The 106,214-nt window shown below is 40.3% G+C and overlaps 8 protein-coding genes and 1 long non-coding RNA gene across 11 annotated transcripts; 4 read left to right on the top strand and 5 right to left on the bottom strand.

Annotated features, from left to right (window-relative positions):
• Positions 1-1,210: 1,210 nt before the first annotated feature.
• On the bottom strand, positions 1,211-4,508 carry krt94 (keratin 94). Its single transcript, XM_067583909.1, has 8 exons — positions 3,984-4,508; positions 3,507-3,589; positions 3,252-3,408; positions 2,950-3,111; positions 2,663-2,788; positions 1,739-1,959; positions 1,607-1,620; positions 1,211-1,491 (listed from the first exon to the last, which is right to left on the bottom strand). Exons 1-8 carry the CDS (start codon positions 4,416-4,418, stop codon positions 1,442-1,444), a joined length of 1,248 nt encoding a protein of 415 aa, XP_067440010.1. The 5' UTR covers positions 4,419-4,508; the 3' UTR covers positions 1,211-1,441.
• Positions 4,509-16,229: 11,721 nt separating this feature from the next.
• On the top strand, positions 16,230-20,212 carry krt98 (keratin 98). The gene is made up of 8 exons (XM_067583910.1): positions 16,230-16,664; positions 17,314-17,396; positions 17,564-17,720; positions 18,355-18,516; positions 19,346-19,471; positions 19,602-19,822; positions 19,948-19,958; positions 20,064-20,212. The coding sequence occupies exons 1-8, from the start codon at positions 16,326-16,328 to the stop codon at positions 20,159-20,161; spliced, it is 1,197 nt and encodes a 398-aa protein (XP_067440011.1). The 5' UTR covers positions 16,230-16,325; the 3' UTR covers positions 20,162-20,212.
• A 1,594-nt stretch (positions 20,213-21,806) lies between these two features.
• Positions 21,807-24,343, bottom strand: LOC137178046 (keratin, type I cytoskeletal 13-like). The gene is made up of 7 exons (XM_067583908.1): positions 23,820-24,343; positions 23,470-23,552; positions 23,186-23,342; positions 22,888-23,049; positions 22,613-22,738; positions 22,231-22,448; positions 21,807-22,039 (listed from the first exon to the last, which is right to left on the bottom strand). The coding sequence occupies exons 1-7, from the start codon at positions 24,261-24,263 to the stop codon at positions 21,931-21,933; spliced, it is 1,299 nt and encodes a 432-aa protein (XP_067440009.1). The 5' UTR covers positions 24,264-24,343; the 3' UTR covers positions 21,807-21,930.
• A 5,850-nt stretch (positions 24,344-30,193) lies between these two features.
• Positions 30,194-34,497, bottom strand: LOC137178030 (keratin, type I cytoskeletal 19-like). The gene is made up of 9 exons (XM_067583907.1): positions 34,073-34,497; positions 32,941-33,066; positions 32,711-32,793; positions 32,250-32,406; positions 31,906-32,067; positions 31,664-31,789; positions 31,274-31,497; positions 31,145-31,182; positions 30,194-31,038 (listed from the first exon to the last, which is right to left on the bottom strand). Exons 1-9 carry the CDS (start codon positions 34,379-34,381, stop codon positions 30,932-30,934), a joined length of 1,332 nt encoding a protein of 443 aa, XP_067440008.1. The 5' UTR covers positions 34,382-34,497; the 3' UTR covers positions 30,194-30,931.
• Positions 34,498-34,753: 256 nt separating this feature from the next.
• LOC137178201 (gastrin/cholecystokinin-like peptide) lies at positions 34,754-38,976 on the top strand. The gene is made up of 3 exons (XM_067583919.1): positions 34,754-38,243; positions 38,324-38,563; positions 38,723-38,976. Exons 1-3 carry the CDS (start codon positions 38,183-38,185, stop codon positions 38,797-38,799), a joined length of 378 nt encoding a protein of 125 aa, XP_067440020.1. The 5' UTR covers positions 34,754-38,182; the 3' UTR covers positions 38,800-38,976.
• Positions 38,971-56,561, bottom strand: hap1 (huntingtin associated protein 1). Of its 2 annotated transcripts, XM_067583895.1 has the most exons (15): positions 56,151-56,561; positions 51,618-51,694; positions 51,249-51,365; positions 51,026-51,120; positions 50,798-50,906; positions 50,422-50,500; positions 50,195-50,325; positions 49,943-50,017; positions 49,351-49,562; positions 45,481-45,699; positions 42,255-42,592; positions 41,958-42,146; positions 41,665-41,767; positions 41,283-41,338; positions 40,569-40,709 (listed from the first exon to the last, which is right to left on the bottom strand). In XM_067583895.1, the coding sequence occupies exons 1-14, from the start codon at positions 56,347-56,349 to the stop codon at positions 41,299-41,301; spliced, it is 1,983 nt and encodes a 660-aa protein (XP_067439996.1). In that variant the 5' UTR covers positions 56,350-56,561; the 3' UTR covers positions 40,569-40,709; positions 41,283-41,298. The 2 variants fall into 2 exon arrangements, with proteins under 2 accessions (XP_067439995.1, XP_067439996.1); XM_067583894.1 differs by lacking the exon at positions 41,283-41,338 and having other exon boundaries at positions 38,971-40,709; positions 56,151-56,560.
• LOC137178137 (golgin subfamily A member 6-like protein 26) lies at positions 46,665-48,555 on the top strand. Its single transcript, XM_067583914.1, has 3 exons — positions 46,665-46,803; positions 47,411-48,184; positions 48,307-48,555. Exons 1-3 carry the CDS (start codon positions 46,774-46,776, stop codon positions 48,427-48,429), a joined length of 927 nt encoding a protein of 308 aa, XP_067440015.1. The 5' UTR covers positions 46,665-46,773; the 3' UTR covers positions 48,430-48,555.
• A 6,411-nt stretch (positions 56,562-62,972) lies between the features above and the next one.
• LOC137178233 (uncharacterized) lies at positions 62,973-73,660 on the bottom strand. Of its 2 annotated transcripts, none has more exons than XR_010926832.1 (3): positions 73,503-73,660; positions 70,305-70,501; positions 62,973-63,181 (listed from the first exon to the last, which is right to left on the bottom strand). It is a non-coding gene; the product is annotated as an uncharacterized lncRNA (long non-coding RNA). The 2 variants fall into 2 exon arrangements; XR_010926826.1 differs by having other exon boundaries at positions 70,305-70,454; positions 73,503-73,644.
• Positions 73,661-78,200: 4,540 nt separating this feature from the next.
• On the top strand, positions 78,201-100,002 carry jupa (junction plakoglobin a). Its single transcript, XM_067583889.1, has 16 exons — positions 78,201-78,365; positions 90,580-90,629; positions 91,130-91,297; positions 91,394-91,647; positions 92,586-92,824; positions 93,151-93,352; positions 93,731-93,875; positions 94,069-94,172; positions 94,293-94,631; positions 95,112-95,264; positions 95,407-95,526; positions 95,626-95,776; positions 96,326-96,447; positions 96,738-96,777; positions 98,166-98,298; positions 98,933-100,002. Exons 2-15 carry the CDS (start codon positions 90,617-90,619, stop codon positions 98,294-98,296), a joined length of 2,181 nt encoding a protein of 726 aa, XP_067439990.1. The 5' UTR covers positions 78,201-78,365; positions 90,580-90,616; the 3' UTR covers positions 98,297-98,298; positions 98,933-100,002.
• The last annotated feature ends 6,212 nt before the right edge of the window (positions 100,003-106,214 follow it).

Below are 106,214 nucleotides of genomic sequence, written 5' to 3'. Positions count from 1 at the left end.
ATGTTTTGGATTTTCCTATCAAATAACAGGCATAGTTGGAAGGGCTTTGTCATAAACTATCATTATAACAGTGCAGAGGAGACGCTGGTGCGCAACCAAATGGGTCCTAATATGGGTGAGTCAAGCTTCTCACAGGGGGTTGGATTTTGCAATTTGATCCTCTCCATAATCTCTGTCTTGTCTAAAACCAGCATTACACCATCATTTGAGAATTATGACCTTTTCACAGGATTTCACCGTAATTTCAACTGCTGTTACTGCTGAACTGTGTGCAAAGGTTCAAACGCTGCTCTCTCTCTCTCTCTCTCTCTCTCTCTCTCTCTCTCTCTCTCTCTCTCTGCTTCTATCTCTCTTCCAGTTCAGTTTCACAAGCTTTATTGGCCTGACATTTCAGATGTGTTGCCAGAGCACAATTACGATCATGAAAGGACAATGATAAGGAATGAAATTAACAAAAAATAATGTGAATAACAATATTATTCTTCCACACACAAACACATTCTGCATGAACATACTAATTTCCCTCCTCTCTTTCACACAAAACACACATTAAATCATCAGCCAGCAGCCACAGAGCCCCACCCTTCACAATACTTTATCATGACAACACATTTATCATTTGCTCTGAATCAGTCCTCATAAAAGGGGCCAAAGTGCAACACTGATAACACCTGTTTCCACAATGGCTCTTTTAGTTCAGTTAGTCCGTGTTTGTGTTCACATTCAGTGTTTCCGTACCAAACCATGTGTTCTTGTTACTAGGTGACAGGAGGGAGACAGAATACACGTAACACTGTGTTGAAAGCCTCCGGGGCAAAGATTAGTCAACCATTTGGGTGTGTCTTGTTTAAAAAAACTCTCTGGGCAAACCTCAGGGTCATTCATTTTTATTTGATCACATAACTTGCACTTTTCTTCAAGGTTTTCCTGTTCTGTTTGAGTTTTGAGAGCATCAAGAGTAAAAGAACTTTCTGAGTGGTCTTTTCCCCCTAAAACTCCCAATGCTTTCCACACTGGTGCTGTTAACCATTGTTCACCCTTTCCTGACAACACTGTTACATAACATGGATTTCCACAAGCCCATTCCCCACCTCCCAGAATGTAACTCAGTTGCCATGACAACTGTATAAACAGAGAAATGTCATGGAAAAAAAAAGAAGCAGGCTCTAATCATTTCTGAAAGTCCAGTAAAGTCACAAAACAACGTAGCTCGTATTCACCAGCAGATTTTATTTTTCAGACGGGACACACAAACACACACTCACAGAGAGTCAAGCATTTCTTCTGAGTTGTTTCATAAACTTTAACTCGGACTTCATTATCAGCATAGCTCAGGTATTTTCAGTACAGTTTCACTTTTCTCATGTAACAGCTTTTCTTAGTCAGAGTGTGTGTGTGTGTGTGTGAGTCTGAGAACAGCTTGTCCTGCCAGTTAGACCTTCTAGCTGGAAGTTTTCACAGTGGTGGTTGTGACTGTGGTCTTAGAGCCCCCTGTTGAAAAAAAAAAAAAAGAGAGAGAAAAAAATATCATGGCAGTGCTTCAAGCTTTCATTACACTAACTTCTCTGTGGTTATGTAATGTCTCATTAAAACAGACGTCACTTACCTGAGCTGATGGGCCTAAAAGAGAGACAGAGGGAAGAAAAAAAGTAGAGATAACAGTGAGTGCATTGTTGTTTAAGTAAATGTGTGAATTTTGGTCTAAATTGTTTCATGAGTCCTGCACAACTAGGTCTACCTGGACTCCTCTGTTTCCAGCAGGCTCCTGTAGGTGGCGATCTCCTGCTCCAGTCTGGTCTTGATGTCCAGCAGCATCCTGTATTCATGGCCCTGCTGCTCAATGCTGCCGCGCACGTTCGCTAGATCTGCTTCAAGCATGTTGATCGTGTTCTGGAAACCGCCGAGCATGGCGCTGTAACGAGCATCTGTCTCTGCCAACGTGTTCTCCAGAGCGCCTTTCTGTTAGAGATAAAAGCAGAAAAGAAGCTGAATTCATGCAGGTGAATCGCAAACACAAAAAACACCTGCAAACCTATTAATTGTGGTAGTGTGAGTTGTGACAGTTCTGACAGTTCTTTATCCACCAGCCACACCCTGGATTGTATATGTCAGACATGTACTATATGTCAGACACAAAAGCATGCATGTGTTTGCATGGTATTCTCTATTCCTTTACAAAGGGATAATTTGCACAGAGACCTATGTATGGTGTTTTTCATTCTTTCCTTTATGCATTTTAGCTGCGCCCCGAGTGTTACACAGAAGCAGTGGGCTGTTCTTTCACAGAGTGTTGAAAGATTAACTCCAGCTGGGCACAGATAACCCACCGGAGTACAAAGTTTGGGCCATCCAGTCCAGCATTCCTTCAGCTTTCTTCAAGCTCTTTTATGTCTCCCAGAATTTGTGCAGATGTCTGTGAAATGTTTTCCTCCTCCTCGCTCCTCCACAGCACCCATCTCTCCTATCTTTCTCTCCCTCCCTTCATTCTTTCAACAAAGCCTCCTTCTCTGACCGCTCCCCCTCTGCCCTTAACCCTCTACCCTCTTTTTCTTCATGTCCCCTGACAAGACAGGGATCTGAGAATTTTGTTCATATAAGGCAAGATCAGTGGGACGTGAACAGATGGTCTGTGTTCAGGGTTTTTTTTTTTTTCTTTTCTCACCATGCTGAGCTGAGACTGCAGCTCAATCTCCAGGCCCTGCAGTGTGCGCCGGAGGTCACTCATCTCTGTCTTGGATGTCTGGATTGACTCTGTGCTGATAGCCACTTCCTTGGACAAGGTTGCCGACTAGAGCAAGAAATACAGACACAGTTAGAAGTCGTAGTGATTACCTGTCTGAGTTTCACTGAGATTATGTTTAATTACAGGTTCGACTCCTGAAGGAGTAAAACCCAGTGATTTGCAACGTGTGTGTTATGGCAGTTTTGTTTATCCGAGAATTTTCTCACCTTCTCATTAAACCAAGACTCCTGGTCGCGACGATGTTTGTCATTGATGGCTTCGTACTGGGCGCGGATCTCCTCCAGGACTTTGTTGAGGTCCTGCTGGGGTGCAGCATCAACCTCCACGTTGACTGTGCCAGTGAGCTGAGAACGCAGTGCTGCCAGCTCCTGAACAACCATGGTTGGGGGGGGGGGGGGGGGGGGCATTAATACCCTTTTTCATACAGTTCTATAGGTGTGATTGAGCAAGGTACTGTTGTCATAGCAAGCACAGTAATGAGTACAACTAGAGGATGTGCATCAGGTACCTCTGCATGGTTCTTCTTGAGGTAGGCCAGCTCATCCTGCAGGCTTTCGATCTGCATCTCCAGGTCAGCCTTGGTCAGAGTGGTCTGATCCAGCAGGCGACGCAGGTTGGCGATGTCAGCCTCGACTGACTGGCGCATCATCAGCTCATGTTCGAATCTAATTTGTTTGGAGAGTAGAGAACATGTCAGACAACCCTAATCCCTAAATTATTGGTGTAGACAAGATGAATAGTTCTAGTCTGGAGAGATACTCACTTGGTTTTGAAGTCATCAGCAGCCAGTTTGGAGTTGTCAATCTGGAGGAGGATGTTGGCATTGCCGATGGTGGCGGCGGCGATCTTAAGTGAGGAACAACATTGGGAGTTGGTCAAAAGACAAAGGTCTCACTTCAGTGGTTAACTTTGCAGTTACATGCAGTAGCATCAACTAACTTAAAACTTATCAGTTAACTTCTCAGCTGTATCAGAAGCATCACCCTTTTAAGTCCCACAGCTACATCTGATTTGGCAACATGGGGTCATACTCCTATGCAGAGTATAACCTTCTCTTGTTTATTTTGTGGTTTTACACGTTATACATCATTATTTATAGTCAAGGCTTCAGAAGCTCAATAGATCATGCAGACTCTAGTTATGCCTGTAATGTGTCTAACCTTTTCCAACCCTCCCTTGATAATCATTAACAGTACGGTAAACATTTAACTAGTCTGGTTGAGGCTGGCAACCACTATACCTTGTCCTTAAGGTCGTTGATAATGGCCCAGTAGTTGCTGTAGTCCCTCTCTGCTGCAGGGCCCTTCTGCTCGTAGTACTCTCTGATCTGCTTCTCCAGCTTGGTATTGGCAGCCTCCAGAGAGCGAACCTTCTCCAGGTAGGAGGCCAGACGGTCGTTCAGGTTCTGCATGGTGGCCTTCTCGTTCAGGTGCACGTTGGACTGGTCCAGGGCGTTGGACAGGTCGAATCCACCAGACCCATAGCCTCCACCAGACCCATAGCCACCACCATACCCAGAGGAGACGGTGCGCATGGTGGTAGAGGAGATGCGAGGGCCTCCCCTGAGGCTGTATCCTGACACGCTGTGAGCCTTGGGGGCAGAGCTTGATGTGTAGCTGCGGCTCTGTCTGGTGATCATGGCAGGGCCAGTGTGCACGCTGTAGCTGTACGACATGATGGCTGACTGTCTGCTGGTCAAGAGAGGAGACGAGGAGAAAGGACCGTTATACAGCTGTAGACTGTAGCAGGACTCTAGAGTTTGATAGAGGGAGGCAGCCTCCTGATATAGTGCTGGACCTGGGGCGGGCCTGGCTGGGAGGAGGGAGGTTGGGAGGGAAAGAGGGAGTTTTCCTTTACAGTTCAGCTTGGCAGAACCACCGTTTGTTTTCCTTTGAGGACCAGGGTCCGGTTTCTTTCCTCTCCTGTGAGGACACTGTTATGGAATGTGTGTGTGTGTGTGTTTCTGCTTCTGTTTGTGTGTGAGGGAAAGGGGGCTGTGTTGGTCTGTCAGGATCTCATTGAGTGTGAGTGTATCATTTTTGCATGCTTTTATAAATACCTGTTAGTCTAGTCTTGACCACAGCAGTCATTTTATATCCTCATGCAAATAGGCATGGTTATTGTTTTAGTGTCCCACCATAAGTCAACATTCACATTACACACTTTGTAAATAATATCTTTCATCAGTGTTCTTTTGTCAGAAATTACCCATGACGATAAGATCAAGTTACAGTTGAAGTAATCCAAATGAAACATTTAATTGTACAGCCATTATAGTATTTTATCCAGTAGATGTGTCCAAACTGGTCTGATGAATCCTTGTTTGCAATGTTAGCATCATTAATTTATAGCAACATACTGTTACTGTGTGTGTTCTGGGCAGTAAATCTTTCAGAGGCAAAAGAGAATAGGAAGAAATAGCAGACAAGTTCAGTTATAGCCTTTGGCATTTAATTACATGTAGATTTTATCTGAGTGGCATTGCAGTCACACGAATCAAATTAGAAGGTAATTGATAAAGTTGTTACCGATTGACAGTTGCATGAAGTCTTTGTAGCCTTGAAACACAAACCGACCTTGTTTTCTATATTTTCAGTCAAACCCATTTGAAGGAATTCGTCAGCACCCCATTGTTCACCGTATCACACACAACATCCCCCCTCAGCACTGTATCCTGTGTGTGTGTGTATGTGTGTGTATGTGTGTGTGTGTGTGTGTGTGTGTGTGTGTGTGTGTGCGTGTCTGTGTGTGTGTATGTGTGTGTGTGTGTGTGTGTGCGTGTGCTGTTCATTTTGTTGGTTTTGGCTGGTGTCGCAGGCTGTGTGAGGGTTGAGGCAGAGTGCCTCAAGGGATTGTGTGTAGTTTTAAATTTCGTGTATGTGTACTAATGTGTGTCTAGTTGGATGTGCACGTATATGTGTGTCCAAGTTTTCTGTGTTTGTGTGTCTTCCTTATCTCAGCGACTGGACTCTGGCCAATGTCTGTGATCTCATACCGTAACATCTGGTGTCAGCTGGGTTGGGAGGTGGGGGAGGCACATGGGGGTCACCTCTCAGTCAGAGGGAGAAGTGAATCATACTTATTATGTACTGTGTGTGAACAGGGCTTGGTCACTCTATACTTCACTGCATTAAGCTACATAATCTACCTAAACATTTGTGAATATTAATTACAGATTCTTGTGAGCAAATCAAAGGATTATAACCCCTTTAAATCTTAACTTGTTTGTACGCAAACCAGAAACGCATTTTTACAGCCTTCATTTTAGCTTTACTGTACCTTTAATTATGGCATAATAATCAAATAACTTCCAGAATACATGTCAGAATTCAGTGAATCACTCAGATGACCATACTGCAGTTTTTTAGGCAGCAAGTATCTTTAAACTGAGACTATGTAACTTTTGCCGAAAGGCAGCCACAGTAGCCACAAGTGGCAATTACGGGGTAATGACGCACCAAATCTCCCTTCATTTTCCAAGAGTCTCTTGAGTCAGTTGCTTGTTGTATTTTTATGATAAAACCATTGAAATGTGTATCTGTAACATGTTAAAACATAGTGTAACGGTAGCACCAGGAGACAAGAGTTATGAAGTCAACAAACTGATTTAGTGACGTTAACATTAACCATCATAAGGCCACTGGTCATGCCATATAAGGCTGTAGCAGCAAATCTCTGAGTGTACTGAATTGAGTAAAAGTGTGTTTTATTGCTTATAGGAGGAGGATTGTGTTATTTCTTCTTTCAAAAGTTACATAGTCCCGCATTTGCATTTTTAAAATGACTCACCCGCAAAAAAGTATGAGTGCACTGCAGCAGATATTGCCAGACTCAATCTTTTTGTATTCTTGTAGATTCTTTTAGGTTTCTCAAGATAGTTTGCCCAAAGATGCCCAAGATAGTTTAACCAAATGTTATCTTTAAAGGAAAATAATGTTACAATTATATACGCTTTTTTTGTTTGTTTGGGGAGTTGAAACAGTCTAAAAATGTCCAAATGTTCAATATGTGAGTCCCAAGTTGCTTTTGCCTTGATAGGAGTTCAAAACAAGTCACGACAAGTTTATTTGTGTGACCCCTAATCACCATTGTAGTCTCAGAAGGCCTGTCAGCACCCACATTATGAAAACAGTGGATAACAAACTCCTCCAGACTAAGACCTTCAGTGAAACTAGAAAAAAAAACTCCCTACTAAGAGCTCAGAGGGGAAAAATACACAAAACCCAGGGAGGTGCTGCTAGGTATCCTGTGGGTGCAGAGAACGACTTCCAGATAAGGTGACAGTTTGTGGTCCACAACAAAAGATGCTCCCTGATCCTGCATCTACTGCCTACAATATAAATGGATTCAGCACAGTGACAAAAAAAAAACTTTTTCTGAGACTACCTGCATTGGCACAGGTGCTGTGACACAGACAGGGATGTGCCGGTTAGGTTAGGACTGCTTCACATTAGCAAAGTGTGTCAGGCAAAGTGGATGAGACCATAGATGGGTGTTTCCACTAAAACATGACTCATGTCTCTATGGTTGACTGAAAAACTCAAAAACCTCATGTCCAATGTTACAGGGAAATACATTTTTGTATTTTCATCCCTTTCATTTCTCGTGTCGATCCACAATTCTTTAATGATATTGTAATCACTGTGGTGAATGGGTGAGACATAAAGGGTGCAGTGAAGTTATAATGCATGTTTACAGTTTCTCATTTACAGAGCTTCAGACCCAGATTAAACTACTTTTTGGCAACTATCTAAATATGTATGAGAACAGAGTCTATATGATACTGAGCATTCACTCAGAACAAACATCAGGGCTTGCAAAACTTCAAACCTTTATCTAAACAGGCATTACCTAATAGCTAAGGCTAAATCACTAAATCTCCTATAAATCCCATAAATCTTTAAAGGCTTTTCTCTTAACTTTATCTAAATCTTAACCTGTTGTCACTTGTCCTTTTTGGGAGTTTTTTCATGCATTATGAGTAATAAACTGTGGTACTTAGGAGAAATACTACTCCACCCACTCCCCTCTTCAAATCCCACTGCTTGGAGAAAGAGGTGAAGATAAGATCGATAAACAGACTTCAAACTTTGGCAAAGGAGGGGTGTTTTTCTCTTCAGGAGAGTGAGCAGTCTGTGCCGATTACACAGGAAGTGCTCAACACCTTTTTGCATTGATTTTTTTTCTTTTGTAGTGCAGCTTATGAAATGTGCATTGCTTCTCCATACTGTTATTTACAGTTAAATTAAAGCTCCACAAGTAATTTTGAGAAACTCTGATTAAATATTGTTCAGGTCCTGAAACTGTTTCAAACCTCCAATGATTAATGGTCAGTGACTCTTGGTAGTAGGGGTCTCACAATGAAATGTAATGGCAATAACAGTTTAATATTTCATCCATAATGTTCTGTTATGAGTCTCCTTTCAGCTGTAAATAATAGAAGGACGGTTTCTATTCAATGCCAAACAAAGAAAGTCAAGACTAACGGAAGAGAGGGAATCGGACGAGACGTGAAGGGAAGTCCACTGTTCTGTTTTTTCACTTCAGCATGTCACCTTGAAGCCACAATACACTCAAAACAGTATCACAATCATCCACTATTTGGTTTGTTTGTAGCATAGCAACCACACGGAGAGTGTGTGTCACTGTGTACTCATGCTTGAATATTGTCTATTGTCATGTGTTCTGGATGGTCTGGATTCCTGCACCTGAGCGTAACTTGCCATTGGTTTCGTAGCACAGTGGGAATAACAGCTGGCTGATGTTCTCATGTCTTTCACAAACTGATCACTTCCTGCGTAATAAGTTGGCACATACATATATCCTGTCTTGTCATGTCAAGGTGGCACATCAGTAAATCTTTGTTCATTGTTCTAACACTTCAAGGTTTGTCACTGCAGCTGTAGTAGATGTAGAGTCACCTATCAATAATACACAGCAATCAGTTCAACAGGTCACCTGAAGGTAACAGGTTAGTCTTCAGCTTTATTAGCAACTTGTTTTTCTTGAAGATACGGAAATATGATATGAGATATTCCTGCACAGCACAGCAATGTTCGTAAGAGCTTCTTCTGCACTGAATTTCAGTTTGTTGCTCTGCCTCAAGAAAAAGAACTTCAGTAGTTCAGTGGCAATACAAAAAGTGATTGAAACAATTGCACCTGTAAAACTCCATGAAGATCCATTAGAAAAAAAATTCAATGAAAAAAAATAATTAAATAAATAAATTAAAATATATAAAAATACAAAACAATGAAATGAAATAAAAACAATTAAATTACAAGTAAGACGAGGATGATTTAATAATACATAAAAATTAATGAAATAGAATAAAAGTAAATGAATAAATATAAAGATTATTTTTTATTATTGCTACTGGAGTATCTTTCTTTTTTCTTGCATCTGTTTTGGGGAAACAAATGATACACAGCACTGAATTTGAGCAGCAATTACTGTGCAGCCCAAGGCACCACATTCTGGAAATATTTATACAGCAGTTAAATCAGAACCAGGACGGATTTCTGCAGCTCTCTCATGTTGTTTGACAACAGCAAGGTTTGACTCTACATGTGTGTGCTGAGAGGAACAAAACTTAGATAGTGGTCTGTGAATTAGTTGCAAAGTTATATGACTTATAGTGAAAATCCATGTCTACAAAGCCTTAAAAGTTAATTAGTTACTTCTAGCATAAAGGCAGCCATTCAATAAAGTCTTCTCTGATAGTCTTCAGAGAGCAGCTCTGTGCAGTTACAGTAACTATGAATCACAGCTGCAGGCCTGTATGAAGCAACACGGTCCTTGGAGCCTCCCCCCGATGTACCACACCCCTCCACAGCAGGCATTATCACACTCTGCTTAACTATTCAGCCTGAACTGTGCAATAACATCCCAGCATGCAACACTTTCGACAAAGTTCCTGGACTGAATCATTGAGTGAACATCCACAATAAAATGCTGAGAGCTGGGATTGCACCTGTGTTTGTAGGCTATGTGGGGCCAGTTTCTAGAGACAAAGAAAACATTCACCAGCACCTTGACTTATCAGCTAGACTTGCTTATAGTCATTCATCCACTATATCTCAAGTAAACCAAAGAGTTGTTGTGTCAAGATAGACCTTGGCTCATTCCTTTACTACCATTAATAATGATAAATTAGCAGAAGGCTTGGTCTGTCTAAAAGTGAAAACACCTTTAGGCAACTACTTAATACACAACCAAACACAAATTGCTGCTTTAGCCAGAAATTGAAAAGATAAATCAAAGGCCGATGTGGACTGATAAAGGGTGTGTGCGCTAAAGAATGGTGATATAGAATGATGTCATTAATGGGGTTTCACATAACATGAATTAATACCACATTTAAAAATCCCTGAAGTAAACACTTTAAGTATAAATTGAAATGAAGTTGTTTTATTTAATTTGACTGTTAAACTTCCTATGAATCAGCTACAGGATTACATTCACTTAAGAATACTTACTTTCCTCTTTTGTAACTGAATTATTATACCTGATGTTGTTCATAAAGAAACCTCTCATGTCATGTCATGGCACAGACAAGGAGAGAAAACTGGCATTATTTAATCTTTAAGACTCATCAGCAAACCTTCTCATTTTAAATCGACTCAGGCTTCAGTGAAATGTTTAAAGGAACTCCCAGAGTTCTTACTGTAAGTGATACTTGCGAAATAGATAATGGGTTAAGGTCTTCTGGGGCTGACACATCTGGCACTTGACAAATGCAACAGATCATCACACAGCCACACCCTTCCTGTGAAAAAGATTTCTGAGCTGTGGAGGTGAGATTCACAGCTGAAGAGCACCCTCTAGCGATAATTACTGCAAAAACTGCTGACCGTGGAAATCAAGTATGCAGCATTTTTGTGCAGTGAGTCACAGGTGAATCACCATGCCACACCTGAAGGAATTGTGAAAGTTAAAAAATTTCCTTCTCCTGAAGGTGAATCTGATGTCGATCTCCCCATGTATTTTATCAGTCTGTCAGTGTATTTTCGTACATGTAAGGAGGTCAGAGGTAATGAAATGTATGATATTTAAACTATGCCGATATCTGTCTAATGAATACTTAAAAAATGAGTGCAATGTAGTACAAGTATGTGGTTATACAATACACACAACTGCACATGTATGCGCACTGTAGCCTCCATCTAATGACAGCAAGCAGCTGCAGAGAATGTGTCTGTGAATAAGTGAAGGGATCTGGACTTAATGGAGTGAGCAGGGAAGAAGGAGACACAATGCAACTCTTGTACTTGTACTTGATCTTGTACTGGTACTTGTTATTGTTCTCTTTCTTGAGAACAATAATTTGGTGTCCACTTTGAGCTCTCTGCTTCTTGTTCAGTTTTGAGCTGTGAAATAAAGTGGGCGTCGACAGCTGTTGGGAGGTGTTGAGTTTGTGCTCAGTATTTGTAATTAATGTGGCACCAGCACACTTATGACAACTCAATGACAACATATCCTGCACTGTTTTATTTCATAATATAATATACAGTACTGTGCAAAAGTTCAGGCACTTAAGATGTTTAGATTCATATACATCATTCAACACCATCAGGGATCTGTCTGATCAGTCCCAAACTTAGTCTGCAGCATGACAACGACCCCAAACATACAGCCAGAGTCTAAAGAACTATCTTCAGTGACCAGAAGAACAAGGAGTCCTGCAACAGATAGTATGCCCCCCCTCAGAACCCTGATCTAACATCATGGAGTCACTCTGGGGTTACATGGTTTTGCAGGTATCTGGTCATATACGAAAGTAAAAATTAAATTTTACCTGATGATGTTGCTAAAAGAAAAGTCAGGAGATCAAAGTTATTACAATTCATCTTCTGGGGACCATAAATGTGTTTACCCACTTTCACATCAACCCGTCCAACAGTAATCGAGAAAGATCTAAAAAGTCAACCTCATGGTGACGCTACAGTAAAAGTCAGAGAATCTCTAAAGTTGTTAGAATGCATCGTCTGGAGACAACGAATGTCTGTATCAAATTTTGTCGACATTGCGCCATATTACAGCATAAATGAGAACTGTGGGACCATCAATGTCATCAGAATGTATCCTCTGTCTTGTACATTTCACAGCAATCCATTTCATAGTTGTTTTAGATATTTCACTCTCAACCACAAATGTCGACCTCATAGGAAAAGGGGAAGTCATGAGTTCATCAAAGTCAGTAGGATTCATCCTCTGGGGACCTTGGATGTCCATAAAATAATTGATATCAATTCATCTACGACCAAAGTGGTGCACTGATACGGCTAGCATAGCTAAAAACAGTGTCAGTATCAGGGTTGTTAAAGGATAGCTTCACATGTGTACATTGAAATAATGTTTGCTTGCTGTAATCATCTTTTCCTGTTTCCTGTTCCCTCTTTAACATACTTCTACTGGAAGAGATGAGGGACAAAATCCACAGTCCTAAGCTTATCTGAAGCTAATATGAGGCTCCAGCAGCACACGAAAATTTTTAAGGGTGTCCTTTTTCCTTGGACTGCTTTTATAGTGATCTGCTGGAATCTCCATTCCCATTATGTGTTTATTTTAAATCAGAACTGATCACATTATAAATAAGACTGACATTCAGTATTCATTTTATGTAGTCAGTTTTTTTCAGTATATTAAAAAGTAATTCTGCACTGGCTCAATGTAGTGGACACTTGTTTAACCACCTTGTACAGCTGCAATCATACAGCAAATGCTTTTCAAATTCACTATGTACTCAATATACTACACAAGGTCAGTGCAGTTGTGTGTGTAATACAATGCACCAAACAGCTACTGTTATGAACAATCAGATAAAAATGTTGGCTCATAAAAACTTTCACTGTCCAAGCATGTGCACATAAAGGTGTGTTACTACACCTGCAATCTCTCCTGCCACATGCAAACATACCATCAACCTGGCTTATCAGAAAGAAAGAATTTGTAACCAAAGGGTGTCGGTGTAACATAAAGAAGGCAGGCAGAGCAACATTTTTGTCTTAAGTGTTTGACCAAACAAAAGATCTATTCTTCAATGACCTGAGGAAAATGTTTAGAGGGTTCAAGTAAAACTGAGAAAGTTGTTTTACAAGCCGGTCATGCCTACCAGGTTTTTAAATTACTGCAGGGCTATTAGGCCTGCAAATGTTTGGAGGAAAGAAGGTTTAGATTTTCAAATGTATTCATTAGCCAAAAATATACCAAAATAGCTGATTTTGCTCCTATAAACAACAATGATATTAATTGATTTGTCTTTGCTACCTGAATTACCTTTTTTGTTTTGCTAGACAAGCACGACAGCTGGACTCCTGGGCGGGCTATGCCATTTAGATGAAACTGCTTAGCCAGTGGAGCCAGCCAATGCAGTTTAGCCTGAGCAGATACAATTTAGATATAAGATTGGGTCAAGACACAGAGTATCTGCTCTTTGCCTGGGTGAGAGTAGGAATTCAAAGGCAGTTTAAACGTGTGTGAGGTCCGGATGAGAGAACGGCGTCACCTGTCAAAGAGATCAGTAGATTTATGATCCCCCCGATACCCACTGCAGGAGCCAATTATAGAAAAACATAATTTAATATGAATACTGGGCTTCCACCCAACATTTGGCACATATACTGATAACTGACAAACTGTCATCACAGCCCCACAACAAGTTTTTTTTATCCTTAATTTGAAGGCAAGGCAAGTTTATTTGTGTAACACATTTCAACAACAAGGCAATTCAAAGTGCTTTACATAGAGCATAAAAAGCATCAAGACAGAATATAAAAGCAACACAAGGCAATATAAAAAAAAGCTACAACACAGTCTACAATTTGAGAAATCCAAGATAAAACACTGGTTTCTATGTTCTTTTGGACTTTAAACAGGCATCAGCCCTCAAATCATTTCACTGAACGATATCTGTCACTGGAGTAGAATGTGGGTCCTGTACCTCTAATATTATTTTGCACATTGTACTATAAAAAAAATAAGTGAAGCATTCTTCAGTTGTAATCAAACCATCAGTCATCTCTGTCTCAAGCCTCACCCTGCTTATCAGATTGAGTGTTGACTGAAGAAGTTGTGAAATGATGACAGAAGAAGGTGGGGGAGACATAACTGTGAACGAAAACATTTAGGTGATCAGGTTCTACTAACATGCGGATGTGCATGTGTGGAGGAGACAGAAGTGATTATCATAAACCAATAAAACCAACTGCTTTATGTTTAGTGAGTTAACGCCAGACTTTTAGAAGTTGGTAGTGAGTATCATAGACTGTTTCACATTTCCAAATGTTACAACTGATTTAATTTAATCCTGTTACAACAGTGATGTCGTTTTAGGAGTGGATTTTTTAGTAATGTATCATGGTTGTTTTTAGAGGGAATCCTACGTGGTTCAGAAGGGAAATCAGGGTTAGGGTTAAGGTCAGGTGGAGGAGAGACTAAGGGTGAATTATTCTGCATGAGGCTTTGTTGCACAGGCTCAGGAGGCTGATAGGATCCCGATGGCTACTCCACTTTGAAATTAAGATGATGCAAAATCATGATCCTTTTCTCCCACTGAGATTAACATGTCACTGTCACACACCATATACATCTGAAGGCATCTGTACTCTGCTTGTTTTGGGATATGTATATATATATATATATATATATATATATATATATATATATATACAGACACACAGTAAAGCTGTAATCACATATGTACACATTGGTAACATCATCACATACAAAGTTGCAGAAGAAGAACCACTCAGATCCACGCATGTGCTATACAGAGAATATGTAAAAAATCATCAGTCACAGGTACAGAACACATTGGTTTGTATTGTTTTATTGTTTTATTTATTAGCATTGGTAGTGACAACAATGATATCTGACATTCTCCTGATTTTTCTATTTATTTAAGTTTCTGAGAGGAAATTTGCCCCATTGAATACTACCTGCTGAAGGCAAGCTGACCATATATTTACTTTTAGTTTAAAAAGATATTAATAAACAATTCAGGTGGAATTTAAATTGAAGTCACAGGTGAGTACAAGTGGGAGGGGTTATTCACTCATTTTTTCACTCATGCACATGATGACATGATGCCTGGATACTCCTACGATGTACAAATTTTTAGCAATTATGACATGTTCAGACATTAAAGACATATGGTTAGGTGTACAGTGGATCATTATAGTTCATTTAGACCTGTGGAGGCAAATGTACCTAATTTTGTCATCCACAGTTTTTCCAAACTTTTCTGCTGCACAACGGTCCAGTTAGCATTCGGGTTAAGGTTAAGGTTAGGGTTAGGGGAGTGGGAGCAATATGAAGTCAGGCAACAGGGGGACATGTTGTGACTGTGAACAGGTTAATTAACTCATAGAGTTCTTTTCACTGTTTGGTTTACACTACATAATTAGATTTAAGTTCCTTTGTAGCGTTAGTTATTTAAGACTCATAAAGAAAAAAATGATCCAAAGAAATATTAAGGAAACCTAAAGTGAGAGCATATTTTTGCATAGCACATTTCCCATCCAGAGCAATATGTGACCCCTAACCTGCAGAGCACACAGGTCTGTTTGAGCGCAGTAAAGAGTCCCAGAGGAGGACAGAAAGTGTCACCTGTGTGATTTGGATGAAATATTTGACAGTCAATTGTATCATGATGTTTGAATTAAGCTTTTCCAGAAAATGTCTGCCAGACTGTTTGACACAATGGATGAATGTACATGTTTACATACCAGGCATTTGACAAAGCTCAGTTTTTGTCAAAGGCTTATCATCACAGTATGAAAGGATGGTATGTTTAACTTAAGGTTATACCTGTTATGTTGTGACACATACAGCGTTATGAGTTTTACTTGTTCCTTCTTGTTTTCTATTACCTCTGTATTGTATGTGATGTAAGCAGAGTCTTGTAGGCCTCTGTGGGCTGGTCACCTTTGGGTTTGTGATGCTTAAATAAAAGTATTTATTCGTTCATTAGAGTATATTGTATAAGATTAATACACACAATAATGAACACCTAGGCTCCAAGCCTTTGTGACAAAAATTTCCTCAGCTATCTCAGAAATGCCTTGCCCTCTACCTTTGGCCCCAAGTTTCACTGAGGTGAAATTGTCGCTTGTACGTGCCATTTCTGTCACTGCTGTGAGCAATCATGCTGAGTGAATATTATATAGCTTACATAGCTTTTTCTTCTATACTATAGGTGCTCAAATTGTTGTTTTTGTGCCTCTAAACCTGCTCTCAAGCAACCAAACAAGCAAGGCTGTGATTACTGCTACAGGTTGAGGATAACAGAAAAATGTGTTCAAGGAATGCTCTGTCATTAAGAAGCGTTAAAATGTGGAATCACGAGTTTGTCCTGTAAAGAAGGCAGATGAACCCCGACCCACCAGCTACCACACCCATGTTGATGGAGAGATTGTATAGAGGAGTAGGGGGGTAGCCTGTCAGCTGCATTCTTCACTTTCAACCCCCTCCCAGCCCTTCCCACTTTGCCGCTGCTATATAACCAAGGAGACCAAAGTGATGCTTACAACTGCAGATCAACTCCAGTATTCCTACCTGGTCCAGATCCAGACCCTTCAACATGTCGTTCAGCACTAGATCCTATGGCCAGAAGACCATGAGTGTCTACGGTGGAGCAGGTGGTCGTGGGACCCGCATCTCCTCTTCCCAGATGAGCTATGCACCACAATCCGGAGGCTTCAACCTTTCTGACGGCCTGGACCTCCATGTCGGGGCCAACGAGAAGGCCACCATGCAGAACCTGAACGACCGTCTGGCCTCCTACCTGGAGAAGGTCCGCACCCTGGAGAAGGAGAACGACCGCCTGGATAAGCAGATCAGAGATTGGTACCAGAGCAAAACTGTCATCTGCCACGACTACACCAGCTACTTCGCCATCATCGATGACCTGAAGGACAAGGTAAGAGGAAGCAGGGAGATATGGGTGTGTTTCAGTATTTTCTGTTATCTTCCTCTTCTCATCTTCCTGTTTTTATCATACCTTGTGTTTGTGTAGGAGGGAGGGGGTGGGGCAGGTGTTTGTTGGTATGTATGGCATGTGGCTGACAGTGTGATTTGGGGGTTAGGGTATGACAGCTGATATTTGATTTAGACAGCCAGTAAATCCATCATTGCCATAGTTTGGAGGTATGCCATCTCATCAAGAAGCACATGACACAAATGGAAAGCAATAAGGTAGCAATATTTGTTACTGTCATTCCTACTGTGCATCACATCTTGCCGACAGCGTTCAATGTCACAGTGATAATTACAGAAGCCACAGTCTGACCGATATATCAGCAAGTTGATGTTAAGTATCATTGGTATCAGTGTATCTCTTTATAAGTTAATAACCACTTTAATAACCACATTTTAAGGAACCCTTTCTGGAAAAGTGTAAAAAGTATCAAATGGTATATCAGTGTATTAGAGACTTTTTAAACCCCAAATACCAATATTGGCCTCAAACATCCCATACTGGTAGTGCTGTTGTGTCTGGTAAACTGTCTGAAACATGAGATCCACTGTCTCTTTTTTGACTTGTTTCCCTGTGTTTTTTTCCTTCTCAGATTCGTATTGCCTCTAGACTCAATGCCAAGACAGTCCTGGACATCGACAATGCAAAACTGGCTGCCGATGACTTCAAAATGAAGTGAGTGTGCCCTCTCCACCCTGCCACATAAGTGAAACCTAATATATGCGATATATATGTGAACTCATGTCTAACTGACATTAGTTAGTTGACATGACTTCTAATCTTAACGATCCACTTAAACCTGTCTGACCTGTCTGGCCGGCCTCCTGTGTCCCCCCTCTCAGGTATGAGAACGAGCTGGCCATGAGGATGGCTGTGGAGGCAGACATTGCAGGACTGAAGAGGGTGCTGGATGAGATGAATCTGGCCAGGATGGATCTGGAGAGTCAGTATGAGAACCTGAAGGACGAGCTCATCGTGCTCAAGAGGAACCACGAAGAGGTGAGGGTGTAGAGAGTGGTGGAGCACAAAATTTAACCAGTTCAAGGCTGGTTGACAGCAAAAACTGAGCTTGCATCTGTCAACATGCAATACATTTCTACACACAGGCCAACACCCACACTGTGTATTCACAGTGTCTGAAAGTAAATGTTACTACACCAGTGATTAATGAAACACTGTTCAACATCATCCATCTTTTCACCAGCAGGGAGCTTAACACAGCAGCTATTCACTGCATGAAAAAGTTGTCACCATTTGTCATGGTCTATTGTGGTGGTCTAAGCCCTTCGATATGTGCACACATGACCTCTGCCTCACCTCTGATAGCACTGAGGAAATGGCATGTTAGGTTAATGTTTTTATAAACAGCTCTGTCGCCTTTTCCTATTTCCCAACGCTGCCCCCTTCTCCTCAGCACACTTCCTTGTATTATTCTCTGCCTCCATTAGCTCATTGTCACTGTTTATCTTAGATGTACTGCATGCACACACACAGTTCATAGCACAGATCAAACAACCAAAAGCATGCATGCATACAATATAGCAAGATAATCTTGTTATAATTAACAAAAAATAAGAGATTACTTAGAGTAATTGCACTGGCTGATTGAGATGTTTCCCTTTGACCCCCACAGGAGATGGCTCTGCTGAGGAGTCAGATGGGCGGCCAGGTCAACGTGGCTGTGGACGCTTCTCCCTCTATGGATCTGAACAAGACTATGACAGACATCAGGGAACACTACGAGGGTGCCATCGCCAAGAACCGCAAAGATCTCGAGTTGTGGTACCAGAACAAGGTGAGAAAGTACCGGTGGTAGCAAGTAACTAAGTACATTTATTCAAGTACTGTACTTAGGTACAATTTTGAGGTACTTGTACTTTACTTGAGTATTTCTATTTTATGCTACTTCATATTACACTCCTCTACATTTCAAAGGGAAATATTGTAATTTCTACTCCACTACATTTATTTGACAGCTTTAGTTACTTTTCAGATGAAGATTTAACATGTCAGATGTCTATGAGTTGTTAACAGCTCCACCAAATAATGATTTTTCCCTCTAAACTTCTTACTAATTTCAATAAATGTTCAAATGATCCAATATTTCACCAAAAATCAAAGATTGATAAAAAGTCCAAAAACTGAAAACAGATTTGTGTAACAGAACTTTTCTCGTTTTATTCTTTTCTCTCCCATTACTCATCTCATGAACCCTCAGATTTATCTGGTGACCCTTTGGGGCCTGACCCCTAGCTTGGGCACCACTGGACTAAACTAGCTAACTGTATATAAAATAGTTGAAACTAGCTCCACCTCCAGCAGCTACAACAGTAACATGCTGCTCTAACATTCATGCTTCTTTATTAATAATCTAATGATGTCATATGTAATAATGCTGGACTTTTACTTTAATAACCTGTAATGTACTTGTAATTTTACTTGTTTTGACATTGCTGTATTGGTAAAGTAATGGATCTGAGTACTTTTTCCACCACTGGAAAATATAACTGTTGAACTGATGAATTTTAAAGAGCTAAGTGGAGCTTTCTTATCTGGAGAGTATGTCAGTCATCTGCTGTAATTCTTGAGTAAAACATGTGACATTGTGTCTCTGATTTGTCTAGATCGCAGCGGTGGAGCAGGACGTGATCACAAACACAGAGACTCTGGTGACAACCCGCACAGAGATTAAAGACCTGAAGAGCACCCTCCAGAGGCTTGAGATTGAACTGCAGTCCCATCTGAGCATGGTATGTCAACATATATTGACACATAATGCCAGTTACACACTCAGACCAACAGGCCTTGCAGTCAATGCATAAAGAATCTTAATCACTGAATGCCCACTCACATGATAACTTCACCCTCTGACACCACCAGAAAGCATCTCTGGAGGGCACCCTGGCAGAGACTCAGGCCCGCTACGCTGCACAGCTGGCAAGCCTTCAAAACATGGTCACAAGCCTGGAGGCCCAGCTGTCCCAGCTCCACGCCAACATCGCCAGCAACAAGCAAGAGTACGACATGCTGCTGGACCTCAAGACCCGCCTGGAGCTGGAGATCGCAGAGTACAGACGGTTGTTGGATGGGGAGGATGACAGGTGAGAGAGATGAGGGAGGGATCAGATGTTATAGAAAAGAAATACCCACTCAAGTTTAAAACATTTAATCACAATGTGGATATATTCTAATGTTTTCTTCTTCTTCTTCTCTTCTCCATCACCAGTTCAAAACAAGGTAAGCATTCTTTAATTTTTTTTGAAGTGCTGCTGAAGTTTTAACAAGGTTTAAGAAATGTGATGAGATTTGCTCCTGATTGTTGTTTCTTTTCTTTTTCTTCAGTGGTCACCAAGGTCATCACAGTGGTGGAGACAGTTGTGGATGGAAGGGTGGTCGAAAGTAGCAAGACTGTTGATGTGGATGTGGATCAGGTTGAGTGATGCGTTGGAAGCATTATCAAAAATCAATAAAGATCATGCAGTTGAATCAGAGTTTTATGTGTGAGAACTTCATTGCTTTCCCTACATTTTCATCATTGTTTTCCCTCACTGATGAATAATGAATCTTTTTGTATAGAACAAATATCAGAGCAGATATGGCTGCTGATGGCTTGAACGTAACCACCCAATCATTTTATGTGCCCATGTATTCTTAAAAGTTGCATTGATCAGTGTTTTTATACCAATAATGGATCGAGTACTGTACATATAATGAAAAAGGGGTCAATTGTTGTGACAAACTCACAGAGAATTATCTCCAAACTCTGCACTTCTTTTTTTTTTTTTTTTTTTTTTAGCTTTTTAGTCTTTTTTAACTCATTGTTTTGGTTTTATGACAAATTTATTATACAGTTGAGTCTCACTGCTCTCAACAATGTTGTTTCCAGCATCAGCAGGCAGCTGTTTTTATCAAACAACCTCTGATAAACGGACTGTAAGCCTAGCACAGTTCTTAGAGACCAAACCTCAGCTAAAGCCAATGAATATTAAAATATATGAAACTAACATTCATCAAGTGGCTGGAAATATGACTCCAATGGGATATGTTGCTTTGTTTGTGTCTATGATGCTGCAACAACAACAACAAAAATCCCTATAGACCATCATTTTTAAAAAGAAAAACCTTTGACAGGATACCTCAAATTGCAAACAAGGTCCATTATTACTTTTTGCAATATAAATTTTAAACCATGAAGTTTAATATTGTAAATCTTTGTCAAAGCTTGGAAAAGTTATATAAAGACTATGGGACGGACAGGTGGGCTCATGGAAGAATAAAATGAATGCACATGTGTAGTGGGCTGTGCATGATGCAAGCAAATCAGGAAGTATGCTCTGGGTAGCCAGCTGTCACTCACTGGAATGAATGGGTGCCATCTGGTATCACTTTCTTATAATATATCTATGCTTTGCCCCCTAGTATCCAAACATCATTTAATGCTGCTTTACTCAGTGTAAAGAGAGACTGGGACCTATCTCAGCATGCATTAGGTGAAAGTAAAGCAAACTCCCTTGATAAGTTGCCCATCAAATAGTCAAATTCATAAGCACATTGTTGTCTAAATAAGAATTAAATTTGAAACAGAAAATCTTAATTCATTTGGGGACAAAGGTCCTGGTGATCATCCGTGCTGTTTTTAACACACACTCAGCTTCAGTCTTATAGTTCAGACCTGGGAGCTGTACAACTGTAGTGTTGTATTACTGAACACTGGGTCGTCTCTGGGGTTTAAGTTCTGATCTCACTGGTATCTCAGAGAAATTGCTGAGGAGAGGGGAGAGCATTTTAACTCTTTTCCTAGAACTTCCAACTAGCCTCAGGATGCATTACTTTCTCTGTCCTTCATTTATCAGGACATAATGTGGCTAACGCTGCTGAAGTACTGCAGCCTCAAGCTATTATGATTTGATTGTGTGCAGGTTTTATACACATATGTTTCAAAATAATGAATTTCAGAACTACCAAACACCTAAATTGACTCTCATCAGGAGGATGAAATGTTCAATTTCAGACATTGCAACTGTAATTATCATGACATTATTTGGAATGATGCAGACACAAATAAGTCAAACATATAGCACAAAATAGTAGTCAGCAAACAGAGAGCCTTTTATTGCATTCACATGTGTGATGGAAGTACTGGATTCAAATGTTGTGCTTTGGCCATCAGGTGTTGCTCCCTTGTGTTGTGTTTGCTGTGTGAGACAGATTATGAGGTTGTGGTGGTGGAGGACACCACCTTGCCGTCCTTCAGTTCCTCTGTGACCACTATCACCTTGGTGCTGGACTTTCCGCCGATGGTCATTGAGCTGGCAATGCTGTTGAGAGTAAGAGAATCATTGTTATAATGTTTCAATTTACAGAATAGTTATTAGTTTATGATGAAGGGATACAAATGTTCTATTACTTGCACACATACAGTATAGTTTTATTTTTAAAGACCATACATTCACATGCGATCACATCATGCATTTCTCTTCCAAAGCGCTATCCTTCTCTCTTCTCTTACCTGCCCTCTCCGTCCAGCAGCCTCCTGTATTCTGCAATTTCCATCTCCAGACGAGCTTTGATGTCGAGCAGCATTCTGTACTCTTGGCTCTGGTTTTCCATGTCAGCACGCAACTGCATCAATTGTTCTTCCATGCTCGTCACCTGCATCTGGAGGCTTTGGAGCTGCATGGAGTATCGTGCCTCTGTGTCAGCCAAAGTGCCTTCCAGGGCTGCTTTCTGCAGGAGGGAGGAAAAGCAAAGAGGGATGGTGAGGAGAGAAACAATGAATACACTGAAAAATACTGTAGGTGTATCAAACTTTGTATGTAATTTTGCAGAGGGAGGAATAAGTAAAGAGTGTACAGAATGCAAAAGTGATGAATAAGAACATAAGGGTTTACCATGCTAAGCTGGGACTGTAGCTCGATCTCCAGACCCTGCAGTGTGCGACGGATCTCTGAGATCTGGGATTTGGAGGTCTGCAGAGTTTCTGTGCTCACAGCCACCTCCTTGTTCAGCGCCTCTGTCTGCAGTAGACATAGGAGAATGTCAGTTTCATGTTTAACCACACGCCTTTGAACAAGAGTCTAAGCAGACAATGAAAATTACAAGTGAAAGAAATATACAGTGTTGGCTGTGTCACTAAATAAATACTAGGGTAAGGGTTGAATCTTACCTTTGTCTGGAACCAGCTTTCCAGCTCTTTCTGGTTCTTGGCAGCCACATTCTCATACTGCTCACGGATCTCAGCCATGATGACGCTCAGGTCTGCCTGTGGTTTTGCATCCACCTCCACGTTAATCTGTCCGGTCATCTGTGACCTCATGGCTGCAATTTCCTGTTGAATAAACAGGTTGGTAAGAGGTTTGGTCAGTTTGAGTGACAAGTTAAAGAAAATATCAACTCCTGACAGATTTTACTTTACAGTAGCAAATTAATCACAATGCAAATGTTCAGAGTTTTGCTTTACCCACCTCCTCATGGTTCTTTCTGAGGAAGATCAGCTCCTCCCTGAGGCCTTCTATCTGCATCTCCAGGTCTGATCTGGACAGTGTCAGCTCATCCAACAGTTTCTTTAGACCAGCGATATCTGCCTCAACTGACTGACGCATAGCTAGCTCATTCTCAAACCTGTCACACAGCAAGAGATCAAACATCAATGTTTGCATCTTCAAAATATGCATCTCTTGTTGCTTTAGAGTCAATTCTCAATTTTTTTACATTTCACCAAGACACTTTCAGTCATCATGATTCTTACTTGGTTCTGAAGTCGTCTGCTGCCAGTTTTGCATTGTCAATTGCCAGATAGATTCCTCCATTGACACGGGTGGCATCCTGGATCTGGGTGATGAAGAAATGTTTCATGTTACATAATGAATTGAATTCTTTCATAAAACTGTCTCCAACTGCAAATAGACTCTGTAGACATTAACTATGCTGTCAGCAACACTTCATAAAGCATTACATGTAACACAAAGACAGTAAAGCCCACGATCACTATCAACAAAATTTTGCATTGCCACTTGGATTAACTGTAAATTTCCAGAGGATCACTTTGCATTGCATGATAAACTACAGTGTGAAATGCCTCAGCTTCTCATGACATACCTTTCCCTGCAGGTCAGCAATGGTGGCCTCAAAAGCTGAGTAGTCACGGGCACTGGGGGAGGTCTTACTCTCCAAGAACTGGCGGATCTTGAGTTCCAGCTCGGCATTGGCCTTCTCAAGGTTGCGCACCTTATCCAGGTAGGTGGCCAGACGGTCGTTCAGGTTCTGCATGGTGGCCTTCTCGTTGGCCCCCACATGGATGTCAACGCCATCACCTACCCCATAGCCTGAGCTCCCTCCCCCTCCCATGCCAAAACCATAACCACCTGCACCACCTCCTGAGCTGAAAAGGCTGGAGGAGGAGATTCTTGCTCCAGAGCCCCCTGCACCACCATACACACTTGAAGCATATCCCCTACGCACTGAACCGCCTCCACCCAATCCTCCACTTGCATAGGAGCGCCCAGAAAAAGAGCTTTTTATGTTGCTGCTTCTCATCGACATGGTTGCTGTTGTGATGGTTGCTCAGGGAGTCTGCCTGTCTCGGAGAGGAGATGATGGACTGAGATGTACAGCGTTGCCTCCCTCACCCTTTATATCCTGCACAGGGCTGCTGCCTCTGCTGTGAGTGGAGACGTGCAGAACGGAAGGGAGGAGCATGTCCTAAAATGGGTGCTCTGCCCCACCCATCACACACTGCCCTTCAGGTTCATTTTGTGCAATGATTACAGGGAGAAAGTGAAGTTACGCTTAATCCTACTTTGTGAGGAAATTTAATGACATCATTCAAACGTTAAAACTAGCTTCAAACTTCATTTGCTTATGCATATACATATATATATATACACATATGCTTCATTATTCATTATTCATATCCATGCTCTATATTGATGTGCATCAAAGCAGGGCATCCATCCGAACTTTTATCTTTTATTTCTACAGTAACTATGAATATGAATAGTAAAACAGCCACACCTGTCACTGTTAGCCTTAGGTTAGTTATTCAGGTAAATCCTTCAGGTTTAAGTCTTTGTCAGTGTTCTGACAGGTAATCTGTCTTTATTGAATTTGTGCCATAACAAACCTGTTATGTAACCAAGGAAACGAGTACTGTAAACACAGTAAAATGGATGATGAGTCTTTCAATTGACTCTCAGCCAGCGCACTTCTTCCCACACACCTCTCTGCCTTATTTTTTTTTTTGCCGTTGATGTTATCTTGCAGTAAAATCAACTTCCAAGTGCTGGTTCTTTTGTGTTTCAAAGTTTCGTTTTATTTTTAACATCTTAAACTTTGCTAAATGAGTTCTGATACTTTGTCTTCTGTTTTTTGCTCAACAATAGCCCGCAGGGTTGCCAGTTCAAATCCATTTTTTTATAGACTTTTATGACATTAGCTGAGAACTGGCTTTTTCAAGACTGGGCACAGCACTGCTGGAAATCTCCCCATGATGAGTCTGCTTGTTCTTTATTTTTCTTGGCATTGTGCATTGGCATGTGTATCATGCCCAAACAAGAACAAGCGCCTGCTTGTTTGCTTCTTTCCATTTCACCACAGTATTTCTTTTTAGTCTTATACAAAGCCCCAGAGGATTTTGAACAACAAGTCTCACATCAAGTATGTGGAAAGGTTGATTTAATTTAAAAACGTAGGCATTTAAACTTTTCTTTGCAGTTCTGGATTCATGGATGCAACAATAATGCATTTATATTTTGGGGCATTTAGCTTGGGGTTAAAGCTAACAAAGAGTTTTATCTCTAACTACCAGATGACTGTTGCAAACTGTCCACACACACAGCTTGGGGTAATACAAGCCAGATGTTTCTTTTTTTCAATCCCGTTTTTCATTTTGAGGTTACAACTCATCCCATGCGCGTGCTAAAAGCCTATAAATTATGTCAGACATTTTTGTCCCTCTGGAGACAGCATTTTCACACCAACACACCAAACTCTAGTGTGCACATACTGTAATGTGTAGCTCCGTACAGCTGAGTTGCACTTCATCAAGAGTATTACTGCTCCATTTAGAGATGCCCACACTCTTTCTTTTTAGATTGGTTCACAAGTGTTGCCTGACTGGAAAAGTATCTTTTGTACAATTTCAAACATTTAGCTTGCAGTTTCACTTCATTTCTAAATATGTATTGTATGCTTTGCACTACCAAGTGTTGCTGTATACAGAATGTGTGTGCATATAATACAGTGCAACACAACAGTCTGTGCACATTGTTATCTGGTGGGTGTGGCACTGGTGAAAAGGTTTAAATAGAGCATATTATTACGGTACATTCTGGTTTAGTTAGTTTATATAAAGTTTACAGGATGTTGGTGTTGTTGTGAAACTTTCTTACATTTCATTTAAATGAAATACTAAACATATTGACACATTGCACAACTGGCAAATTACCACTTCACTTTGTTAATAAAAATAAAATAGACACTATGAAAATATAAAGAATATTTATCACATCCATAAAGAGAAGACATTTTAATAGTAATTGGTGGTAATCAAAGATTATGTAAAGCATGACTGAGACATTTGTCCTCAGGCACTAGGCAACGATTGCATCTGCCCAAATACAGTAGCACACAGCAACAGAGTGGCAGAGTTCTCACTGTGCTCTGCAAGTCAAACAGGATTAAAGTTGGAGAATGTGACGTAGATAAAGTTACGTTTTTTTACAGTAAAACATTTGCTTACTTGACTTCCTTTTCTGAAATTAAATTCATACAGTTTAAAATTCCCTTTCACCAGGTTGAGCATGAGGGCTCATTTTTGACTTTGGAAACAGTTTGACATGGTTAGAGTTAGATTATCAGGATAGATAATAGGATCAACATTATTATGATAGGGTTAATTTATTCTTTCTAAGAAAGTTCATTAACTAAACCTGGTTTATATTTTATTTTTACAGGTCCAGTAATCACATCAAAACTGTGTATCACAGTAAAACTACATAAAAATCGTTATAGGCTATGTAATCGTTTAGTGGGTAACATTTAGCATGGTAGCTTGTTGGCATTCTAACACGCTAACATTGGTATGATAACATGCTAGGTTCAGCATGTGACATTTATAATGTTAGCATGTGCACTAATGTCGACACATAAGCATAGCATTGCAGCTTTAACTGAATTGTTACAGAAATGAGTTGTTGGCAGGCCAGATTCTGTAGTAGTGTGCTGTGTACTGTAGTACTCAATCAGCAGAATCTTAACTTCATGCTTTACTGAGTTTACATGTCTCTAGCTTTTTACTTTATATTTTTTTACAATTGCTAACACACATTTCTGCAGAAAATGAAACTAAAGTATTACCAGTAATGCAGTTTTCACCCATGCATATTCACTATATACTACTATACATACATGTATAGGAGAGCTACAGATATAGAAGGACAACAGTGCTGGTCAACCCTGTCTTGGGTTGAGGTCCTCAGTGTTGTATGACCCAATTAGGAGTTTAGTGTATTTTTATTTTTCTCTTTTTAGATGTAGCGGAATGTATCAAATTGCAGCCCATTTACAGTAATTTTGCATTATGTTAGGTCTTTGAATGCAAATTGAACAGTTTTGACAATAGTATGTAAATATGTGCAAAATGGAAATAAACAGAGTTTTTTTGGTGGTTGAGTTTGAATGAGAGAGTCGTTTGTGATTTTGAAAGGTGTGGTCACTGTAGCATTTTGTGTCAAGGCAAAAATGAAAAATGATCCACAGTTTAGTCCACACTGACTTCTGTGGTGCTGACTGTGAAGAGTTTGGAAAAAGTGAACTCAGTATTGAGTAATACAGGTTAGCAGTTGTAAAAAAATGTAAATTTCACTTTTGTGAATTTTAAGAGGGTTTGTACTTTACCTAATTAATTAATTATTGTTGCATCACTTTGGAAGAAAATACAGGCACTTTATCTCCTTCTGCAATTAAACGACAGTTAATTCTTTTGAAAAAACTCACAAGCCACAAAACCCACAAAAATCACATAAAAGTCCTTTTGAGGCAGCAGTAGTCGGGAGCTGCAGAAGAATGCTTGTGACTGGAAGGCTACATACTGAGCAGGGCACTTAAATCCCTGCTGCTCTAAGGAGCTGCAGAAGCCAACAGATGAGACTGGCTGCCTCACTGTGAAGCAAGTACAGCGTTGTTGCTGAAAAAGAGCATTTTCACACCTGCAGATAGATAAAAAATAATCATATAGCAAATAGTTTCATTCACTGGCTCTGCATTCATATTCAGATGTTCTTGTTTTAGGATTTTTTGATTTAAAACACAGAAGTGTTAAGAGACTTTATACGTTTCTTCCCAGGTTGTATCTCTTTATCAATACATACACTTTATATGTACGTTTAATTCATTTGAATTTAAATTTAGTTAAAGAGTAAAACAACATTTTGCAATCAACAGACACTGTGTGCACTCTTCTGCTTTGGCAAACAGAGGACAGAGTTGGATTTTATGTGAATGATTAATGGTGATGGTATGTCTGGCGGTAGGGCAAGGTGTGACTGTGGTTTCTGTGTGTGAAGTAAGAATGAATGAGGTATGTAAAGTTTTAATTGAGACACTCCTGCAAACTAGATGCTCCATTCACTAAGAAAGTTTTTTTTTTTAAAGCTTTTCAGAGAATTTACATTGAAACTTCACTGCAGACTTTAATAGATGTATGTGCTTTATGTGTAGCGGATGATTATCTGCTAGAAACTCATCTAGACATGAGTTGTACTCGCAATTCAACTTGCAGGTCTTTTGTCAAGAACCATATCAATAACTCTTTATGACACTTTTACTGTGTCATAGATGCCATCCACTTTTCATCTGAATGGGAATGAGTTCTCAGAATGCAAAAAGCCCATTGAAGTCTGGGTACGAAGTTCCTTGTATAACCGCGGCTGGTGGTGAAAACAGGATCAGTATGTTCAAAATGCGGTTACTGTTGTTACATGAGAAATAGCCCGGAGTGCTTTTACCTGGGTGTGTTCGTCTCATAAAGGAGAGAAGACCAACGTTAAACAATATCTCACTTTTTATCTCTTGTAGGAGAATGAATGAGGGCTGCAGTGACTCACTGAAGGTTGTTTTTATTTTTTTTTTTTAACAATGCTCCTCTGCCTTTGTGATACTTAGAGACTAATTTCAGGCCAAGACAGATTTCTGTTGTATCTTGCTCACAGCCTGCAGATACTGACAACACCCTTTACTACCAGGGATGATTCATGCAACACTCCGATGCTCAGATGCACTGGGAGGTCTGGCAATTTACAACAGAGAATGAAATAAAACCAAGGAGAGCTAGATTCACTTTTTGTCCTTAATAATATATAAAAGTAACTTATATATTCATGTGAGAGCTTCACTGTCTCTTCAGTCCATTTGGAAATCATTACAGTGCTTAACTGGATTGAATGAAGAGCCCGCATTCACACAATGAATGGCCTTAATTGTGTGTGTTTTGTTGATAACAGAGATTAAATGCAGCCAGCTGAAAGAAAACTTAGATTTTCTTATGTGATACACACAAGCATGAAGGAACATGACCGTGTGTGACCACTTTTTACTTTGCAAGGCATTAAGTTGAATTTGATGTTAGGAATTCATTTTAAAACAGGACTTTACTGTGTGTGATCAGGTGAGAACATGAACAGTGAAGGGGGGAAAGTGTGCATGTGCAAATCAACAGATTTATTTTCTCTGTTTTAATCATGAAAGTGACAAACACTCTTTTGAGTCTGCCTGTAAAGTGAGTTAGGTGTGAGTTTTGCAGGTCCACCAATGATGGTGGTTTTTGTCTTGTCTAGTCATGCAGAACGGTTCAAATTGCAATGGTTAGACAGTGAAGCAAATGAATATGGTCCTCTTTGCCTAAACTTGATAGTTCTATGCTGCTCAAAGCTGCTGAAACAGCATGAATCACATCTCAGGATCATTAATTTAGTTTAATAACCCTGCAACGACGTGCTAACAGAGGGGAGCAGAAAAGCAGTGAAAGGAACAAAGGTATTACATGTTGAGTCATTTTGACCAACAGGGTAATTCATCAGGAAGGTGAGTCATTGATGTTTTGATGTTTGGAAATCTCAAGTCTCCACTTGATTCAACTCCACCCAAATGAAGACTGAAGCATAACCTGTAAATCTCACTGGACCAATTCTTCACCTTGGAAATATTTAGAGAGCTACTGTGTAACATTCAGGACATGTATCCTCTCTGGAGAAGCTATTGTGCTATTTCTAGAACATTGTTTATTGTTCTGCAAGTAAGTTCAGTTAATCATGTCTTAAAATATCTTTTGTGCAGCAACAATTTGTTTCTACTTTGGTAAAAAATAAGGTCATGAGATCCACCATAGTTATGTCAAGACTGCACCTCTGGATGGAAAGACAAAGGTGACACCTAGTGGTCTTGAGTAGAATTGCATTCTAAATACTACATGGTGCTTAAGAGTTAACATTTAATTAGGTTTTATTGTATATTGTTGTGATTGTCACCAGAGTATCCACACAGGAAAAATACAGAAGACACCCAACCTTAAGCTCTTGCAGCAAAATATTATTGAACTTCTATCATTTTCTTTCCGAGACCTAAAACTGGCTTGATACTGTAGCAGGGAGCCAATCTAAAAGATTGAGAAGTTGCATTGTTCATGTAGGTTTCTCTACATAGCAATGTGTTTTTTTTAACAGTATCTGATATTGGTGTATGAACAAGTGTCTCAACACTTTTACGATTGTTATTTGTGTGTCCAAAACATGTTTTTGTTTTAAACAGTAAGTTATACCATCTGTGGTTAAATTATGCTATTTGAAAAGCACAAAACCCTTTTTGATTTGTGATTAAACACACATTTTCATCTTTATTTCCTGGATTTTGATCATAATTTGACCCCATATTGAGCATTCACCACAAAAATCTCATTACTTACTCCCACCTCGCTATAAAAATGCAATAAAAAAGGAGAGAGAGAATATGCAAAGGCAACCTCCCCTCCCCCTTAATAAGCAAATGTGCTTTTTTAATATAGTTTGGATTTTGGATATTATAATATAACCTGTAGACAGAAAAGCTGAACATAACAGATGACTGTAGTAAATAATTCATTAAGCAGGTATTAAGGGAATCAATTATTAACTAATTAGTGGCCAAATCATCATAAAAGCGTAGCATCAGCAGAGTTGTTACTGAAGGTCCTCCACTTGAGTGTCAACAACGGAAGACACCACCTTTCCATCAATGATTTCCTCCACGATGGTCTTCACTCGCCTCTCGACGTGGGGTTTACGCTCTGCAGTGGTAGAGAAGAAACATAATGCATCAGCGACGGTTGCTGCAGCCTAATGACAGCAAACGTTTACAGGAAAGTAAAGTCAGTTCAGTGGACAGTTTCTTACCTTCCACTCGTTCCACCACCTTGCTGATGACCACCGCCCTGTGGAGAGAGTGGACACGTTTTAAAACATAATGTTCTGCTTAAGCTGTTGGCCGACAAATAAAAAATTAAAGAATGCTTAATCTCTCACTTTTGTTCAGAATGTCCATCCAGCAGTCTCCTGTACTCAGCGATCTCCATTTCCAGGCGCATCTTGATGTCCAGCAGCATGTTGTATTCGCTTCTCTGATGCTCGAGGGAGTCTCTCATCTGCTGCAGCTCCACCTCCAGCGTGTTGATGGTCTGCTGCAGCTGGCTGAGCTGAACACTGTATCGACTATTTGTGTCTGCTAGATTCTGTTGCAGGCACTGAATCTGCAGGACAAACGGGAATGATGTAAGAGAAGCTGCAAGAGAGGAAAAACTGCCCTGTCTGCCTGACGAGAAATCATAAAGTTACAGCTTCATCATGCACAAAACAAATATGATCCCTACACAGACAAAGTGTAAAATGTACTCTGTCTTTTTGTCTTTTACCTACCTGTGAGTGGGAGCTTTGGCAATTAATCTCCAAACCCTGGTAGGTTCTCTTCAGCTCTGAGAGCTGCGAAGAAAATGTCTTCACCTCTGTTGTGCAAGTGACGATTTGTGTCTGGAGAGCGTCCATCTTCACACACACACACATAAATATATACATTAAATATCATGAATTTTCCATCTATGAATCTTCTTATCCTAATTTTTGTTCTTTGTCATTTTGTGCATGTTGCTCTCCCATCTCACCTTATTTTGAAACCATTTCTCAGCGTCCTGCTTGTTCTTGATCACCAGCTCTTCATACTGTTTCCTCATTTCCTCCAGGACTGTCAGTAGCTCCACAGAGTCTGCACTGTCCACCTTGACCTCCACAGCGCCACTCTGCTGGACCCTTAGGTGCTTCATCTCCTGCAACATGAAAAGGAGAAAACTTTTATCTCTTCTACAGGTGTGAGCGTCGTGGCTGCCACAACCAACAGATGGTGCCATTGTACTAGAAACAGACCAAAGCAATGGACCGCCCTGCTTTCAAATCTTTCTGTTTCAAACAGGACAGAGGAGACATTTCACCGGAGCTGAATGGTTCTGACCTCCTCATGGCTATTCTTGATATACGCCAGCTCCCCTTTCAGACTTTCAATCTGCATCTCCAGGTCACTGATTGAAAGAGTCAGGGCGTCCCGGACCCCTCGGAGACGAGTCACATCAGCCTCCACTGACATACGCAGGTTTAACTCCACCTCATACCTACAGAAGGAGGTCAGGGGGAGTTACAGAAGCTGTTTGAAGATGTATTTGTTTTCTACTGTACATCATCATTATAGACTGTTAAAGTTTCAATAAAATCACATTATATTTAACAATGAATGCAAAAATCTGTCTTTTTGTACCCTTTCCATTAATTTAAATCTTATTCAAAACATAAACAATTAACCATTATTTTACAGCAATTACAAAAGTTTCTTTTCCTCTTCTTTCTTTATACTTTAATGAGATTATTGGAGAGTATATCTGGATTTTACCATGAAGTGACAGAAAAATGTAAACCTACTTCATTTTAAAGTCTTCCATTGCCAGTCGAGCATTGTCAATCTGCAGGATGACACTTTGATTCTCTGAATATCTCCTTGCAATCTAAATGGGGGGGGGGGGGGGGGGGGGGGGGAATGAAAAATTGAACACTATATTCTTTCTCTATTTCTAGTTAATTGTACTGTAAAATAGTTTTCTTAGTTTTCTCATCATTCTAATGTGTCGTGATGTGTTAAATATGAGCAGTACCTGAGCTCGGAGATCACTGATGGTGGCAAAAAAGCCTTTGAAGTCATGGGTAATAACACATTTCTTCTCATAGAACTGTCTGATCTGCAGCTCCAGGTTCTTGTTGGCACTTTCCAGGGAACGCACCTGCATACACAAGTAGAGGGTCACATTACGCAACAACAGATATAAAGCACTTAAGTTCCTCCTCCTGGGTGATTGTTTACTCGGTTAAAGGAATTTTTCTAATCCAAAAAAGGATATTTTAACAATCCTAAAAAATCCTGATGCATTTAAAGTATCAAAAGTTACATACTTGAAGTCTCCCTGTCATTGGTGTTTTTATATATATAATATAAGGAATATTGCATTAATATCACTGATGCATTAATATATTAGTATCTTAATGTTGCAATTGGTCATGGTGGAGCTCTGTTTTAGTACAGGTATGTTATACATTGTTAGGTAATGCATGAATAAAATGACGTAAATGTGAAACACTCAAACACCTCAGTACTGTAATTAAGCAGTCAGTACTTTATATGCATTAAGGTATTTTCCACCACTGTTCTCCATCCAGCTTCATATAGATATAATGTATCTTCCAACCCAAATTTCCAGAGGCCTGTAATCTTTATTATCATTTTTCATAAGATCAAAAAATAAGCTGTCAAAACAAAAACATCAGGGACTGGTTCGGCAGTAATAAGAGACAATGCTGCTGCTTCTATCACATGGTACTGTTGACAGCCAAGTCTTATCTCCAGCATGTATTGCATCCTCTGATCATTTTTTCATGCGGGTACAGAATTCAAGTTGACAATTTGTGGGTGAGTGTGCGTCCTACATGCATATAAGGTGTGATTATGTGTATGTGTTAGAACAGATGCATTGTGCATGCAAGGAGATGGGGAACTTCCCTTGGGAAAAAAAAAAGAATATATCCCATGAATATATCTGTGCACTTCACTGATTCTGATGCAGTTCTGGATGTAGATTAAAACATTTTTTTAAATTATTATTATTATTATTGTACTATGTGCTTTCTTAGTGCTTTCTAGGCTTCAAAGAAAGTACATGAAAGTGGGATTGCTGCAGCACAGTGTGTATCATCATCATCATCATCATCATCATCATCATCATCATGGCTTACCTTCTCCAGGTAGGAGGCCAGGCGGTCGTTGAGGTTCTGCATGGTCACCTTCTCGTTGGTGACCACTGCAAAGTCGGAGCCGTACCCGGACCCGGACCCGGAGGAGAAGACTGAGGTGGACTGGGAGATGCGGGTCCCGTAACCTCCCGCGCCCCCGTACACGCTGGGCGCGCGCCCCTTGTAAACCGCGGTGGACATGCGGCTCTGTCCGCCTCCGACGAGCTGCATCCTTCCGCTCTGGCTGACGCTGCTGGAGCTGGAGATGCTGCGGTTGCTGTAGCTGGTTTGCCGTTCCACAGAGACAGACATGGCGACAGGTGGAGGTGGAGGTTGACCTGGAGGTGATGCGCAGAGCTGGAGAGTCTGAGACAGAGTCTGTACGAGGAGTGCCTCTGCCTGAGACAACTGGCATTTTATAGGAGTCTGAGGGAAGGAGACAGCGCCAGGTCGGATACCACAACAGCGTGTGGTATGCGGATAATGGTTTTTTTAAAAACCTTATAGGTGTGTACACTAACATTTGCGGTGGAAGACAAGCTGAATATCTTGTTGGGCTGCTTGATGGCTGCTGTGATAACCTGGCATCCAGCCAAGTGTTTTGTTTTGTTTTTTTCTTCAGTGTCAGTTCTACTTAGACTGTACAAGGTTTCAATGAATAAACGTACTTGGCTAGTGAAGATGATTCTGATCTTCCTCGTACACAAGTTGGATTCATAAATAAATAAAACAAACCTTACTCAATTCAATACACATGTATTTTGCTGCTGTCTGGTATTAGCAGCGGTTTATATGGTGGCTAATGTTAGCAGGACGTTTATGTGTAACTGACTTTACTATGAGTTTGACTTTACCACTCTTCTTTTCTTGTACTGTACTGTTACTCTAAGTTTTGTTATTATGTAACTTGTGGATGTTGTTAGTTACCCTACATAGACCAGCTTTAAAGTAATTTAGCAATATTTTGACAAATTGCATATTGTGGAAACTTATTGTAACTTTTTTGGAGCTCTTAAATGGAAGTCAACAGGTGCATCACAGCATCCTGTCTTTGTGTTAATCTACCATGTACCTTAAAGTCCGCCTCCACTCAAAAATGTGTTTTTCTTCTTGTTGCTACAGTTGGATGTTCGAGCTTCACATTGTAGAATGATGTTTGTGCAGAGTTTGACGCTAGAAGCTGTTTTCACATTCATCTGCTGAATGAGGAAAGTTTCTCTGTGCTCACTGAAAATCTGAGTTTATAAGGCCTACAAACAGGAAATAGTTCGGAGCCAATCCTGATCCGATATTCAACTTACACATGTGTGATGTAGAAACTTGAAGCCTCCAGTGCACAAACACTGAGAATGAACTTTATAGTGAAGGAGGAGACATCTTGTGTCCAGCTGTTAAACAATGAACAATATTTGCACATTTATAGATTCTGGATTTTTTTAATGATGGAGACGGAGGAGGTGTAATTTTAAGGATTTTAAAGTGGTAATTATACTTTTTTAAGCAGAGTATTTTTGAATGTCTTAATACATGTGTGAAGGGGATCTTTAAGTAAGCAAGTCTAACAGCAGTTATACCGGCATTAATGTATGTTTTTCTCCCATTTGCATACTGGTTTTCAACTATACTAAAGGCTTTTCTGTCCTCAGGTACGAATGAGATTCATCCAGAGCACAGCAGAGCTCAATTATCTGGTGGTTTCCTACTGTAATGTCAATGCACTGTTGCGTAACAGCTAGGCAAGCATTTTATAAACACTTTTTCAAAGCTCTGCACCGGCCCACACTCTCTCTGCAGCCAGCACCTGTCCCATCATCATCTTCATCATCATATCTTCTCTGTTACTATAAGTTCTTAACTCTCTCTGCAGCTCAAACTGCAACAAATCTGCCTCACACATCTACTCAGGGATAAAATAGTGTGTCTGCTAGAAAGTGTGCAATGCAAACTTTAACTTGCATGACACATAAATGACAAATGACATCTGAAGGGAATGTCAACAAAGCAACAAAGATGTTATTTGAAGTATTGCAAACTGGTTCCTCTAATCGCCTTCTGTGTTTTTTTTAACGACTAAAGGGAGCACACAAAAGCCTTAATCATATTTTCATAATAGATCATTTAAGAAGTATGTCTAGTTAAACATTAGTGAACTCAGCAGTACCCCACCCCACCCCAACACACACACGCACATGCACACACGCACAAACATTATCACACCATCTTTGGAAACTTATCTAAGATGCAGTCAGAATAAAACATCCTGTAGTGAATGACGCAAGATCTTAAAACCATCTCACCTGCATCTGACCAGCCTTCTGTGGAAAACACCCATCAGGGGAAAGTGACAGATAACACTTTGAATGCCACAACTTTATGGAGGTGGCTTTCATTCACTTTACTAAGTTCTCCAATGGACACACTTGCTGTGAGTTACAAAATTGAATTCAGTATTATAATCCCTAGGATGCTTCAAAATAGAAATATTCATTATTGTATCTGTTCGTTTTTGTGTAAAGGTGAAGATAGAATCTAGCAATGTGTTGTATATTGTTGTTATCAATATTTTGATTTAATATTAGTTTGTTTGTTTACATCAATGTCAATAAGTGGCTTTTATTACATTTTTTTCTGTCCTTCTGGTTTGAACGCTTTTTTCCCCCCAATAGGACAAGATGTAAAAGTGGTATTTTGTGCATTTTCTGAGCTGAGATTAATAAAATCAGTCAAAACATTTTGCTCTTGGGACACAATAAGCACCTAAAAGATGTCAGATAAACAGCTACAGCAGCACTGATGATTAGAAGGGTTTGTTGTGTGTGAAAATAACATACAGTTCAGTGGATTTACTGACACCATTACTATATGTTAAATATCAAAGCCTGCATGAGTTTATTCATTCTGTAAGTAAAGACCTCACTCGTAACCTGCGTTACAAGTCCTGCAGTTTAAGAGTAGAAAGTTCTCTAAAGTTGACACATAGCTGAGAGGACACGTCTGTGAAAACACAATGCAAGTGGGAATAAAATTAGAATAGGAGCGATGGGCGTCTGCTGCACCATCCCTGGTAAAGAGGGTGTGTGTGTAAATCTGACCCGGGCAACAGGTCGGATTGAAGGAACAAGCTTTCCACAGTGTGTGCTACCTGAGACGATCAGATTTCACTGATAGGTGCGTGCAGTCAGCCTTTAGAGGTGTGACTATCGTCTCACTGCAGGATTAAAAGAAATAATGTCTGAAGTCGTGCAAATAACATTCCATTAAGTTGTTGGTTTTCTGTTAAGTCTTGATCATCAATCAGAACATCTTTGTTTGCAGAACACAACGTGTGTTCTCTGCTTTCCATTGTGTTTGCTGTCATGTTTAATTACTGTATAAATCAAATTGTATCGCTCACTCAGGTCATGATCAGGTGTTTTGCTCTACTAGAAGCCTGCGCAGGCTGTCAGAGGACACTGGACACACAATAACTGGGCCACATGGTGTTGTAGAAAATCTATACAGTATGTAAACAGTCCTAATGTCAACCATGCTGTTACTGAAAGGGTAGCATGGACGTCATCTGGCACATCACCTCCACTCAATCATTAAATTGTAATTTATCACCATCAAGCACTACTTTCTTAACATAGGAGTAAAACAAATGTGTTGTCTAATATCCCACATAGTATTGAAATGAAGGGAAGTGGATACAACACTACAAGGAAATGTGTTAATAACTAATAGGTTGTTAATAACTGTCGCTCATAGTTTAGATTTCTGGTGTGAGGAAGCCAGCTGAAAACCTGAAAACACCTTTTTTTCTGCCTTTCAAGACCAAGTTTCCAGTTACAGTTACATCACATCCCCTGTATTGGTTTAAAGAAGGCTCTTAAGGAGTATTGGATTTCTAATGTAAATACATTGACTTGTTTTACTGTTATTGCAGTGCAAAAAAGGGCCTTTCCAGGTAAGTGAGAAGCATAATAATGGGTTTGTGGATGTAGTGGTCCATCATTTCCTTTACGCACATCCTCCCAATGCATCTGTTTCCCAATCAATCCAAAGCTCACTGTTATCGGTCTGATTTTAGGCCGAATCGCTTGCACACACAACTTGTGGTATAAAAAAGGGTGGATGTGGCACCAGGAGCATCACACTGCTTGGATTTTGCTGTGCACCTGTCTTCACACCTACAGTAAGTTCTTTAATGAGTTTTGAACAGAGTTGTTTTGTCACATTCAGCGAATATAAACCTTTTGTTCTTCTTCTGTACAGACATGCCAGGGAACAGGATTGTGGTGTTTGCACTGGTGGCTGCGCTGCTTCTATCTAGTGCAGCTGGAGAGGCTAAAGAGAGTAAAGTATTACAGCAACTTCTAGCCAGGGGGGAGAAAGCGAGAGACTCGGCTAGCAGACAGGTGCCTCAGACTCGCTCTGCACCGATGGAGAGACGGGCACACCTGTCTGGGGACGAACGAGAGATCATGACGAAACAAATAATGCAAGCAATTTCAGGTATGATGTGGGTTTTGGGTGTGAACCATCATGACTGATTGATGCGTTTTGTTTTGCTCGAGTCATTTAGATAAAAAAAACGGGCTGAGGTCCAAGAGATTCTCAGGTCTGTTTACTGAATGCTTGTGTGTGGTTCATGTAGGAATGGTTTGTTCACAGAGATGATGAACTCTGGGTGCATGTCAGATCGGGATTACCAGGGCTGGGTGGACTTCGGACGCCGAGATGCAGAATGATACACATCAGTTGCCGCAACAGCCGGAGAGCTCACACTTACTGCTTTTTGTTCAGATTTTATGTACAGTCAATGTTTTAAATCCCCTGCAACTTTATAAATAAACAACTTAGCAGAATAATCATATCTGTTGGTTTCATTGCTGCATTCTTACAAACATACAAAACTGTACTGGATGGAAATGCAAAGTTTTATTCACAGGTGGTACAATTTATACACAGACTGACATATATATATATATATATATATATATATACAGCTGTGATGCTAACACAGAACAGAGCAAACAGTAGTGCAGAGAAACAGTGGTTTGGTTGATTATCATAACCTGTGTTTATGATTTCTTCCCTTTTTATTCCACAGTATCCTATGCCTTTTTGCTACATCTGATTGTTCAGAAAGATTTTCACAGAAACATGCTGTTTAAATAATTATGTCCACTCTACTTTAAATAAACACTGCCTTCAGCTTTTCAATGCCCAACGCGATTTCGTTTACATCCCAGCAGTTTTCAAAATTCCTGATGATGTGAAATACAGCAGATTTGTACAAGATTTCCAGTCAACGTGTAAAATACACATATTACTTCTAAAAATCTCATTCGCTGTCTTTGATGCAGCGCACCTGAATTGTTTCTTTGTGAGGTTTTGTTCAGGATAAAGTCCACAAAGTCAGAAATTTTAACATTTGTTAATGTGAAAGCAGGTGATGTAGGGCAGGCAGGCCGCTAAAGAATGTCGACATTATTAAGTTCAGTGTATCATCTGTCCCAATTTGGGGCCGATGTCATCGCAGTGCTTCTTAATCTAGTTATTCCTCAAGTTTGAATTCGTTATATTTGACAATCTTATATATAACATGCTTTTTTTTTTCAATATAGCAGCTAATAAGCAGGAAGACCAGAGTGTATTTTAGTGCATTTGAATGTTCTTCAGTGTGACAACATTGGTTTGGTTTGTAGTTTCAACTAACAATAATTTAACGCATGTACTCTTGTTTTAACTTTCCTCAAATGACAACTTGTTTTATATACTGTACATAAGTGATGTTCCACTGATGTTCAACTAAAAAATGACAAGAGATGAGGTTTTTTAAAACCAGAGGCAGGGAAAAACATGTAAAATGACAATCCACAAAACACAGTATAAAAAGGTTTTTTTTTTTTCCTTCATAATCTTTCTTTTTTTGTGTAAAAGGAAGCAGTTTCTGCACGTTGCTATTAAACAAACAGGTGATCAGGTGATTCTCCTGAGATGAAGATGTCTCTCTCTCTCACACACACACACACACACACACACACACACGCACACTCACGCACACGACAACAGAAGAGAATAGTACTGTACACTAAACTACAACTCAAAGTATGGCTCTAGCACATTCTGTGGCTTTTGTTTTCAAGACACCAGTGCTCGGGGCCCTGAACTGCACAGTGGGAATCACATGGCTTGATGCAAAAGTCACTACGGTGAATGAGAGGGGAGTACGAGGTGGATCAGCCTGCGTCAAACCTTCGGAGGATGTCTGACCGTGCCGTCACGACCCCTCATCCCCCAGGCTGCCACTCTGTACAGCCCGAGACTCTGAAGCTTCCCCACCAAGTTCAAGCTGAAAATGTTCCTTCTGCCCTCTTTGTCCTTCCGTGAGCCTCCGCTGCTCTCGATCGCTGCGGAGCGTGAAGGTTTCGTACTGTGGGTTCGGTGCAGGTTGTGGTGAGGATGAGTGGAGGCTGAGATGCCGTGCTCTCGCAGCAGCTGCAGGAGTCCCAGTGATGAAGTGGCTACGTTTACGGTGTCGGTGGTTGCGGTGATGGGGGTCCAGCCTCCAAGGCCAAAGTGCTGCTGGTGGGATGGGGGCGAAGCGCTCAGGTGCTCACAGTTCCGACAAGATGGCACGCCGAAAGAGTGAAGGCTGCCAACGGAAAGGAAAAATCAATATTAAAAATTAAAAATAATACACAACTGGTGAGTAAAACTGAGCTTGTTGCACAAACATGCATAAGTTCATTCACAACTAAAAAACACAAGACGGTGTGAGCAGTTTCGGTTCATTCATTGTTAGTTTCTTTCTATCGTTGCTGTAAGATGGATAAATATGATGTTAGTGTGGCGGCGCTGATGAAACAGGATCTGGTGGTTTGCTGTGATGAAAAACCTAGAAAGGGCAAAAGACACTGAAATATGAAGTGCAACAAGACAAGAATATGAGGAGGAGCATAAAAGTTAGAGAGAATGTAACAGCCCAACAGCATTCAGTAAAGCATTAGTAGGTGGTGAAGGATGTACAGTTAACAGAATCACAGTACATGATTTGCCAATTAAGTAGCTCTAACGAACTCCGATTAGGTCATAGCTAATTTGTAACATTGCTTCTTCAGTTGATGTTTTTTTTAGTTAAACAAACATGGTACTGTGCCCCTGTCGTTAATATTTGAGAAGAGATCAATCGAGCGTTAGCAGTTTATCCGCAACCCCTGACTCTTACTTTGCCCCGAGATCTTCTAGAGTTGGTGAAAGAGCCTGGACAGACGTTTTTTGCCACTGTGGAGGTAAAGAGCAGAGATTTGTAAAGAGAGAAGAAAGCAGCAGGAAGGAAGAGCAGAAATCCGAACTCTCAACACTTGTTGAATGATGTGACGCTGCAAAAAAAAGTTGCTGGTTAATGAACACTGAATAGTTGGTCAGAGTTTACTGCAACTAAAAAAAAACAAAAAACAATACAAAATCAATTCATTCATGCCAAATTTAACTTCTTATAAGTGAACTCGCTTGGTCAGAGCTGTGAAAAATACACCAAGACAACAGAACATGCTCAGAAATACACTGACATTGTTAAGATTGCATGTTTACAGTATGTGTATTCTTACCTAGCGGAGAAGGGGGGGATGAGAAGGGAGGGTTGGAGGACTTGGCTGGTGGTAATGGTATGTGTGGGAGAGGTCTGAGGGAGGTTGGGACCGGATGAAGAGACTGTGAGGTCATGGAGGGAGAAAGTCACGTTAAACTACGCATGAGGGAAAATACTCGCATCAAATGAGACACTATAAGGAGCCAATGAAGCTGGAAACTACAGTTGAGGAGGTATTTAAAGAGGATTTTAGAAGGTATTTAATGAAGTTAATAAGATTGACAGAGGTAGCGGGGGCAACATGTGTCCTACCCATGCCATGTGCTCCAGAGAGCAGCGACAGGTCAGGTTCATCCTCCTCCAGGTCGTTGAGGCTGTAGACATGCTGTATGTCCACCTCCAGCTCCCTGAAGTCTTTAGTTAGGACACCAGGACGTGGATGCAGGATTCCTCCCAGGTTTGGTTTAGCCAGCTGCTGCCACTGGTGCAGAGTCACCGAGCCTGATGGAGAGAGAGTCAGAGGGAAATGAGGTTTAAGAATGTTGTAGAACAATGCAGCTTAATTTTATTTATACTGTTAGAAATAACACAAATAATTAAAAATTCTACCTTCCAGAGGTTTGACGATCTGCAGGCGGTCTGGCAGGTAGGACCTGGATCCTCCCGAGGAGCCATAGGAGTGCCGTGAGCTGCCGTTGGAGTAGTTGGTGCCTGTTGATGCTGCCGGGCTGGAGACGAGGCTGTCATTCGGTGTCAGGAAGCCACTGGAGCCCTCACCCTCCTCACAGTTTGCTGCCAAGGCACGGAGTTTACGCTCACGCTCCACGTCAAAAAAAGGCCGCTCAGAGGAGTGGTTCTGCTGGCGGGCTGATAGGTTGCGCAAGGCGGCTTCGAGGTCCTGGCCTCCTGGTGTCCCTGGCTGGCCCAGACGCTTTGGCCCGCTGACACTGCAGAGAGAAGACGTGACAATGTTTTAATAATTGTGATGCTGTTTAGCTCTTACATACTGTTCAGAGTCAAATCTGACCCATTTTTACATTTGAGAGCAGTAAGACACCCTGAATACTGTGTTCTGGGTTAAATTCAACCCATACTTATTCAAAAGGCACCATTCAAAAATGTTATTGCTTTTTTCACATTCAGTGAAATTATTGTGGCTGTTGTCAGTGACAGCGGACCATAATAATATATTGTGTCTAGAGCCCTATGAAAACTAACTAGATAGCGGGCAACACAGTCTGGTTGGGCAAGTCTATCTGTATGAACACATTTCAACAACAAGGCAATTCAAAGTGCTTTAGATAAAACATTAAAAGGCATTAAGACAAAGTGGCAAAGAAACACATTACAAAAGGACATTCAAATATAATTAGAAATAGTTATTAATCAGTGGCACTGTTTCATCAGTCCGTTGTTTAATTGTTCCCCATCCCATGGTCACTGGGAAAGTCTTTTTTTACACTGATTTTTGTGTTTTATGATTTAACTACATTGTCAGAGTGTCTAATTGTGGTGGATGAATAAAATTTCAGCAATTCAATAAAAAAAACATGTAATGTAACACCACACCAGCACCCCCTTTTTTAAAAAAAAAATCAAAGACAGTGCTCATAGCAGACTCAGACACAGAGGAGCTGCAGCAGCAGTTTTTTTCCCTCCTTCTCACAGACGCACAGACGGGCCAGCGGACCACGGACGCACAGAGACATGCTACGAGTGGGTGAAGAACAATAGAAGCTGGAGGAGCTGCATATACACAGGTTCTCTGCCAAATTATCGAACAACATTGTCCCACTACTGGAGAAATCCAGCGCTTACTGCAGTGGCAGCTGAAACTCAAATGGGGTGCTGTGCAGGGAGATTGGCCACCAGCTGACCTGAGACCCGACCACGCAAATTACCAGGGCCATGTCGATGCACTGCTCAGACGAGTAGAGGCTAGGTTCACTCCACAAACGGACGTAAAGAAAATCACAGCCTGCAAACAAGAACCGAATGAAACAGCAGCAGATTGTCTGGTGTGTCTGGCCAAAGTTTATGATGTAAACAGCGAGCGGTCCAAGGACTTCTTCTGGAGATACAGTCTGAAGTAAAGAGATATTGTATTGATTGTGACACGGGAAGATTGGCAGCTGTTGAAAGATACGCTGCACATGCTGACATAAGATACGGAGAGAATAAAAAGAAAAAGATCAAGCAGAGTGAAGACACAGCGGCAAAGCTCCAGATGGCACAGCTGGACATGTTCCAAGGCCAGTCACGAGGGGTGATGACAACGTACAAAGGACAAAGTCACACCCATGGCCGTGGTAGGGGACGAGGCTATGGGTGAGACGGGGCACATGCGGAGGAAAAGACAAAACTGGCAGAGAATGTTTCTTCTGTGGAAAGATTGGATATTTTGCTTGTGACTGCAGACAAGTTTACACAATATGAAGTATGAAGGCACGTGCAAGAAAACAGCAACAACAATGGTTCAGCTAACAGCTGACTCCCAAGAGCTGACAGATATTCCTACAACTCTCTGAGCTAAAAGTAAATATGATGTTGGTCTAATTAAACAAGTGCAACCAATTGAAACTGTACCTAAATCAGAATCCAGACCATGTAAAGATCAATATCCACTAAAGCCAGAAGCAATAGAAGGTATGACACCAATGTTTGACCCTCTCCTGAAAGCAGGAATAATTGTACCATGTGACACATCTCAAGTGAATATTTACAGTGAAAAAGATAATGGTGGAGGGGCAGCAGAGAGAGAAAATGGCACTCTGAAAGACTGACTGACCAAATGTGCTGATACAGGACTGAGCTGGACGAAGGCTCTCCCCCTGGTGTTAACATAGATGAGAGCACGCACACATAATCTCAGTCCTTTTCAAATCCTATTTGGCAGACCAATGAACACAGGTGTTGGAGCAGCTAAAAGACAGATCCCTGTCACAGAGGAATGTACTGATGAAATGTTGAGATATTGTGTTAACTTATCTTGTCAATGCTCTTAGTTCAATCCACACACAGGTGAAATCAGATTCCGGAACCGGTTGACGACTTTCCACCAGCAGTACATGGTCATATTATCAAGAAGACATAATAATGCTCCCTAAGAGAGGTAAAGTGGCAGCAGAAGCTGTGGAGCCTCTGACCTCGAAGAGTGAAACAAACACTTTGGTGTTTTGTAGCAGAGACAACAAACACTACAGGCTCCCAGACAGTCTGTCTGAATTCCTGTTGCAGTGGATTGTTTCAGGACTGGGATCGAAGAAACCCATCTTTCTGGGATTCAGTGTTTTTGAAATTGAGAGCAACTTAAAAGGTTTGTTGTAAAAGACTCTAAAGACACATATTATTCACCCACAGGGGTGCGAGTGATGTACACACTTTTGAATACAGTGGTTTGGGTAAAATAAGTATTGATAATGTGAACAACCCTCAGAAAGCAACTTGTTTTGAGGAGGATCCACTCATAGGTGTTATTACTGTGACGACGTGTGTTATGATCCCACATAGACCAGGATTTTTTTATTTGATATTCAATAATTGTGCAGCTGCAAAATTTATATTTTGGAAAGGAATAATTTTACTCATACATGCAATACAGAAACAACATATAATACACAGTATATGTCATGTTATCAGGCTGGACTAATGTAATTTAGGCACTAGGAACAACACGGTTCACATGGCCAAATAATGTTAAAAATTATAAATCACAATAAAAAGAGATTACTGCATTTAACATTTCTGAGAAATATCTACGTCCAAACAGAAATACACATGCAGTGCAAATATCCTGTTCATCATAAACACAGTGTGCACGTACACTCCAACACACCTGTTGTCTTCTTTCTGAGGATGGTTGGAGCTGGGCTTGTCCTCCAGAGTAAGGCTGAGATTATCGGAGCCATAGTAGCTGGTTCGAGGGGTGCTGGTACAACTGGAGCGGATGGACCCTGGGCTGGAGCCTGGAAGCCCCGGGGAGTGGCACCGAGACCGCAGCCTTCCAACCTTGTTGACTACCTTCACGGTTTCAAACACACGCCACGGGTGGTTCCTGCCGGGAGAAACAGGGTATGAGTGGCTATCAGAGAACATTAACTCACACAATATAAGGCTCTCATCTCAGCCATAGACCATGAGTATGACACTTCTGGAAAATGGTTTATTCACCATATAATCCCTATATATAATCCCTGCTCCCTCAAACTGAATGGACATAATGGTTCTAAGTAGATTGAGTCCATCAGATTAAATTCACATCCACCTCCTTGTGTGATTTTGAATAAGACAATTTAAGAAATGAGTTTATGTTTTTGATTCATTGTTTCTTGCAGGCATGTTTATCCAACAGTGCAGGAGAAGAAAATCTGTAACTTTGTAGCACTTTAAAGCCTTTGAAAACTTTGACTGTATTTGTTTACTGGGACAGTTTGTCTGTTGAAAAACAACATCAGTAATTATTATTCATTTCTTATTATAATCAAAAAATATTATTTAACACTCAAAAGCTAAAAAGCTGAAGTATTCTGCTTCATCAGGATTGTGTGAATGTGCTTATATTAAATTTGATTGACAGTCGCCTGGCAACGTAGACAACCTTCCCAGTAACTGTCATCAAATCTTGATTCAAATGTAGCTAAATTTTGATTGGTGCACTGAAGTTTGTGACATCACGTTTTCTTCCTATTGAGCCCCATAACTTTAAATAAGTGAAAAGAGCAAAGACGAAAACATAAATAGAGAAATCTCTAATGTGAAACAATCAGAACTGTTTTAACTTTGGCAGAAACTACTGTCTTCGTGTTCATTTCTACAATTCTGTGACATCAGAGCAAACTTCACCTGCAGATGAGGATCATGTAATATGATTGAAAGCCCCTGTAAGAGTTACTAAATGGACCTTGTGGTGAGATTATTTGTTCAAAAACTTTGTTTCACAAGTCAAGAATGAACCTTGAAGATCAACTCTAGAATGAACTGTTCCTCGGCATTAAATTACAAACATAAACAAACAGACTCACAGCCTGATCTGACAAACATTTGTTTTCATTTAAAATACACTTTATGCTACAGTGGAGTCACTTCCTCATACTCTACGCTACCATTACCACATCTGTGACCAGTCCACATGGAGGGCAGATCCAAGAAAAGAAACATGGTAAGATTTTATTTCACCGAGATAAACTTTTAGGAAAACTACAAAAACAAAACGAAAGCCTAACCTTGATATGTTTTGATGGAACATACAATAAATAAAGGATTGATTTCATTGATGGAGGAGGGTTTGTCTTCAGACTGACACATGAAAGAGGCGATTACTCTTTTCCTGTTGCTGTCGCTGACACAATGACTAAAAGTGGAATTTTACATTGTAACATAAAGTAAACAACCGATCCTGTGGGAAAGACCAGATTTATCTTAGTTCAAATCATTGCACTTCCCACTGCAATTTATATTTGTTTGCATGAAATAAATGTTTTTTATTCATTTAAACTAAAAAAAAATAAGCTCAGTGAAGAAATTTAAAACTGGGCAGCATCTCAGTCAGTTAAAGTACAGAACAATTTAGTATTGCAACTCCTGCTTGGATGGACTCTTCCTTCAATTTCTGTATGAAAAAAAATATTGCCCAATAATTGATTGATTAATCTTTAATGGAAGTAGCTGTTACAGTTTTCTTTGACAACATACTGAATGTTAAATATGTATATGCCTGTGTGATTGTGTTCTTAGCTAAACGCTACATGGTTACTTGTGTCTTTTAGGCATATAAGAGAGAGCAGCGCAGACAAGCTACCAGACAACGCAGGGCGCGTGATTCAGACAGTGAAGTGTCTGCGCTTCGACGAGCCCTACAGTCAGCTAAGAAAACCAACCAGAAGCTGTCCTCCATTAATTTTAATCTGGGGAAACAGGTTGAGGAATTCAAGCGCATGGAGATCAGTTGGGTAAAGCAAAAGGGGAAACTAATGCATGATAACAGTTGCATACATAAGATATTTGAGACAAAATACAACAAAGCTAGAAATGAGATCAACAGGTTGGAGGAGGCTTTGGATGCCGCTGAGGCCGACAAAGAGCAGATTAACAGGAAGAATGAGAAGATCAGAGAGAGCCAAAAGGAAATAGAAGCTCTTCAAGAGAGACTCCATCACCAAAGGGAGATTATCAATATAGTCCAATCTTTCTGGGAGAAAGACTACAAACAGCTCCAAACTGACTTTGAGAACATGGTGAATGTAGTCAAGGCAGAGTTGGACAACCAGTGGAGCCTTAAAGAGATACAAATAACCACTGAACTTAAAGAAATCCATGAGAAGTGCCGGATGCAGCGAGAGGACATAATGATAAAGGAAAAGATGATCACCGGGCTCCTGAGGGAAAGGCTGGATCTCATGAACGAAATGTTGCAGACTGCGATCCAAATGCACGAGAAGGACGACGCGCATGAGCAGAGTGAGAGACAGTGGAAGATAAAATGTGAGGCCCTGGAGTTGGTGCTCAGGAAGGAGCACGCTAAGAGAGAGGAGAGTGAGAAGGTAGGCCCTTTCACTTTCATTCATGCTGATCACTTTGCTCTGCAGAAAAGACAACTTGTTGAGAATTATCCTCTGATAGCCTGATTGAAATACACTCTGATATGTCTTGTCTTTTTTTCTAGGAGCCAGTCTCAAAAAAGATGAAGAGGCTATTCAGTTTCCAAAGAAAGAAGAAGGCAGCTGATAGCGACAGCGAGGACAGCGAAGACAGCGAAGACAGCGAGGACAGCGATGATGATGCTTGACTGGCTCCAGCCGGGCAGCAATAGAGCATCATTCACACATGCTACACTCCTTCCTCTCCCTCTTCTTTCCTTCACAGTGGCTCACTCTGTAGCTTGACAAAAAATATTAAAATCATATTTGGCTATAATGAATGACTGTTTTTCAGTGTTTTTGAAACTTTGACCTCCTTCTGGTTCTCTCGCTTCTCTCACACCTTCTCTTAAGATCACTTAAGAAGATACTTGAATGTATTCTCCGTATTTTGAAGCATTTAAAAATATTTTTTGTTTCATGTCAAAAAAAAATGTTGTGTTACTCATTTTATTTCACTGACTTCAGGGGCGCAATATTTTACCACACGTCAACCAAACCCAATGTGATTTTTCAGATTTATTTCCTTTAAATAATCAGTTATACCGTCTGTAAATTTCATAATTCACTGTAAGGCAGTAATACGTTCCAGACGGCCCCTGCGTGATGGCTTGAATGAACCAAAGTAAATTGGTTTGGATTAAAGTGATATTTCACCTCCAGTGAAGTCAAACACTCATCCCCTGTAGGCCTCAAAAGGCTGTAAAAAGTTTCTTGATTGCTCCTTTGCAGAAGAGCAGCTGCAGTCAGCTTGAATTTACAGCAATTACAATACATTCCAGCCGTGACAATTTTTCACAGTGAGGGGGATTTAAGCATCAAATTAGCCTTAATGACTCACGTAAAGTAAATTTCCCGGTGCTGAATTTATGGCTCTCCAGTCACATGAGTCCTGAACTTTATCTAATTATAGGAATTGTTCTACGCATGAGAAGGCACACATAATCAAATCCACTCCCATTACATTTACAGTGTGAACAGACAAATCTATAAACAGAAAAGGGGATCAAACAACACTTTGAGACCTGCCTGTGAACAAGTATAGTTATAAAATAGTAACATTCACTCACTTATACTCTGAGGGAGCCGGTGTGTCCAGGCCTTTGCGGAAGGTGCCTTCTATCTCTGCTGCCAGACAGTCCATGGGAAGGACAGAGGCCAGTGCAGTGTACCGCTGCACTGTGCTGTTAGGCAGGCTCTTATTTCGCAGGTTTTTAATGTCCTCTCGGGCCTCGTGCAGCATGTCCTCACACTCCGAGTACTTGTCCTGCAGGTCCTTGAGCTGCAGATAGGGGGAGACAAATCTGTCAAATTGTAGTACATGAAGAATACATTGTACCAATCACAATGTTGGAGTTAAATAACCACTTCTGTTTTGTTGTGAATTCATTTATTAAATTTTTTTTTTTTCAAACTGAAAAAAGGATTATGTGTCTTGTTTTTTATTTGCTTCCTCAACATTGTGGTTTTGGTAATTGCCCGCAATAACATTCCATGAAAACAGGTCGGCTGACTTTGTAAACGTTTACTTGCATGTTTCAGACTTGTAGACACAGAAACGTGTTTTTATTGAAGCTGTTCAATAAGACAAAACAAAACTGAGCCCGAGAAAGAATGTGAAAGGACGAGCATGTTTTGCCAAAGTAAGTGAAAAAGTCTTGCCTCGGATTTCAGTTTAGTCTGGCTCTCACGGGAGGCACTCAGGTGTTGGTTCAGCTCCTCATTCTCATGGGTGAGCTGGAGGGACAGAGAGGAGGAAGTTAAGATAGTGTTACTGTGATTTGACGTTTGTAGATCAAATGGAAGCATCTGAAAGCAAAGGTATGTATTTACTGTGATCTATGACATAGCAACTGTTTTATGAACGCTTCTTAAGAGCATCTTGACTCTTGAATTTGTGTGTGTGTGTCTCACCCCTTTGCAGCGGGCCTGCAGGTCAACAATCTGAGCGAGCAGTGAGCTGATCTCCTCCTGCTGTCGGACAGAGTCCTCTACCTTCCGCGCCAGCTCCTCTGACAGGTCGACTACCTGTTTATTGACAGATGCTGAAACACACAAGTCCCATTATTACATTTGTAACTGAGTGTCTAGTCTACGCATTACAGTGTTCTTATGTATTGAAACGAGACTGGAACACTTACAGAGCTCTTCCACACACACCATCATCAGCTCCTGTTCTTGCTCTTCGTAGTTCGTCGTCTCTGTTGTGAGATCGTTGGCCTGCAGAAATAACTTTAATGTCACAACTCAAAATGTTGGAAATTTCATGCGAGATTGGGTTAAGAATTGAGATGGATCACATTTTCTACTGTGACTCAACTGTACTGTAAATTCTGTGCATCCTTGCATCTCATATGTATATGTTAAAGACACTGTACTGCACGAATCAGACGTAACCATGAACAATGAAAACGACATTTTTCAATTGTCTTATTTTGTCTTAATGTACACAAGACTATGAGCAGCCTTCCTTTTATTTCACTCAGTGTGAGAACTATGAAGCGTTGCATACTGTACCTCTGATCGCAGTTTGCGGTTCTCCTCCTCTAAACCTTTTAGTTTCTGCTGCAGGAAGTCGTAGTGGACAAAGTTGCTGAGAGAACTGCATGATTCATTCCTTTTTATTCTACGACAAGAAAAGAAAATGTGTCAGCATTAGATAACTCTCTTTTTTCACTATCGGAAAAAATATTTTTAGGGAAATATGCACAACCTTAAAATATACTGTGTGCGTGTTGTACTCACGGTGAGTGTGACTCTGCGTTCTCTATCTCCTCAGTGCTTGCATAAAACTGGAGGAGGTCGTCTCTCATAGTGAGCTCGTGACGAAGTTGAGCGATCTGGAAAATAAGCCACGATCACTTGAGCTCAGCAGACAGTTAAAGCTCCTATATTGATAATGTAGCACAAACAGATGATATATTTCATATTTGTTTTCATCAGAGTGCATTATGGGGTTTGTTTATACCTCCTCCTTTGCAATTTCAAGCTGTTCATCCAGCATTTCATTCCGCGCTGTTAGTTCTTGGTTTTGCTTCAGGAGAGATTGACCGATCCGCGCTGCTAACTCAAGATCCCGCTCTTTCTGCAAAGTAACACAAAATAATACCAAATTTATACAACCTGTATGGATAAAGAATATTTACATTTCTATTTCAAAAAATAGAGGATACACAATCAAAGTTTTAGCGATGAACTCACAATCGCAGAGATGTTTTAATTGTATTTTCTGATAAAAACAACAGAGCTAAAAATGGTGACAAACAGTGATGGTCAGTGAGGCGGATGAGTTTAATCCTCTTTAATCCTGTTCATCTGCTGTGTGTCTCTCTCTTACCTCCTCCAGCAGGTGGGTGACTGCCTTTATGTCATGATACGTCTTGGTGACCTGGCCCACTCTGTCTGAGCACAGCACTGAGGGAGGAGGGAGAGAGGGATTTCATGAATGGAGGAAGAGACGGGGCTTTAGATGGTACAGTAAGAATATTGTACACAGCCTTGCAGTATTTCTATGATGAGTGGTGAGCAACAATGACAAGTAAATGGGGAAGATTTTTTTTGATTTGGACCGATCCCTTCGTCTATTCTTGTTCCAACCAGCATCACTACTACAGAAAATGATTAGAAGAGTTAATTTTATACTGATAAAATAGGGTTTTCCTTCATATCATCTTAAATATTTATTAAGTTTGGTTACGTCGCTGTTCTTGAGCAATCAGTGCTATAATTTCTTAAACTGCACTTTCCAAAACTCACTTGGAAATCAAATCACTTGTCCAGTACTATATTGTCTTTATCTTTAGATTTTCTGTTAAACATTTCTAGAGATATTGTTGCATTTCTGGATGTACTTATCTGTTGAAAATGGATTATCTATAATGAGTATCCAAACTGGATTACTATTTATTAATTACATAATCATGTTAAAAAATGAAAGTAAGAAAGGCTGCGTCCATGAACTTGTATCATTTAATAAGAACCTGTACCAACAAAAAAACTAGACTCTTACACTGACAACATTGTTCTTTCTAAGAATCATCAATGTCTTGAATGGAGCTTGTTTCTCCTTTAAGTTTCCAGAGCCACAGACCACAACATCTCCATGTGGTCAGCCACGTATTGATCCTCTTAGCTTGATCCTTTTTAGCCCAGATAAGACACCAATAAAGACCTCGTTCTCCTGGATACCAATATAGCTCAATGGGAGAGACTGCTAGGATTAAACTGAAGGAGTGTTCACAACAGCAGGACATGTACAGCATGGAGGGGATAACAGTGACTGACTATTGACCTGAAACTCTGTTTACACCCTGTAGGATGGCTTGTTTATGTCCACTTCAAAGTCAATAAGGGTGATGATGTGTAAAAGATTAGTCATGTCCTCAGTTTGGATCGATCTGTTACTGACGTGGACAGGAACTTAATTAAAGTCATTAATGTACTGTGCATGAGCCAAACGGAAATGGAAAAGTAATGATCATTTGTTATTTCTTAATTATCTGAATTTCATCATAAATCAACCAATAACTTATAAACAATAACCATTAAGTATAATATTGTGTTTTAATTTTGTATTCTTTCTTGCAACACTGCATCAAATTGTAGGTTCATGCTTTTGGAGCACAACCTGTTGACTTAAGATGGATACCATCTATGAACATCTGATTCATTTCCATTTAAGGCTGTACAGAATTTGCCTGGACTAGCGCAAGTCTGAATGACACTGCATACCTCTAGACTAAAATCTGTTGAGTAATCTTACTTGGATAGAAAGCTTAGCTGGACTAAAGAGATGGATAGTTGCCATACAGCAAAGTAATTAGATTGAGATCCTTGAATTTGGCTTGGAAACGCAGTGATTGGGTAGCTGTATCAGTATCTAATCAGCCTAATGGAAAGAAGCTAACTGGGGGGTGAACTCATGTACTGTAAAGTATAGCTGCCCATGAATTATATAACATAAATAAGGCATATACCACACTGAGGTGATTTACAGTAGAGGTCACGTTTCATCTTCACTAAGCGAAGTAGGCAGATATACTGCGCAATAAATGCAGAAATGGATTACAGAAAATAAAGTAGGAACAGTTTGAGTTCAAGAAAGCCAAACAGAAAAATGATGTTGGTCATTATTAAACTCTGCTGGGAAATTTAATTTTAGAGCTCACAGTTGGCTACATAACAGGTCCACTGGCAGGTTTCTCTCAAGGACATTGCAGCAAGGCAGCAGGGCAAATGAATTTGATAGATGGATGAATCTGGCCAACTCTGTCTCCCAAATATAGGTCACACATACAGTGGATCTCATTCATTCTGATGACTGCACAAATACACTCTCCTTAAATAGATTTTATTTCTTTTTTGCAAATTCCTGACTTCATTACAGCCAAATGTGATAATCACATGGATTCATTTTGTTCATTACTCTGCTTAAAACCTATATATGGTTATAATAGATGTACTCTTTATTCAGCCTGATCAAAAAGAGTGTCGACATTTCACTTTCTGATAACAAGATCTTGCTCTCTGATTCTTTACAATCGCTACATGACTTTAAACCATTAGGGACAACGAACTATCATCTTCCAAAACAGCAACCTACATCTTCAGTTCTTAAGCACTTAAAGGCTTATTGTGTTATTGTAAAAATACATTTTAAAAATGAACAAAAGGTTAATCACATAATAATTCAAACTCTCTCAAATCCTATTGTGCTTTAAGTGGATTGCAGCCAAAAAGCTAAAAGCAAAGTCAGCAGTAGATACTGTCCTGTTCCCGAGCATTGACCTACAGATCTATATTCACACACACACACACACACACACACAAGTTACTCAACTGTAATAAAAAGCCAAATCAATCTTCATTCAATCAGTGCAGCAAGTAAAAATTCACTTCATTAGCCTGTATCAACTGTGTGTTCATTTTCCACTGCTGCGTATCATTTACAACAAGCAGGCTCTTGTAACTCTTAGTGAATAAGGCATCATGTTCTGTTCCTCAAGTATTTTTGATTGTTGCTCAATGAATGCTTCTTTCAGCATGCATCTACACTGTACATCTGCCAAAATACCTGATCTATTTCCTCTTGACCTGACTGCCACAGATCAAGGTAAGAGATGCGGCTATGCCAGCTAGAGGTGTTAGGGTTTGGTTAGAGCTAAATCCAGGCAGCTACCATAAACTGTTAGCCTAATACTAGCCTATGGATTTACCTTGCAGACAAAGGTATGCTTATGACGTCTGTCATGGTGTGGGGGGGGGGGGGATCAGACAGGCATGGATGAGCTCCGAGAACAAGATTCACTTTGATCCCCTGTTTATCTCTGTTGTTGTAAAGGTGCAGACTTCACAAGATTGACTGGAGCTAAAAATTGTCTCTATGGACCCTCTTGTGAGTCCGAAATAAAGTTTGAATTGAATTGTTTCATAAAGCTTAATAAATCTGCTGGGATATTCTTAGAGCGGTTAACATTAAAGTAACATTAATTCCACTCTAAAGAATTAGAAAGGAATTTTTAATAACATTCATTTTAATAACATTATCAGTACCAGATCCATCACTAATAGGTAAACATATTATACACAATACAGAGCAACAATGAATCCAACAGAAACAGCTTAAGTACATGTGCGCTGAAAATTTTATCCAGTGTATTTATCCTCTTGTGTAACAGAAAGACCAGAAATTTGTTCAGAACGTCCCTTCTTTCTGGAGGGGCGCCTGTGTCGCAGTTTTGGTGCAAGTACCAGCCACATACCCATTTAGACAAAGAATGACCCACACAGAGGAGGAATACAGGAAACTCCTCGCTCATATTACCTGCTCTGTTAAATCAGGAGATCAGTGCAAGGACCTTTATAACCTTAGATGTGCAATCATGTCCTTCATTATAATCACACTGATCAGTTAGAGCACTGTAACTAGATTAGATTGTCAAGTATTAATTGAAATGTAGCAATACTGTCACTGCAAAACATTACAGTATAATCAAAAACAACTAACAATACTGGACAGAAACTAGAGTAGCAGTAGAAACTAGAGTACAGTTAATGTACCTGCAGGTTTTGTTCCACTGAACCACAAACCTCCCCATGTTTGAGAACATTCAACCAGTCATTTTTAGAAAAGCATTTAGTTAAGTCCTTCATTCTTATTTGAACATTTTAATTCTGTTAAATACTATTAACAAAGAGCTTTTCACTTATGACTAAAGCTTGCATTAAGATACTATTCAGAAATTCTTTTGCATTGATCTCCATATGAAAACAGTCATAAAAAAGCGATACAAAAGAAAACCTATGATCACAATGCTGCCAATGACAACTGCTTATATAAACACACCGCTTGATTGTGCTCCTGCAGCGTGTGTAGACGGACATACAAGCACACACACACACACACACACATACATACACACACAGGCTCAGTGACCTTCACCACACTAAGTGGAAACATTCAAGCTGAATATATTTACAAAACTGCACAAGTCTTCAGGCACCTTCATGATGAACTCCAGCAGTCTTATAATGACAACCACAAAAACAAGCATTTTTCTGAATGGCCTGAATTGTTATCTGCGTGATGTACCTATGACATCACTGCACCCTGCGCTCTGCGGTACACGCTGTGCACTATTAAGTATTAAAGCACTTAGATAACAGAGACTCTGACAATCCAATGTACAACCAAGTAGACCAGCCAGCAAAATTAAATGACACTTTGAACTCCTTCCATTATATTTCATTTTTCTCTACACGTCTTCTTACTCTCTCCTCTAAGCACGAACTCTGCAGATCGCTGATCATTCCCTTGTGCATGTCACCTTCCTTTTCTTATCCTCTACTTCATCACGTACACTTATCTCACCTTGTGTCACCTCCCTGCAAATGCCATCACTGTTGTTATTATTATTATTGTTATTGCTGTTGAGGCATTTCTTCTCCTCCTCCACTACTTCATCCACAAGACTGGAAGTGCTCCTCTCTTCTTCCTCCTCCTCAGATGCAGAGGAGCTCCACACCTCCATGGTGACCGGTGAAAAACTACCCTCCGTGTCTCTGTCCATCGGTTAAATCCCTTCTTCTTCTGATTCTACTGCTTGTTCGTTGTGCTGTGACACACCAGTAGTGCCTCTAGCATCATCCTGCTGGCTTGTGTGTAGAGGAAAAACAGTGTCCACTATCCTACGTGAGTGGGCGTATACACCTGTGTTTGTGTGTTCAAGAGAATCTGAGCTGCTTGGTGTTAATATATAATCCCTCAGGCTGTAAGGGCCATCTGTCGTCATGCCTGCCTCCGTTCACCTGGCCACGTTGGACTACCGGGTAAGAGAAGAGGGGGGAAAGAGGAGGAGGGGTGAAGGAGGAAGCAAATGCTAAATTATTAACCATAAAAGCTGATAATAATCGCATTGACCTTGTCCAAGCATAAAAACATAAGTATTATATGGCTTTAATTGAAAAACTATTAAGGATCGGAAGCTGATGCAGTTTAAAGTGATGCTGAATTAAGCCCATTCACCCCTGTGAAATGAGGGAGATGGTAGGGTCCGCCCATGCCAAGGGCTGCTTTTATTCTCCACACATACGTAATACCAGAGTGATGGAGAGAGGGCTCTGCGTAATACTGGTGCAGAAAGAGCCACTCCTACTTCACAGGGGTCTGATGGAAGAAACAGAGTGAACACAGTCTGGGTTGTTCAGAGGAAACCACCAGAAAAAAATACTTATCTTTTGTTTATTTGCCTTGAGAGGGTTTCCCCATTTCCCCTTCCATTCAAACATATTTCTCCCTATATATAAACAACAATTCCTTTTATGTAATACGTAAGATATTTATATGAATAAGTAATCAAAATTCTTCAAAATCAAAGAAATTGCTGCAAAAAACAGCTTTTTGTCAACACACTAGGAGAATATTCTTTTTTGCTAGATTATGAGGGAAAACACTGAGATTTTTATTAGTGTTTGTTTTCATTTCAATCAAGGTTGAATCAAGATAAAAGTGTCCGATGAATTTTCCAGCCAACTCTATCGTGCTGTCATATCTTAAGTCATTCTACGCCTGTAATCACACTCACTGTCTTGTCTCTGGCCGTCCCATGCTCTTGCAGATGCTACGCAGACGCAGCAGTTTCTTAAAATCAAATATTAAAACTACTCATGAATTTTTCACCCACAAACGAACTGTTCCAGGTCAAATGCTGCACGCAAGAGACAGTGTAGACACAACTTTCACCATCTGTGCTATCCCATTTCCTCCTGCCCTTCGTCTCTGAAAACATTAGTTGGTCCTTACAGAATAAATTGTTTTAAAGTAGCAATTAAAACTTATATGGTATAAGAGGAAACTACATCACCTTCTAGAGAAATGTTCAACCACTAGAAGTTAAAAGGTCAGTAGTACAACAGCGTGACTAAAAATGCAGCAAGGGAAAGAGGTTATAAGGAAGTAATGTTTCAAGTACTGTGTCCACAATAACAAACAAAGACAACAAACAAAGAGTTTTCTTCAACAACATGTCATATATATTCAGTAAGGGCAGTTTGTTACAAAAACACAAGCAGTTAAGTACAGTTTGAGTAAAGGCATGATAAAATTAACTCACTAAGTTACTAAGCACCATATCACGTGTCACATGTCTCTGTCAAACATTGACCAGTGATGCCAGCTATCAGTTTACAGAGGGAAAACCTATAAAGGTCATTTGCCACCTTGTTTTGACCCACAATGTCAGAGATATCACGTACTGCTCGTGTTTATGATCTCATATATATATAAACAATTATTATTTATTAAAGATTTGACATGTTTATAATTTAACGAGAGAAGCGAGATCCCTCCCTGCACTGCGTGTCTGAGCTGTTTCGTATTGTAGGTGATATTGTAGGTGTGTACAATGAGTTGTGGATCAGTGGTTAAGCATGTCATCAATGTTATGTTACGTGTGACTTAAAATTTTGCTCAAAAGCTTCCTAGAAATACTGGTTGTACTAGTCAGTGAAATGAGATATGTGGCTTCTTCGCTTCATAACCACAATCATATTAGGTTTTTAAACTATGTTTCACATGCTGAGACTATATCTTTCAGCTTTTTATCAATTATTTATAAAAAAAAACAACGTAATGTGTTAAGAAAGTGTTGCCTATTTACACAAAGCAACATCAGTATTCATTTAGAGTTTTGTGTGTGTGTCCTTTCAGCTGCTTTTGGTTTCCATCCACTATTGAGAAAAATCTCTCTAAATGCTCCACTATGTTCACCAGTGAGTCACTAACGTTGTGTGTCTGGTAGACTCAGTTTTATTAGAGCTTAAAACAGCAAGTAAGGGTCAGGTTATGCTAGAAGAGAACTGGTTCCTATGACGTGCTATTGCTGTTTCAAACAGCCAAACTCAAAGGCGAGGTGAAAGCTGTTCAACTATCAAATAAGCACTTCTGATGGAGTATACTGTCACTTTAAAAAGGTACAGGCTGCAAACTCTAACAATAAGCTGAAACACATTAAAACACTCCGTAGAACTGAGAGGGAATGCAGAGTCGGCTGGGTTTGTCACTATGAGCACCACTGTCCACATTACATAGTCATATGATCTACTGTTAATATAAAAAACATTGAATATGGCAGCTTTAACAGTCAATTGTTTGGTGTGCCACTTCACAATTTTGCTTGATACTGATATATTTAGAGATAGCTAGAAATAGCAATAAAATACTTTTGAATATGTAGGACCAGCAGAAACCTCAATCATACCCTAGAAGACAAAGGACTCAGGGAAAAACTCTACACTCTATACATCTCAAGACTTAAATGGAAACACTAACAGATGGAAAAGAGAAAGAAGCAGTGAGCCTGAGTAAAGAACTCTAAAAGCAAACAACACCATACTGTATGTCACCTGCCAAAGAGTCAAACACTGCAGCCAGACACAGCCTGGCACAATCTGCACAGACCAGGTTAGTCTGTCCTGCTCCTGATAGGAACATGCGGCTTGGCATCAGCTGAGTACAGCCTATCTAGCATTATAAGGACACAGCCAAAAGATCTCATGAAATCAAATCCTATAAAGCAAGGTCATAAGGAGTAAAGGATATCTTGGAATAAAATTCGGATTGGCAGATCTTTCCTGAGAAACTGTTAGAAGAAGGTTTGATATATGATATCAAATGACATTTGATATATGACGCATTCGAACAGTGGCCCTTATTATTAACTTCTGTCTCAGTGTTGAACGCTATACCACTATTACACTATACTACCTGTTTTAAAGTGTCCTTTACCTTTTCAGATCACTGCAAAGTAAATATGGCAGATACACATGGCATAATGTTACTAATTGATGCACTGATTTTCTGTCTTTGCATCATGGATGTCAAACTGCTCCCTTAAGACTCACTGATCAACCCTCCATTTTAAATCTCAGAGCAGACAACAGCGTTTTAGGGTAGTAGGGGAGAAAGTATCACTCATGCATGCTGATACAGTACAAAGGCCATCTAAGGTGTGAATGCACACAGCCTCCCGTCACCTCACAAGTCTAGACGTACGTATGCATCTAACTATAAGCCCTCTGTGGGTTGCTGCGGCAACTGACATGCTAACAATGTCATAGTGATGTCAGAGCGGCTGCTGGGATATATCGTCTGCAGAGCTCCAGCGGAAACTGCTTAGGACGCCAAGTGACGGCAGGTTAATCGGCTTGGTGACATTTGACATCTGTGACTCACAAATGTGGCAGAGAGTGTGGAAGAAAGGAGAGGAGAGATTAGTCTCCACACATTTGGGTCATTACAAACACACAAGAAACAAAGTTATTCCACACACACACACACAAAAAAAGGTATATTCTTAATAACAGATGAAAAAGTGAGCTTGAAGCTCAAACCCTGCTTACTTTCTCACATTCGCACACCTGGACGATCAAGTCAGCGAAGTGGGTGAGAATGTCGGATTGTCAGTTTGGGAAAGTTACAGAAGTTGCTGGATGCAGCTTCCCCCTCCCCCACAACTCGGACACTGGAAAGATGTGAGGGGGAGGTGGTTTCTGAAGCTCCAAACGAGCAGTTCTGATGAGGCCTTTTTAAAAAAATGCAGTGACGGCTCTAGTTCTGTTGCTTCTCCTGTTTGCACTGTCCCAAGTCATGTGGGGGTTTTTTTTGTTTTTGTTGTTAATCACGTATCTTGCAAAATAAAAAAAATGCAGTAACGGCCTCTCAAGGTCAGTATGCTCAAATGCCCTCCCACAAGAGTCCTAAAACACTTATTTGATGTAATGTGGCAAACCCTAAAAAACATTTCAAACCTTTTTTTTCTACTGACTCAACCTGCACTTTCAGATGCAACCATGGTGGTTCAACATTTTGGGAAATTAGTCCAAATGTTGAACTATCAACTCAGCTTTAGAGGGTTGGTAAGCTTAATAAGGTTGTGTCATAATTCACTCTCCAGAGGGGAAAAACATCTCAGTGAGACCTCTGGTGAAACTGGGAAAAGAAACAACATGGTAGTTTGTTCTAAGCTTCACATAGTTCTGTGATGATAAATTCAGGGTTCGTTGCTTTACACTGTTTTGATGCTCTGTCACAATAGGCACGCCCTCTCATTCATCTCATTTATATTAATCTTTTAGTTTGTTTGTTCAAGGATTTCATTACAAAGCTGCTGTGGCCAATTTCTTGCTCAACCATCAAAGGAGACTTTATTAGCTTTCAACAAACCTTACAAAACAAATAAAGACAACAAAGAACAGCTGAGATAGCCCTGACATTCTCATTTTTACTTCCCTGTCCCACTGTTGTTGTTACATTGTCACACAAAGTATGATTTTGCTCTGCTTAGCAGCGAAACATCTTGGAACATGGAGCCCAATAAGAAAGCAGCAATACAGCAAAATTAAATCAATGTATCTATGCAGGTATCAAACTAGAAATACCGCTTCATCCAACCAGTCAAGTTGCAGTTTACATCCATTTGTAGTGAAGACTTTGAAGAAATTTAATAAAAGGTATTGAGTGTATTTTCCTTGTATGTGTTCACATGTTTGGCCAATAAAACTGATTCTGATAGAAGTCAAAGTTGTAGCCATGACAGTAGACGATGCTTCAGATATGGATGTTGCTGCAAAGAAGCTACAAACTCTAAAAGGTGGATGTTTCACACACATCTTCAACCCAAGATTGAAGCACAGAAGATCTTTACAATCACCACAGTTTCAAGGTGGGCACCAAGATTAGTGTCACCAATTCAGTATCTGACCAAATGTGAAATATGGTCACAATCTCTCCTTCTGTTCCTGAGTTATGGTTTTGAATAATGGCCACAAAATTGTTTTTGCAGAACATTATTATGTCACAGTGAAGTTGACCTTTGGGATATAAAATATCATCACATCATTTTATCCTATTAGACATTTGTGTGAAACTTTGTCATAATTAGCATATGGATTCTTGAGTTACGGCCAAAAACATGTTTTGTGAGGTCACAGAGACCATTGACCACCAAATTCTGATCAGTTCATCCTTGAGTCCAAGTGGACGTTTGTGCCAGATGTAATGAAATTCCCTCCAGGTGTTCCTGAGATATCACGTTCACAAGAATGAGATGGACGTGAGGTCACAGTGAGCTTGACCTCTAATCTAATCAGTTCATCTTTGACTCCGAGTGGATGTTTGTGCTAGATATCAAGAAATTCCCTCTAGGGATTCCTGAGATATCATTTTCACAAGAATGGGATGGAAAGATGGTCGGATGGATCCAACCCCCCTGTCGCCGACACAGAGGCATAAAAAAGGGCTGCGAACAAATGTCTGTATACTTGCTCTAACATGAGGTCTAACCTTTTATTGGTCCTCCCAGGAAAACCGAGTAGTCAGCCATTCCATAAACATTTCATGTTAAAGGTCGAAAAGAAAACAGAGTGAGGGTTTCTTCTACTAAAACCAAAAATGCCTTGATATTGGCTAATTCATCAGTACACACTATGCTGTACGTTGAAAATAACACAACTCACAGAAGTACTTGAACGTCTCCTCAATCTGCTCGTGCGTGAGTCCCAGAACGACTTCCGGTGGCAGCAGAGGGGTGTGCAGCCAGTCGTCATTGTCGTACCCAAACACAGAGTCTGCTCGAAGAGTGTAGTTGGGCTGACCCTCTGACAGGAGGCTCACTATCTCCAACTCTGGCAGATCTGAACAGAGGTCTGAGAAAGGGCAATGTTTATGTGTATGTGTGCGTGTGTGTGTGTGTGTATTAACATATATATGTGTATGAGTTTATGTATGAGTGAAGAAAAACAAAGCAAGAGAAAACAGGAAGCACTTTAATAACACATTGCTCTCTGCTGACAAATTTACAAACCTGCACCTCTATCCAAAATATAACTGAATTAAGCTTTGGTGCTTAGAACTATCAACATATAAGTAATTTGTAGATTGATGAGTAAGTGAAGTTTTTCATTTAAATAAACTTAATATAACATATTGTCATTAAAAAAAGATGATTCCCGTGTATCATTTGTGATTTGTACCTGTTAGAGTAGACACATCGTGGCAGGGTGGTTGTACAGGATCCCTGAGGTTCCCAGCTGAAGCAAGCTGAAGAGGCTGGGGGTCCACATCCAGGGCCCCCGGCGCCTCCCCCCGCCCCTCATGGAGGGAGAAGGCTGACTGGGAGTCCAGGTGGGCCTGTGTGGGCCAGGAGGGAGGAGAAAGAGGAGCAGGAGGAGAAGAAGAGGAAGGAGGGGAAGCAGGGTGGGACAGCTTGACTGGGGCCGGAGGGTTCAGGGTGAAGACAAACTCGGTGTTGGGTGTCCCGATGTGGGACTGAGGCCCCCTGGTGGCTCAGGGAGGGAACAGAGGCTCCTAGGGCATCAGGCTGTGATTGGCTGAGAAGGTAGAGACTAAAAAGAGAAAAGAACAAAGGAAGAAAGGAAAGAAAAGAGAGTAGAGACATTAGATGAGTTATTAGTTTCTGAATGTTGCAATTTTGTCAGATATAGTACTGTATGCTTAGACTAGACTTTGTTTTCAATCTCTCAGATTTTCAGCAAATACCCTGACGAAAAACTGAGACACAGCTTTAGAAATATAATGAACGTTTTTGTTTTACCATGGGCATTTTAATAGACACACTGAGAAACAAAGAATATCACAACTCTCGTACTACTAACTGCATCTTATTTGGGAATTAATGGGTTAATTATTTGTGCAGTCCTGTTCCAAAATAATGTATCTCTGTCATATAATTATTACGCAACACAATAACCTAATCACATTCTGTATCATACATTGCATACAGTTTATATATTTTGCAAAAAACTACAGTATCTCACAATTAACAAGCTAAGGGACACTTAAAAACCAATATAGTATAATTAAAAGGTACTGAACAGCACTGAACTTGTTACCTAGGCAACGATTTACTCAACAGGTCGAGATTCATTAATTTTTCAACAGAGGTGAGCTCTCCCAACATCATCCCTTTTGTTTGATCAAAGAGCCTTTCACTATAAACAAAGCAGAGCCCGGCCTCTTGTCTGTGTTTTGGGGTCACAAAGATAAAGTTACCACAGCCTGAAGCCACACACGACTCAGGTTCCTCAGCGTGACTCTAACACTACTATAAACACCCTGCCGCAAGAGGTGCTACATGCTATATGAATTACATGTAGAACCATTAACGCCAATAGCTTCAGCCAACAACAGTGTGTCTTATCCCAAACTGTGTTATTGATGCCATTTATTTTATATACTGCCCCATACGAATTTACACAAATGGACAAAAGAGAATCATATGTTGTAAGATATTCAATTATTTGCAGTTGAACAAACAGTATGTGTGTGGTTTGTCTTAAAAAGATAATGATGGGCTATTTCATAGAGATTTCATTCAAGTTTATGTACCATCTGCTGGTTTAGAGACTTATTTTATACTATAAAAGGCAATTTAGCAAAATATAACTATACACTACAAGCATCCAAATACATATAATGTTGTATATGGGTGAGAAAATACACAAAGCTATCTTCATAACAAAGATTTCAAATCACGTTTTAGAACGTGCTGATAATAAAATATTCTCATACAGTGCAAACAGTTGTGTGTTATTGTTAGAATAATGTTTTTCCTCACAGACTGAAGACGCTTCATGCAGGCTGTTAACAAAAAGGACACTTGATACCTCCAACCAGTTATTGCAGTCAATAAAACATGCAGGCCAGAGGGCAAAGGTTTAGGTTCAATTAAAGCAATAGCTGCTAGACTGGTGGTGTAACGACAGCACAGGCACGGGCACGGACGGACATGACACACACAGCTGTGTACACATCATAACACACCCACCTTATACATGAAATAACCCCGCCCGCCCGCCCCCCAAGCACCAGTATCACTATCACCAGCACAACCAGAAGCCCTTTATTCCCCTTTATCCTTGTTGGTCTCCTTTGCACAGACCATCCAATCAGCTGAGTGTGCTAGTTTGTGGCCAACCCTCTCCCATCAATCCTCTCTCTCTCTAAGAGATGTCAGCACATGCATACACTTGAGCTTTTATAGTCACTCCATTTTACCGTCCTTTCTCTAAATCTATGTGTGGTGCGAGGAGAGGTTCCCACTCACACGTACCCGCGACACAATAATACTAATTAAACACGCTGTGGATATAAAAATATTTTGATATTGCATGCACACAAAACAAAAGCAACGCACTCATTGAGAGAGAAAATAAATAAGAGGCATGTCCAGGCTTTTCACGTTAACAGTCTGTCAGTTCCAATTTAGCAGCTAGTGAGGCACACTGTTGGTTTGTTAACCGTGCAGCCAAGCGAGACCCTGTCAGCCACTTAGGGGTGACACTAAGGACATGGTTATTAGCCATCTCCCCCCTCCTTTGTGTTTGAGTCTTTTTACTGTGCTAGACAGGGTGCCAGAGAAATCAGCTGGGCCATCATTCGGACTGAACATAATGGAGCTGCAGAGAAGATTAACGCACCAACTTCTGTGCTCAGAACCGCTAATAGAAAAACTGGCCAACACAGACTTAAAATGCTATCAGGGATAACTAGAATCAATTAGACGTTAATCTGATAAAATGAATCACATGAACTAAAAAATGCTTGTGCCTCATACGACTGGCTTAAAGTCATGTCTGTGCTGAAACTGTGTAACACAAGCAGAACGTCCTGCTTTTAACCTTGGAGCTTGGACCGGACCTGAGCTGAACTCAGAAGAGGTAAAGGGTATTTGAAAAGCTCTACGTTGGTTCTCTGTGCAAACAAAGCTCTTCCAAGAGGGTGAGTACGTGAGTAGAGGCACACAGGAGTGAAAGAGAGATGAAGGAAGGAGGGGGAGGGGGAGGGAGAGAGGGGGGACGCCTGCACTAGAGGGTGCATTAGAGAGACACGGGTGCTTAGGAGAGAAGGGAAGAAAAAAGACTAATTGTTAACACTTTCTATTTGCCCTGTCAGCAGGAGATTGAATAATTCACATTCTGAAAACAAGCCAAAAATGCAGGGGAGGGTTTGTTGATCTCTTTTGTGACTGGTCAAGTTACAAAACTACAACTCTGAACTTCCCAGTAAACAGTAAAAAAAACTGTCAGTAGCTTGTTCATGCAGCAAAATCCAAATAATCCAGTGTAACAGGGACACTGTAGCAATGTTTGTCAATTTAAATATATAGAAATCAGAAAACTATGAACTACAACAGCAGTGTATCTTGAGGATTAAAATGAAATGTGCTGGAACAGACAACCATGTGATTTGGCACTCTTTATAACTTGGTATGAAATTAAAAGGTGACAAGGTGAAGTACTTTTTTTCCCAGAAGTACTTAGCTTTGATCCAAAAAGCTGAAACCAATTCTAATGAAAATCAACCCCCCCCCCCCCCCCAAGTATTTTCAATGATGACCTGGGAATCACAATAAGTCAATACATTACTGACATAATGCGTCACACTGTTTAATGTTTCCTGTACAAACATGTTAACTATTTATTCAACCTTGAAAATGTGCCCCTACAAGAAAACTCAGCAGTTTCAAACATACAAAGCAAAATAATTTCTTAGATCACGTAACCAAATTTATGTCTAATGAGAAAATATTAAAGTTACTGTTAGTCTTTTTCCTAATGTTTTGACTCACATTTCATTTTTAAACTCCATTCAACATCATGTGTATCCTCTTCAAGACTGCACCATCAAGATAGACTGGGCAGTGTCCATACATTATTATTATTATTATTAAGTTGCAAATACAAGTAATGTATGTAGGTTACAGAGAAGTAGAGTAAAAACATGCTTATTTTGGTTTCAACTCAAAGTACAAGAGCAGGCAGTAAAGCTTCTTCCAAAGCTTACAGGGAGGTGTGCATTCGTTCTCCCGGGTCGTACATACAACAGGAAAGTTAACAATACTGAACAGTAAATGGGGCGAACTCTGTTTATTTCTTCAAGAATATCAAATGGATGTACAATACCTGTAACGAGGGTTTTGCTTTAAGTTCCTTGGAGCTCAAACAAATTAACTTAACTCTGTCATGTGCTACACATTGGCCTTCAGGACACTAGAGAATAATGCATGCAGGGTCTGGATGATAGCAGCTTTTTAATGATTAAATGTCATTAAAGAGTTTTCCTGGCTGGGCTAAGAGGCTCTGCATTACATAAAAGCTTTAAAATATCCTGTTGTACTGTTCAGCATAAACTACTTTTGAGAAATATCTCATGTCATGATAATGTTGGTAACCGCCTAACAACACAATATTGTAAAGCAATATTACAACGTTCTCTAAAAGCTCAAACTCTTCCTTTACATTGATCAACATCATCTGCCTTATTAGTGGAAAATGCCAAGATCCAATCATCAGGTTGGACTAAATATTTGAACCTAATCAGCTAAAAGGATGAGATGAGCCAACAGTGAGTCTACAGTATGTCCAGAGATGAGCTGCATCGGTTCATCATTTGAGAATACCATTAAATCCACAATAACCTGTGACAGCCTCTGCACCTCAGAGCTAACACAACCACGTGCACACCCTTTGAATCAGAGGACAAATAGATCAATAAAACTGCAATTGGATGTTTAACATGTAATGTATATATATCCATGCTGCAATACTCTGCAGCTCATGTAACAATTCCTGTAACAACCACACTGATTTTAATCCAAACAAGGCAGGAGAAATGTAAGAACAGATTATTAGTGGGGTTAAAAGGCTAAAAATACTGAATTCACGGTGACACACTGTTTTATTAAATTGACAATATACTTGGCAGCAAATGTTAGAAGTGAAACACAGCACTAATCATTACACACACACACACACACACATTAGAGTATCAAAGCAGCGAACTGAAGTGAGGATATGATCCCATAACCACCAAGAGACAACTCTGAATCAATACAGCTTTCTATCATTTAGTCTAGACAGATTTAGCTAAAACCACAAATTCATTTTCCATGTTATCATACCCTGCTCCACAAAGCCACGAAAAACATCCCAGTGGTGTCAGATGAACAGCTGTAATCCTAAATATACTAAATGACATCACATACTCGTTACTGCGAACGCTAGTTGTTCTGAAGCACAAGACTCCCTCATAGAGTTCAATTATGTGAATTGTTTGGTTAACCATTTGCTACCTATACTTATACTTTGCCAAGTTTCCATAAAAGGACAAGTGCATTAGTGGTGTCGTGACATCATAAAAAGGAGACTGAATTAACAGCAAAGAACTGGCAGTTTCAAACATAAACAAGGAACTCAGAGACGTCAGTACAGCTTTGTGTCGTCTCCGCATTGCCATGGTTGCTTTAATACAACACAGATAAGCTTTAAAATGACATCTTTACTGATATCTGTTATACTACTGATAACATCTCATTTTGATATATCAGGCACAGGTCAGCACAGTGCAAACACAAAGCCTGCATCATAACAAAAAAGCAGGATATAATGCCAGATAACAGAACAAATATTGAGGTTTGCTACATTGAAGAGAGCCGGGAAGGCTGGAGAAAAGGACTGATAAAGATGTGGTGGCTTAGATGAAGATATGGAAAAACAAGCGGCGATAGAGTATGACTGTAAGTTAACCAACGATTATTCTCATTGGTTAATCTGTCCATCATCTTTTTTAGGTTCATCGATCCAAATTTGTAAGAAAATCAGCAAAGCTTTACATTTGAGAAGCTGGTAGCAGCGACATTTGGTATTTTTGTTTGATAGTTGACAGTCAATCAATTATCAAAACTGTATTTGATTAACTGTTTCATCGCTAGGAAAGAGTGCAGTGTTCAGATGAGAAAAGCAAAGGAGAGAGACAGCTAGACAGCTCGTTTATTTCTCACAGAGATAAAACAGAAGACATAGGAAGGGAAGAGGCTGGGAAACAACAGGCAACGTGAGCAAGAATGCAACCCTGACAACTGGGAGAGCTATATCCGGACAGCAGCTCCACGTGAAAAGAAAGTGGTCACAAAAAACCCAAATAGCAATCTCTCATTCTCTAAAGGCCAACCTGCTCTGTTCACTCAATAAGCGATGCCTTGAATCTGCTCCAGGAGCTGTAAGGGACACGCAAAACTTTGGTTCAAAACATCTGACCCATATTCCAACTTAATCAGCTTGTAGGTCTTTGAGATTTGGGCAGAAATAACAACTTGTGTGACTCAGAGTTGAAGATTAGGCTGGTGTACAACAGAGAGTAAGTCTGCTGAGTTACTGACTGCTACAAACTTTAAAACAGAAAAGCTACTGACAGACCAAGAGGTAAGATTGAAATAATTAACACAGGATGCAAACTTCTAGCAGTACTATCAAAAGATCAGACGTCAAGCAGACTTTAAAGAGTGCCATTATGTTGCTAAAACAGCAGAACTGATTATGTAAGAGGGGGTCACAGCACTTTTTGAAGCTAGCTCAGTCATTTTTTTATATCTTAAAATACTAATTGTTGTTTTAAACTTACATTTTCATTTAGCAGACACTAAGTTAGCAAACTTTGAAAAATCAGGTTGTCTTTTTTATGTTTAATAAAACCTTTTATCTATCCTTCCCTAAAAAGTTCCCTCAGCTTCAACACCTGCCGAAGCTAAAAACCAATAGTTTCTGACCGACCTCTGAATGTGTAACTGACATCTGGAAAAAATTATGGATGCCAAACCGCACATAACATTAACTACAGTGTCTAAAGTTAAAGTGTTGCTAAGCTGTATTACAGGTTACTGTACAACGCCAAGCTTTGAGATCTGAAATTTTGCCACTCTCAACTTGACAAATCATTTCTGGAGAGACATGGGATGCTTTATTATTAAATATGGGGGGGGAAAAGCATTTCATACCACATATGTTTCTGTCAACAGTGTGTCTCTGATAAATGATCAAATGAAACGATCAGAAGAGGTAAAACACTATTTTAAAAAGGTATAAACTCACTCTGTTAATATTTACAACATGAGGTCAGCATGTTCTAGCATGAACGCCAGATGATCACTTTATCACTTAAATTGCTTTCAAGGCAATTTGTTTTGTTCAGAAACGACTGAACCCACAACAGCAACACACAGAAAATAAAAAGGGAAGTGTTCCTTGAATTGTGACATCTGACAGTTCAGAGATAAATATAACACTTCATCAAAACACAAAATGAAATTGCCTTTGGGATTCAATCAGCAGGGTTGGTTCAACAGTACATAGAAACAAGCCTTGAGTCAATTTTAACAATCACATTAACTCAATTTAAATAAAATGATAAGCAGATTTAAATAGTCACTCATAAAACAAACAGCGGAACAGTTAGGAAACAAAACATCCTTTTATTTGTTTTTATCATGTTGACCTGACAAATAACAGGCGAGGAGGAAGACAAACAGGTAAAAGCTCCTGTTTTAATCAACACAGACTGAGTACAGCAGCGCAGGAGAGAAACAGCATGCTAAAATGCTAATAACACTGATCAAACCCACCAGCTATAGTATTTTTTTTTTAAAAACCACACTGTGTGAAATGGACTTACTCTGCTGCTGCAGCAGTTAGCTTAGCATAGGATGTCCTGTGCAGGTAGGGCACTCTTTCTCTCTTCTTTAATGTGTGTCCATCGAATTAAATGCTCTCTAGCTGCTAGTGCTGCTTTACCGGCCGGCTTCTGTCCTGTACAGAGTGTGTCCTGTCAGAGGAGAAAGAAAGCAACAGTGAGGAGGGGTGGAGGTGGGGCTGAAAGGGGGGGGAATGAGAGAGAGGAGGAGGGACATACAGAGCAAAGGCGTGCTGGTTTATCATAGAGACTTAATGGACAGGCAGACAGAACATAAAAGAACAAGACGGTGAGTCTGTGAGTCAGCACTTGTCCAGAATATTGTAAAAAACAGTGGCAGGTCAGGATTTTCCTCTTCCTTATGAACACAGTCATTTGCATCAGTCACAAGATGCAAAGCTCCAGGCTTTGGTCTCTACTGTATTAGTCAAATTAGATTTATGTCCATAGATCAGACTGACTTTATCACAGCAACAATACCAAGTCTGTTTCCCAGCAACACTGGTCACTGATTTACAGACAGCAATCAGTTATTAATTACACACTGTCTCAAGCTGTATGAACTTACACTGTTTTGTTACAAAGGCCTTTCCACATTTAACAAATCAATCTTTTAATGTCTCATTCTCTTCATGTATTTATGAATGTTTCTTTTGTTCCACTGTAACATTAAAATGACTTAGAGTGTTGTGTCTCCCTTGACGTCATTCGGACCTGAATGTATCATGCATGTTTACACTTGGAAGGGATTTACAGTATCCGTCTAGATGGCCAGTTTGGACCGTATCCCGGGGGAGTGATCACAACACAGACGTTTACTTACAGACAACATCAGTGGTGTGTACAGTTGAACACGCAGCCCACAGAGGCTACCACTGTTTGTTAAATCTGGCTTAACTTAATACTGGGGACAAAGTTTACTAGTTCAGACAAAACAAGAAAAAGAATACTGACAACATACCATCATGAAACAAAGATCAATACTATTTATACTATGTGAATTTCTTATTTAAAGGTCTGGTAGTGTGATATTGGTATTCTATGTTTACCAAAAAAGGTAATTGTAGTTTCTTAAGAATTTCCCCATGTTCTAAAATAGCAGCCGCCTCCTCTTATTATCTAACATGTAACCTGATATAGCCATGATATCATAGGAAATACTTAAAACACTCAATTACATCACACAAGATGTTGTCCAAAAAGCAAGAGGCATAAATTCTTCAACTCTCTGAGCTGAATCACTTCTTTAAGGAGCCACTTCTACACTCTACAAACACTTCGCTGGTTGGAAATAACACAAAACCGTGTCACAGTGTAAAATCTGGCAGCCTTCGAAGGACTCAGCTATCAAGTCTGTAAAAACCTGCAGTTGACTGTGGTTGAACTCTAACATCCAAATGAGCGGCAATGAGAGCAAATAGTTAAAATTATGAACAAATACAAACTGAAGAATAATATGCGGGTAAAAAGGCATCGCTGCCAGAGGCTACTGCTAATCGGAACAATATTTCTCAAAATAATAAAAGATCTAATAAACTCAGTTATATGATCAGAAGACTCTGGGCTTTGCTCCAATGGCTGCAAGGACTCACAGGCAGATTACAATCCTGAACAGTAAATGTGGACTAAAAAAACTAAAATGAAATTTCAACTCTGCACTGAATTGTTTGTGTTCAAGCAGTATTACAGGGTCTTAAACTCTTTGTATCTAATAAAGATCAGACCATCCTTTTCTTGTTTTTTGGCGATCAAGAGGAAAAAAAAAACTTTAAAAAAAGGAAATCACAGGGAGGGAGAGGAAGAGTGAGAGAGAAATTGTGTTTTCAACTTTTTTTCCCAACTGAAGACACTCTCTGCGTCCTCTAATAACTTACAGTGTCGATGAAATGTCAGTGTTATTCGTTAATAACTAGAGCTGGGTGTCGATGGTGTTGATTTTGACATCTGCATTTCTGTGGCAGTACCAAAATGATACTTGCCAAACTTCTCAAATAATAAATGCAGGCTAAGCACAAGCAGACAAATAGTAAGTTACCTTAAACAAAATATAGTCTACAAATGGCAAAACGAACATTTCAAATCAGCAACTGTTTAATCAGAATAAGTAAAAAAAAATTTTTAAAAAACAGTGGATCTGAGCAAACATCTGATGCCAGCTTACATTACAGGACGGTATTCAAAACTGCGCTACAGACACAGTACACTGTTCAATACCTAGTTCTATTAATGACTTCTATTAATATATTTTAGTGCGTTTCAAAAAAGTTTTTAAAGGTGATCATGTGCTCCTTACTTCTTATAATACCATACCTGGACTTAATTTTAGTTTGCAGTGTTTTCCACTCTGCCTCTGTGAAGTCATTTCCCTACTTTAAATCTCAGTCACTGTGTTGCACACACGGTGAATAATGTGGTTTACACACAAAGGTGGCATTCATTCCCCACCACTGTCTGTGTGCACAGAGGGTGCACCTCCTGTAAGTCTCTGCTGTCTGATTCCTCTGCAAAACTACAGCATACAGAAGCTATTGTTACTTCAAGGTCGTCACCTGTAGGATTAACAAGTAGGGGATGACTTTTTCTAACCTGCAGTACAAGAGTCACAAGTGTTTTAACAGAGAAGTGGTTAAAGAAGAAAGGCGATGCATTTATAAACTAATGGTTCCAAAGGACTGTGTTTCAGGTACCTGCTGTAAAGTAACACACTATTATTAAAACTTATATTGCCAAGGCTTGACAGTGGAATATTGATCTTCACCTTGACTGTAAGAGATTAGCTATCATTATGATTCATGACATGATTAGCAAAACAAGATTAGCCATGTCAACCCAATAGATATAACGTTAGGTTAACTTAGCTAGCTCCACATATCAACAGCTCATTTTTAAACAGCTTTATTAAGTCTGACCTAAATGTCAGTGAAGAGCATATTAACTTTAATCAAATGTTACTCAAAAGTGTTCAGAGGATGTTGACAAAAAACAAGACAATATGAACCGTGTTATCAACAACACTTCCACCCACGGAGGGATCCCACCCTGCAGCGTTACGGAAATTTCCCCTCACTATTAGTTTAGATAGTTTGGGAAACAAACGGTGATGCGCCAAGTGTAGAGTTAGTAGAACAGTCTGTGAAATGTCAGTAAGAAGTAAAGAAAAGGTGAAGAGATTACACTTACATGTTTATGTCATTTGAGTCTGTTCAAGGTCGTGGTCGGCGCTGAAGTTTCCCACAGTAAGTTTGTAGCTCAGCTGTCACAACGGCTGGTCCGCTCCGTGTTCCATTTGGTCATCTTGAGAGAGAGAGGCATCATGGGACATGTAGTTTGTTAAGGAAGTGCTTTTTTTCCCCTTCCCATCACAAACCTGTAGAGTTTGTAAAAAGCAAACCATTTCTGATTATGATTCATCATAAATGTTATTATTATTATTATTATTATTATTATTATTATTATTATTATTATTATTATTATTTATGATGATTTTTTGTTGTTATTAATGGAAAATTGACTTAGAAATCCACATGAACACATTGGCTGTAGTATTCAAGTTTCCAGTCACACCTGCAGGGGTATCCCAACTCTGTACTTCGTCCCACATGTCATTCTACTGTAAGAAATACGCATATATGAGACGTATGTGCAAACTGAGCCAGGCGTAGTAGTAGCAACTGATCACATGAAAAGTATTTTAAGCCAGAGAAATCATACTCTGTGGATATTTTTGGTTCCCCTGTCTGACATAATCAATTTGAGTGAGTGACAGATGACAAACCCACAGCGCAAAATGCTGGAGAAATATAAAAGACTAGAAGAAAATGTAGGAGGGCTGCATTGCAAATAAATGAGCAAATATTAGCTATCCTGTACAATACATGTCATATACCTTAAAAGTTTAAATGATTTACACACATATCTCAATCAGATCGCTTTCCATTAGCAACAGTGACCTTTACGAGCTGTACATCTGTCTGATTGTTATGTGTGCCATTGACATTTGTAGTAGATGTTATTTTCAGCTGCCTCTCCTTTACTTTATCTGGATCTTCTCAAACTGGTAAGGACGCCCACATGTGAGTGGAGCAAATGCTGAGCTATTTTAACTTCAAGAGCCAACCACCAAACCCGCCTGAGAATGTTCACAGACATACTGTGCACCCTCAAACTTACACACACACACACATCTGATCTGACCATAACAGATGCCTCAGGTCTTGCTGAGTGTAAACTGACTAAGTCTCTGTCTACCTCTAGTGGCAAAAGTCTGAATGAACGGAAAGATTCCACTCATCATGATCATTTGGTCCAAAGGTTCCCTGCTTTATTATGTTTTAACTTTTCTTAATGTGAAATAAAACTAAATTAATCATTTACAATCAAGGTGTCAGATTTATTTTATGGAGTGATAAGTGATGAGTATATATGACTGGATTAAATGTTTTTTGATTGTTAATTAAACAATGTTGCTTGCTCTGGTTGAAAGCTCCAGAACAAGTGATAATAAGTGGACCTTGAGTCAAGAGTGAGTTTTGTCTGCGGTTTCCAAAGTCAAGAATGAACTGTGTCAAGCTCAACCTAACAGTGCTCAAAATAATGTAATGTTTGAACATGTACACTTGTGAGATATGGACAAAAGCTCCAGACAAAGCCAGTAAGTGAACCTTGACTAGAGACTGTTTTGTTAGCTGTTGTTTCCAAAGTGAGCTCTGTAGATTTGGAAAATCCAGAGACTCTCAAACTGAATCATTAAAAACAAGGCTTTGTGTTCTTGCTTGTCCATTATGATTTTTTCCACACCTACAGTAAACACCACAGCCACTGTTTTTGCATTCAAATTATCTCCTGGTCAGCTGCGGGCCTACTGTCCATTGTTCCAAAATACTCCACAGTGGTCAGCCAGCACTGCAGCACTCACGTGTCTTCCATGTGTAAGTGATGATTAATAATTTACCACAGTCTCCATAGATCCAGTGAGCTAGTGGTCTGCTGCAGGCCACTTCCTCTCCCAAGGACAATGGGGCCATTTCCTGCAGGTTGCGAAGGCAGAGGGCTGGAGAGAGAGAGAGAGAGAGAGAGAGAGAGAGCAAAACAGGCCAGTATTGTAAAGCAGGGACATCATATCGGCGTGTCCTGCCCTTGAAATGAAAGACAGGTTCGGCTGTGAGATTCATGGTCTGTTTGTTGGGAGGTTGCAGGGCAAGACTGGAGCCAAGTCAGCCAGACACCATCTTGTTGACCCCTGCCTACAGGATATCCGGAAAGCATCTTTGGAAATGTGTCTGTCTTTTGTGACTGTATCTTGAAGTGATATGTTGCAGACAGATAAAGAGTGAGAAAGCATAAAAATAACTTTGTATCACAGGCAGTGTGTAACTTACATCTTCCATTTTTTTTTAAAAAAAAGGAGACTGTTACATGGATATTAACAAGTCCACACCAGCACAAGGTGAGTATCAGCACTGAAACCCAAAAGACAGGTGGCTTTGACAGCATGAACCGTGGCCCCACATGAATCCCACTCTTTTAATTCCTGGCTAATAATCAAAATAAAGAGGCTGCTGTGTGTTCAAAACAATGGCACCATTCATGTCACTACAGCCCCTGTGTCCACTATCCAGGGATATCTGAGAAAGCCCAAACAAGTCAAAGACGTGGGAAAAATACAAGACGAAATAGCAGTTTTGACAGTAAAAAGTTGACCATGTACACAAGCATATACAGGATATGATGGCACTGTCCCTTTCAATGAATAGTCTCATGAACACCAAGCCCCTCAAGCAACACATGAAAACCCAAGAGTGTCAATCGGGCCCGAAGCTATTTTTAAAAAGAGGGTTGTCAGTCCGGACACTCACTCTGACAAATATAATGGCCTATATAACCAGCATGCCTTGTCCCCCTCCGTCCCTGTCTCTTTTAGTCTAGGAGGCACAGATGATGACTGTCACAATGGCCACAAAGGAGAGAGCCATGACAATTTACCCCGAGGCAGGACATAGTATATAGCTTGACCTATCTGAGGCTGTCATCCAGCCTGAGTGTTTCACACAAGCAGCCAGACCAGTTTCCATGCACACATTGTTGCCGCTTCAGACATCACTGGTAGTCTCTAAAGAGGGGATAGATTTATTCATTTCTTTTTTTCTTTTGACATGTCTAAAATGAGTAATATTTTTTAATGACTCTGATGTTATGAAATTTTTGTTTTTCCCTTTTCTGTGCAGGGAGGAGCGTCGATTTTATCACAGTGTTGTTGATTGTAAATACCTGCCCAGATGGTAGAGGAAGTGACCAGTGGTGTGTTTTCACAAAATGCTTTATAACTCTAACAAAGGCAGTTGCAATGAAGTTATAGAGCTGAAACCATTAGTTGATTAATCCATAAATTGTTTAACAGAAAATGAATTAGCAACAATTCTGATAATCAATTTATTGGATTCCAGCATCTCTAATGCTAATATTTTTTTATACATCTTCTGTATTTGTAAACCGGTTTTGGACTGTTGTGTAACAAAAACAGCATTTTAAATTTCACTTTAACAATCTCACTAATGTATCTGTGGTTTTTCTGCTTTCACAATCAAGTTCCACAGAAGAAGCTGTGAATCATGCCTCATAATAACTAGGTAGAAACATGCAACACAGATCTATATCTCTAGAAATGCCTCCCTCTTGCTGTCTCTCTCCTCACTTCCTCCCTTCCTTCCCACCGACACCGACTTAATGCTCCATAGAAATCAGTCGTCATAAAAAATAAACATGATAAACTCGTGACACACACAGACAAAACGATACATTATATTTGTATCGCTGAGTGATTAGTCCCTCTGACACTCTATCAGTTCCCGTCTGCAGTGACTCACTCTGTTCGTCTGGTTTCGTGCTGTGATCAAGGTGTGGTCGCTCGTCATACCTACAGGTGCATGAAATGGTTGTCAGCGTCACTGCAGTCCTTTTGAAAACGAGAAACAAAACGAATGAAAACACGAGCGTTAATGTAATATCCATAGCTATAGTTAAAGTACTCAAAAGTTATTATAACACACTACACTTTAATATACTGTAATGTTCCTAAAGGTCTACATTTTGTTGTCAGTGTTTGTCAAATGTCCGTAGTGAGCTGTACTTTGCTCTCATGTTGTTGAACTAGATTGTGGTAACAGAGTGACATAGATAGATAGATAGATAGATAGATAGATAGATAGATAGATAGATAGATAGATAGATAGATAGATTATTTATCTTCGTGGGGAAATTCCAGTTTCACGGCAGCAGAGACTTGTCAAGGAATAGAAATGGGAATAATAAATAAGGAATACAATAAATAAACATAAAAAATACTAATAAATATGTCTGATATATGTGCAGTGGTATCTATCAGTATAATAACCAGTATAAATGGTTCTGGTATGACAATTAAAAAGTGTAAACAATATAGCTGTATGTTAACATACATAAGTAGTTCAAGCTTGATATTATGGGCATCTCTTTTATTTATGTAGCCTAGTTTACTGTAATGTGGCAGCTAGATGAATTGTTGCATGGTGCATAAAACAATTTGATATGTTTGTGACGACTGCTATTAAATGAACAAATATATTTCCACACCCAATATCACAAGATAAACCTAGTTTAGCATCGTCCTTCACAGTTCTGTTGTAATCCCTTTTAAATACAGGCTATAACATTAAATTAAGCGATGTTTGCTGAAGGGAATTTAACGAATCAAACTTGGATTTTGCTGTTTATTTTTTAATGATTACGGTTTGGTTCGCTCCAGCGCCTCTCCCAGTGTGAACAGAGAGTGTGCGGAGCTGTGGCAGGGTGGGGTCGGGGTGAGCAGGCGGGGTCTGGGCTGAGGTGACGCTTCTTTTACTCATTTTTGTTCAGAGGACTGTCGGCCAGCAGCAGCAGCAGCAGCGGCGGCGGTGGAGAGAGAGAAAGTGGATTGAAGTAGGAGAGAAATACAGACAAGTGTCCCGTCCGAAGAAAACAACATTGTCCTGGAATAATCTTAAAACGCTTTTCCGTGTGTTTCGACAGGTAAGATTCACTGAGGGCACATTTACTTTCCCCCCGACAGTTTTCAAACTGCTGCGTCTTTTGTCTGTGACGTGTTGTTTTTCATTCTTCTCGCGCACAGTAGTTTATATCCTTCTTTCTATATAAACGTGTATGTTTGTGTGGGGTAATGTTGTGTTACATTTTTCATCTTTTGCTCTACCTGGTTTCAAATTCAGCCTCGTATTGGGAATTCATTTCCGCATGCCACAAACTGGCCACCGCTGCCTGCTGTTTAAAGCAGCGCGAGCTCTCCAGCCACCAAAAGTTTGCTGTCGTACATGAAACTCATATTTTGGCTGTTTTCTGCTGAATCATAACGATGTTTGGCCCAAGTATCGATCATTCAACTTGACGTCACTTGTCAATAGTGTCCCACAATGTCATTAGTGGTGTCCCGAGTGTGTGTGTGTGTGAGCGCGCGTGCACATACGGTGTGTGTCCGCGTGCGAGAGGGGCAGGTGAAGAGAAATGGGTTATTATTGACAAAAATGTACGAATGTAAGGAATATTTTTATTTTAAAAAAGAAAGAAAAGAGTTTACAGTCATAAAGTGAGAGTATGAGGTAATTTTATGGACACATAAGATGCTGACAAGACAATAACAAAGCATTTATTGCTACAGCTAACTTATAAATATAAACTGAATCAATTAATCGATTATTCAGTAAACAAACATGAATCTTCCGCTATTTTGATGATTGATTAATCGTCATTTTTTAATTAAAAGTGGTTCAGACCTTTTGAAATGTAAATATTTGCTGTTTTTTTTTCTGTAACGCTATGCCATACTTAGGTTTTTGACTGTTGGTTGAACAAAACAAGCAATTTTTAAACGTTACCTCAGCCTCTAGGAAACTGAATTTTTCACAGTTTTCTGACCAATTGACCAATAATTAAAAGTCGCATGCCTAAATTTAAATAGCAACAGCAGCAACAACACCAACAGTAAATAACAGAATGAGCTAATACACATGGAGGAGTTAGGTCTTGTTCACACACATCTGTAATATATGAGCGTGAATCATGAATCATATGCCTAAAATGTGTTGGTGTTGTTAGAGCTCACATCCCCTCCCCATGTCTCCAGGTGTTGCCAAATCTTCCATGATGTCATTACGTTTGCAGATGCTCCTGACTTGACAGGACAGCAGTTTTCCAATCCTGCTTAGTGACTGACTGCAGGAGCACACATTTTCTTTCATTTGATTTCATGAGTAAATCCACTGAAATCAGCATCTAGTTGAAATGACTTTTATCTTATCCGCTTTATCTTATGCGATTAAGTCATTTGCAGTGTCCTCCGCAGCCAACTTTAATATCTGTCAAAGTCAAATTTGACATGGGTCGCCTTGGAATTAGAGGCTAAACAGACATTCTTCTAAACTGAGCCTCTTTTGTGGTGCGTTACCTGGATCATTAAGCACTGAATCGCATTCACTATTGTCCTCTTGTCTGAATTATTTGCAAGTTAAACCTTCACAAAACAAGTTTGTGGCATCCAACTGGTTTCGAGACCAATGCGTCCAGCTGAGGTTGTTGAATTTGTGTCTGGTTGAATAGGACAGGGTGCCAATACTCTCTGCCAGTTTGGCCTCCACCGAGCTTGCCGTAGGCCTGTGTCATCAAGTAGTGCAGCAACAGACAGCACCCTGGTTGGAAAGCTGTTCCTGTCTGCCCTCGGGGAAGAGGGTGGTGGACGGCGGGAGCAGGGGGGGGGGTTGGCGGTTGGGGTGGGTGTGGGGGGGAGGTGACTTACTGTAGATTTTGCAGCTACAGCTGTGGTGGCACGGTGATAATCTCCCCCCTCCTGCTTAATTCCCTGATACTGTCCTACATTAGCAGAGCAAGAGGCCAGGAGATCCTTCAGTTTATAAATAGGTCTACACTTTGCAAAGGGGATTACTGTATGGCATATATCCGAACCTCTTTGTTTCGTTTGGAAGGATTTCTTTTTCTGTGGATTCACTGTCTTGCTTCACCTCTGTCCCTGTCCAGTGGTGCCTGACTGAGTACTTTCCAGGGGTTCAGTTACAGCCACTCAGCGCACACGTCGTGTGACCTGCGCTGTGTTTGCATATCACCCTGTCTATGTGTTTTACTGTTCCCATGGAGAAGGAACGCAGAGAGATAAAGTTTCTGGTCAGGCTCGACAGGGGTCTTTGTGGTTGAAGTCAAAGAGTAGGTGGTGTGACAGCATCAAAATCTCCACGGGGAAAATCTTCATCAGACAATATTGTCGTGGATCCGGTGTCTGAAATTAACTTTTTGACTCACCTGCCAAGGGGACTGGTAGATGAAAAAATCCACTGGCCAAGCATATTTTTTACTGGCCAAAATATTAAATTGCCTCTTTGTGTCACATATACTCACTCCTTGTAAATGTTGCCACATAATAGCTATTTAATCAGTGGTAGCTAGCAAAGTGATAGTTTAGCGGAGAGCTGCGATGCTGAGTAACTGATGTCTCATACAGTAAACAGTGCCGCAAAACTAGGAGCATTCCTACAGTTTCACGGCACTGTTTGGTGCATATGTCTACACTGTATAGGGAACAAACGAGTAAATTCCTCTGAGCCATCATGCCAGATATTTTATTACATGACTATTTTGGTACAAACATTTACCCGCCAGTGTGGCAGATAGCCTTCTGAGATTTACTTGTTAACTGAAAATCTACCCGCATTTGGCGCGTGGTGGGTGTAAATTTCAGACCCTGTGTGGATCCAAAGCAGATTCGAGATATTCAACCCTGCAGCTTCTCAGACACCAAGTGCTCCATTCGTCATAATTATTTACAACCAGAGAATACCACAGAAATAAGTCGTTATCCGCATGTGACTTAGAATGGATGACTTCAGCTTTAAACTATAAAAGTAAACCAGACAGGTGCAACTAAACACCAGATTTCCAGTGAAGAGGTTAATTCAATCCAGCCAAAGAATTTAGTGCCTCTTTATTTGGGGTAATAAAATAATTGGCAGCATTGTCTAAAAACATTTATTCACGCAAAAAATGTCTGCTGTCTCTGAAAAAAAAAAAAAAAAAAAAAAAAAAAAATCAGAAGCTTCCAGCAGAGCTCACAGTGGTATAATGCTGAGCAAGTAAAGCTGGCATTGCCCAGCTGAACCCTACCCATGACAGTCGCTGACATGAATTATTTACTTTCAACGGTTCTCCTGCTTGGATCAAACAGGGGCAAGAAAATGTCCCTTACTTAAAATGTCAAAGGCCTAATGGCTGTTTTTCTCCCCACCACTCGCACTTTAAAGCTGTTGTTAACGTCTGCCAGGATGGTCATTTCAAGTCAACTCCTATCAAAGCTCTGTCCAAAAACACCCACGCATCAGTCTAACAGCATGCTGGAAATAGCAGAATCCTACTGTTTTCATCATGAATACATTACCATTGATGATTTTTTCATTACGGACTGTGAATCCAAGCAGGGAGGGAGTGAACTAGATTCCTGCACTGACTCAAAAGACAAAGTTTTCACAGTTGGATGATTTGGCTTCTCAGCATAGTGACTCTGATGAGTCCTGTGGTGTCTGTTTTTTCTCTTCCTCCTCCTCCTCCTCCTCCTCCTCCTCCCCCCCGTCCCTTAATTACACTTCTATGAGAGATTGAGGAAAGTGAGGACAGTAAGGGTGTGGTTGAAACGGAAAGAAAATCACCAGGGAAACTTGACTTGTTAGATATGCAACATAAAGAGCACCAACATCTCAAATGGAAGTTAATTTTGCATATCGTCACCGTTGAGTGAAAATCTGATAAGTCAGTTTTTTGTTGTTTCACTGCTTATGAAGGATTTAATTCTCTTATGGGTTGAGAAAGTTATGCAACCATTGGTCCTGTGAATACTTTACAGAACAGTAGATAAATGCATGGGTATTTTGAACAACTAAAGCTGAAAGTCACACTTCCTTTTTCAATTCTTCTTTGGTTCTCAGGTTTTTGTCTGACAATACCAGTGTATGACGCAAATGACCTGACTGTTGATTTGTCAGTATAAGAGGCTGATTTTTTTTTTAATAATGTGAGCTTTCAATCTTCAAATATTTGACTTTTCTGCCACTTGTTTCTTTTATTTTGGTTCTGGTTTGCATAGAGAAGAACAAACTTGAGCTTGTTTCAGAGGAACGTTGTATTCTTCAGGACTTTTGCCCTGCTCTCCCAAGCACCCTCCTCCCACTCCTGTGTGCCTCTAATCTCCCTGAAAAATTAATCATCTGTCACACTGCTTCAGCGCTCAGCCGCACACCGATGCGTAGCAGCGGCAGTTCAAGCTAAAACTACTTGTCAGGCCTTAAACAGGGCTTTGAATGCAGTGCTGGCCACCAAACTTGGCCCATGAACACACAGAGCCATCTTGATGTGCTTGAGCCTTTTTGGTTGCATCCAGTGGGGACACTTGAGACCCGGTTTCCTTTTCACTGTGACAGCAGTCAATGGGACAATGCTGCTACTCTTTTCCTCTCTGCCCCAAACAAAGTAACACAGAAGCTCTCTGTGCTGTATCAGAGACTTAGTTCATCCTCTTCCTTCCTTCTATCAACCAAACAACATGAAGGGAGGTCTAAACACAAAATCATTGCCTTGAAAACACCGTCTTCACCTCAAAAGTGAGCATCACAAGTTCAAATAATGACTTAATTTTGAAAAATACTGTAAAATGTGATCATTTGATTTCCACATCTTTGTGATTCATTGTTTCCTGATATGAAAGTTAATCTTTGGACATACATGTTCCCTCCCACAATGTCTGATATGTGATGGACTGTCTTGTGAACTTTGTTGCTGTACGGGCCTCACAAATGAGGGTTTATTGCCACACAGGCTTTATCCCTTTTTTACTCATTCCCTCCTTCTTTATCAGCTTCATGTAATCTGATCCTGCTCCGCGCTCAGGCACCTCCTCCGAGACAGCTCACATTTCCTTTGATTCACAGTGAGATCCCACAGGGAGTAAACAACTACATACCAGTTTACAGCCACCACACTGCATCCATTGGCCTAATTCAACTCATTAAAGGAGCAGCAGTGAATTAACTGACAGATCTAGGGCCATTATCCATTCTGCTGCTTATTTTATTCATTGCCATGCTGACTGTGGTTGACTGTGTTGTCGGGCATGTTTCCAGATGAGTCAAGGAAGAAGGGGAGCATGCTGTGCTGTATCTGCCACATTTAAACAAATTCAGTTTGTGTGTTGCACAAGTGCACACCAGCAGTATCTCATTGTTTGTTCTTCTGTTGGCTCTTGGCATGGCGACGTTGCTATGGTCTGGATTTTATCAACTGCTTGTTACAGTCAATTGATAAATGCTCTCTCTCAAAGAGTGAGCGCTTTTACAAAATGTGGACGACAAGCTGTGCTCTTCTTGAAGTCAGGCCATGACATGATTGATGCTAGAGTAGTTTGTCACCATAGTTTTTTGCGTCTACAGTACTGTGTGTAGGAAGAGTTGTGAAAGTACAGCTTCTTCTTATAAACTTCCCCTCTCTGACCAGACGGCCCAGCAGTGTTGGTGAATCAGATAATGTTGACCACCACTTCCTGTCACCCACCACAATAAATCCATTAGCTGTGCACCACTTCACATCCTGCCATATTGATTTATAAGAACAGTTAGCCCCCGCTGCCTCCATTACAGTGCCATAACAGCCGTTGTTGGATGAGCGGGGAATAAGGGACATGTGGTTTTGGGACCTGAAAGGTTAGGGGGTGGGAAGGGTGTTAAGCTGTATCCCATTGGGACAGATGAACCCTGACTCTGTGGAGAAAGGATGCAGGGAGGACAATGTTAAGTGCAGCCTGTTTGCTCTGGGGGCTCAGCTGGCTGCACTGGCCATTTACTGTGTCAGGAGGATTGGACTGTATGAGAGCAGGGTGTTGTGTTAAAGTCATCTGGGAAGCAGTTTATAGTAAGAGGAGTGTCTGCTGCATGTATGTGACTTGTGTCTGTGTGTGTGCTCGTTTTTTTAATCCTCATTGGGACTGTTGCTGGTATAAACACTGACCTTATTGGGATCAGTAGTTCTCATGGGGACCAAAGCCTGGTCCTAATGCGGCAAAACGTCATTTCTGAGGTCCTATTTAAGGTTAGGGGTAATGTATGAATTGGTTATGGTTAGGGTTAGGCTGTACAAAATTATCCTAACAAGGATAGCTGTGCAAACGTGTGTATGTGTGTGTGTGTTTGTGTGTTTGTGTGTGTGTGAAGCCGGCCTATATGTCAAATAGTTGATCTGTTTCGGTGCAGATGGTGCAGGAAGCTTTACAGATGTGTGGTAACATAATCTGCTTTATTTGCATGTCAGCCTAAACACGACATTAGCAAGCCTGTTAGAAATCACAGACCGCCAGATGAGGTCAAGTTTCTATAAAGCTGTAATGTTCCCATGATCATGGGAATGTGCAGTTTATTATAAACAAATGATAAATTCTTGCTATGTATATGTGTGTGTGTGTGTGTGTTTTTAAGTCAGTTAAAGGAATAGCATGACATTGTGGGGAATAATTACTCTCTCTCTTGCCAAGAGTTAGATAAGAAGATTAATACCAATTTCATGTCTATATGGTGAATATAAAGGTACAGCCAGGAGATGTTAGCTTAGCTTTGCTTTGTGTGAAAATAACCGGTTGTAGTTTTAGGGGGGAGTATGTCATCTTAACACTAACGTTATTTGAATGGATTAAACAAACGAGATATGTGTTAATTAGTGGGCTTTAGAGGTGCTGGTAGGCGGATTTTGTCTTCAAACACACAGCAGGCTAGCTGTTTCCTCTTGTTTCCAGTCTTTGTGCTAAGCTAGGCTAGCTAACTGCTGGCTCCAGCTACATATTTACAGTACAAGGTAAACTATTCCTTTAAACTTGAAAAGCCTAATCTTCTCAAGCAGGCCTGTAAAAGCCTAGCAGAGCAGACAGCAAAGGCCTGGTGACATGTTATTTACACCCGTGCCTGCCAAACAGGCATGAGAGTAAATAACAAATCACTGCAAACATGTTAGGAGCCACTCTGGAATATGACCAGAGTTCATTTCCAACCCCCTGGGCCTCTTCCCTGACCTGATTCATTCCTGCTGTGACAGAAAGAAGAGCTTAGGCCAGCAAAGTCAAAATCAGTCCTGCTGGATTGTTTGTTCATAACTATACTCAGTTTGTAGCTGTACAACTTATTAATCATTGTCAGGGTTGTTCCTGCATAGAGAATTGCGAGGTGGCCAACTCTCAGCTGCCTCCGTCAAAAATCAGGGTCCCCACGGATCCTTAAGGTCTTAAAATATAACTTTTTGTAATTCAATGTACAAAGATGTCTTAAAATGTCTTCAGGAGGGAGGCACTGAATTTTGTTATGTACAAAAACAATGAGGATAAATATTGTAAGGTTTCTAATAACGGGACAAGACCACAAAAAATAAAAACAACAAAGTCCAACAGCTTACATTAACACATAAATGCACATTCATAGAAGCACGACGTGAACTTTGTGAAGCTTCCCTATTCAGCAAAATGTAGGTATTTTTTTTTAAGTTTCAGCTGTCATGCTTTCAGATATTTCTGCTTACTCGTAAGATTAAATTGACTGGAAAGTCCTCCTTCTTCTGAATAAAACGAGTTATAGCACTCCATGGTTTTATAGAAATGTGATTGACTAAACAGATGTTCTAATCATAAATGATTATGATTCCATGGCGCTACACAAGGGAAAATCACACTGAACTGTTTAGAAATGCTCTTGGAATGATCCTTTCACTGTGTAGTCTATAAGTTATTCTATGTAGATTTTAAGGGGGAAAAACAGAAGTAGGCCTGTGTAAAGAGGGTTGTAACTGGTTCACCCTTTCACTGTTCCAGCAGCCATGTTCATATTCAGCCACATCTGTCTTATGTTATTCATCATACCATTTAATGTAATGTCATAGTGAGAACAACAGCTGTATTACCCCCAGACCCAACAGATGTTGTTTTGGCTATGGTAAGGCTTTTATACTTTCAAGGGCAAGGCCTACATTGGCATTATCTTTTCAAATTAGCTGAACATCTTTTGGTAATAGTTTCAAATTCACCATCACCCCTATTTGCTGTTTAATTCAAAAGTTTGATTGTGGAGTTCATTAAGCCTAAATGCAGCAGTAGTGGTAGCTACATCACTTGGAGGTTATGTAGCCTAATTGAAATTGTGCTCCTTGAAATGTTTAGGCAGAGAGAAATTGACAAACATAGGTATCAGTGACCAACTATCTGTGTTCGAAGATATTTTTCTTATACATACATACATACATACATACATACAGACATTTATACTGTGTACACAGCCTAAACAATTGGTTTAGAACTACAACAACTGGGCCAGAAGAAGGCACGCACACACACACAAACGGTTTTTAAAACTATGAAGTACCACTTCCACCTAATTTTGGGCCAGGAAAACCCCTGATTATTAGGAGGATTTCCTGTGAAGAATTAAAATGTTGGGTCTACAGTTTAGCCCCACTAGCCATTAGGTGTAATCAGCCTCACCCGTTTAACTTATACACCCACACTGCAGCCACACCCTTGTTGAGAGCCTGTCACTGCTGGGGAGACACTCCCTGTCCGACATGCCTGTAGGGGGGGTTAATGGTGAATCTGATCTCATGATCGAGAAGAGAGTTACTCATCCATTGTTACAGTAGCCATATCCTCTGAGTGAATCAGTGAGATAAGTCGAGAAGAGTTGAGTTTTTTAGAAGTGTGAAAAAAAATGTGCACCGTTGTGAACAAGATTTATGCTTAGACACAGGACAGATTGAATATACTATGTGAGTGTGGAATGTCACACCAGCGCTTCAGCATGGATGCTGAACAGTATCATCTGTGCTTTTCTGCTGCAACTCGTTCACTGGCAGCTTTCACTTATACGCATTCCTGGTTTTACTGTGCAGGGGTGTTTTTTTTTTTTTTTTTTAAGAAAGAAGAAGAAGCCCCTTAAGCCATCTTTTACAGCTGTTGCCTAACAAGATAGTGGGAAGGGATGGGTGTGAGCTGCGTGTTTTCCTGAGTGTGGCTTCCATGTTACTGCGTGTTTGTGTGACTGGATGGTGGTGATGAGAATGAGTAAGGAGCAAGGTACAGTGAGAGTGAAAGGATGCATCACTCATTAACTGGAAGGGCGCAAAGTCCAGTTAGAAGTACAGAACACAACCAATGGCTTTTCGTCATCGCTGAATGGGGGAGGGAACAACTGATAAGTCTAGCTATTCAGTTATGACTGAGAGACACATTATATGAGTAAATATCCACATTTTACTATTGGTATGATAAGCTAAACAAACATTTTTGCTCGGATTTAGCTTTTACTTTTGCTACATAATGATTTTCTTAGCTTTTCTTTGCTTGAACTAGTCATGAGAATCACGGTAGAGGGAAAAAAAAAAGAAATTATGAGGAAACCCAAGAGAGAACAAAACTTATCAGTAAACAAGCAAGCCTTGCTTCAGACATCAGATGGGTCAGCAGATAAAACCCCCACAGTACAGTGCCTGAGTGGAGTTTCGGTTACCTAGGTGATATGCAGGGCGTGTCGCAGCATTGCAACAGTTGGCTGAACCCGCTGCCTCGCCCAGGAAAACAAAGACTACACAAACACTGTCCCTGATTTACAGAGAACAGGAAAGTTCTGTCACTGTGGACATGCAGTACATGATGTAGATCTGCCCCAAAAAAAAGTCATATGGGTTTCTATTTTATATCAATTATATGTTTGCCTTCAGAAAAAAATGTTTTTGTGGACAAAAAACTTAAAGCTGACAGTCTGATTTCTGTCAGTTTATTCCGCTTTCCAAACTGATCAATGGATAGATAGCGGTAGTTGCTTACCATCATGATGGACAAGCATTCATACCTGCGTTAAACAGCGGCCACGCCTTTGTAAGTAAGAAAGGTAGGAATACACAGTGATTGTAAGCATAGTTTCTGTCCGTGCCCTGATGAGTCAGGGCATTATCAGTAAAGTAGCATGTAGCTGCAAGTACAAACAGTCCTCTGGGGCCTGGCCCTGCAGGATCCCATGCCAGACTGACAACAGCTTGAAACTCACTACTCCCTGTGAAGGTGAGAGTGAGATACACGGACATGTTGGGACCTTTCAAGAACATTAGGTTCAGGTGAACCTATTTTGAATGCACGCATATCAACAGTAAATAACGCATGCAGGCCCAGAAAAAACCTATGTGGGGAGTCGCTTTGTCCATCAAAGTGAGAGAAAACTGAGGAGAGACTAATGAGGAACATGCAGTATTCTGGTATGTGCACACTATTGTCAGTTTCGGTATGATGCCTGGGGGAGAAGAATGGCCTTGGCCAGCTAAGGGGACTGAAACATCCGTATGCAAAGCCACGGGGCAAAGAGATGGAGTGGTGCTTTAATTAATACATCATGAACATCCACAGTGCCAGGCAGAGAGACCAAGCAGCTCATCTTTGTACAAAGTCCTTTCCTCCAAACCCATTGATCGATTTTGATTACTGATGTTCCAAGAAGTTTAATACAAGCAGAGGTGAAGGTGGTGATTTAAGTGTTTTATAGCCCATTTTGTGCTAAGACAGCAGTTTGATACCCTGAATTATTTTATTAGTAGTAAAGATGGAGATAAGCATAGTTGCTTATTACGTGGAATCACATTGTAAGCTAGCTGTTACAAAAAAGGAGAGAGGTTTCAAGGAGGGAAATATGTATCTTTTTTTCTGTCTGTTGAAGCCTTTGTTTGTTGACCTTGCCATGTGTAGAGCCCCCCCTGGTACCTCCAGTACATCTGCAGTGCCTGCAGAAATCAGCACACGCACACTTACATTTACACATACACACACACACACGCACACACACACAAAAAGCACAATGTACTGCAGCAATGTGCTCAGCAAAGAATCCTGTCAGTAACAGTCAAACATCTGAAAACACTAACCAGCACAGTGGATGCATTGTACTATCGGTTATATGTCACATGCAGTTACAGACAGCTATTATAAATGCAGATTTTTCTGTGATGAAGAGGATTTCTGTGGTGGATGGTATTCAGGCTGCAAATATGTGGAGACAGAAAACATTCAAGTTCAAACAGCGAGAGGTTATCTAAGGATAATCAATTTTTTTTATGTTTGGTCTTTATTTAAAGGATTCAATTTCAATAAAAGAGGGATCTTGTGTAAGTAAGTGAACCTGAGAGAGATTGCAACATCAAATTTTGTTACAGACAGAAACATTTTGTACAAATTAGATTTAATATTTGGCCTATAGTGAAGAAACATGCCTCTGCTTAATGTAAAGTCTGGGATTCACATTTCCAACCGTTTTTTTTTTCACACAGAAGTATAAACATTTAATGGTGAAGTAACAGATGCAGTAAGATGTCTTTGTGAGGACTGAATACCTGAGTAAATGCAGCAAGAATGATTTCATTAGGAAAACAAGATGATTCATAAAGAAAGGAAATCTGGAGAAAACTTGCACCAACAAGTTGCTTGTCAGTTATGCAACCTGGATCGTGTTTAAAAAAAAAAAAAAAAAAAAAAGAACTACACATTGTAAAAAGATGGCTCAGGATGTTGGATTACTGGAAAAGTGTATGAATGAGGCCATGAAAGCAAGTAAGTGTTAAAAACAGTATGTCGTAGTATTTTAAATAAGACAAACAATAACTAAAGTAAAGTCGCAGGAATTTAGAGGTGGAGGCTTGTCTGTGACAAGGAGTTTGCTCACCGTCTGTACACACACACACACACTCACTTGGAGCACACTGGACTCAAAACCTGACGAGCAGGTTCCTGATCGCCATGCGTCAGCAGTAGGTTGCTCACACGGCTATATGGGTGGAGGCCTGGGGTGAAAGGTCACTCAGGCTAGCTAGCATTCCTCACTTACAGCTGTCTCTCCGCCCACTTCGCCCTGCTCCCCCATGAGCTGCTGCTGCTGCTCTGTGTTGTCATTTTCAGGTCAGGGTGAACAGCCGGGTGGGAAAGGGAGGGGCGGGGTGTCATCTTGTGAGCTGTCACATAAAAACTGAATGACAATCTTGTGTAAGAGAGCGGAGATCTTGCTGGAATCTTTACTAATTCATGAAAAGATGCAGCTGTGTGGTGAAGTGCATTATCATCATTTGTAGCAAAAAGAAATGAAAATTCTGACTTGGACTTTTTTGCTTGTGTTTTAAGGTCTGCTCCATCGTTGTTTTGATAACGGGAGGCAAGGATGGCAATGCAAAGTAAGTGATACACAATTCAGCTCTTTTTATGTATTTTACGTTCATTTTTTTCCCCTTCTTTCATTTCTGCAGACTTAATCAACATAAATTCATTATATCACAAAAAACAGAGTAATGTGAATTTATGTTCATTTTTGATATAGCTTGTGTATTTTCATGTTGACTTTTGTAAATCTTCTCATTCTACACTACTTTAATGATGACTGTTGAACATTTTGATCATGACCTTTCCTACTTCCAACTATTGTTCTCATGTATTTATGTTGAGGTCACTTCCTTTATACAGCTGATAACTAAAGGTTACTCCTGTGAAAGAGTTCCTTTATGAAACTTAGCAGTAAAAGATGCATCCACTGGGGAGAAAAAAGGGGTATTTGAATGAAAAATAATAAGGTATAATTATACTCAAAACCCTCACTCCTTGCCTATTAAACCTGTTAATAAATGACTTGTGTCCAACACCTCTGACATCCCACTCTTCCTCTCTTTGTGCTCGGCAGTGGGTGAGCTTGACAGTGGCATGGTGAAGGTGGCAGAGTGGCAGCAGACGATGTATAGTGTAGACTCAGGCATCCAGTCTGGAGCCACCACAGTCAGAGATGACGACGGCGACTACACCACCTCCAAGCAGTACACCGTGACCACCACTGTCACAAGTGAAGAGCCTGGTAAGACGACAAGCTAGGGTCAAAGCAGTCAATATGCATATTTTAGCCTTTGCTTTAATGGCTTGACATCATCATCATCATCTCACTTCTCGATAGACTTGGATTCTCAGTACACCATGACCAGAGCCCAGCGGGTGCGGGCTGCGATGTTCCCAGAGACGCTGGAGGAAGGCACGACCATCTTGTCTACTCAGACAGACCCGTCCCAGATGACCAACGTCCAGCGGTTGGCTGAGCCCTCCCAGATGCTCAAGACAGCCATCATCCATCTGATCAACTACCAAGACGACGCTGAGCTGGCCACGCGTGCCGTGCCCGAGCTCACCAAACTGCTCAACGATGAAGATCAGGTGATGAATGCAGAGTCATGCCTGTATACAGAATCTGAAATTAGCACAGTATTTTTGTAAAATTTGCCTCAGCTGGATGCACCAATAAGGCTTTCAAGAGATAATTCTGTTAAAGTAAATTTAGTTCTGTTGCACTTTATAATGAACAGCAAACTTGATATCATCATAAAAATAGATTAACTCACAGTGTCCTCTATTCATGAAGTCCTGTACAGTTTGTATACATGAGTATTGCACTGAAACAGCTACACTTATTCACCTTCTTATAAGAGTTAGATGAGAAGATCAAAACCATTCTCATGTCTGTAGGATAAATATGAAGGCAGCCAGCAGCTGCTTAGCTTAGCTTAGCATAAATACTGGAAACAGGGGTAAACGACTCACCTAGCCTAGCTAGCCTGTCTCTGTCCAAAAGTAACAAAATCCTCCTACTAGCTCCTTTAAAACTGACAAATTAACACACTTTATCTCGTTTGCTACTGTAATGTGCCGGACTGTTTCTTGGCCAGGAACTTCACAGTGACAACAAGACTCAAGGGTGGTATCAATCTTCTCATCTAAATGTTGGCAAGGAAGCGAATAAGCGGATTTCCAAAAACGTCAAGCTATTTCTTTAATCAACAACAATTTTTATCCAGCTGGATCCAGATGACTTTCATCAAGCTGTCTGGATCCAGCTTCTCAAATTTTCTACTTTTAATGGTTTTACATCATTCCAACTTCAGTATTTTGGGTTTTGAATGGTTGGTCACATAAGTTTGAAGCTGTCACCTTGAAATGGAAAAAAGTGATAATCAAGACATTATTTTAAAATTAAAAAGCCCTACAGTACACGTATTTCACCCTTTTATAATAAAAGTACCAACGTTACGGAGTCAATTTAATTCATATCTGCCGGTAAAAATTAACAGTTCTTTTCCATCTTCATCTCTCATCAGGTGGTGGTCAGCAAGGCAGCGCAGATTGTCAACCAGCTTACACGTAAGGAGGCATCTCGCCATGCACTGATGCAGTCCCCTCAGATGGTGGCCGCGGTGGTGCGAGCCATGCAGAACACAAGCGACATGGAGACAGCAAGAGCCACAGCCAGCATCCTCCACAACCTGTCCCACCAGAGAGAGGGCCTGCTCTCCATCTTCAAGTCTGGAGGCATCCCCGCTCTGGTCCGCATGCTCAGGTACTGCTGGACAAAGAGAAAGAGAAATCATTGAGTGATGAAGCTTGTCCAACTTCTTTCACTTGTCACAGTTTCATCCTAGTCGTTGATATATGTTGGAGAAATGTGCACAATTACCAGTGCAAACTTGAAACCTTCACTCTGGGTTACAGTATAGTTATGAAAGGAAACTTCCAACCTTAAACACATTTTGCTGTTTCATGGTTTGTTCATATAATGTAATTCAAAATATACTCAATGAGCATATCCCAAGATAGAAACTTACAACAACTGGACATGCCATTATTTTTTGATACACACTTAACCCTCCTGTTTATCTCCCTCAGCTCTCCTATGGAGTCTGTGCTCTTCTACGCCATCACCACGCTCCACAACCTGCTGCTGCACCAGGAGGGAGCTAAGATGGCTGTTCGTCTCGCTGACGGCCTGCAGAGGATGGTCCCCCTGCTGAAGAAGAGCAACCCCAAGTTCCTGGCCATCACCACAGACTGTCTGCAGCTTCTGTCCTATGGCAATCAGGAGAGCAAGGTGTGTGTGTGTGTGTTTAATTGTCAGTTACTGAAGGTTTTGTGCCAGTGCACAGTCATACAACGGCTGATACACTTCATTGCAGCCAAGTATTGTAACTTGAGACTATTCACGTTGTCGTGCTTGTATGTGCATGTGTTGTTTTGGGTGTGGCATGTGAACAGAGTTACTCAGGTGCTGTCATAGTGAAGGTTTGGGTGCGGTTTTTTGTTGAGTAGTAAAATAAGTGAGGATTAAGTGGTGTTACTCACGTCATGGCTTTGTTTCACTAAGGGCTTCTTCACAAAAAGATCCTGATTGTTTAAAAAATCAAAGTTGTGTTTTCACTTCATGTACCGACACATAGACACATACTCACACTGTTCCTCTATTTTACAGCTCATCATTCTTGCCAACGGGGGTCCTGAGGGTCTCGTTCACATCATGAGAAACTACAGCTATGAGAAACTGCTGTGGACCACAAGCCGTGTGCTCAAAGTCCTCTCTGTATGCCCCAGCAACAAACCCGCCATTGTAGAGGCTGGTATGTAATAGATGTCTTTTTTTTGTGTGAGCACACACCTGTGTGCACAAGCTAGTCATACAGGTGTGCCAGCTATTTGTTACCTGAGCCGAGGCTAATGGCATCTCGTCAACCGCAGTGCTACATGACAGCACATTTTATGAGATGTTGCTTAGAGCTGAGTGATTTAACTTGCTAACTCTGTTCTCTCCAGGTGGGATGCAGGCTCTGGGTAAACACCTCACAGGCTCCAGCCAACGTCTGATGCAGAACTGTCTGTGGACACTCAGGAACCTGTCTGATGCTGCCACTAAGCAGGTCTGTTTGCACATTTATATTCACTTCATGTTTTTTCCCTCTACCCTTTGTTGAAAATTTTTTTATTTCCTATAATTCAACACATAAAAAAACTCTCTGAAATCTCTCTTCTGTTTCCAGGAGGGCATGGACAGCCTGCTGCAGGTGTTGGTGGGCCTGCTTAGTTCAGATGACCTTAACATGCTCACCTGCGCCACTGGGATCCTGTCTAACCTCACATGCAACAATGCCCACAATAAAACTCTGGTCACCCAGAGCAACGGCGTTGAGGCACTGATCCACGCCATATTGCGTGCCGGTGAGAAAGAGGATGTGACCGAGCCAGCCGTTTGCGCTCTGCGCCACCTGACTTCTCGCCACCAGCAGGCTGAGTTGGCACAGAATGCTGTGAGGAGGCACTACGGCATCCCCGCCATCGTCAAGCTGCTCAACCAGCCCTACTACTGGCCCGTCATTAAGGTAGAGAGAGGGAGGGCAGGGAAAGATAAAAGCATTGTCTAGGTTGGGGGAAATAAGTGTGCTCTTGCTGAGATGATTGTTTAAGAGTGGTGGTGGTGGAAAGGACTCAAGGCAGAAAGCTAAATGTGACTGAGAGCAGGTGCGGTTGGAAACAGAAGTAAAAGGTTGATCCAAAGAGAAATATGGGGGGGGGGGATAGGGAGGACTGGACAGATGGACAGAGGGGATGGCAGATCCGGCAGAAGGCCAGTATCTCATTCAGCCCGAAAGAGCATGAAATGCACATGACAGCATGAACATTATGTTTCACAAGAGCTCCCTTTTTAAAGAGGCAAAAAAATAACAGATCCATATTTTAAGACACAACAAAGTGTAATGGAGACAGAAGCTTGAAGTTGTTTTACCGCCTTGTGTTACTTGCTGAACAGTAACTGTGAACAGTATCATGACTGTGTCTTTGCCATTTTTTCCCTTCTGAAGGCTGTGGTTGGCCTGATCCGTAACCTGGCCCTGTGCCCCGAGAACCAGGCCCCTCTGAGGGATGCAGGAGCGATCCCCCGCCTGGTCAACCTGCTGCTCAAAGCCCACCAGGACGCCCAGAAACATGGCTCATCCGCCCAGCAGACATACCAGGTACATGACAGACTTGTTTCACGGTTCTTGATGTTGACAGATTAACTGTGTGTGTCTGTTTTAAAGGGGGTTTGGAAATTAGTGGTCGTGAGTTTTTTCTGTATCCTTGACTCACATTTATTTATTTGATCTTTGTTCTCAGGATGGAGTGAGGATGGAGGAGATTGTGGAGGGCTGCACAGGAGCTCTGCACATCCTGGCCAGAGATCCCGTCAACAGAGCAGAGATCGCCAACCTGCAGACTATTCCTCTATTTGTTCAGGTAGCAGACCGAAGCTCTCACAGTCACTTGTCTGAATTATTAACTTTCTTTTGTTTGTTTCTTTGTTTTTTACTTATTTTACCTCCTTTCCTTCCCCAGCTTCTCTACTCACCAGTGGACAACGTGAAGCGTGTGGCGGCGGGTGTGCTGTGTGAGCTGGCTCTGGACAAACCGTCAGCTGAGATGATTGACAGCGAGGGAGCGTCGGCTCCACTGATGGAGCTGCTGCACTCCAACAACGAGGGCATAGGTATGACACTGAGATAATGCACTGCAATTACCTTAATGTAGCATTTAGTCATAGGTGGAAAGCATTAAAGTCAATTTACTCAAGTCATGTACTTACTGTGAATGTTGCTTCCAGGTACACAAGTACGTCCATTTTCTAAGACTGTATACTTTTACCGCACTACATTTCACGATGACATTGCTGCCCACATTTGAAGAATATAATACAATCATTCTACATATTACTTAACTACAGCCAATATGTTTGTATAAGAATTGAAAGATGGTGGTTATTTTTCCTCACCGCATTATTTTAAGATTAGTTTTTACCTAATTTTACTAGCCCCTGCTTAAATCATAAGGCTTACCTATGTGAAAGTATATTACATTTACATGTTACATGTAGTACTATCATTATTTTTTTCCTCATTTTGTTATCTTTAAAACACAAAACTGTTCCTGCAGGATTTGATCTGTCCCTCTGTCAGTACACCTACACTATAACACATTGTTAATAAAGGGTGTGGAGATTTCTGTACATCGCTGAATGTGTCCTTTATTTCTTTCTCAGCTACTTACGCCGCAGCTGTGCTCTTCCGCATCTCGGAGGATAAGAACTCAGACTACAAGAAGCGAGTTTCTGTGGAGCTCACACACTCTCTGTTCAAACACGACCCTGCTGCCTGGGAGATGGTGAGTGTCTGGCGCCCTCCGCTGCCAGGACAAGACAACTGAACATTTAAAGTAGATTTTTAGACATTTCTGTATTACCTTCAACTCTCCGGGTTTACATCAAACTCATCTCAGCATTCTTAGATCATGCTGATAGCAGTGATAAAGTACATTCTGTGAAGCAATTTGTTTCTAAGTAATAGTTTTTTTATTATAAAATCATTCATGAAACTTAAATGAAAATCAGCAAGCTTTCTATATTAAAGTACTGACTTTATTTTGACCTTTGGCCTCTTGTGACCTCTTTGCAGGCCCACAACAGTGTCCCCATGGATGGACCCTATCCAGATGGTGAGTAACTGTGGCTGAAATGTGCACATGCAGCACATTCCTCAGCACTGGGCCACCACAGGGAGCAAACCACAGCATTAATGTGCTGTAATCTGCTAGCAGGTTGTCTCCCCATTTGGTAGCAAAAGGAATTAGCTTTTCTAGTAAAAAGACTACATGGGTACTTACTAACCAGCTGACTTATCAAGTGGCTCAGGTCTTCCTACCTTGATTTTTTTGTATCTCATGTCTCCTTCAAATCAGTCACAAACTTCTGTTTTTTTGGTTGTTGTTGGTTTTTCCTGCAACCTAGTTATTTTCAGTTGCATGTCTTCTGTTCTGCATCATATCTGTCCTCTTGTACCAGTATGATCCAAATGGATATAATGGATACTTAATATAATACTTAAATTCAGAGCATGACTCTTGTCTCATTCACTTCAGTCTTTTCCTTTTCTTGATGTTTTATGCTTTAATTTTTCTTTGTGCATCACTCTTTCACTATGCCTAATAAGAGTTCAGGTTCTCTCTTCATAATTTTCTTTCCTGGAGTTTCCTGTGTGCATCTTTCTCTTAATCTTTTCCTTCTTTTGACTTTTCTCCTTTTATGGCCTTGGTATTTGTCTTCTACTCAGAGTAGAGAGACTCTAAAGCCCCTTTCACACATGCAGTCTATCCCCGAAATGTTCAGGAACATTTTCTGCATGGGGTCATGTGTCAATGGGAGCAGGGACTGATATTCAGGGAGATTTGTACTGCCCATTTCCCACCTCAAGACCTCGTAACATTTCAGGGAAAATGCCGGTACAACTGTTTTGTGAATGAAAGCAATAACGTTGCAGGGACAAGCACGTAAAGGGGTACGTCCATCTGACAAGAGACATTTTCAAGTGGAACAGGCAAACCAATCACAAGACCCCTTTGATGAATGTATTTGATTCTGTGACTTGTTTACGGTTGCCTTCAAGTATATCCAACTGTCGTGAAGATACTGTGTTCGTGCTGCAGCTGCGGCTTGATATACTTGGACATCTTCCGCCACGTACACGTACATCCGGCCTTGCCCCATCTTCTTCTTCTGTTGAGTTTTATGGCGATTGGCATACATACAAGTGTTGCATGCCACCAACTGCTGGACTGTCCCTTGCCCTATCTATTCCGGTGTTGCCATGGCATGTGTGAAAAGGTGCAAGACAGAAATGTTCCTGAATGTAGCTGCTTGTGTGAATAGTGAAAATCATTAGCAGTGCCTGAAAGGTCATCCCAGTAATTTACTGTGAAACAGGCTTAAGGAGAAAAGGATCAGCTTCTCCTTTCTCTATAATCACAGAGTTACTTAACTGTTCAGAAAATGTGGAAAATGTTGAATGATTCCTTCTAATTGGAAAAAAACAAATGTTGTCTTGCAGAGCTGGATGCTGGTTTCCAAGGCTACGGAGGATATCCAGCTGATATAGACGGCATGGAAGGAAATATTATGCATGATGAATACGCAGCCAGCATGGCCTATGACAGAGCACCGTACACCGAGCATTATTAAAGGTCAGTACATGCAAATGTTACCTCAACTGATAAGGATATGTTGGTTATCCTTTAAAGCTCCTGAAAACTTGTTTTTTCAGTCTTCTGCTAATTGTAACGCTAACTATTCATGACTAAATAAGAAACTACATAACCACATAACTGTCATCACATTTTGATCCAAATTTTTTTTTGGATTTTTTTTTTTTTTAACTCAAAACTTTATTCAAAAAGTAAGTGTACATAGCAGGTCAGTTACAGAAGTACACAATACTGATAATATATTAAACAATATAATATAGATTTTTTTTTTAAACTTACAGATAAAAATGAAAAGCAAATATGTTTCTATAATATTATAAGTACCTATTGTCTTTCTTGTTATTTTTAACACTGAGATAAATAAGAAATTAGCAGAAAATGTTGGAAGCCATAGCTCACAGCAAGAAGCTGGTTGAGAAAATTGTTTTTCAGGGCCTTTAAAGTTTGTTGATTCTTTTCTACAAGATAATAACTTTTAAATAACCAGTGTGAGAAAAATCTGTGCTTGAGAGGCAGATTGAAAGTTGGCGATGCTGCAGAAATGTTCTGAAATTTTTGTGAAGGTTCTGTGGATTTTTTTTTTCTCATCATGTCTTTTTTCCTCTTCTTACAGACCCAGGAGAGAGAGAGTAGTGGAAAAAGGAGGCAGGGGAGCTGGAATGGGATGTAATGGGACAAAGAAGAAGAGAATATAGTCGTCAGTAGAGATTATTCCATCTGCTCTCAGCCTGTTGTAATATATGCAATTATCACCGAGTACAGGACTCATAATCTTAACAGGGCTCATCTTTGTTCTATAGCATAAATTTGCTGATTATAAGTTTGACAGTGACGATGCTCGTAGGTTCTCGTTGAAGAATCTTCTAAGAGTGTGTGTGCGCATGTGAGTATGTATGTGTGTGTGTGTGTGTGTGTGTGTGTGTTTATGCTTTTGGGTGGGTAATCTATGCCAAAGAGATTTTATTTTGTGATGATGATCATGTAGCTTCCTTTTTGTTTTTTAAAAAAAAAAAGAAAAAAAAGGAGAGTAATAGTTGAAAACACTGCCAGAGGTGGCTCAACGTGCACGGTGCACTGCTCACCGCTGTTTCTTTCTTAACGCCTTTGTAACAGACACTGCTGTCTTTGCTGTAGTTTTGACACTATATATACCGTCAACTTTCTCCCGCTGTGACCCGAGAGTCAGTCAAGAGTTAGTTAACACAGGCCCGCTTTTCTTGTGACTAATTCATTTGGAGCGAACAAACGAGGAGGTCTTTGACAGACTTGTGAGAGAGCGGTGTAGGGCTGCCCCCCCTTCTTAATTAATCAGCTGACTTGTGGATCATTTGGAGTGTACGTGATCAAGATCGTCGTTTGTTTTTCTTTTGTTTTCAATTGTTTCTCATCTTTTATAAGTTATTTAATGGGAACTGCTCACATATTTGGCATTAACAGAATATTAACAAAGATTTTGGATTATAAACTGAAAGAAGAGCTTGTATGTGTCTGTAATCATTTACAATAATGTGGGTAAAAAGCAGATTTACAGTTCAGTTCAGCATCTAATACTTGTTGAGGTCATATATTTGGGGGCAGCCTTACAGCTGGAGCAAACTACTGACAGGGAAATTTGTCTTTCTACTTAATAAGAGTTTTTACTGAAATTTTGTTTTAATAAAAATAAAGGATATATTAAACGTATTATGTTGTCTGTGTTTATTGAGTTAAAAATCAAAACTGCATTTTGATATGTTTGATGTTTGAGATATTTCCCTTAATGAGGACATACTGTTCATCATGTTCATCTGTTACCATCCAGCATAATTTATCATTCATCAGTTTCATTCTGTAAAGTCTTAATGATGTGTGATGGTATCTATGCAATATTTTTCCTTAGATTTACCTTTAGAAAAAAATCTGCATTTTATCTGTTGAAATTCTTCTCTAAGCAGTAGTTTGGGGTTTCGAGTGGTTTGTGGTTTGACAGCCTCTATACACAGACCAAAGGCTTCATGCTAGTGTTGGGCAGAACAGGTCATTTAACTTTCATGAAAATTGTATTTCTGAGAGAATATTACTGGCTCATACTGTACATCCCATAGATGTGATGCAGTCAAGTTCACATTTTAATTTAGTCTGTCTGTGAAGCAGCTGGAAGATGTTCACACTAAACCACAGAAAACAAAAGCCTGTGGCATTTTTAGTTTTTATTATATATTACACCTAATTTCATGCTAGATAAACCTATAACTCTCCTCATTCTGCTTTGTTCCTTATTACGTTTTTGGAGGTGAGTGTTTACTCTGCTAAAATATGCAGCTATGCTGTGAGGGAAGGAGCCAACTACTGACCTGCGTTGTTGTTTCTTTTATCTCTTTGGAGTCAATCTCTCCTTTCTGTCTTTTCATTTGTTCAGTGTTTGTGTCATACTTAAAGATGATGTCTTTGTGTCACTGATGTTCTTGCCAAAGTCTTGTATTTCAAGCTGCTCAGATATTTTTCTCACTGACTTTAGCTCCTATGTTTTTCTCCGCCCTGCAGAAATCTCTTTCCAGCTCCTCGTTTTCCTTCATCAAATAGTTTTTCCTGCAGCTCTTTCTTTGCACCATCAACATTTTTATTCTCTAATAGCTTAAACTCTGTTCACAGCATCTTCATCATTTTTTAAAGCTCTTCTTTTTTTTACTGCACCTTCACTCTGGTTCTGCTGGATTTTTCTTTGGTATTCAAATGAATTGAAATTAAAGACCTTATGTTTCTCTCATTTTGGGTTGTTGAAGTTTCCATATTCATCCTCTAAATTTGTAGATCTTCTTTTTGATTCACTGTACCAAACCAGCCCAATATACTAGAATCTGATATATATTTTAGGCTGATTGAAGCCTGCTCTTCTCATTAGTATCATCTAGTCACCTAATTATGGAAAACCATGACCATGGGGTCAGAGGAGAGTGAAAGGATGTGTGTCTTACCTCAAAGCTGACTGCTCCATTGTTGTGCCTGTCTAAGGCTTCAAACAGGAAATGTGCGTACATATTTGAATCTGGAATAAAGAGAAAATAAAGGGATCATGCAAATATCTCAATGTAAATGTGTGATCACCACACTAATGATCCAGTTAACTCATTTGTGTATAACTACTGATAAGAAAAGACATGAAAACACAGGATGAAAAGAAAGAGTCTGACTGACCTCCCTGAGGGAAGAACTGGGAGTAGATGCCTTTAAAAGTCTCCTCATTCACACCACCAGTGGGGCACTCCTGTGGAAATCAAAGATTATCATGTCAAAAATCACACAAACATACACACATATGCTCACACACACATGCGTTCTCATATGATAAAATAAATCCATACACACAGATCTATGGTGGTCAAACTCTGTACAATTATACTGTTCACGGTTATTCAAGAGTACAAGAATCAAACATTCACTGACATTTTTGAATCCCCAGTAGAGGATCTGCAGCTCTTTCTTGCTGAAGTTGGTTTGTTGTACGAGACGGTCGAGCCCCTCCGGTCTGTAACGCACTGTTGAGCGTTCACCCTCATCAACCTCACTTGCTGCATGTGGGGAGAGAAACCAAATAGTGACTACTTGAGATACGACAGTGTACATGAAACACTGTGCTGAGAGGAAAAGCAGAAAGTGGAGTAAATAAAGGCTAGAAAAGAGAAAGATGATGTTTAACAGGATCTGTGTTTTATTATCATGCAGTTATTATAAATTCATATTAAGTGAAATCTGAGTGATGGAGGAGAGTGCATCATGACACTTGCTTTGATTAATTAAAGGGTTGGAGCCAGAGCAACAGCAGGGCAGCAGTTTGAGGAACCGCTGCTTAATGGTCTTTTTATTGGGTTTGGATGGTGGATTACCTGGAAACAACCAATCACAGCACAGATTAGACGCAGATAGACTGGCCTACATAGTGGACACCATGTGAAAACTAGAGCCAAACTACACTCAAATACTTTGAATCACTTGTCTATGCAACTTAGTGCAAGAAAATGAGTTTGCTGACCTGGTTTTGAACCAGTGAACCATCAGATCAGAGCTGTTTGGAGAACATACAGCATGTGAGGTCTGAGTGAAATCACACATGACTTAAGCTCAGAGATGCAGAGATCAGAGAGTGTGACTTAAATGTCCAAAATTATTCAAGTTTCAAGATATTTGGTTTCAGATATATATGAAAAGGATCATGTTTAACCAATAGGTCCCATAAGATGTCTTTAAGAGGACAGACTTGGCTACTGATAAATAAATTTAGCTTTGATTGATGGTAAATTTAATTATTTAAACTCATCAACATGAGTGCTTCCTCCTCAAAATACTGGATTCTTTTTGAACGATCTCCTCTGTTTTACCATTAACCATATCAGTTGGACTTCATTTAAAAAGAGATGATTTTTTGAAAATCAGCATTTTAAAAATATGACTATGAATTAAATTTCTGCAACATAGGGCTTTTATGTGATTAATTTTATATATAACATTATAAAAAGTCTTAAAACATTATATTTGTTTTTCTTTGAATGAGTTAACACAGTTAACAGGTAACTTTTATGGTGTAAAAATCATATATATAATAATATCATGTGTTTGCCAGACTAGTCCAGCACATAAATTCCTGTAAAAGCTCAATTTGTTGTTTTTACACTTCAGATTGTGTATGGATTGAACAGGTGTTAATAAGTGAGCTTCAGAGGTGCTGGGAGGCAGAATTTGTTACCTTTGGACAGAGTCAGGCTACCTGTTCCCAGTCTTTATGCAATGCTAAGCTAAGCTAACTGTCTCCTGGCTGTTGCCACATATATACCATACAGACATGAGAGTGACATTGACCTTATCTAACTCTTGGCAAGAAAGCAAATAAGCACTCCACAAAATAACAAACTATTCCTTTAAGATGTGAATTTAGGCTGATAGTGACAATGACAGCAGAGTTGAGAAAGATTCACACACACACACACAGTAGTCAACTCTTTGTGTAACAATAAAGAGAACAGACACCCACCATCACGGTCGGCTGGCCTTTACAGAAACCACAACACAACTTTGTCACTTGACCTTTTAGAGAAACATTCAGGATTCTCTGCTACAACCAGCCGCCTTTCTCTGTCTGCACGTCCAAAACACAACCAGCAACAAACAACACATCACTCAGTCAATTCAGCAAACATACACCTGCATGTAGGTGATACCTAAATAAACAATAATATTCCACAGCAACACATGAGGAGTCTCAAACACTTTCACACTAAATTATTCATCTAAGAGAATATTTAAACCTGTAACCTTCAACCACTAAATATCACACATTATGCATTAGATTTCATCATAGACACTCATACATACTCAGACACACAAAGTTTTCACTCTTTTATCATACTTGCATCGTATTGGTCAAATAAACAATATCTTATCATGCTACACTGAGCAGATTTGGTTGATGACTTTCCTGTATTCATTGAAATGAACCACAAAGAAACTATCTTAAACATCTAAACATCACACTCTGCTCCTTCCCTGTAAACTCTTCTCTCTAACTTGTCAGTACCTGTTGACAGGTCACCAGTCAGCCAGCAGCAGATGTGTCTGTCCATCTTCAACAGTCTCTGATATCTCCTTTTTCTCTGGTCCATGCTGAACGTGATTGAGGATTATCTCTGGTTCTTCTGTAGAGCTCTAAGATGAGTTTTTTTCATCTTGATGGTGCATCTGTAGCAGTCAAATGTTTTCGTTCAAAGAGGATTTCCACTCATTTTATTTTCTGATGCTGGGCTCCAATACTCCTTCACTGCCTTTATCATTCCTTGAAACTACATTACAGCTGTTCCTGATCTGATGGACCTCACCGTCTACATGAGCTTGACGTTGACCTCTCCTCTTTCCCATCACAGCTCAGCTGCCCCTCCTCCTCCAGCAGGAGCATCAGGGGGTTGAAACAGCTGCTGCTGAAAAACCTCCTCATCTATTCTGCAGCTTTGCCTGCTCCTCAGTTCTCTTTGTGTTCTGTCTCTCTTGCTTTCAATTACTGAAGACATCTTGTTTTGTAGTCTCTCTTATCCAAAGCCAGACACACAACAAGCAAAGAACAAAGAGATAGATGTGAGGTGCTGGACAACAGCACCTACACTGACAATAAACTCACACAACCAACCACAGAGCAAACACAATAACAGTAAAAGTAAAATGATGTGGTGTAAATAATACAATTAATGATGGCTGAATTCCATTTAGCTGGTTCAGTTTCAGGGTCCTGGTATTGTGCATGTTGGTTCACTGTCACACTGTCATGACTTAATTGATAGAACAGAGGCATCGTTAATGTTATTAATAACATCTGTGCTTTTCCCACTATAATGAGTCACAATGTGCACTGTGAAAAAGGAACATTAGCTCAAAAAGTGTAATATTTTGTCCAACATGCAGACAGTCATGTGCCCTTCCTGCCAGCAGAGGCCAGTGTTGAACTAGATTAAACTCAACTGTAAAAGGCCTCCAACTCAGAGAAAAGACAATGAGCATCACTGCAGACAGGTGGAGAAACCTGTTGGATGTTTTTAAAGCAAAATCAATGACACACCTCCTCCTCTCCCACTGACACCTACAGAGACAACCTGTAAAATATAACACATCTATCTGTGTGTAAGACACATTTGTCTTCTGTGTTTGATTTTCTGACAACACATGAAATCAATGGGAACCTCACTGTAATATACAGCAATAGAGAGATGGGTGGAGAAGCCAGCACTAAAACATCTCATATGTTTCTCACAACGTCTCTCCAATCCCAAATATTGTCATAAATATGTTAACAGTCACTGCTTATCACTGATATTATCATAAACTGATAAATTCAACAAAAAATAAGTATCATCAGGTCTGCACCAGACACTAATTATGTTCATGTTAAAGGTACCAGGGTTGGTACTGAGGCAACAGATAATATTTTTTCCTGAAAAGAGGACAAAAATGAGGGGGCAGGGAAAAGTGACTGCTCTTCACAAAGTCCTCCCGGATCATGCCAGAACTAGGGACTTACACGCATTCAGTCCCACAGTGAAACAATGAACAGTCCCACGTTTCCCCCTACTGTAGGTAACTAGATATTGTTAGGGCATATTTGAGATCTTGAGATGCTTCACAGTTGCACATAATTATTCATGTGAATTGAATAATAAAATGAATGAGAAGAAAAAAATGAAAAATATATCATTGTTATATTATTCAAATATCGTTCAGCAGAGCAGAGAATTGTCTCTATCCTGGCTCTCATTCAAAAATGTGCCTGCCAGCACCTCTAAAGCTCAGTAATTAACACAATATATCTCATTGTTTTTTTTAGTCTGAGCAAATGTACAGAGTTAGGTTTTGGGGTTATTTTTTGAACAGTGAGCAGATGTGCAGCCTCTCTGGCTATAACACTGGAGCTTGGGATGTAGCACAAAGTTCTTCACGCAAACTGTCTCTTTTATATTTATGTTTATGTCCAATTTAAACAATATGACATATTAATTATTCAGATTCATAGACACATTTTTTTTAACTTTGGACAGAGCCCAACCAGCTGTTTCTCCTCCAGGTCTTATGGTAACTGAAAGACCAATCAAATATCAAAGTCCATGGACTTTGTGACGGGCCTTCCCTCTTCTGAAGGCTATACTGTCATCCTGACCATTGTGGACCGCTTCAGTAAAATGGCCCACTTCATGCCTCTGCCCAAGCTCCCTTCAGCCAAGAGAACTGCTCAGTTGGTCCTGCTCCACATATTCCATCTTCATGGCCTCCCTGTCGATGTGGTGTCGGACCGTGGGCCTCAATTTGCCTCCGTTTTTTGGAGAGAGTTCTGCAGTCTCCTGGGTGCCACCGCCATCTATATGCCCACAACTCCCTCATCTGCT

Source organism: Thunnus thynnus, chromosome 3 (genome assembly GCF_963924715.1).
Source record: "Thunnus thynnus chromosome 3, fThuThy2.1, whole genome shotgun sequence".
NCBI lineage: Eukaryota > Metazoa > Chordata > Actinopteri > Scombriformes > Scombridae > Thunnus > Thunnus thynnus.
The sequence above is the reverse complement of the archived record's forward strand: the minus strand, read 5'-3'. Positions and strand labels throughout refer to the sequence as shown.

Excerpts from the sequence above, each read along its gene's own strand:
- krt94 (XM_067583909.1), bottom strand. The coding sequence starts at position 4,418 with ATGTCGTACAGCTACAGCGTGCACACTGGCCCTGCCATGATCACCAGA. Across the intron at positions 3,590-3,983 it reads TCAACGACCTTAAGGACAAG|ATCGCCGCCGCCACCATCGG; the intron begins GTATAGTGGTTG and ends TCCTCACTTAAG. Across the intron at positions 3,112-3,251 it reads TCAAGAAGAACCATGCAGAG|GAGCTGGCAGCACTGCGTTC; the intron begins GTACCTGATGCA and ends ATGGTTGTTCAG.
- krt98 (XM_067583910.1), top strand. The coding sequence starts at position 16,326 with ATGTCGTTCAGCACTAGATCCTATGGCCAGAAGACCATGAGTGTCTAC. Across the intron at positions 17,397-17,563 it reads GCCGATGACTTCAAAATGAA|GTATGAGAACGAGCTGGCCA; the intron begins GTGAGTGTGCCC and ends CCCCCCTCTCAG. Across the intron at positions 18,517-19,345 it reads AGTTGTGGTACCAGAACAAG|ATCGCAGCGGTGGAGCAGGA; the intron begins GTGAGAAAGTAC and ends TGATTTGTCTAG.
- LOC137178046 (XM_067583908.1), bottom strand. The coding sequence starts at position 24,263 with ATGTCGATGAGAAGCAGCAACATAAAAAGCTCTTTTTCTGGGCGCTCC. Across the intron at positions 23,553-23,819 it reads TTGCTGACCTGCAGGGAAAG|ATCCAGGATGCCACCCGTGT; the intron begins GTATGTCATGAG and ends TTCATCACCCAG. Across the intron at positions 23,050-23,185 it reads TCAGAAAGAACCATGAGGAG|GAAATTGCAGCCATGAGGTC; the intron begins GTGGGTAAAGCA and ends TTTATTCAACAG.
- LOC137178030 (XM_067583907.1), bottom strand. The coding sequence starts at position 34,381 with ATGTCTGTCTCTGTGGAACGGCAAACCAGCTACAGCAACCGCAGCATC. Across the intron at positions 31,790-31,905 it reads AGAAATGGTTTCAAAATAAG|ATGGACGCTCTCCAGACACA; the intron begins GTGAGATGGGAG and ends GTGTGTGTGAAG. Across the intron at positions 31,039-31,144 it reads GGTGGTGGAACGAGTGGAAG|AGCGTAAACCCCACGTCGAG; the intron begins GTAAGAAACTGT and ends CTACCACTGCAG.
- LOC137178201 (XM_067583919.1), top strand. The coding sequence starts at position 38,183 with ATGTGGCACCAGGAGCATCACACTGCTTGGATTTTGCTGTGCACCTGT. Across the intron at positions 38,244-38,323 it reads CACCTGTCTTCACACCTACA|ACATGCCAGGGAACAGGATT; the intron begins GTAAGTTCTTTA and ends TCTTCTGTACAG. Across the intron at positions 38,564-38,722 it reads AATAATGCAAGCAATTTCAG|AGATGATGAACTCTGGGTGC; the intron begins GTATGATGTGGG and ends GTTTGTTCACAG.
- LOC137178137 (XM_067583914.1), top strand. The coding sequence starts at position 46,774 with ATGGAGGGCAGATCCAAGAAAAGAAACATG. Across the intron at positions 46,804-47,410 it reads GATCCAAGAAAAGAAACATG|GCATATAAGAGAGAGCAGCG; the intron begins GTAAGATTTTAT and ends TGTGTCTTTTAG. Across the intron at positions 48,185-48,306 it reads AGAGAGAGGAGAGTGAGAAG|GAGCCAGTCTCAAAAAAGAT; the intron begins GTAGGCCCTTTC and ends CTTTTTTTCTAG.
- hap1 (XM_067583894.1), bottom strand. The coding sequence starts at position 56,349 with ATGGACAGAGACACGGAGGGTAGTTTTTCACCGGTCACCATGGAGGTG. Across the intron at positions 50,501-50,797 it reads ACCGCAAACTGCGATCAGAG|GCCAACGATCTCACAACAGA; the intron begins GTACAGTATGCA and ends TTATTTCTGCAG. Across the intron at positions 42,147-42,254 it reads GATCGTCAAACCTCTGGAAG|GCTCGGTGACTCTGCACCAG; the intron begins GTAGAATTTTTA and ends TCTCTCCATCAG.
- jupa (XM_067583889.1), top strand. Across the intron at positions 95,265-95,406 it reads CCGCCCAGCAGACATACCAG|GATGGAGTGAGGATGGAGGA; the intron begins GTACATGACAGA and ends CTTTGTTCTCAG. Across the intron at positions 95,777-96,325 it reads CTCCAACAACGAGGGCATAG|CTACTTACGCCGCAGCTGTG; the intron begins GTATGACACTGA and ends TTTCTTTCTCAG.